This window comes from Melanerpes formicivorus, unplaced genomic scaffold (assembly GCF_026170545.1).
Source record: "Melanerpes formicivorus ecotype bairdi unplaced genomic scaffold, bMelFor1.0.p_v2 SCAF_188, whole genome shotgun sequence".
NCBI classification, from domain to species: Eukaryota; Metazoa; Chordata; class Aves; order Piciformes; family Picidae; genus Melanerpes; species Melanerpes formicivorus.
Window position 1 is genome coordinate 259,256 of NW_027142540.1, and position 139,819 is coordinate 399,074.

The window sequence follows — 139,819 nt, forward strand, 5'->3', positions numbered from 1 at the left end:
CTGGAGCAGCTCTGGGAGGAGCAAAGGCTGAGAGCCCTGGGGGTGCTGAGCCTGCAGAAGAGCAGCCCCAGAGGGGAGCTGAGCAATGCTCAGCAAGAGAGAAAGGAGCTGTGGGGTCAAGAGGCTGGGGCCAGACTCTGCTCAGTGGTGCCCAGGGACAGCACAAGGGGCAATGGGCACAGACTGGCAGCCAGGAGGTTCCATGTGAAGAGGAGGAGGAAGTTGTTTGGTGTGAGGGTGCTGGAGGCCTGGAGCAGGCTGCCCAGAGAGGTTGTGGAGTCTCCTTGTGTGGAGAGCTTCCAACCCCCCCCGGGCATTGTGCTGCTGGGCATTGTGCTGTGGGTGCCCTGCTGGAGCAGGGGGCTTGGGCTGGATGAGCTCCAGAGGTCCCTTCCAACATCATGCTGGGATTGATTGTGTGATTCCACAAGCTTGGTCCCTTGTGGCTCAGTCACCCCCTTGCTTCACAGGGTGGGGAGTTTCAGGGCCCCCTCCTAGCCCCTGAAGAGCTTCAGAGGGCTTTGGTGCCAGCAGGGTCTTGTGCCATGCAGTGATGGATTAAGCTGAATAAATTTCCTGGAGCAGGTCAGTCTCAGACCTTTCCTCCCTCTCTTTAAGTGATGTTTCCATGCCACTTTGCCCCATCTATCATGTGCCAGCTGCTGTGCACCAGCAACTCCAGGTCTTGCCTGCAGAGTGGAGTTGATTAGGAGACATTTCTTCTCCCAGTCTCGAGCTGCCTTACCAGCTTGGGGAGGGCTGAACCTTTCCTGGGCTGTAATTAATAAATCAGCCAGCTCTGGGCCCTGCTTCGTGCCCCCTCACACCTCTGCCTGCTGGCGAGAGATGGGAGGAGGAAAGGGTTTGATGTTTCAGGGCGGCCTGGGGACATCCTGACATGTTCCCTCAAGGAGGGGGACAGCTTCCAGGCAGTCACCTAACAAGAAGCACACAAAGAGCAGGCAGCAGAGAGTGCTGGGGAGATCTGATGGGATGGGACGTGACTGTCTTGGAGGCAGGGAGGCAGCGCCTGCCTGCGACCCGCTGGAGAGGAGGAGGAACAGGCAGAGCAAAGTGAAGGCTGCCGGGGAGGTGAAGGGGAAGGAGAGGGGTTTAGCAAATATGCCAGGGGAGCCTCAAATCCTGAGGAGAAAGAAGGAGCCATTAATAAATTAGGAAGCAGATTAAATTAATGATGACTCTCAAACGGCTGAACTGCTGCACAGCCTCCTAAAATCTGCCTTCAACGGAGGAGGGTGTGGGGCGGGGGGGGGGGGAAGATGAGAGAGGGAAAGAAAAGCTGCAGAGAGTCTAAAATCTGCCTTGCACAGTACAAAAAGCAAGAGGAAGGAAAGCTACAGAGAGGCTGCAGACAGTAGGAAAACAAAGGGAAAGTTGTGGAGGAGTCCGATCTCCTCCCTCGGGCAGGAGGAGGGTGAAGCTGTCGGGGCTCGGCGGGGCCGGGGGCGTGTGGCCGGGAGCAGGGGGTGGGAGCCAGCGGCTGAAATGAAGCAGGGGGCTGACAATGGAGTTGTTTGGGTTGCAGAGAAGCAGGAAATTACCAGAGGAGTTGGGGAAAGGAAGTCCAGCAGCCGGCATGAAAAGGCAGCGATCCCAAGCAGCGATAACTTCAGGGCTCCATCGCCGAGCCGACAATAGAAAGCGATAGCCGGGGGGGAGGCTTCGGGAAGAGAAGCAAATTGCAGCAGGGGCCAGAGGGAGCCTGAGAGGGGCTGGGGAGGAGGGCAGCAGGCTGTGCTGGTGGTGCTGATCCCCCCTGGAATCCCAGGGTGCTGGGAGCTAGATGGGAAGCTCTGGAGATCATGGAAGAGGCTGTGCTGGTGGTGCTGATCCCCCTGGAATCCCAGGGTGCTGGGGGTTGGATGGGAAGCTCTGGAGATCATGGAAGAGGCTGTGCTGGTGGTGCTGATCCCCTGGAATCCAAGGGTGCTGGGGGTTGGATGGGAAGCTCTGGAGATCATGGAAGAGGCTGTGCTGGTGGTGCTGATCCCCCCTGGAATCCCAGGGTGCTGGGAGCTAGATGGGAAGCTCTGGAGATCATGGGAGAGGCTGTGCTGGTGGTGCTGACCCCCTGGAATCCCAGGGTGCTGGGAGCTAGATGGGAAGCTCTGGAGATCATGGAAGAGGCTGTGCTGGTGGTGCTGATCCCCCCTGGAATTCCAGGGGCCTGGGGGTTGGATGGGAAGCTCTGGAGATCATGGAAGAGGCTGTGCTGGTGGTGCTGACCCCCTGGAATCCCAGGGAGCTGGGGGTTGGATGGGAAGCTCTGGAGATCATGGAAGAGGCTGTGCTGGTGGTGCTGACCCCCTGGAATCCCAGAATGCCAGGGTGCTGAGGATTGAATAGGAAGCTCTGGAGATCATGGAGTGCAACTGACCTGCTCCAGCAGGCTTGGGGAAGGGTCTGGAGAAGAGAACAGGGGAGGAGCAGCTGAGGGAGCTGGGGGTGTTCAGCCTGGAGAAGAGGAGGCTGAGGGAGACCTCATTGCTCTCTGCAGCTCCCTGAGAGGAGGTTGGAGCCAGGTGGGGCTTGGGCTCTTCTCCCAAGGAAGAAGCAACAGGATGAGAGGAAATGAGTTGCAGCAAGGGAGGTTTAGGCTGGAGATGAGGGACAATTTCTGCACCCTGAGGGTTGTTAAGCGCTGACCCAAGCTGCCCAGGGCAGTGGTGGAGGGGTTTCAAAGCCACCTGGATGTGGTGCTGAGGGCCATGGTTTGGCGGTGGTGGCATTGTGAGCTCTAAGGGGGGAGGGGAGGCTGGTCTTGATCTCAGAGGCCTCTTCCAGCCCCACCACTTGCATGGTTCTGTGGTCACCACCACACCCCTCGCCTCCTGCTGCGGGCCCCTGGAGCTCTTCTCTTCAGAGCTCATCAAGGAGCAAGCGATGAGGGGTCTGAGGAGGGCACTGCCCACCCCACTGGAGGGTCCTGGGGGCTGGGAGGGCCACAGGGTGCCCTGCTGCAGCAGCCACGTGGCACAGGAGGGGCTGCTGGGCATGGGGGTGACGGCAGCAAGCCCTGCCGGCGGCCTGGGCACAGCTGGTGGCACTGCTGTCCCGAGGAGATAGAGACACAATGGAGAGACACCAGGGAAATGCTGAAGGGGCTGAAGGATGGGATTTAGGAGGCAGATTAAATGAACTAAATCTGTCTGGCTTTGCTGATCAATCATGCAGGCAGGAGCCGGATAACTGTCGCTGAGTGCCTGAAGGGTGCAAACACAGAGGGAGAGGGAAACTGCTTTGGGGACTTGGGGCTGGCAGGGGAGGGGAGAGAGGAGTCCAGAGCCACTGACTCAGCTCTTCCTCCTGCTCCTGATGGGGGGCCAGAACCCATCCAAACCCTGCCTGGGCTGCAAGGGAAGCTTCTAGCCCATGGCTGGTAGGTCAAGGAGGTCTGCAGAAATTGTGTGTGAGGTGAGAGGAGGGTGATGGAGAGAGGAGAAGATGGTGGGGAAGCTGGGCTGTGCAAAGGGAGCAGTGGGGTGAGGGGTGTGGGGGTGTTACTGAGCTTGAGTGTGGCAGCCTGGCTCCATGGGATGCTTCTGGGCTGCTACAGACCTTGACTGTGGCAACGTGGAACCGTGGGATTCTGCCCTCAGACCTGCATGGAGCTTGTCCTTGTCAGCAGTTGGGTTGGAAAAGGCCTCTGAGCTCACCCAGTCCAACCAGCAACCCAACCCCACCATGGCCACCAAGCCATGGCCCCAGGTGCCATGGCCACAGGTTCCTTGAACACCTCCAGCCATGGGGACTCCACCACCTCCCTGGGCAGCCTGGGACAGTCCCTGACCACTCTGACAGCAAAGAGATTTTTCCTCATCTCCAACCTAACCCTCCCCTGGCACAACTTGAAGCCATTTCCTCTCCTATCATCTGAGACTAGGGAGAAGAGCCCAACCCCCACCCGGCTCCAGCCTCCTCTCAGGGAGCTGCAGAGAGCAATGAGGTCTCCCTCAGCCTCCTCTTCTCCAGGCTCAACACCCCCAGCTCCCTCAGCTGCTCCTCCCCAGCCCTCTTCTCCAGACCCTTCCCCAGCTTCGTTGGCTTTCTCTGGACCCTCTCAAGCCCCTCAGTGTCCTCCTTGGAGTGAGGGTCCCCAAACTGAACCCAGTATTGGAGGTGTATCCCTACTGTGGTGTGGTGGAGACCCCATCCTTGGAGACATAGAAGGCCAGACTTGATGGCAGCCTGAGCAACCCTCACTGCAAGGGGTGGGGGGCTGGACAAGGTGACCTTTGAGGGTCCCTTCCACCCTGATGCATTCTGTGGCTGCATGATTTTAAGTCCCCCCCTCTACACCCCGAAGCATGGCAGCCTCCTCCCCCCGCCCCTCCCTGCCTCAGCCCTGCTGGTTGCTGAGGGCCTGTGGCAGAGCTGTGCCTGGCTGGGGCTCTTTATCCCTTTTCATTTTCTATGCACACCTCTGGGGCACTGCACAGGCAGGAAATAATCAGAGTGACAGTCCCCAGATAAAGGCCACTTTTGCTGGGAACACACCAAATCCTCGTGCAAAAAGAAGAGGCAGCTGACAAATGGCAGCTTGGCTTCTGCCTCAGCGCCTCTGCTCGGCTCCTGCAAGCCCTGACCACCCCCCCGGGATGGAGCAGGAGACCCTGGGCTCTGCCCTTTCCCCACCTGGGGAGGTGGGGGGGGGGAGGAAGGTTGGTGGAGCACATCAAGCTGAGAGGCAGAGGGTGGATGGCAGCAGCTTTCATTAAGGCTTGGAGTGCTCATTCCAGCTGGGAGCCCTTCAATAGCAAATTAACCTGCCAGGGATCTCCCGGCAGGCTCCCGAGCGGGGCGGGAGGGGTGCTGCGCTGAGGAGCTCTGTAGAGGTGCCTAATCTCTTCTTGATTAGATCAGCAGATCATCTGGAGCCAGGGATTTATTCCCTGAGCCTCTCTCTGGTGCAGGAGTGGCTGCCAGGCTCCTGCTTTCCACCCCCACCTCATGGGGATCGTGGAATGGGTTGGGTTGGAAGGGACCCTGAAGATCATCCAGCTGCAATCCCCTGCCACGGGCAAGGATCCCACCCAGGTTGCTCAAGACCTCATCCAGACTGGCTTTAAGCACTTCCAGGGATGAGGAAGTGCTTCCAGGGATATCACAGAACTGTCAGGGTTGGAAGGGACCTCAAGGATCATTCAGCTCCGGCCCCCCTCCCATGGGCAGGGACACCTCACACTACAGCAGGTTGCTCACAGCCACAGCCAGCCTGGCTTTAAAAATTTCCAGGGATGAGGAAGTGCTTCCAGGGATGAGGGAGTGCTTCCAGGGTTATCACAGAATTGCCAGGGTTGGAAGGGACCTCAAGGCTCAGCCAGTTCCAACCCCCCTGCCACAGGCAGGGACACCTCACACTACAGCAGGTTGCTCAAGGCCTCATCCAGCCTGGCTTAAATCACTTCCAGGCGTGAGGAAGTGCTTCCAGGGATGAGGAAGTCCTTCCAGGGATATTTATACAAAGGAAAAAGATCTCTCCAGATCTTTCCTTGGACTATTTGCACATCACCAAACCCCATGTCATAGATTCACAGGGTTGGAAGGGACCTCAAGGCTCAGCCAGTCCCAACCCCCTGCCATGGGCAGGGACACCTCACACTGCAGCAGGTTGCTCACAGCCACATCCAGCCTGGCTTAAATCACTTCCAGGGGTGAGGAAGTGCTTCCAGGGCTATCTAAACAAACCAAAAAGATCTCTGCAGATCTTTCCTCGGAGCCTTTGCACGTCACCAAAAGCCAAGCAGGGCCCCGTGCTGGAGCTCTCCCATCAGGAGATGGAGCTGATGACCCACGATGGGCAGGGCACAAAAGCCCTCCCGGGGCCGACGCCGAGCGCTGGTCTCGGCAAAGCCTGGCTGGCTGCAGCCCTGGGAGGGGAGGGAGCAGAAGGCAGCTGGAGGAAGGCCCCGGGAACGTCTGCAAAGCGTTTTCCCCTCGGTGGCTGGCAGGGAGGGACCGGGCAGGCCGGCGGGGAGCGGAGCCCGAGCAGCATTACGTCACCAGGGCAGAGCCGTGCTGGCTGCACGGAGCCCGAGGAGGAGGATGCTGTCTCCTGGCAACCCCTGCTCCTGTCACATCCAGCAGCAGCAGCAGCGGCAGCGGCGCGGGACCCATCCCGCAGCACCCCTCTGCCAAAGGGCACCTGAAACCTGGGGCTCTGGGGAGGCCTCTCCTCTGCTGTGGCTCCCTGGTGCCAGAGCAGCTCCCCAGACTCCCTTGGCAGGGGCTTTGCTCTGGGCAGAAGCAAAAGCAGCTCTGGGGCTGCCCAGTGAGGAGGCTCCTCAGCCTGCAAGGGGAGCGGGAGCAGCATCAAACCTTTCCCCAGAAGGGTTGGCACGGCCTGGCCCAGGCTGCCCAAAGCAGTGGTGGAGTCACCAGCCCTGGAGGGGGTTCAAAGCTCTGCAGATGTGATGCTGAGGGACATGGTTCAGTGGTGAGCTGGGGTAATGGCTGGGCTTGGGGATCTGAAAGGTCTCCTCTGACCAAACTGATTCTGTGTCCCCATGAAATCAGTCTCTGGGCAGGAAGCTCACCCCCAGAATCAAGCACCATGGCTCCAGACAGCCACCCTTGCCATCCACACACAGCAGAGAAGTGGCAGCTGTGGCACTGAGCTGGTCCCACACCACCAGCACTGCTTTTCTCCATGCTGGGAAGCAGAGCTGCAGCCAGCACTGGGGTCCTGTGGGCAGACTCTTCAGTCAATTCCTCAGGGTGCCTGGGGCACAGCAGCCACTGCCAGCCCAGTGCCCTGACCACAGCCCTCCAGACGTTCACCTCCTGGCCCTCAAAGGGAGGGAGATGAGGAAAGCTGCTTTCTCTCTGGGGGATGCAGGGGTTGTCTTCCTCCATCCCCTGTCTGGAGGCAAAGCTGCCTTCCAGAGCATCCCTCCATGCTCTGCCTTCCTCCATCCCCTGTCTGCAGGCAAAGCTGCCTTCCAGAGCATCCCTCCATGCTCTGCCTTCCTCCATCCCCTGTCTGCAGGCAAAGCTGCCTTCCAGAGCATCCCTCCATGCTCTGCCTTCCTCCATCCCCTGTCTGGAGGCACAGCTGCCTTCCAGAGCATCCCTCCATGCTCCGCCTTCCTCCATCCCCTGTCTGGAGGCAAAGCTGCCTTCCAGAGCATCCCTCCATGCTCTGCCTTCCTCCATCCCCTGTCTGGAGGCACAGCTGCCTTCCAGAGCATCCCTCCATGCTCTGCCTTCCTCCATCCCCTGTCTGCAGGCAAAGCTGCCTTCCAGAGCATCCCTCCATGCTCTGCCTTCCTCCATCCCCTGTCTGGAGGCACAGCTGCCTTCCAGAGCATCCCTCCATGCTCTGCCTTCCTCCTTCCCCTGTCTGGAGGCAAAGCTGCCTTCCAGAGTGTCCTCCATGCTCTGCCTTCCACCATCCCCTGTCTGGAGGCAAAGCTGCCTTCCAGAGTGTCCTGCATGCTATGTCTTCCCCCCAAGCTCAAAGGCTGAGGTCCAGCATCAGCTCTGTTCTCTGTCTGTACCCTGGCTCTGATCTCCCCCGTGTGAGGTTGGCCACTGCAGGTCTGTGCAGGAGGAGCCACCCTGGCAGGAGCAGCACAGACGCTGGGATAAGAGGCAATAAAGGCTGTGAATGGGCCTGGGGCTGTCAGCCAGGACCTCTTCTGGCAACTGGCAAGCTGCCTTCAGTCTCACAGATGAGTCCTCTAGCACCAGCCTGGAAGGGGAATGGGGATGAGACACCAGACTGTGCTTTCCCTGCTGGAGGGCTGGACTGCAGGAGGAGCTGGGAAAGTGGGAGCAAGGCACAAGCATCCCAGGGGATCTGCTTCCTCTCAAGGGAAATGTCAGCTCCTGAGCTGCTCCCAGGCAGGGGCTTAGTCTGCAACTGATTCAGCAGCATCCAAGCCAGTGGGAGGGCATCCCCAAGCTGCTCCTGGCTGCTGGGAGAAACCCCAGTGCCTGGCAGGGAGGGAAATGGGAGTGGGAACACTCCGAGGGGCAGCAGCCACCAGCTCCTGGGCAAGAGCCACGATGGCCCCATGCTGCTGGCCATGGGCTCCCACAGCAGAGAGGGAGATGAGGCAGGAGGGAGGAAGGCTGCATAGAGGGAGATGAGGCAGGAGGGAGGAAGGCTGCATAGAGAGAGATGAGGCAGGAGGGAGGAAGGCTGCATAGAGGGAGACGAGGCAGGAGGGAGGAAGGCTGCACAGGGAGAGATGAAGCAGGAGGGAGGCTGCATAGAGGGAGATGAGGCAGGAGGGAGATGAGGCAGGAGGGAGGAAGGCTGCACAGGAGGGAGATGAGGCAGGAGGGAGATGATAAAGCTCTTGTAAAAAGGGCTTGTAATGACAGGATGAAGGGCAATGGACTTGAGCTGGAAGAAGGAAGATTGAGACTGGAGATTAGGAGGAAATTCCTTAGAGTGAGGGTGGGGAGACACTGGCACAGGTTGCCCAGGGAGGTTGTGGATGCCTCCTCCCTGGAGGTGTTCCAGGCCAGGCTGGATGAGGCCTTGAGCAAGATGGGCTGGTGGGAGGTGTCCCTGCCCAGGGCAGGGGGGTTGGAACTGGCTGAGCTTTAAGCTCCCTTCCAACCCAACCCATCCCCTGAATCTATGCTAATTCTGTTTGGAGGGGAGATGAGAAAGGAGGTAGGAAGGCTGCATGAACGGGAGATAGAGAGAGCAGAGAAGAGGGAAGAGTGGGGGAGGGTAGGAGAGGGAGCTCCTGATGAAGACTATGGGAATGGGAAGCAGAGAGGGAAACTAATGGAGGATGATTGAGGGAGAGCAGGAGGACGAGTGAGAGATGGAGACAGCCTGATAAAGAATCTGTCAGAGGGACAGCAGAGCTAATAAAGAATAATAACAGCCCCTGGCCATGCACAGCACAGGCACCTGCCTCTGCCTGTGTGCCTGTGAGCACAGGCGGCCCCTGTGCCCCCATCCTCTGCCCAGGGGCATGCCCTGTGGCTGGCCACACAGCCTACCCCACCCCGAGCATCTCCGCCAGCCTCGGGCATAAGGACTCAGCAAGAGCCTCTCCGGCGGCAGGCAGAGCCCTGCTGGTGGCCCCACGCACTCCTCCTGACCCTGCACGTTGGTGCAGCACCCCCCAGCCTCTGCCACCTGCTGCTGCTGGTCACCATGCCCAGGGTGGGCTGTCTGCAGGGGCCAGGCACCCCCCTGCTGCCCAGGCTGCTGGGGACAGCACAGAATGGGGGTGGGAAGGGACCTCTGGAGCTCATCCAGTCCCAGCCCCTGCTCCACCCACAGCACAATGCCCAGCAGCACAATGCCCAGGGGGGGTTGGAAGCTCTCCACACAAGGAGACTCCACAACCTCTCTGGGCAGCCTGCTTCAGGCCTCCAGCACCCTCACACCAAACAACTTTCTCCTCCTGGCTGCCAGTCTGTGCCCATTGCCCCTTGTGCTGTCCCTGGGCACCACTGAGCAGAGTCTGCCCCCAGCCTCTTGCCCCCCACAGCTCCTTTCTCTCTTGCTGAGCATTGCTCAGCTCCCCTCTGGGGCTGCTCTTCTCCAGGCTCAGCACCCCCAGGGCTCTCATCCTTTGCTCCTCCCAGAGCTGCTCCAGGCCCCTCAGCAGCTTTGTAGCCTCCTCTGGACTCTCTCCAGCAGTTCCCTGTCTCTTCAACTGGGGAGCCCAGAGCTGGACTCAGTGCTCCAGCTGTGGCCACATCAGGGCAAAGTAGAGGGACAGGGAAACCTCCCTCTGCCTGCTGGCCACACTCTTCTTCATGCACCCCAGGAGACCTTTGGCTTTCTTGGCCATGGGGGCTGTCCCATGGATAATTTACAGTCCACCAGGGCTCCCAGGTCTTTCTCCATGGAGCTGATGATGGAGGAGGAGAAGGAGAAGGCTGGGTGAGACACCTGACAGTTTCAGCTTGGCAGCTGCAGGCTTTGATGTTTCCTGGTGGCTCCCAGGCAGGGCAAGGATCTCAGGGAGCAAACCAGCTCCCAGCAGGCTCAGCTAGGCCTGGTTTTCCTTCACCACTGTGACCCATTTGGGTTCTCAGCATGTCCTGGAGGCTGTTTGAGGGTCAAACAGCTGTGGAGGGTTCAAGCAGTGCCCTGTAACTCCACCCTTTTGCTGGTGGCTATGCTGTTGGAGAAGCTGCCAGCACCTGGCCCTGGAGCAGCAAGGAGGCTCTGATCATCTCCTCATCTGCTGCAAACCTGAGCCATGAGCAGGACTCAGTCTGTGCATGGAGGGTGAAAGCCTCTCCTGTGCTTTTGGCTCTTGGGCAGTGGCCACTCCTTCCCCACCTGCCTGATTTTGGGCTGCACTGGCTGTCAGCAGCATTTCAGAGGAGCTTGTCCACACCAGGAGGGAGCTGTGCCATGGCAGACCCAGCCTGGCAGCCAAAGAAGCCCTGGGAAAGATGCCATCCTTCCCAGTAAGCTTGGAAAGGGCTGGGATGAGCCCAGCATCTCCAGGAGAAGGAATGCCATGCCCGGGGGGGGGGGGAGGAAGGGGGAGCTGTGATATAAATAACCCAGGGGAGAGTGGTGCAGTCCCAGCCTCCCACACGTGAGGGATGGGGCTGCTTGCACACAGCAAGCACACAGCATGGGAGCTGCTCAGGCTGCGAGCCTGGAGCAGTCTGACCTGCCAGGGCCAGAGGAGAAGATCTGCTGTGAAACTGGAGACAGCCAAGGGTGCTGCACTCGGAGCACAACGGCCCTGTGGATGCTGCAGGCTTAGGGCAGAGTGCCTGGAAACTGCCCAGCAGAAAAGGATTTGGGGGGGCTGGGCAGTGCTGGTTGAAGATGGGTCAGGGGGTGCCCAGGTGGCCAGGAAGGCCACCAGCAGCCTGGCCTGGAGCAGCAATGGTGTGGCCAGCAGGAGCAGGGCAGGGATTGTCCTCCTGTGCCCCCCTGTGCTGCCCACAGGACAATCCCTGCCCTGCTCCTGCTGGCCACACCACTGCTGCTCCAGGCCAGGCTGCCCAGCACTGGAGGGGCCACAGCTCAAGTGCTGGGCTCAGATTTGGGCTCCTCACTCCAAGAAGGACATTGAGGAGCTGGAGGCAGGGCCAGAGAAGGGCAATGAAGCTGGTGCAACTTGAGGCAATTTCCTCTTGTCCTGTTATTTGTTCCTTGGGAGAAAAGACCAACCCCCACCTCAGGGAGCTGCAGAGAGCAATGAGGTCTCCCCTCAGCCTCCTCTTCTCTAGGATCAACCCCCCCAGCTCCCTCAGCTATTCCTCCCCAGCCCTCTTCCCCAGACCCTTCCCCAGCTTGGTTGCCCTTCTCTGGACCTGCTCCAGCTCCTCAATGTCCTCCTTGTAATGAGGAGCCCAAAACCAACCCCAGTTCTGGAAGTGTGCCCTCACTAGCACCCAGCAGAGAAGTAGACACATCCTGGGGATCCCCAGCACCCAGGCCTCCTGCAGCACTGCTGCTGTGGGAAGTCTGCTGCAGAGAGAGGAGAGGGGGAGGGTCTGGTGCCCACCCTGCCGCTGCAAAGCTCCATTTTAAGGCCCTTGGAAAGATGAGCACTTCTCTCTGCAGAGGCAAGTGTGGGAGCTCTGCAGTTTGGGGCTGCCTCACAAGTGAAAGTGGGACTCAGCTGGGTTCTGCAGCAGAAGCTGCTGTCCATAATGAGATCAGGGTGGAAAGATAAGCCCAGGGAGCTGAGCTAGCTGAGGCATCACAGCTGCTAAACTGAGGGAGCCCAGGACAGCCTTAGCGAGCTGCTGGTGGCTGAGGGCTGTGGGTGCTGCGCTCCCTGCTGATTGGCACCCTGCTGGAGGGTGATGGACGGGCAGGGAGGGCAGGGGGAGGCAGGGGCAGGCACAGGCACACGTCGGCCTCTCTGGCAGCGGGGAGCGTGGCTCCCATTTGTGCTAATCCCGTTAGCTCTGCTCGCACTAAGCCCCCGTGGCCGGAGCGCCGCTGCCTCGGTGCGGGCCGGGCTCAGCACCGCCGCTGCCACCAGCAGATGGGCAAGGAGAGCAGAGGCCAGCCAGCTCTGTGCCTAAATCCTGCTGCCAGGGCAGCCTGGGGGGCAGCTCAGAGGGTAGCTCAACATGCAGTGCGAGCGCGGAGGTTCACTCCTCGGGCAGGGAGAGCTCAGAGGTTCACTCCTGCTGGAGTGGCAGCTCAGGGGGTCACTCAATATGGAGTGGGAGCACAAAGGTTCACTCCTGCTGGAGTGGCAGCTCAGAGGGTCACTCAATATGGAGTGGGAGCACAAAGGTTCACTCCTGCTGGAGTGGCAGCTCAGAGGGTCACTCAATATGGAGTGGGAGCACAGAGGGTCACTCCCCATGCAGTGAGAGCTAAGAGGTTCACTCATGCAGGGAGAGCTCAGAGGTTCACTCCTGCTGGAGTGGCAGCTCAGAGGGTCACTCAATATGGAGTGGGAGCACAGAGGTTCACTCCTGCTGGAGTGGCAGCTCAGAGGTTCACTCCTCATGCAGGGAGAGCTCAGAGGTTCACTCATGCAGTGAGAGCTCAGAGGTTCACTCATGCAGGGAGAGCTCAGAGGTTCACTCCTGCTGGAGTGGCAGCTCAGAGGCTCTCTCAGGCTGGAGTGGCAGCTCAGAGAGTCACTCAGAGGTTCACTCCGGCTGAGTGGGGGCCCAGAGGTTCACTCAGAGGTTCACTCCTGCTGGAGTGGCAGCTCAGAGGTTCCCAGGAGAACCAAAGGTGCTTTCACACTGTGGAGGAGCTGGGATCAGCTGCAGGAGGGGCTGGATTCAGCTGCAGGGGGGTCTGGGATCAGCTGCAGGAAGGGCCTGGGATCAGCTGTAGGGGGGGCTGGGATCAGCTGCAGGGGGGTCTGAGATCAGCTGCAGGAGGGGCTGGGATCAGCTGCAGGAGGGGCTGGGATCAGCTGCAGGGGGTCTGGGATCAGCTGCAGGGGGGGCTGGGATCAGCTGCAGGAGGGGCTGGGATCAGCTGCAGGGGGGTCTGGGATCAGCTGCAGAAGGGGCTGGGATCAGCTGCAGGGGGGGCTGGGATCAGCTGCAGGAGGGGCTGGGATCAGCTGTAGGGGGGGCTGGGAGCAGCTGCAGGGGGGTCTGGGATCAGCTGCAGGGGGGTCTGGGATCAGCTGCAGGAGGGGCTGGGATCAGCTGCAGGGGGGTCTGGGATCAGCTGCAGGAGGGGCTGGGATCAGCTGCAGGGGGGGCTGGGATCAGCTGCAGGAGGGGCTGGGATCAGCTGCAGGAGGGGCTGGGATCAGCTGCAGGGGGGTCTGGGATCAGCTGCAGGAGGGGCTGGGATCAGCTGCAGGGGGGGCTGGGATCAGTTGCAGGGGGGTCTGGGATCAGCTGCAGAAGGGGCTGGGATCAGCTGCAGGGGGTCTGGGATCAGCTGCAGAAGGGGCTGGGATCAGCTGCAGAAGGGGCTGGGATCAGCTGCAGGGGGTCTGGGATCAGCTGCAGGGGGTCTGGGATCAGCTGCAGGGGGTCTGGGATCAGCTGCAGGGGGGTCTGGGATCAGCTGCAGGAGGGGCTGGGATCAGCTGCAGGGGGGGCTGGGATCAGCTGCAGGAGGGGCTGGGATCAGCTGCAGGGGGGTCTGGGATCAGCTGCAGGAGGGGCTGGGATCAGCTGCAGGGGGGGCTGGGATCAGCTGCAGGGGGTCTGGGATCAGCTGCAGAAGGGGCTGGGATCAGCTGCAGAAGGGGCTGGGATCAGCTGCAGGGGGTCTGGGATCAGCTGCAGGGGGTCTGGGATCAGCTGCAGGGGGTCTGGGATCAGCTGCAGGGGGGGCTGGGATCAGCTGCAGGAGGGGCTGGGATCAGCTGCAGGGGGGTCTGGGATCAGCTGCAGGAGGGGCTGGGATCAGCTGCAGGGGGGTCTGGGATCAGCTGCAGGAGGGGCTGGGATCAGCTGCAGGGGGGGCTGGGATCAGCTGCAGGGGGTCTGGGATCAGCTGCAGAAGGGGCTGGGATCAGCTGCAGAAGGGGCTGGGATCAGCTGCAGGGGGTCTGGGATCAGCTGCAGGGGGTCTGGGATCAGCTGCAGGGGGTCTGGGATCAGCTGCAGGGGGGGCTGGGATCAGCTGCAGAAGGGGCTGGGATCAGCTGCAGGGGGGTCTGGGATCAGCTGTAGGGGGGGCTGGGATCAGCTGCAGGGGGTCTGGGATCAGCTGCAGGGGGGTCTGGGATCAGCTGCAGAAGGGGCTGGGATCAGCTGCAGGAGGGGCTGGGATCAGCTGCAGGAGGGGCTGGGATCAGCCTCAGAGGGGGCTGGGATCAGCTGCAGAGGGGGCTGGGATCAGGTGCAGGAGGGGCTGGGATCAGCTGCAGGGGGGGCTGGGATCAGCTGCAGGGGGGTCTGGGATCAGCTGCAGGAGGGGCTGGGATCAGCCTCAGAGGGGGCTGGGATCAGCTGCAGAGGGGGCTGGGATCAGGTGCAGGAGGGGCTGGGATCAGCTGCAGGAGGGGCTGGGATCAGCTGCAGAGGTTGCTGGGATCAGCTGCAGGAGGGGCTGTGATCAACTGCAGGGGGGCTGGGATCAGCTGCAGGAGGGGCTGGGATCAGCTGCAGGAGGGGCTGTGATCAACTGCAGGGGGGCTGGGATCAGCTGCAGGAGGGGCTGGGATCAGCTGCAGGAGGGGCTGTGATCAACTGCAGGGGGGCTGGGATCAGCTGCAGGAGGGGCTGGGATCAGCTGCAGAGGGGGCTGGGATCAGGGGCAGGGGGGGCTGGGATCAGCTGCATGGGGGGCTGGGATCAGCTGCAGGAAGAGCTGGGATCAGCTGCAGGGGGGCTGGGATCAGCTGCAGGGGGGGCTGGGATCAGGTGCAGGGGGGCTGGGATCAGCTGCAGGAGGGGCTGGGATCAGCTGCAGGGGGATCTGGGATCAGGTGCAGGGAGTCTGGGATCAGCTGCAGTGGGGACTGGGATCAGCTGCAGGGGGGTCTGGGATCAGCTGCAGTGGGGACTGGGATCAGCTGCAGGGGGTCCAGGATCAACTGCAGGAGGGGGCAGGCACGGCAGCACGGGGTGGAAGCTGCCGGCTGCTGCTCGTGTGGCCACGGAGGGAACTGAGAGAGTCTCGTCGTGGTTGGAGCATTCCAGCTCCCTGCTCGCAGAGGGGGCAAAGCCCCTGCTCCGAGCCGAGCTGCTGTTAGCAGCACCCCACAGCCTTCCCTCCATCAACCTGCCGCTGGGAATCAGGCGAGCTGCGTGCTCTGCTGGGGCTTCGCTTGGAGAGCCCCCGGAGAGGGAGCTGGGCTTGCTCTAAATCTCCTAATCCCCTTCATCATCCTGCCAGACAAGCAGAGACACCACAGCCAACTGCCTGGGGCTGGGCCCCCCCCACCTCCCCCGAGCTGCTGGCAAATCCCAATCATCCTGCGGGCGATTACAGGGGCTTCTCCGGCAGCACAATATCCAACCTCCCCCAGAGGCCACCGCAACATATGCAGGGTCGAGCTCCGTGGCCACCGAGAGCAGAGACATCCCAGCTCATCCTATTAATGGCTGTACACGGGAGGGATGAGCAGGGCTGGAGCTGACCTCCCGGCAGCCTAGAGGCAGCCAGAGGAGGGGGCTGCAGCTCCCCCGGAGCCTCACGGAGTTGTTTCCCTTGGAACAGACCTCTGAGCTCATCCACTCCAACCATCAGCACCACCATGGCCACCAAACCGTGGCCCCAAGTGCCATGGCCACAGGGTTCTGGAACACCTCCAGGCATGGGCACTCCACCACCTCCCTGGGCAGCCTGGGCCAATCCCTGACCACTCTGGCAGCAAAGAAATTGTTCCTCATCTCCAACCTGAGCCTCCCCTGGCACAATTTCAGGCCATTGCCTCTCTTTCTACCACCTGAGACTAGGGAGCAAAGCCCAACCCCCACCTGGCTCCAGCCTCCTCTCAGGGAGCTGCAGAGAGCAATGAGGTCTCCCTCAGCCTCCTCTTCTCCAGGCTCAACACCCCCAGCTCCCTCAGCTGCTCCTCCCCAGCCCTGTTCCCCAGACCCTTCCCCATCTTGGTTGCCCTTCTCTAGACCCTCTTCATCTCCTCAGTGTCCTCCTTGGAGTGAGGGACTCAAAACTGAACCCAGCACTCAAGCTGTGGCCTCACCAGTGCCAAGTTCAGGGGCACCATCCCTGCCCTGCTCCTGCTGCCCACAGTTTTACTGATCCAGGCCAGGCTGCTGGTGGGCACACCCTGCCTCATCTTCAGCTGCTGTCCACCACCACCTCCAGGTCCTTTTCTGCTGGGCACGTTCCAGCCACTCTGCCCCAGCCTGGAGCATTCCTGGGGTGGTTGTGCCCCAAGCACAGGGCTCAGCACTTGGCTTTGTGAAACCTCTCACAGCTGACCTCAGCCCTGCTTCTCCTGCTTTCAGCTCTTTCTGGACCTCTAGCCCAAGCATCAGGCTGGCCCAGCAGTGGCCCAGCACCCTACTCCTGTGCCAGGAATGCAGCTGTGGCCACTCTCCCAGCACAGGTAGGCAGCAAAGGTTGTGCCATGCTGTCGCTCACCTGGCGGGAACTCGTTGTGTGGCTCTGTGCGAAGCTCTGCTTGTTCAGTTTGTCCTCCCACCAGATCTGCTTGGCCCAGGAACCATCTTGGGATGATTTTTTTTCCCCTTAAAGATCCCCTGAAGATAGCTGAGGCAGTTGGAAGTTTCCACCAGGCTCCCTGGTTCCAGCTTGGAGAAGTTTCTACCGCTCTAGAAGTGAGGAACTGAAGCAAGGAACCAAGCACAGCTCCTCTACCGCTGCTTTAACCTTCCTGGTGCTTTCTGTCGGGCAAAGCCAGGCTGGGAGAAAGCCTCAGAAGAGGCAGGCTCCATGAGGGAGGGGGTGCCACTGCAGCTGGCCACTCCTGCTCAGAGCCAGCCAAAGATCCCAGCCCTCACCCACTTTGCCAGGGGAGCGCTGAGAATGAAGCTGCCAGAGCTTGTGCAGGCAGCTGGACAGCTGAAGCTGCAAGGTCAGGCCCTCAGGAGAGATGAGAATTAAGTTTTCCATCAAAATGGATGTCCCTGGCCTGGCACATCCCCAGCTCCTGCTGTAAGCCCAGGACCTTATTAAACCAGCTGCACTTGGAGAGCCTGGGTCAGAGCACAGCTTATGCAGGCAGCGCCGCCTTGCCCGGACCATCTGCCCGCACACACCCTCCCCATCTGCCAGCCACTCACTCCAGCACCCCTCCAGGAGATGGCCTTGGCTCAGGGGAGGCCACCAAGAAGCTGGCAAGAGGAGCAGCTTCCCATCTCCTCCATTTCTGAGGCTAGGAATGATGCCTGTGGAGCTCCAGGACCGGGTGGACTCTGCAGGATCACCCAGAGCTCTTCACTTGACTCCATTTTGAGGTCCAGCCTGGTGAGCCCATCCTGAGCTGGAGGATACCCCTTCCACATCCACCTGAGGGGCACCAAACCCCATCCTGAGGGCAGTGCAGGCTGGGGAGCCTTGTGTCCAAGCCCCAAGCCATGCTGGCAGCCACAGCATCCTCACCAGCAGCAGCCTCCAGGTCCCTTCCCACCCCCGTAATGGATGTGTGCTGCCATGGAAACCAAACAGTCTACAGACCAGCACAGAGCTGGCTGGATGTGAACCTCAGGGCTGTGCTGGAGGACTGGGAAGGCTGGGCTGAACTGGGGTGGATGAGGGGAGGCAGGGGCTGCTGGGGAGAGGGGGGGGCACAGTGGAGCAGAGGAGGCAAGGAGTGGGTGGGGTGATGCATGCAGAGAGGACAGAGAAGGGTAGAGCAGAAGAGGAGAAGGAAGAATGAGTCAGGGGCACAAGGGGTCTGCACAGCCCAGAATGACTGAGGAGGAGAAGGAGGATTGAGTCAGGGACACAAGAGGTCTGCACAGCCCAGGACGACTGAGGACGAGGAGGATTGAGTCAGGGGCACAAGAGGTCTGCACAGCCCAGGCTGGCTGAGGAAGAGGAGGAATGAGTGGGGGGCACAAGGGGTCTGCACAGCCCAGGCTGGCTGAGGAGGAGGAGGAATGAGTCAGGGGCACAAGGGGTCTGCAGAGCCCAGGCTGGCTGAGGAGGGACAAAGAGGTCCTGGGCCTGTGTCTGTGCTTATGAAGACACTCTCTGGTTATCCTGAGGGCAGGTGGATGCCAACAGCAAGGTGTGAGTGCTACCTGCTCCCCTCCACACCCGACCCCGGGCCAGCTGTGTCAATCTGTCACCATCCTCAACACCTGGATCACATCAGCAGGTAGCAAGGCCACTGCTTCCCCAAGAGCCCTGGAGACAAATCTCTGCTGCCCAACTGGTGAGTGCCTGCACAGAGAGGCAGCTGAGAGCTCCCCACCCCCTCACCCACCAGGATGTGGTGGTCACTGGTTCCCTTTCACATGGCTCACAGGAGAGCCCAGGGAGGAGATGGTAGAAAAAGGTCAGAGACTCCCAGCATGGAGGGGTTGGAAAGGACCTCTGGAGCTCATCTAGTCCAAGCCCCCTGCTCCAGCAGGGCACCCACAGCAGCTTGCCCAGCAGCACAATGCCCAGGGGGGGTTGGAAGCTCTCCACACAAGGAGACTCCACAACCTCTCTGGGCAGCCTGCTCCAGGCCTCCAGCACCCTCACACCAAACAACTTGCTCCTCCTCTTTACATGAACCTCCTGGGTGCCAGTCTGTGCCCATTGCCCCTGGTGCTGTCCCTGGGCACCACTGAGCAGAGTCTGGCCCCAGCCTCTTGCCCCCCACAGCTCCTTTCTCTCTTGCTGAGCATTGCTCAGCTCCCCCCTGGGGCTGCTCTTCTCCAGGCTCAGCACCCCCAGGGCTCTCAGTCTTTGCTCCTCCCAGAGCTGCTCCAAGCCGCTCAGCAGCTTTGTAGGCTCTGCTGGACTCTCTGCAGCAGTTCCCTGTCTCTCCTGAACTGGGTAGCCCAGACCTGGACCCAGTACTGCAGCTGTGGCCTCCCTGTGGCAAAGTACAGGGGGAGAACCTCCCTAAAGCTGAACTAAGATCATCCCTGAGCTGATGAACTCCTCCTGAGTTGTGTTCGTTAGCCCAAAGGAGGGGAGGGCAAACATTTCTTAGTATCCTAGTACAATGTTTCCTCTGCCTTAGCCCTGCTGTTTCAAGTGGGGACTTCATGCCGATTTTGGATGCATCCCACTCCAACCCCTCACTGAACATGAGATTGACAACCAGCTCAGCTCCCCCCTGGGGCTGCTCTTCTGCAGGCTCAACAGCCCCAGGGCTCTCAGCCTTTCCTCCTCACAGAGATGTTCCAGGCCCTTCATCATCCTTGCAGCCTTCCCCTGGACTCTCTCCAGTGGCTCCCAGGCCCTTCTGAACTGGGAGAGCCCAGAACTCGTCCCAGTGCTCCACCTGTGACCTCACTAGAGCAGAGCAGAGGGGGAGGAGAACCTCCCTTGAGGATGCCCTGCAGGATGAGCGCTGGGGGTGGCGGGGGGTGTGTGTGAGGGGGAAAGAATCCTGCAGGCAAGCAGAGGCAGCCAGGTTTTCACACTTTTATTGTAAAGCTTTAGGAAGGGCTAATTACAATGGAGTCGTTCATCTGACAGCTCAGCAAACAAACAGAACAGGAGAGAGAACAGAAAAGGGGGGGGGGAAGGGCGGAGGGGGGGAAGGCGGGGAGGGGGGTGGGGGGCTCACGACGGTGTCATGCTCACTGCTCTGAACGGAAAGGAGTACAAAGGGATCGATTTGTGCTCACAGCGCCCGGGGAAAGCCCAGCCGGCGAGGGGGCCGGGAGCCTTCCCCGCACAGGGAGATGCATCACACATTGAGAGCAATACAACCTTAGCGAGAGGCATTGCCTTAGACATAGGTCACCATCTGAAAAATAACTCTGATTTTTCGGGAGGGGGGAAGGGGGGAAATACTGGTTGGGTTTTGTTTGTTGGTTTGTTTTTTTTTTTTCCCTCTGCCTTTAGGATTTTCTCCTTCTCGGTTTTTGTATTATTTTTTTTTTTTTTATAACCTTTTTTAATTTTTTTTCTTTTTCTTTCTCCTCGTTTTTTTGTTTTTTTTTTTTTCTTAGAAAAGCTACACCTGCATGTACATAAAACTGTACAAAAAAAACCAAGGCATCACAAGCAAGGAAATGAAATCTTGTATAAATAGAACCAACACTCAAGAGCTACAAAGGGGTTGCTTTTTCAGATCCTTTTCCCACGCAGCCCGCCCTGCTTCCCTGGCTCCTCCCCACCCCCACCTTTGGTTTTACCCCTGGCTTGTCCTAGTGCAGTGTGAGATACAGTGAACGACCACCACCGCCCCACCGCCACCACCGCGCCGTCACCACCGCCTCCTCCTCCTCCTCCTCCTCCTCTTCCCTGTGCTTGTCTAGGCTGGAGCCCGTGGGGGAGCTTCCCTGTCTCTCCCCACGTGCACAGAGGCTTTATCCTTCTGGCTTATAATTGTGCAAATGAGCTTCTTTTCCCCGCGGCACCTCTTCCTCACCCTCCCCCAGGACTGATCCCCACTGACACTGTCAAACTTCCCACCCCCTCCCCATCCTCCCCACCCCCCGAACAAATCCCCAGCTCCTCCCACTCCCGGGGTCAATGCCCAATACCCATCCCTGCTGCATCCCACAAAGCCTCCCACCCCTTGGCACTGCACTGAAGACCCACTCCCATTGCCCCTCTGTTCTTCCCCACAGATGCCCCCTACACTCCCCTAGATGCCCCCAGTCCCTTCTCCATCCCCCCAGGTACCCCCCAGGTCTGACCATTCTGCTCCACTCCAAAGACCCAACTCCACCATCCCACTGTGCAACCCCCATGAGACTCATGCCCCCCAGCTCTTACTCCCTAGGGCACACATGCCTAGCACCCAAGCTTCACCCCACCCTTGCATCCCCAGCACCCAACCCTCAACACCCCTCACATCCCCAGCACCCAACCCTCAACACCCCTCACATCCTCAGCGCCCAACCCCCACATCCCCAGCACCCAACCCTCAACACCCCCCACATCCCCAGCACCCAACCCTCACATCCCCAGCACCCAACCCTCAACACCCCCCACATCCCCAGCACCCAACCCTCACATCCCCAGCACCCAACCCTCACATCCCCAGCACCCAACCCTCAACACCCCCCACATCCCCAGCACCCAACCCTCACATCCCCAGCACCCAACCCTCAACACCCCCCACATCCCCAGCACCCAACCCTCACATCCCCAGCACCCACCCCTCACGCCCTCCCCCAGCACCTAACCCTCATATCCCCAGCACCCACCCCTCACATCCTCAGCCCCTCCCACGCCTCCGGGCCCCCCCCTCTGCACTCACCCTCCCCTTGCACCATGCTTGCACTGAGACCATCCCCAGGTGCTCCAGGAGACAAGACAGCGACTCCAGCCACAGGGCTTTGGGCTTCGGGGCCCCCTTTAGGCGACCCCCAGCGGAAGGTCGGGAGCCCACCCGCAGGCAAGGGGGATGGGAGAAGCTGGTCTGGGACAAGCACCCCTCAGAGGTGGCTACTGTCGCTCTCCTGGGAGGTGCCCAAGGGGGGCACTGGCCACTGCCACTGCCTGAGCCGAGGGGAGGCACGAGCAGCCGGGTTGGCAGTGGAGTCAGAGATCCTGGCCAGCGTGGCCAAATTGCACATTCTGCCCAGTTTGGCCCTGAAACTACAGAGCTACAAATAAAAACGAGTTCAGGAGCGTGGCCTTGCTCAGGCAGCCACGCCAGGGGCGCCTGGGCCCCCACCCCCCACCCCCTGCACGGCCGCCGCGGGCAAGGGTAGAGCAGGGATGCCCGGATGGGCAGGTGGGCGTCCACCAAGGGCATCGCCCCCACCTCGAGGGACCCCCAGGTGGGGAGCAGCAGCAGGAGGCCGGGAGGATGATCCTGCCTCCTCCAGGGAGCGCCCCGAGGCGCCGGGGCCGGGGGTGACGCAGCGTGGCACAGTGCCACCCAGGGAAGGCAAGGAGCAGGGCTGGGGCAGGAGGGAGCGGGTGCAAGCGGGCACCTTCTGCCACCTTTCCCTTGTCACCCAGGCTTGGCTGGCACAGCGTCCCCTCAGGCCAGGCAGAGCCACACCGGGGAGCCGGCCACGTCTTGCCACTGCTGCTGAAGCAAAGGGAGAGGAGCTGCTCAGAGAGGGGGATGCTGGAGGGGGGGGGGAAGGAGGCTGGGCAGGGGTGGGGACCCGGCTCTGCTGCACCCCGGCAGGCACTACAGCTATGGCAGGGCAATCTCTGACCCGCAGCGGCTGGCGGGGGGAGGGTCCTGTCCCTGCCGTGTGCCCGTGCCACCAGCCCCGCTGTGAGGATGAGCCACGCTGGGGGGGAACTGTCCTGCAGTTCCCGCTGGCCTCGCTCCCTAAGGAAGATCCCAGAGATGAAGACGAGCACGGGAAGAACGAGGGTGCAGCACGGCCCCTCCCCACCTCCTGGCAGGGAGGGACCGGGAAGGGCTACCCAGGAATGAGGCAGGAGTCCCCCAGAAGCCCTCTTGCTTTGGGGGGAGGGGGTGGGGTGGGGAGGTGCAGGTGGAGATTCCCCCCAAAGCAGGACTCTGCCCCAGCTCCTGAGGGAGCAGAGAGGCTGCGGAAAGCACCCAGGCATCCCCCTCTGCCGTGTGCCCCTTGGGGAGCAAGGGGGTCCTCTCCCCACCGCATCACACCGGTTGGGTTCCCTGCCAAGGGGCAGAGGGTGCCAGGGCAGCGGGGACCTGCCGGGGAGCCCGGGGGACCTTTGACAATGGAAGAGAAAGCTGGACCCCGAGAGATTGGCCCTGTGGCCTAAGGGCAGCGGGAGTCCAGCGGGCAGGGGCGCGGCGGCCCCCCCGTGTGTGACCCTGAGACAAAGCTCCTCCTCACAAAGGCAATGGTGGCTTTACAGGCGGGCGGGACCGAGGTGGAAGGCATGGCGCAGCCGGGCCTCACGGGCATCCCCTGCCCCTCGGGAGGTGGCACAAGGGCTGAGGCGCCACAGCCGGTGCCAGCCTCCCTGCCAGCAGAGTCGGGCTGAGGGCTTTGGGGGGACCCAGACGGTCCCTCCCCAGGGGCGGGGGCTCCCCCATCCCTCCTCCACCGGCCGGGCACCAGCAGCAACCCCACACCCCCACTCCCATCCAAACACACCCCCCCCCTCCCCCAAAGCAGACCCTGCCTATGGCACCGGGCAGGCCCTAGGGACCCTGCAGCTTGTGGGCACAGTGACAACGTTCAGAAAGAGATCCAGGCTGAAAAGAAAAAAGCAAAGAGCAAAGTCCCTGCAGTCCAGCTAGGACGCTGCCCCCACCCCCCCTGCTCTGCTCCAGCTGCCCAGCTGCTGTTTCAGGGCCTGGTCACATCTCTATTTACAATATAGAACACGAGTGTGGGCTCGACACTGGCGCTCCCGAGGGCTCTTCCACGCAGCAAACCATTCCAAGCTGGAGCTTGCTCCCTGTGGTTTGTTTCTGGATGATTTTTGTGGTTTTTTCCTCTTTTTTTTTTGTTGTTTGTTTTCTTTTTTTCCCTTTTTTTTGTTATTTTGTTTTGCTTTGTTTTTGTTTTGTTTTGCTTCGTTTTGTTTTGCTTTGTTTTTGTTTTGTTTTGTTTCGTTTTGTTTTGCTTTGTTTTTGCTTAGTTTTGCTTTGTTTTTGCTTTGTTTTTGTTTTGTTTTGCTTTGTTTTTGTTTAGTTTTGCTTTGTTTTGCTTTGCTTCCTTTTGCTTCCTTTTGTTTTTGCTTTGTTTGGTTTTGTTTCCCTTCGTTTCGTTTTGTTTTTGCTTCGCTTCGTTTCGTTTTGCTTTGCTGTGTGTGGTTTTCGTTGTTGGTTTTGCCTCTGTGTGTGTGTGTGTGTGTGTGTGTGTGGTTTGGGTCGGGTTTTCGTTTTGCTGTCGCCGTTGTCGTCGTCGTTGGGTTTTGTTTGTTGGTTTGAACGTCTTTCGTTTCGAGGACAAGGAAAAGTTTTCAATCAGGCAGGACTTGAATGGTCATTCCTAAGAGTCGTTATTTACAGGTGTCTACAGCAAAAGAAGACAGGCAGCTCAGCTCACTCCCTGTGTATGTGTTGGGGGGGGGGGGGGGGGGGGAGGGAGGGGGGAGGACACACAGCCCCCTCCTCTAATCCTAAGCCCCAGGAACTCCACCAGCTCTGCGTGGACCTTTGGTACGTCAGCCCTTCTCTCTCCCCAGCGGTGCCCTCTGCACCGGGAGCCCTGCCCAAAGCCCTCCCCTGGCGCCGCAGCGAGTTCGGAGGCAGGCACCCGCAAGTGCTCAGAGATCGGGGCGGGGGCGGGGTTGGATGCTTTCATCCTTCCCACCCCCACCCCACCCCCTCCTGGGAAAACAAGGGGTTAAAAATGAAAGGGTGCTCCTCTCATCCCTGCCTTTGCCCTGCCCCGGCTGTCAGCAGAGCCCACCTGGCCTGGAGAACCGTAAAGCATCGAAGGTTAAAAAGTTCCTCTGGACACCGGCCTCAGAAGCGCCTCTGCTCCCTGCCCCTCCTCTTCTTTTTCTCCCCTCCCCCACACCACCCTGCCAGCCTCACAGGTAGATCTCCCTCTTGGCGGTCTGGGAGGAGGGGGTGGTGGCCGGCTGGAAGTCCGAGGTCTGGGTGAGAGGGATTTCCTCCATGGGAGAGTCCTTGCAGGGCTCATGGCTACTACTGGAGAAGGCACTGTACGTGGGGAGCAGGCGGAGGTTGGCCATTTTGGTGCTGCGCTCTTCCGAGAGCCTGGGGCTGCCGTTGCCGACTTGCTCTTGGCTCCCTCTGTCTTGGTAAGGCACAAAAGTGGAGAGTTTGAGGGCGTTCTTGGGCCTGCGGCTGGGGGAGGACTGCCCTGGCATCCAGCAGGTGTCGGAGTGGCCGAACTCGGTGCACTCCCGGGTGCAGGTCCCGGTCATGGCTACGTCGGGCAGGGGACGGAGATCTGCGGAGAGGAGGCGAGAAGGGCGTTACACACACACACACCTGGGGGCACCGCCAGCCTGCCACGGCAGCGGGGGAGAGCCTTGGCACACACACATGGGCACCGCCAGCCTGCCATGAACATCGTTACACAGACATGGGCACTGCCAGCCTGCCATGAACATCATTACACACACATGGGCACCACCAGCCTGCCATGGCAGCAGGGGAGAGCCTTGGCACACACACGTGGGCACCGCCAGCCTGCCATGAACATCGTTACACACACATGGGCACTGCCAGCCTGCCATGAACATCATTACACACACATGGGCACCACCAGCCTGCCATGGCAGCAGGGGAGAGCCTTGGCACACACACATGGGCACCGCCAGCCTGCCATGAACATCGTTACACAGACATGGGCACTGCCAGCCTGCCATGAACATCATTACACACACATGGGCACCGCCAGCCTGCCATGGCAGCGGGGGAGAGCCTTGGCACACACACGTGGGCACCGCCAGCCTGCCATGAACATCGTTACACACACATGGGCACTGCCAGCCTGCCATGAACATCATTACACACACATGGGCACCACCAGCCTGCCATGGCAGCAGGGGAGAGCCTTGGCACACACACATGGGCACCGCCAGCCTGCCATGAACATCGTTACACACACATGGGCACTGCCAGCCTGCCATGAACATCGTTACACACACATGGGCACTGCCAGCCTGCCATGAACATCGTTACACACACATGGGCACCGCCAGCCTGCCATGAACATCGTTACACACACATGGGCACTGCCAGCCTGCCATGAACATCGTTACACACACACAGGCACCGCCAGCCTGCCATGGCAGTGGCGAAGAGCCTCGGTACACAGACATGGGCACTGCCAGCCTGCCATGGCAGCGGGGGAGAGCCTTGGCACACACACATGGGCACCGCCAGCCTGCCATGAACATCGTTACACACACATGGGCACTGCCAGCCTGCCATGAACATCATTACACACACATGGGCACTGCCAGCCTGCCATGGCAGTGGGGCAGAGCCTTGGCACACACACATGGGCACCACCAGCCTGCCATGGCAGTGGGGGAGTGCCTTGGCACACACACGTGGGCGCTGCCAGCCTGCCATGAACATCGTTACACACACATGGGCACCACCAGCCTGCCATGGCAGCGGGGGAGAGCCTTGGTACACACACATGGGCACCACCAGCCTGCCATGGCAGTGGGGGAGTGCCTTGGTACACACACATGGGCACCACCAGCCTGCCATGGCAGTGGGGGAGAGCCTTGGTACACACACATGGGCACCACCAGCCTGCCATGGCAGCGGGGGAGAGCCTTGGCACACACACGTGGGCACCACCAGCCTGCCATGGCAGCGGGGGAGAGCCTTGGTATGCACACATGGGCACCTCCAGCCTGCCATGAACATCGTTACACACACATGGGCACCGCCAGCCTGCCATGAACATCGTTACACACACACGGGCACCACCAGCCTGCCATGAACATTGTTACATACACCTGTGGGCATGACCAGCCTGCCATGGTAGTGGGGGAGAGCCTTGGTATGCACACATGGGCACCTCCAGCCTGCCATGGCAGCAGGGAAGAGCCTTGGTATGCACACATGGGCACCTCCAGCCTGCCATGAACGTTGTTACACACACATGGGCACCGCCAGCCTGCCATGAACATCGTTACACACACATGGGCATCACCAGCCTGCCATGGCAGGAGGAACACAGGCAGCAGCACATGAGCATCTCCAGCCTACCTGCATCTTTGCATGGGGAGAGGGGACAGCTGGACATGTGGCAGCCAGGAGCTGGAGCTATGGTTGTCCAGGGAGCTGGAACCATGGCTACCCATGAAGCTCAACCCATGGCTAGCCATGAAGCTGGGCCAGTGGCCATACAGGGAGCTGGAACCATGGTTGTCCAGGGAGCTGGAACCACAGCTACCAAGGAACTGGACCCACAGCCATGCAGGGACCTGGACCCGTGGCCATCCAGGGAGCTGGACCCATAGCTACCCATGGAGCTGGACCCATGGACATCCAGGGAGCTGGACCCATAGCTACCCATGGAGCTGGACCCGTGGCCATCCAGGGAGCTGGACCCATAGCTACCCATGGAGCTGGACCCGTGGCCATCCAGGGAGCTGGACCCATAGCTACCCATGGAGCTGGACCCATGGACATCCAGGGAGCTGGACCCATAGCTACCCATGGAGCTGGACCCGTGGCCATCCAGGGAGCTGGACCCATAGCTACCCATGGAACTGGACCCGTGGCCATCCAGGGAGCTGGACCCATAGCTACCCATGGAGCTGGACCCATGGACATCCAGGGAGCTGGAAGGGGAACCCAAGGCTCCTTGGCAGCTCCCATCCAGGCTGGTAGCCCCAGCTCCTCACAACCAAGCATCCTCATCCTCTTTGCCATGGGTACATGCAGAGAAGCAGGAGGCAGAGCATGGGGCAGAGCTCCCTGAGCCCACCCTCTTTAGAGATGAGCCTTGCACAGGAGGGGCTCCACAGTCTGGATCTGCACAGCAGGTTGCCACCAGATTCCTGGCATCACCTGGACCCTGCTAGGCTGCAGGAGCTCCCTTGGCCCAGCACATTTGCTCACCACTGACAGCTTCATGGTGCAGAGACAGGGAGCTGCCCCAAACACAGCTAGGCTCTGCAGTGCCCAGAGGTACAACCACAGCCCCTCAGCACCATTCTTGGGCAGCCCTGCCCTGCTCACCATCATTGGGCATGCCAGGCCACGTGCAAGGCTTCCCCCCAAGCATCCATCAGCAGGAGCCCCAAGCCCAGCCAGAAGTCCTCAGCCATAGGCTGGTCTCCCATGGAGCCTGAGATGCCCAAGAGCAGTTGAAGGCCACATGAGCAACCCCTTGTGTACCTCCAGAGGGGCTGGACACCTCTGATACTCACAACTCCCTGTCCCAGGAGCACTCAAGCCTCTCTGTGCACCCAAGACCTGCCCCTGAGGGAGTCAGATGTCTGAGGGCATCAATAGCTCCCTGCTCCTGGCATTGCCAGGAAGCTCTGACCACCAGCTGCACCACTCTGGAGTCACCACAAGGCGCTCTTGAGCCTTGGCCATGTCTCCTTTACAAAGGGAGGATCTGTCACAAGCCTTCAGAGGCCCAAGCTTGGCACTTCCCCGCAGTGTCCCTCCAAGAGCCACGCCAGGCACAAGCCATTCCTTGCCATCTGCCCCAGCATGGGCCACAACACAGCCCCATGGCACTGCCTGGCACACAATCGTTGCCCACTGGCACCAGCACCTGCTGCAGAGCAAGCCTGGTGCTGGGGCTGGGATGAAAGGAGGGGCTGGAGATGACCTTGAAGCTGTCCAGACCTGCAGCCATCCCTTCTGCTTCCCACAAGCCCTCTCCACCTCTGCACCCAGGAGCTCACTCCAGCGCTGCGCTGCTGGCAAACAGCGCTGCACGCTGATGGAGGCAGACACTAAGGAGCTCTGGGGCCACGTGGGGCTTTCACCAGCCCAGGGCATGCCCCATCCCACCAGACACAGGGTGGGACACCAAATGCCCTCCTCCCAGTGAAGGACAGCCCCACTGGCACAGCCTCAGCCCAGGGAAGAAGCCAACCAGAGCCATTCACACTGCGCTGGGGGCTCTGCCCCTCCCCAGCACCTCCCTCCTGCCACCGGTGTGGGGCTCTCGGAGAGGAGAGTCACCCTGGCACAGCTTCCCCACACAGACTGCCCCAGGGGGCAAGGAAGGTCTCTGCAGAAGAAGGCTCCACAAGATGCTGGGCACGGCTGGCAAGGGGCAGAAGTGAGGATGGGCACGGCAGAAGGGGTGAAGCCAGCAGCAAACCAGTGCCTGAGCAACTTCTTGCCCTAACGCAAGCCCCAGCGGAGCTGAGGCTCCTCGGAGGGGCCGAGACCGCCCAGGTGTTCCCCCTGGCTCCTGAGGAGGCTCTGGCAGCCACAGCTGGGAGCCACCTCCTGCCTCCCATCCCCTGGCACAGATGCCGAGCTGCCAGGGCCTGGCAGAAGCCCCAAGGACATACCTCAGCGCAGACCCCCTTCACAGCCTGCTCCGCTCAGGGGACTCTAATGAGGGGCAGAAAAAGGACGAGAGGGTCACATCATTGCACAGCCCCCACAGCCTCCAGCACCCACCCCGAGGACCCTCCTGGGCCCTCCGGCCTCTGCCAGCCCTCCCCGCGGCGCCGCGCCGAGCCCCCTGGCACCCCTCTGCCGCCTGCTGCCTTCAGGAGTCCCTTGGCCTCTCCTGGAGGCTGCTTGGCCACCCCTGCTGAGCTCTCACTACTCTCTCCAGCCTTACCCTAGCCTCCCTGGAGCCCACTGGCCCACCCTGCAGGACCCAACTGGGGGCAAAGCTTGAAGCCACCTGGCTTGTGGCACCCCCTGAGCCCCCGTGTGCTAAACAGCCTGGGGCTGGGCATCCCTTCACAGAATGGCTTGAGCTGGAAGGGATCTTGGAGAGCATCCAGTTCCAACCCCCCTGCCACGGGCAGGGACACCTCCTCCCAGGTGGGGAAACACACAGACACGGACACAGCCCAGCTGGAAGCCTGCTGACACACTGAGGGACCACACATGGGCACACTGCAAAGAACCCAGGCACAGGGGACAGCCATGCAGGGTGCAAAAGCAGGAGCCCAAGCCTCACAGGGGACAAGATGCCCTCACAGCCTGCCAGGGCCACGTCTTTGAGGTCATGCTCAGAGCAGCTGTCCTGTTTCTCAAGCAGGTGGGAAGCTGCCTCCTCTCTTTCTCCTGGCCACAGACAGAAAGCAAGACATGAGAAGAGGGGCAAGGCAGCTGAGGTCCTCTCCCTGCTCTGTGCAAGCAGTCTGGAGCCTGTGTCCTAGGGGATCCACCAGATCCACCTCTCAGGACAACAGGTGGCCACCAGCTTGGTCAGCTTGAGGTTGTCTGAAAGTGCCTTTCACTTCTTCTGCTCGGGAGGCAGTGTGGTGGAGTCTTCCCCAAAGGGGAATGGATGTGAGGAACAAGTTCTGCACCATGAGGGTGGTGGAACACTGCAACAGGCTGCCCAGGGAGGTGGTTGAGGCTTCTTCCATGGAGATGCTCAAGGTGAGGCTCAGTGAGGCCCGGGACAACCTGATGTAGGTGGGGGTGTCCCTGCTGACTGCAGGGGGGTCAGGCTGGACGACCTTCGGAGGTCCCTTCTGGCCCAGGCCCTTCTGTGACTGTCCTTCTCACTTCCAGAAACCGCTTGGTGCCGAGTGCTCCCAGGCTGGGCAGTGGATGAGTGCCCTGGCAGAAGATGCTTTGCTGAGCCCATGGAGTGCACTGGCAGGACCCAAAGGAAAGCTGCTCCCCAAAAGCCCCTGGTGAAGGGAGCTGTGGTGATTTCCTCCTGCCAAGGGCAGCTTAGAAACCTCGGGAGCAGGCAGGAACGTCGTGTTCAGGACCTTTTCTGCCCATTGTCTGCTCCTGGCACTCCAGGCTTTTTCCAGCATTGTCCCTTCCCTCTCAGGGAGCTGCTGGCACGGGAGCCCTGCTGCTGAAGGAGGCCATTATGTGCCACCAGCACAACCCAGCCTGCTTTGAGAGCCCGGGAAGGGGGCAGCCTGCGAGCCCTGAATAGCTCGGAGCAAACGTGGACCTCTGGCCTAATTCTCACCACAGGCTTTGAGGTGCCACCACACCAGCAGAAATCTTGCTTCTGGGGGTGAGGCTGCTGGGAACTTGGCCCACAAAGTGCTGATTCCTGAGCAGCCCACGCTGGTAAGAAGGCAGAGCCCCAAAGCTGCCCTCGGGACAGAGGTGCAAAGTGTGCTCAGGAGTTCAGCTCCCTCCTCCACTCCCCTCCCCTAGTGAAGATTTGGGGCTCTGGCCCTCTGAGATGTGACCAAGCTCCCAGGTGAAGAGGATGGCCATGAGGGCAGGGAAATACTGGAAGAGGTTGCCCAGAGATGTGGTGGAGGTCCCATCCCTGGAGATAATCAAGGTTGGACTTGATGGAGCCCTGAGCAACCTGATCCAGATGGAGCTGTCCCTGCTGACTGCAGGGGGGTTGGACAGGGTGGCCCTCGAGGGTCCCTTCCAAGCCAATGCACTGTGTGATTCCATGACTGATTCCATGATGCCATGCCCTCTCCATCACCTCTTTCCTCCACTACATCCTGGCCATGCAAACTCAAAGCTCTGGCTGTGCAGGTCCAGCCTCTCCCTGAGCTTCATCCTCTTGCTGAGTGCCTTCAGAGGGCTGTCCCCACCCTGCCATCAGCATTTCCATGCCAGGAGGTTGCACCTCACAGCTGGGAGGCTTGTTTGGGCATTCAGTCTTCCCATAGCTTCCTGGCATCCTCTTGTCAGCTGCCTCAGGGCTCAGGAACCAATCTGGGGCAATAAAAGTCGCCTCCCTTTGAACTTTGCAGATGAAAAGGGGGCACTGGTTGGGGCTTCCCACCCAGAGGAGGTTGAAGGAGGGGAAGCTTCTCTTCAGCCTGGCTCTGTTCTGATGCTGATTTGCCTCTCCTTTCACTGAAGGGAGATGGAGCCCTGGAGCAGGCTGTCCAGAGAGGTGGTGGAGTCTCCTTCATTGAAGACGTTCCAAACCCACCTGAGGATGTTCCCATGTGGCCTTCTCTAGGGGACCCTGCCTTGGCAAGGGGGGGTTGGGCTCGATGGTCTCCAGAGGCCACTTACAACCCCTAGCACCCTGTGATTCTGCTCTCCTCTCCTGACATCCAGGACCCCTCTGCTCTTGGTGAAGGACACTGTGCCAGGGCTGTCTCCTCCGGGAAGAGGCCCACATTGGCGCTGCTGCTTCTAATCATTCCTCTGTCCCCATCCCCACGCAGGGCAGGAGCTCATCTTGATGAGCCACTTGCAAGGCCTCCTCTAAGAGCACCCTTGCTCTTAGCTGGGGGTTTCCACAGGGTACTGAGACAGGGGGCAACAGCAGGCAGCCTCCTGCAGCAGGCACCTCCTCCTCCTGCAGCAGATGTGCAGGGCTTCGCTTCACTGGCCCGCTGCAAGCCAGGTAGCTCCAGGCAGAGAACCTCAACCTTCAACCTCACCCATTGTCAGGGCTTTGGGTTTTTTCTTTCCTGCCACCATCTGCATCACCCAGAGCCTGGTTTGGTTCTCCCCAGCCTTCTGTTTTCATCAGCCACCAGCACGTGGTGCAGGGTGCTGGGGGAGCAGGGCTGATGCAGCACCGCGGGGCAGATCTGGTGGGCGAGGTCGGGAAGGGGTGGAGCCGCTCTGGAAGGGAAGGGCATGGGGCTGTGGGGACGTGACACAGCACAGCACAAGGCAAGGGATGCAGAGAAGCCTGGAAGGGGGAGAAGGGAAGCACAGCATGCTAGGAGGGACTGGGGAAGGAAGGCATGGGGGCTATGATGGTGTGGGGGCAGCAGCTGGGCGACAAAGCAGGAGGATTCCCTCAAGCAGCAAAGCAGAGTCAGCTTCCCTGGCACTGATTTCATCCAACCCACAAGCACTGCACCACCTCTAGCCCCGGGGTGGGGGAGAAGGATGGAGCACAGCCCACGGTGCCACCTGAGGGCTGCAGTGCAAGGGGTCTGCTCCCAAATGCGTGCCAAGGGTGCAGGGCTTCCAGCACAGACAGCTCTGCCACCTCTACAGCCCTGCTTTGGACACCTGGCGACATCCCTTCAGCCACACCAAGCCCTCAGGGCTCTGCAGACCACCCTTAGGTCATCCTTGACAGTGGTGACCACCCATGACATCACATCCCAGCAGCACTGTCCCCCCTGCATGCCCCTACAGCATCCATGGGATGGGAACAGACTCCTCAGGGCTGCTCTTCCCAACAGCTCCCTTCCCACAGCACAGCTCCTGAGGGTAGGCACCAGTCCTGCTCCACTATAGCTTGCTGGTGCCCTTCTCCTGCAACATCACAGCCTCTAGCACCATCCCTGCTTCACCACAGCTTACTGGTGCCCTTCTCCAGCACCATCACAGCCTCTAGCACCATCCCTGCCTCTAGCACCATCCCTGCTTCACCACATCTTGCTGGTGCCCTTCTCCTGCACCATCACAGCCTCTAGCACCATCCCTGCTTCACCACAGCTTACTGGAGCCCTTCTCCTGCACCATCACAGCCTCTAGCACCATCCCTGCTTCACCACAGCTTACTGGTGCCCTTCTGCACCATCACAGCCTCCAGCACCATCCCTGCTCTACCACAGCTTGCTGGAGCCCTACTGCTGCACCATCACAGCCTCCAGCACCATCCCTGCTCCACCATAGCTTGCTGGTGCCCTTCTCCTGCACCATCACAGCCTCCAGCACCATCCCTACTCCACCACAGCTTGCTGGTGCCCTTCTGCACCATCACAGCCTCTAGCACCATCCCTGCTCCACCACAGCTTGCTGGTGCCCTTCTCCTGCACCATCACAGCCTCTAGCACCATCCCTGCTTCACCACAGCTTACTGGAGCCCTTCTCCAGCACCATCACAGCCTCTAGCACCATCCCTGCCTCTAGCACCATCCCTGCTTCACCACATCTTGCTGGTGCCCTTCTCCTGCACCATCACAGCCTCCAGCACCATCCCTGCTTCACCACATCTTGCTGGTGCCCTTCTCCTGCACCATCACAGCCTCTAGCACCATCCCTGCTTCACCACAGCTTACTGGAGCCCTTCTCCTGCACCATTACAGCCTCTAGCACCATCCCTGCTTCACCACAGCTTACTGGTGCCCTTCTGCACCATCACAGCCTCCAGCACCATCCCTGCTCTACCACAGCTTGCTGGTGCCCTACTGCTGCACCATCACAGCCTCCAGCACCATCCCTGCTCGACCATAGCTTGCTGGTGCCCTTCTCCTGCAACATCACAGCCTCCAGCACCATCCCTACTCCACCACAGCTTGCTGGTTCCCTACTGCTGCACCATCACAACCTCCAGCACCATCTCTGCTCCACCATAGCTTGCTGGTGCCCTTCTCCTGCACCATCACAGCCTCCAGCACCATCTCTGCTCCACCACAGCTTGCTGGTGCCCTACTGCTGCACCATCACAGCCTCTAGCACCATCCCTGCTCCACCACAGCTTGCTGGTTCCCTACTGCTGCACCATCACAGCCTCCAGCACCATCCCTGCTTCACCACAGCTTACTGGAGCCCTTCTCCAGCACCATCACAGCCTCTAGCACCATCCCTGCCTCTAGCACCATCCCTGCTTCACCACAGCTTGCTGGTGCCCTTCTCCTGCACCATCACAGCCTCTAGCACCATCCCTGCTTCACCACAGCTTACTGGAGCCCTTCTCCAGCACCATCACAGCCTCTAGCACCATCCCTGCTCCACCACAGCTTGCTGGTGCCCTTCTCCTGCACCATCACAGCCTCTAGCACCATCCCTGCCCCACCACAGCTTACTGGAGCCCTTCTCCTGCACCATCACAGCCTCTAGCACCATCCCTGCTCCACCACAGCTTGCTGGTGCCCTTCGCCTGCACCATCACAGCCTCCAGCACCATCTCTGCTCCACCGCAGCTTGCTGGTGCCCTACTGCTGCACCATCACAGCCTCCAGCACCATCCCTGCTCCACTGCAGCTTGCTGGTGCCCTTCTCCTGCACCATCCTTCCCCCCAGGCAGCGCTGCCGCTCCGTGGCGCCGCTGGCAGGTGCCACTCTCCCGTGCCACTCTCTCTTCTCTGCAGGGGCCGGCCTCCCGCAGCGTGGCTCCCTCAGGTAGGGCCCCCCTGCCCCTCTCCTGGCTGCAGGCGCTGTGCCCGCCGGCGCAGGTACCGCAGGCGCCCTCCTCCGCGGCGCCGCTCTCTGCGGGCGCCTTTCCCCGCCGCGCCGCTCCCCCCGCGGCGCCGCCGCCTGCCGGGCCCGGGTCCCCCAGGGTGCCGTCTCCCCCAGGGGCCGCCTCCTGAGCTGCCGCTCCCTCCAGCTATTGCCTCCCTGCCGCTGCCGCCTTCCCTGCAGGCGCTGCTGCTCTCCTGGTGCCTCTCCTCCAGGTGCCACGTTTGACGGCGCTCTTCCCTCCAGATCCCTCTCCTCTGCCGCGCTCTTCCCTGCGGGCAGCCTTGTGCCAGGGCCTGCTCCCTCCTCACTGCACCCTGAGAGTGCAGCTCTTCGGGAAGGGAGCCCCAACAGCTCCCTGTCCTGCACCAGCTGCACCATTGCTTTGCTAGTCTAGTCCAGTCTGGTCTAGTCCAGTCCACTCCAGCCTGGTCTGTTCCACTCCAGTCTATTTGATCCCACTCCAGTCCATTCCAATCCTTTCCATTCTAATTTGATTCTATTCCATTCTATCCCATTCCATGCCACTCCATTTCATTCTACCATGATTTATTCCATTCCACTCCAGTTTTGTTCTATTCCATTCCAATTTTGTTCTATTCTATTCCATTCCATTCCATTCCACTCCATTCCATTCCATTCCATTCCATTCCATTCCATTCCATTCCATTCCATTCCATTCCATTCCATTCCATTGTAATCCAGTCCAGTCCACTCCATTCCATTCCAATTTTATTCTATTCTATTCCATTCCATTCCATTCCACTCCATTCCATTCCAATTTTAGTCCATTCCTATCCTATCCTATCCTATCCTATCCTATCCTATCCTATCCTATCCTATCCTATCCCATTCCAGTCTGCTCTAGTCTATCCTAGTCTATTCTACCCTGCTCTACCCTGCTGTACCCTACCCTTCTCTACTCAATCTAACTACTATCCCATCCCATACCATCCCATCCCACTTCTACATCAGCAATGGTGTGGCCAGCAGGAGCAGGGCAGTGATTGTCCTCATGAATCCTGGGTTCAGTTTGGGGCTCCTCACTCCCATGAGGACATTGTGAGGCTGGAGCAGGGCCAGAGAAGGGCAACGTAGCTGGGGAAGGGTCTGGAGAGCAGGGCTGGGGAGGAGCAGCTGAGGGAGCTGGGGGTGTTAAGCCTGGAGAAGAGGAGGCTGAGGGAGATCTCATTGCTCTCTGCAGCTCCCTGAGAGGAGGCTGGTGCCCAGGGTGGGTTGGTCTCTTCTCCCAAGGAACAAGTGGCAATGAAGCTGAGGAAGGGGCTGGAGAGCAGGGACTGAGAGCACAGAGCCCAGAGCTCCCCACAGTCCACCTCAGCCCTGCCCTTTGCCAAGGCTGAGCTAATGCCAGCCCTGCAACACTCCAGGCAGACAGTCTGTGGGGCCACTCCTAGCACTCCAACACCCTGACAGCCAGCTTCAGGGACCAGCTCCAGCACTTCAGCACCCAGGCAGATGGCTTTCCAAACTCACCACCAGTGCTGCAGCAGGAGGACAGATGGCTCCTGGTGCCTGAGCCTGACCCAGTGCTGCCCAGCAAGGGGCACTCTGCAGCTCAGTGCCACACTGACAGCTCCAGGGGCAACAAGGAGCAACCACCCCCCCACCCCCAGCCTCTTACAATGGATACTGAGAAGGAGCTCAGGCTTTGAAGAATCCTTTCAGGCCTGCCAAGGGCAGAGGAGGAGATCTCTCCGTGCCTCCTCCTTTCCTTGCCCAGCAAATCAGAGCTGGGGCAAATGAAGAAGTCTTCCTAGACTCAGGTGACAGAAGGAGAGGGAATGGCCTGAAGTTGTGCCAGGGGAGGGCAGGATCTGGCTCTGGGTACTGACCATGGCTGTGGGTACTGACTGGCCGTGGCTCTGGGTACAGACCATGGCTCCAGATAATGACAGTGGCTCTGCATGCTAACTGTGGCTCTTGATGCTGATTCTGCTCCTGTAAGGATCAGGCAGGAGCCAGTGACAGCCTGTGGCACTCATGGGATTCCCAATAGCATCTTCTGCCTCCCCTCAGCTTCACTTCAAGCCCTGTGGCACCCAGCACAACAAATTCAGTCCCCCCTGTAACAGATTCTGGGCTTGTGCTGCCGCTCCCACCTTGTCCTACCCTTGCACAGGGGAACTTCAGCCTTCACTGGACTATAAAAAGCTGAATGATGAAGTTCAGTGAGTGAATAGAGACATCAAGCAGCACCTTGAGAGGATTCCAGGGTGCAAAGGCCAGGAAATGCCCAAGTTAGGTTTGCCCATGAGGTCTCAGTGCTGCTTTGTGATGTGAGCCAGGATTCTGCTCTGGTGGGAAATATTTCGCCTGGGCTCCCTTTACAGCCCTGGGGGGAGAGGACAGAACCACCTGGGAGGTACACCCAGGGATTTTTTTGGGGTGGGGGGAAGAGCAGGCTTTGCCAGTGAGATTCCACCCTGCAGGCCACAGAACAAGGAGGTACAATGGAGGGGTCAAGAGATCAGAGAAGATCATCACTTCTGGGAGGTGTGTGGGGCTGGAGGGCTGGGGATTGATTTACCACTGAGGAGACAAAGCCCAGCAATTTCCTGTGCCTTTTGGCAGTGAATTATCAGGGCAGACTTCACTGCCTCTTTTCACCACCTCTGGTCAGTGCTGTGTGCCCAGGATGCAAAAATGGAAGTTAAAGTTGGTCAGAACTTCAAGCAGCAACAGCAGCAGCAGCCCAAGTCAGGTAAGGAGCAGCAGTGGGCAACCCCCTTCAGCCAGGTGGTATCAAACACAGCACAAGCCAGGCTCCAGAATCAAATCCTAGTTCCTACTGTATCCAAAGACTGTCCTCTGGCCAACCCAGACCTTCTCAGGACAGCTACACACAGCAGACAGTCAACACACAGCCACCCAGAAGGTCAAGAAGACACAAAATAGAATCTTGGCATCACAGAACTATGGAACCATGGAATGGGTTGGGTTGGAAGGGAACTTAAAGCTCATCCAGTTCCAACCTCTCTGCCATGGGCAGGGACACCCCCCACCAGCCCAGCTTGCTCAAGGCCTCATCCAGGCTTGAACACCTCCAAGGAGGAGGCAGCCACAGCCTCCCTGGGCAACCTGTGCCAGTGTCTCCCCACCCTCATTGGGAAGAATTTCTTCCTAATGTCTCATCTCAATCCAGCTTCTGCCAGCCTGAAGCCATCAGCCTTTGTGAAAAGTCCCTCCCCAGCTCTCCTGTAGCCCTTCTCCAGATCTAGACTAGACTAGACTAGACTAGACTAGACTAGACTAGAATAGAATAGAATAGAAATAAGAATAGGAATAGGAATAGACGAGGTTGGAAGAGACGTTTGAGATCATGGAGTCCATCCTATTACCCAGCACCATCTAATCAACTAAACCATGGCACCAAGCACCACATCCAGACTCCTCCTAAACACCTCCAGTGATGGTGACTCCACCACCTCCCTGGGCAGCACATTCCAATGGGCAATCTCTCTTGCTGTGAATCAACCAGGTTGGAAAAGACCTCAGAGATCATCAAGTCCAACCTATTACCTAATACCCAACAATCCTTAACAGCTGAATCAGGGCTCCAAGTGCCACATCCAGTCCCCTCTTGAATACCTCCAGTGATGGTGACTCCACCACCTCCCTGGGCAGCACATTCCAATGGCCAATCTCTCTTTCTATGAAGAATTTCTTCCTAACATCCAACCTAAACCTCCCCTGGCACAGCTTGAGACTGTGTCCTCTTGTTCTGGTGCTGGCTGCCTGGGAGAAGAGACCAACCCCCACCTGGCTACAACCTCCCTTCAGGTAGTTGTAGAGAGCAAGAAGGTCTCCCCTGAGCCTTCTCTTCTCCAGGCTAAGCAACCCCAGCTCCCTCAGCCTCTCCTCACAGGGCTGTGCTCCAGACCCCTCCCCAGCTTTGTTGCCCTTCTCTGGAGACCTTCCAGCAACTCAACATCTTTCCTGAACTGAGGAGCCCAGAACTCTTGTTTTGCTCCAGCCCAGGTGAGTCACAGCTCCTGTGGTGCCTCCAGGAGGGCACAAAGGCCCTGAGGAGACCTTTTGGGCGGCACAGCTGCCACCCTTCGTCTCCCCAGTGCCCTGAGGGAGGAGGGGCAGGTGGGAGCAGAGGGCTCATGTGTGGCTTTGGAGCCCTCTCTTGCAAGGGCTAATGACATTATGCAAATGCAGAGGAGCAGCACCTGCTGTCCCCCCCGGGGGCTGCCAGCTCATGCATGCCTTGGATGCGCATTCCTGCTGCCCAAATTCCTGCACCCTGCCCCTGCCACATTCCAGCCTGACCCTGCCCCTGCCTGCTGGCTCCAGTACACACAATTCCTCCCAGAGCCCCCCACCTGGGCTCCCAGCATGGCTCTGTGGGGCTCAGCTGCCTCCCTGGCTAGCCAGATGCATGGCTCAGGGGGCCCTGCCGTGCCCCTGCTACCGATGCACTGCCAGCTGGTGGGGTAGGGGGGACCAGCAGGACCAGAGCAGTGATTGTCCCCCTGGACATTTACAGTGGCTCCTACCACTGCTCCAGAGCCTGGGGACCCTTGTCCTCTTCCCCTGAAAGCCTTGGGACACCTCCTGACAATAAACCATGGCCCTCAGCACCACAGCTCTGCCTCTTGGAAACACCTCCAGGGATGGGGATTCCACCACCTCCCTGGGCAGCCTGGGCCAGGCTTTGAAAACCCTTTCAGCCAAGAAGTTTCTTCTAATGTCCAAACTAAACCTCCCCTGGGGAAACTTGAGGCCATTTTCCTCTTGCCTTAGCTCTTGTTTCTTGGGAGCAGAGCCCAACCCCCACCTGGCCCCAACCCCCTCTCAGGGAGCTGCAGGCAGCAATGAGGTCTCCCCTCAGCTTCCTCTTCTCCAGGCTGAACACCCCCAGGTCCCTCAGCTGCTCCTCCCCAGCCCTGTTCTCCAGACCCTTCCCCAACCCCAGGCCTCCCCACAGCAGCCAGGCTCAGGACCTTTTGAAGCAGCAAATGCCTCTTACAGAAGGAACCTGAGCAGCTAATCCTTCAGCTTTACCTTGTGCCCCAGCCTGTGACAGGCAGGGGTCACATCCTGCCTGACACAACTCCTCTGCTCCAGCATGGAGCTGAAGGGAGGGACTTGGAGGGGGTCTTCTCCAGCCCACATCCCACAGACCCTTTCAGGTGAACTGCAGCCCCTCCAGCAGTCAGCTGCTTGCAGCCCTCTTTCCTTCCAGGGGTTAATCTTCCTCTCCAGAGCTTCTCAAAGCCAATTAGCAGGAGTGTGGTGGCAGACAGGGTGCTGCACTTATCTCCCCACTTCCTATCTCCCCACTTCCTATCTCCCCACTTCCAGGGATCTGCCCTTATCAGTTAATTGAAGCTGCAGCCCTGCTTCCCTTCCTGCCAGCACCTCAGCAGGGAGGGCCCTGGAGCTTGAGGTGGCCTTCACCAGTTTGCCAGGGAAGAGATGGGAGAAGGGCAGGGACCCTGCCCCAGGAAGGACAATGAAGGGGAGACGGTTGAGTCCCTTTGTGCTGGGACAGGGAGGGCAGCCAGGGACTGAATCTCAGCCCTCTGTGCTCTGTGTGGGGAGGCACAAAGTTCCCTCAGCTCTGGGTGAGACCTCCACAATGGCAGCCTGGGAGGGAGCCAAGGAAGATGCCTACACCACAGGCAGGCTGGGAGGAACCACAGGTTAGCTCCAGCTCCCAGCAGGACACTGGGCAGAGCCCTGGAGCAGGCTCCAGAAAGGTTGTGGAGTCTCCTTCCCTGCAGAGCTTCCAACCCCACACCCTGGCCATGGTGCTCCTGGGCAAGCTGCTGTGGCTGCCCTGCTGGATGACCTCCAGAGGTCCCTTCCCACCCCCAGCAGGCTGGGATTGTGCAGGGACGGGCTGGGATCGTGCAGGGATGGGCTGGGATTGTGCAGGGATGGGCTGGGATTGTGCAGGGACAGGCAGGGATCGTGCAGGGACGGGTTGGGATTGTGCAGGGACAGGCAGGGATTGTGCAGGGAGGGGCTGGGATTGTGCAGGGATTGGTTGGGATTGTGCAGGGACAGGCAGGGATTGTGCAGGGATGGGCTGGGATCGTGAAGGGATGGGCTGGGATTGTGCAGGGACGGGTTGGGATCGTGCAGGGACGGGTTGGGATTGTGCAGGGATGGGCTGGGATTGTGCAGGGACAGGCTGGGATTGTGCAGGGAGGGGTTGGGATCATGCAGGGAGGGGTTGGGATTGTGCAGGGATGGGCTGGGAACGTGCAGGGATGGGCTGGGATTGTGCAGGGAGGGGCTGGGATCGTGCAGGGACGGGTTGGGATTGTGCAGGGACGGGTTGGGATCGTTCAGGGACGGGTTGGGATTGTGCAGGGATGGGCTGGGATTGTGCAGGGACGGGTTGGGATCGTTCAGGGACGGGCTGGGATCGTGCAGGGACGGGTTGGGATTGTGCAGGGACGGGTTGGGATAGTGCAGGGACGGGCAGGGATTGTGCAGGGAGGGGCTGGGATTGTGCAGGGATGGGCTGGGATCGTACAGGGACGGGCTGGGATCGTGCAGGGACCGGCTGGGATCGTGCAGGGACCGGCTGGGACCCCGCTCTGGTTTCCCAAGCACTCTGTGTTTGCTCCTTGGTGGCTGCCTTCCATTGTCTGCCTGTATTATAGCTCTTGTGGCAGGGAGAAAAGAGCTGGCAGCCGCATGTCTGCCTTTGAGCAGAGCCTTTGTGAAGCTCCATCAACGATTTAATCATCTCCCGGAGGCAGGACAATGCGTGGAGGGGGGAAATCGTTCTTGCAGGGGGCCTGCAGGCACACAGGCTAAGAGCCATTGGAGGCCTCTGATGTCACCAAGGTGTTTAAGTGACAAAAGCCCTCAGCACTTTGTGGAAAGGGCTTGCTTCAAGAGTGGGATCTGGAAACAAAGGCAAGAGAGACCACTTGGAGAGAGGCAAAGCAGAGGAAGAATCCTTTGGAGAGGATCGAGCCAAAGCCCAGGAAACCGGGGGGGGGGGGGGGGGGGGCGGGAAATGGCAGCGTGGAGCTGCGGGCAGAGGCTTGGTTTGCTTTCCCTGGATCCTTCCTGGGAGCGAAGTGAAGACACTCAGTTGCCCCTGCAGCTTTCTGACAGCCTCTGCTGGCTGTGGAAACGCTGCCTGGGCCATAATGCAGCAGCAAGAGGCCACATCCTTGCCAGAAGCAGTGATGGATCTTTGAAGGATCAGGGGATGGGCACTAAGTGCAGGGCTGATGCTCTCTGAATCGCAGGATGGTTTGGGTTGGAAAAGCCCTCTGAGGTCATCCAGTCCAACCAGCAGCCCAACCTCAGCATGGCCACCAAACCATGGCCCCAAGTGCCATGGCTACACAGGGGCTTGGGCTGCCCCGAGGAGGAAAAGCCTGTCTGCTGGTGGAGGATGGACATACAGACCCTGGGACCACATCCAGCCACATGGAGGTGAAGTCCAGCACCCAGCAGGGTCATGAGTGTCAGACCAAGGGTGTGGGCAGGGAAGGCTTGGTGACATCAAGTGAGGGTTTATGACTGCTGATGGCTTGGAGATCAAGAGCAGCCCACAATGGAGACCATGAAGCTCTGAGCTGCCCAGCAGTGAAGAGAGATAGAATGGTTGGGGTTGGAAAGGACCCTGAAAGCTCACCCAGTCCAACCCCACTTCAGCCAGCAGGGACAGCTGCACCCACAGCAGAATGCTCACAGTCCCAAACAGCCTGACCTGGAATGATTCCAGGGATGGAGCAGCTCCCACCTCTCAGGGCAGCCTGGGCCAGGCTCTCCCCACCCTCAGGGTCAAACATTTCTCCCTTCTCTCCACTCTGAGTCTCCCTCTTGCAGTTCAAACCATCCCCCCTTGGCCTGTCCCCACAGGCCCTGCTCAAAACTCTGTCCCCATCTCTCTTAGATGCCACAAAGGCAGCTGCAGCTGCAGGCAGCTGACACCATGGAATGGAATGGAATGGAATGGAATGGAATGGAATGGAATAGAATAGAATAGAATAGAATAGAATAGAATAGAATAGAATAGAATAGAATAGAATAGAATAGACCAGGTTGGAAGAGACCTTTGAGATCAACAAGTCCAACCTATCATCCAACACCACCTAATCAACTAACCCATGGCACCAAGCACCCCATCAAATCTCCTCCTAAACACCTCCAATGATGGTGACTCCACCACCTCCCTGGGCAGCCCATTCCAATGGGCAATCACTCTCTCTGTGTTGAACTTCCTCCTCACCTCCAGCCTAAACCTCCCCTGGCGCAGCCTAAGACTGTGTCCTCTTGTTCTGGTGCTGATTGCTTGGGAGAAGAGACCAACCCCCACCTGGCTACAGCCTCCCTTCAGGTAGTTGTAGAGAGCAATAAGGCCTCCCCTGAGCCTCCTCTTCTCCAGGCTAAACAACCCCAGCTCCCTCAGTCTCTCCTCATAGGGCTTGTGTTCCAAGCCCCCCACCAACTTTGTTGTCCTTCAGCCACAAAGACAGCCACAAAGGCTGAAAATCAGCAGTGGAAGCTCAGTGAGAGGAGATCCTGTGGCTGGCACCTGGCAGAAGCAGCATATGTCCTGCCCAGGTCCTCCTGTGGTGCAGCCAGAGTAGATGCCAAGCCATCAGCCCAGGTGGCTAACCTCTCTGAGTGGAACCACTTTGACACCTTGCTGGCAGCGTTCCCCAGCAAGGCAGTGAAAGGATCTGCCATGGCCAGGGAGAGCTCATCTGCTCAGCTGAAAACAGGAGGCCCCACCAGCAGCACAGCTTGCTGAAGGTGCAGCTCTGAGCAGGCAGGAGGACATCAATGTGCTGATACCAGGGGGGTGGTTTAGAATCATAGAATGGGCTGGGCTGGAAGGGACCCCCAAAGCTCATCCTTTCCAAACCCCCTGCACTCAGCAGGGACATCCCCAACTACATCAGCTTGCCCAGAGCCCTCTCCAGCCTCACCTTGAATATTTCCAGGGATGGAGCCCCAGCCACCTCCCTGGGCAATCTGTTGCAGGGCTCCACCACCCTCCTGCTGCAGAACTTGTTCCTCACATCCAATCTCCATCTGCTCTGCTCTAGTTTGAAGCCATTGTCCCTGATGCTGTCCCTGCAGGCCTTTGGGCACAGTCCCTCTACAGCCTTCTTGTAGCCCCCTTCAGATTCTGGAAGGCTGCTCTAAGGTCTGCCTGCAGCCTTCTCTTCTCCAGGCTGAACACCCCCAGCTCCCTCAGCCTGTCCCATAGCAGAGCTGCTCCAACCCCCTGAGCATTTTCATGGCCTCCTCTGGATCTGCTGCATCAGGTCCAAGTCCTTCTCCTTTGAGGTCTCCATACCAAGACACAGGACTACAGGTGAGGTCTCACAGAGCAGAGCAGAGGGGCAGGATCCCTCTCTCCAGCTCTGGCCACACTGCTTTGGATGCAGCCCAGGCTGCCCTTGGCCTTCTGTGCTGCCAGTGCCCATTGCTGGCTCCTGCCCAGCTTCTCCCCCCCCCAGCACCCCCAAGTCCTTCCCTGCAGGGCTGCTCTCAATCTCCTCACCCCAGCCTGGACTGCTAGTGAGACTTGGGGCAGACTGGTTTTGGGCTATTTGGGAAGATCTAGGGAATAAACCCAGATCTGGATGGATACAGCTCTGCCTGATGTTTGTTTTTAGGATGGTGGAAAGGCTCTGGAGGGAGGAGGGTGGGGAGGGGAGGAGGGGGGAATAAAAAGCAGGATAATGGCTTCCAATGGGGAATCTCAACTTCCAGCTACCCCTGGGTGCTGCAGCTGACAGGCTGCTGGAGGGTAGATGCAATGAAGATTGCACCACCCGAGGGAGAGCTGCCAGAGGCAGTCCTAAAGGCACACAGTGGATAAGACAGGCTTGAAAGAGGAGTGAGGATGAAACCTGCTGCCTGACATCCCGGCAGGACAAGGAGGATCTGCTGTGCCTTACAGGCAAGCCTGGCCATGGGGACTTGCCAGCTCTGTCACCCCCCTGCTCCAAAGCACAGCATGAGGGAAGTGTAGGATGATCAGGAGAAGGTTTTGATTTCATGGTCTAAGAGATAAGGATGAAAACTGCCACAATCAGTCCAAGGGCAGGATTGTCAGCAATTATTTTTCCAAAGGGGGAAGATGGTGACAGCAGCTCTGCCTCTTGCACATTGTCCATAGCAACAGAAGATGTGTGTGTGTGTGTGTGTGTGTGCAGCACTGAGCAAGGCAGCAGAACCTGCTCAAGAGAGGAGCCCAGAGCTGGGCTTGCTCAGCCTGGAGAAAAGGAGGCTGAAGGGAGAGCTTCTGGCTCTCTGCAGCTCCCTGAAAGGACATTGGACTGAAGAGGTCGTTGGCCTCTTCTCCCTAGTAACAAGTGACAGGACAAGAGGAAATGGCTTCAAGTTGCACCAGGCTGGACATGAGGAACAATTTCTTCCCCAAAAGGGTTGTGAAGCCCTGGCCCAGGCTGCCCAGGGCAGTGGTGGAGTCCCCATCCCTGGAGGGCTTTCAAAGAGATGTGATGCTGAGGGCCAGGGTTTAGTGGTGAGCTGGAAGTGCTGGGGTAAGGCTTGGACTTGATGAGCTGAAAGGCATCTTCCAGTAATAACAATTCTGTGATTCTAGGTAGAGCCCCAAAAGATTTGTAGGCTTGGTAGAGCCCAAAGGAACCTGTAGTCTGGTAGAGCCCCAATGGGATCTGTAGGTCTGGTACTGCCCAAAGGGAGCTGATTTGAAAGGTCTAAAATGATTCTGTGATTCCAGGCAGAGCCCAAAGGGATCTGTAGGTCTGGAAGAGCTCAAAGAGATCTGTAGATCCAGTAGAGCCCAAAAGGATCTGAGGTTTAGAAGGTCTAAAATGATTCTGTGGTTCCAGGCAGAGCCCAAAAGGATCTGAGGTTTGGAAGGTCTAAAATGATTCTGTGGTTCCAGGCAGAGCCCAAAAGGATCTGAGGTTTGTTTGGAAGGTCTAAAATGATTCTGTGGTTCCAGGCAGAGCTCAAAGGGATCTGTAGGTCTGGTAGAGCTCAAAGGGTTCTGTAGGTCTGGTAGAGCCCAAAGGGATCTGTGATTTGAGAAGTCTAAAATGATGCTGTGATTCCACGTAGAGCCCAAAGGGATCTCTAGGTTCAGTAGAGCCCAAAGGGATCTGCAGATCCAGTAGAGCCCAAAGAGATCTGCAGGTCTGGTAGAGCCCAAAGAGATCTGCAGGTCTGGTAGAGCCCAAAGGGATCTGTGATTTGAGAAGTCTAAAATGATGCTGTGATTCCACGCAGAGCCCAAAGGGATCTCTAGGTTCAGTAGAGCCCAAAGGGATCTGCAGATCCAGTAGAGCCCAAAGAGATCTGCAGGTCTGGTAGAGCCCAAAGAGATCTGCAGGTCTGGTAGAGCCCAAAGGGATCTGTGATTTGAGAAGTCTAAAATGATGCTGTGATTCCACGTAGAGCCCAAAGGGATCTCTAGGTTCAGTAGAGCCCAAAGGGATCTGCAGATCCAGTAGAGCCCAAAGAGATCTGCAGGTCTGGTAGAGCCCAAAGAGATCTGCAGGTCTGGTAGAGCCCAAAGGGATCTGTGATTTGAGAAGTCTAAAATGATTCTGTGGTTGCAGGAAGAACCCAAAAGGATCTGAGGTTTGGAAGGTCCAAAATGATTCTGTGATTCCACCAGAGCCCAAAAGGATCTGTAGGCCTGGTAGAGCTCAAAGAGATCTGTAGATCCAGTAGAACCCAAAAGGATCTATAGGTCTGGTAGAGCCCAAAAGGATCTGTAGATCCAGTAGTGCCCAAAAGGATCTGAGATTTGGTAGGTCTAAAATGATGCTGTGATTCCAGGCAGAGCCCAAAGGGATCTGCAGATCCAGTAGAGCCCAAAGGGATCTGTAGGTCTGGTAGAGCCCAAAAGGATCTGTAGATCCAGTAGTGCCCAAAAGGATCTGAGATTTGAAAGGTGTAAAATGTTTCTGTGATTCCAGGCAGCACCCAAAAGGCTCTGCAGGCCTGCTGGAGCCCAGATGGATCTGCAGGTCTGAGCGACCCCCATAGGATCTGTAGATCTGGTAGAGCCCAAAGGGATCTGTGATTTGAGGGGTCTGGGGTCAACACCTGACCCTTGGAAGGAAACCATTCCTCATCATTGAGGAGGTCTCCTGTCCTGCAGGCCCTAGAGGTGACACAAGAGCAGCCCTGTGCCTGGGTCAGAAAGAAGAGGAGGCAGAGGCTGGAGAATGAAAATTCCAAGGAGGTTGGGCAGCAGGGCTCAGCTGCAGCCTGGGTAGTGCGAGGGCTGGGGATGTGGCAGCTGAGGGAAGCTGCTGGTGTGAACAGCAACCTGCAAGCAGCTTTGTCTGCAGGCAAAGCAAGAGGTTTGCCTCCTCTCCTTGATTTATCTGCCTCTCCATGGGGGCCTCTTTCCTGTGTGCCTAAGAAGCAGCAGGATGCTAGATGCAGAATACACAATTTGGGTTGGGTTTTGTATTCTCTGCCCCCCCACCCCCACCCCCACCCCTTTGCTTTTCTTCCTTGCCTTCCCTAGCTACAATAAATCTGCCTTTTGTCAAGATCCCTCTTGTCTGGGGAGGGTAATTTCATCTGGAGATCCTCGAGGAGCAGAGATCTCCAGGTTTAATATCTTGGCTTTAGTTGGCGTATTTTCAAGCAAGCATTGAACCAGCTGAGGGAGGGAGGAGGGAGGAGGGGGAGAGAAAGGGGAGAAAGGGGGGGAAAAAGAGAGAGAGAGAAAGATTACTTATGTCTAATTGGAATTATCCTAATTACCAGCAAAAGACATCAGGCAAATATCCTCAGCTCCTCACTCTCTGTCATGTTGCATTCCCTGCTCCATCTTCTCTTTCCCCAGCAGCTATAAAACCCCAGAACATGCTGTTCTGACACATCCCTCAGCCCAGCCTTTGCCTCCTTGGTTTGTGCTGTTTCTTTTTGCCTTCCAGGCAAGGTGGTTTTAAAGCAGACACAGACAGGGAATGGATGGAGAAGTGCTGGGTTAGGACCTCCAGCATCCTGCCCTCCTCTGCTGGATCTCTTCCCCAGCCTCTCCCAGTGTCTCTCCCCAGTTCAAGAGACAGGAAGATACTGGAGAGGGTCCAGAAGAGGCAGCAAGGATGCTGAGGGGCCTGGAGCAGCTCTGGGAGGAGCAAAGGCTGAGAGCCCTGGGGGTGCTGAGCTGGGAGAAGAGCAGCCCCAGAGGGGAGCTGAGCAATGCTCAGCAAGAGAGAAAGGAGCTGTGGGGAGCAAGAGGCTGGGGGCAGACTCTGCTCAGTGGTTCCCAGGGACAGCACTAGGGGCAATGGGCACAGACTGGCACCCAGGAGGTTCCATGTGAAGAGGAGGACCAAGTTGTTTGGTGTGAGAGTGCTGGAGGCCTGGAGCAGGCTGCCCAGAGAGGTTGTGGAGTCTCCTGGTGTGGAGAGCTTCCAACCCTCCCTGGGCACTGTGCTGCTGGGCAAGCTGCTGTGGGTGCCCTGCTGGAGCAGGGGGCTTGGACTGGATGAGCTCCAGAGGTCCCTTCCAACCCCTACCATGGTGGGATTTTGGGATTCAGTGAGGGTGGTGAGACACTGAACAGGTTGCCCAGGGAGGCTGTGGATGCTCCCTCCCTGGAGATGTTCAGGGTCAGGCTGGATGAGGCTTTAAGCAGCCTGGGCTGGTGGAAGTGTCCCTGCCTATGGCAGGGACCTAGATGATCTTTAAGACCCCTTCCAGAGCAACTCTCTGCCAGACAGCAGCCCTGGCAGAGGGTGAACATTGTTGAGGAAGCCTTCCCAAAGGACAGGATGGATGAAGCTGAGAAAAGCTTAGCAGAGCAGACATGAACTGTGTGGGGCAGAGGCCTCAAAGCCCAAGAGAGAGAAGATCTGACCCTGTTTTCAGTGATGCAAGGAGCACCAATGCAGGAGTGTCAGACCCTGGGCAGTTCAGCTCCTCCATCACTGAGTTGCCGCCCTCCTTTCCCAATGGAAGCAAGGCTGAAGTCCAGCACAGAGGTTCTCAGGGAAGCCTTGTGCCTGGTGCTCAGCCTCTTCTCCATCCCACTATGGTCTCCAGGAACAGCAAACAGAGAAACCTTATTGCTGCATGCCTCCAGGACCTGCTGGGGAGGTGGAACCAACCACTCATGAAGGACAGCTTGGAGAAGAGAAGGCTCTGGGGAGACCTAAGAGCAGCCTTCCAGTACGAGAAGGCTGCAGAGAGGCTGTTTGCAAAGGCCTGCAGGGACAGGACCAGGGACAATGGTTTGAAATGAATACAGAATACAGAATTAAGCAGGTTGGAAAAGACCTCAGAGATCATCAAGTCCAACCTATCACCCAGCACCATCTAGTCAACTAAACCATGGCACCAAGCTCCCCATCCAGTCTCTTCCTAAACACCTCCAGTGATGGCGACTCCACCACCTCCCTGGGCAGCACATTCCAGTGGCCAATCTCTCTTGCTGGGAAGAACTTTCTCCTCACCTCCAGCCTAACCTTCCCCTGGCACAGCTTGTTCTGATGCTGCTTGCCTGGGAGAAGAGACCAATCCCCACCTGGCTACAACCTCCCTTCGGGTAGCTGTAGACAGCAAGAAGGTCTCCCCTGAGCCTCCTCCAGCCTAAGCAATCCCAACTCCCTCAGCCTCTCCTCACAGGGCTGTGCTCCAAACCCCTCACCAGCTTTGTGCTCCAGACCCCTCCCCAGCTTTGTTGCCCTTCTCTGGACACATTCAAGTGTCTCAATATCCTTATTAAATGGAGGAGCCCCGAACTGGACACAGTACTTGAGGTGTGGCCTAAGCAGTGCTGAGCACAGGGCACAATGACCTCCCTGCTCCTGCTGGCCACACTGGTCCTGATGCAGGCCAGGATGCCCTTGGCCTTCTTGGCCACCTGGGCACACTGCTGGCTCATGTTCAGCCTGCCATCGACCAGTACCCCCAGGTCCCTCTCTACCTGACCACTCTCCAGCCACTCTGACCCCAGCCTGTAGCACTGCATGGGGTTGTTGTGGCCAATGTGCAGAACCCGGCACTTGTATGTGTTCAATCTCCTGCCCTTGGACTCTGCCCATCTGCCCAGCCTGTCGAGGTCCCTCTGCAGAGCCTCTCTACCCTCCAGCAGATCAACTCCTGCCCCCAGCTTGGTGTCATCTGCAAACTTACTGATGATGGACTCAATGCCCTCATCAGTAAAGATGTTAAAGAGCACAGGGCCCAGCACTGATCCTTGGGGCACACCACTGGTGCCTGGCCGCCAGCTGGCTGTGGCACCATTCACCACCACTCTCTGGGCTCAGCCTCCAGCCAGTTCCTAACCCAGCTCAGAGTGCTGCTGTCCAGGCCAAGAGCTGCCAGCTTGGCCAGGAGCTTGCTGTGGGGGATGGTGTCAAAGGCCTTGCTGAAGTCCAGGCAGACTACATCTACAGCCTGCCCCACATCCACCAGGCAGTCACCTAGGCATAGAAGGAGATCAGGTTGGAGAGGCAGGACCTGCCCTTCCTAAATCCATGCTGGCAGAGCATGAGAGATGGAAATTGGATGTGAAGAACGCGTTCTGCACCAGGAGGCTGCTGAAACACTGCAACAGGTTACCCAGGGAGGTGGTTGAGGCTCCATCCCTGGAGATATGCAAGGGCTCTGATCTAGCTGGGGGATCTAGCTGGGGATGTCCCTGCTGAGTGCAGAGGGGCTGGACTGGATGAGCTGGGGAGGTCCCTTCCAACCCAGAGCCTTCTATGATTCTGTGATTGTAAATTCTGTGATTCTGATTCCATGGTTCTGTGACTCTCTGATTCTGTGGCTCTGTGGTTCTGTGACTCTCTGACCCTGTGATTCCATGATTCTGTGACTCTCTGATTCTGTGGCTCTGTGGTTCTGTGACTCTCTGACCCTGTGATTCCATGATTCTGTGACTCTCTGATTCTGTGGCTCTGTGGTTCTGTGACTCTCTGACTCTGATTCTGTGACCCTCTGACTCTGTGACTCTGTGATTCCATGATTCTGTGACTCTGATTCTGTGACTCTCTGATTCTGTGGTTCTGTGACTCTCTGACTCTGATTCTGTGACCCTCTGACTCTGTGACTCTGTGATTCCATGAGTCTGTGACTCTGATTCTGTGACTCTCTGATTCTGTGGTTCTGTGACTCTCTGACTCTGATTCTGTGACTCTCTGACTCTGTGACTCTATGATTCTGTGACTCTGTGATTCTATGATTGTATCACTCTGTGATGCTACAATCCCCTGCCATAAGCTTAGGTCCTGGGTGACAGGCTGGACCTGATGATCTTTGAGGTCTTTTCCAGCCTTATTGATTCTAGGATCCTGTGAAAGGTTCTTGTCCTGCTGAGGCAGGGCAGAGCTGGCAAGGGAGCCCAGGTTCCAAGCCCGGTGGGCAGGGAAGCAGGAGCTGCCCAGCAGGTGGCTTCTGCAGGCTGCCGCTGTATGGTGGGCAGGCTGCAGGGCCGCATCAGCTCACACGAAATGAGCCCTGCTTCCTGCGGCTCCGGGAGAGGAAAGGCAAAGGCTGGGGCTGATACGGTTAGATAAGCTCTGAGTCAAAGCAAGGCTCTCCTTGGTATCTCTCAGCAGATGCCATGACTAATGTGAGATTTATGGAGTGTTCTCTCTGCAAGTGAAGCCGAGAGCTAGCGTGACAACCACTTAACGGAGGTGACTTCAAATCAGGATGGATGAGAGCTTGGGAGAGGGAGACAGGAAGAGAGATTCAGCGCTGCTGAAGAGCACCAAGGAGAAACTCCTGAGGGAGAGCAGACATCTGAGCTGACATTTGACCCGGCTGGGCAGCAAAGCTCCCATTGATTTCAGCAGGGACAGGAATCAATCCCTGCTCTCCCATCCAGCTCCTGCCCACGAGGGGGATTTTCCACCTGAGGCAATCTCCACCTGGCCCATCCCTCAAACTCAGGCATGTGAGAGAGGAAATGCAGTGTGAAGGCCTCCAGAAGCTCAAACAGGAGACCTCCTAAGCAGCAGGAGACTTCCTAAGCTCCTCTAGGATCCCACACTCGTGCAGGTCCCTTTACATGGGGAGAGGCAGTGACAAGCAGGAAGGGTTTAAGGAGACAATTTGGAGGCAGATAAGGGGGGAAAGAATCCAGGCAGATCACAGGGGAGCTGGAAATGCCACATCAAATCCCTTCCAAAGCAGCTTTCTGAGGAAGCAGGTCTTTGAGAGCTAACAAATGGCTCAGAACCTGCTTGTCTGCTGCTTTTTGGGGTTGTGTTTTTTCTGGCGGCTTTATCTGCTGCAGACACATCCTAAACCCAGACCTCCTCTCGCCTGCTCGCTGCCCTTCTGCAAGATCCCTGCTTGATGCCAGCTCAGTCCTTTGAGGAGCCATCAAGGAGCCATCAAGGAGCCAGGTGAGGAAAATTGCTCTGATTGAAGAGCAAAACTGGGAGAGGAAAAAGAAGCAAAGCAAGCCCCCAAAGGGAGGCAGCCAAAGTTCAGCCTGAGCGGCTGCCTGAGTCCTGCTCACCACCCAGCCAGGCAAACGGCTCTGCTGGCACCACAGAGGACATGGCACAGGGACAGGGATGAGCAAAGCAAGGCAGAGGGGAGGGGAGCTGCCTCTTGCTGGCACTCTGGCTTGCAAAGCACACCAAGGTGCTGGCTGTGCTCGACAAGACCCTCGAGGGGAATGCTCAGAGCTCAGCAGCTGCCTACCCCTCATGGACGTCCCATGGACAAGCTGCAGCTGCTCCAGAGCATCTGTGCAGGACACCAGGGCTCAGGACTTACTCAGATGCCCACTTTAAAGTGTTACAGAAAACACTAAAGACTCATTCAGGTTGGGAAAGACCTCCAGGGTCATCGAGTCCAACCCCGTACAATGCACCTCCACAACCAGCAGACCATCTCCCAGAGGGCCACATCCACTCTTCCTCCAGCAGAGTCTGAAGGACTGAAGGGGTCCAACCCTTCACCCCTCTCCATGTCCTCTCTGGAGAACAGCATCACAGGATCCCAGCATGCTGGGGCTTGGGAGGGACCTCTGGAGATGATCAGTACTGAAATGCAGCTCTGAGGCCTCCCTCGAGCCTTCTCTTCATTAATTCCATTCCTTTCCCTCTGATAGCACTGTTCCAAGAAGATGTTGGTTAGCTGCTGAGCAACACACTGCCAGCGCCTGCAGCCTGCACTGCTCTGCCCCAGCCCAAACTACCAGAAATATCCCAGCATGGTGAAGGTTAGAAGGGACCTCTGGAGCTCACCCAGCCCAAGCCCCCTGCCCCAGCAGGGCACCCACAGCACAATGCCCAGCAGCACAATGCCCAGGGGGGGCTGGAAGCTCTCCACACAAGGAGACTCCACAACCTCTCTGGGCAGCCTGCTCCAGGCCTCCAGCACCCTCACACCAAACAACTTGCTCCTCCTCTTCACATGGAACCTCCTGGCTGCCAGTCTGTGCCCACTGCCCCTTGTGCTGTCCCTGGGCACCACTGAGCAGAGTCTGCCCCCAGCCTCTTGCCCCCCACAGCTCCTTTCTCTCTTGCTGAGCATTGCTCAGCTCCCCTCTGGGGCTGCTCTTCTCCAGGGTCATCATCCCTGGTACCCATGAAGGAGGGACCCAGCCTCTGGTTCCTCTTGCAGGCCCAATTCCAAAAGCTCCTTCCTGTAGCACAGTTCAGTGAACACAAGTTGAACCCAGGAATACTTTGAGGCTGACTTCAGCTACTCCTTGGAAAATGGACCTTCTACCAAGGTAGGGATCTTTAGATCTGGTTGAGATAAGAAGAGCTGCAGAGGACCATTTGCATGGGCATTTCCAGGAGCATTTGCAAGCATTACCAAGCCAAAGCAAAATGACTGAGCCCTGCTCTGGCTGAGTGTTTGCAACCTCTGCCTCAGCCTGCAGCCACCTTGTCAAGGTGAGGAGTTCCCTGGTTTGATGTCACTTGGAGCTTCAGGAGTGCAGGTCCTGCCAGGTGAGAGCTACCACCCAGCCCCAGCCCTGCTGAGAGGAAAGAAATGGTGGTGGAAAGCCTTTCTGCTCTGGACTGGAGGAGATACAGGATATTGCTGGGTCTCTCTGGTCTTTAAGACTGTCCCCACAGCACCTCCCCTGTGGGGACAGGCTGAGAGAGCTGGGGTGTTCAGTCTGGAGAAGAGAAGGTTCTGGGAAGACCTTAGAGCAGCCTTCCAGTACCTGAAGGGGGCTCAAGGAGAGCTAGAGAGACTTTTGATAAGGGCTGGGAGAGCCAGGATGAGAGGGAATGGATTGAAGCTTGAGGAAGGCAGATTGAGACTGGAGATGAGGAAGAAATTCGTTGCAGTGAGAGTGGGGAGACACTGGCACAGGTTGCCCAGGGAGGCTGTGGATGTCCCCTCCCTGGAGGTGTTCCAGGCCAGGCTGGATGAGCAACCTGGGCTGGTGTGAGGTGTCCCTGCCCATGGCAGGGATTTGGAATGGCTGATCTTGAAGGTCCCTTCCAACCCAACCCATTCTCTCCTCCTTTCCATGGGAGAGCAGAAGTCTCTTCTTTGCATGTTCTTACTCAGAGTGCCTGGATGAAAACTCCATGCTCCTGTCTGCTTCCAGGTAGCTCCCACAAGCCTCCAGGTTTGCTGTGGTGCTGACCAAGCCCAGACAAGAGGGAAAAGTGGTCCCAGACAGTAAGGTGAGTTTTGGGCTTCCTTTCATCATGTTCTCCAAGCCTGTGGTCTCTGCAGCATTGCCCAGGAAATCAGCACAGGGGCAGCAAGGTCACCTCCCTGAGATGCGCCCTCCTGATAGAGCAGGGAGAGCACTCATAGAATCACAGAATGCTCTGGGTTGGAAGGGACCTCCAAAGCTCATCCAGTCCAACCCCCTGCACTCAGCAGGGACATCCTCCACTAGAGCAGTTTGCCCAGAGTCCTGTCCAGCCTCCCCTTGAATACCTCCAGGCATGGAGTCTTAACCACCTCCCTGGGCAACCTCTTCCAGTGCTCCACCCCTCTCCTGGTGCAGAACTTGTTCCTCACCTCCAATCTCAATCTGCTCTGCTCTCACCTCAAACCATTGCTCCTGGCCCTGTCCCTTTGGGAACAGTCCCTCTGCAGCCTTCTTGTAGCCCCTTCAGGGACTGGAAGCTGCTCTAAGGTCTCCCTGGAGCCTTCTCTTCTCCAGGCTGAACACCCCCAGCTCCCTCAGCCTGTCCCATGGCAGAGCTGCTCCAACCCCCTGAGCATTTTCATGGCCTCCCCTGGACTCTCTCTATCAGGTCCATGTCTTTCCTGTGCTGAGGGCTGGACACAGCCCTGCAGGTGAGATCTCACTGCAGGCCTTTGCAGACAGATTATGTTGGGTAGGGCTGCCACATGAAAGAGAAAAACAGTAAGGAAAAGAACAGAACTCCTCCCTCCAGTAGGTTGAGAGCAGGAAGAAAGTGAAGGACATGAAAGAAGGGAGCTGCCAGTCACTGATTTCCATCATCTTGCTGCAGTGGAAGATGTCACAGCCCAGACCAGGACCACAAGGAATAGGGGGGAAACTCAAGAAATGCAATCTGGAATGCAAGAGGCAGACACAGAGCCATTGGGACCTACATATTCCACACCAGAAGGCACCTTCCAACTGAAATATGGAGCCCTGTGTGTCCCTTGGGCTTGGGCTCTCAATGCCTGCCCTGCTTGGGTGTTTTTTCCTAATCACATCAGCCTACCAAAGTTCAGGGTCAACAAAGTAATCAGAATCCAAGAGAGGGATTTGATTCCTTCAAATGACTTCTCTAGAGAGTGTCCAGGATCTGCCAGGGTCCTTTGGAGGACCTGAGGCCAACCTGACATGCTCAACTCCCTCATAATCCTGAGAGACAAGAAAGGCACTGTCAGATAAATTATTAAAGCCATTTTGGATGGCATCTGCACCAAGCAGCAGCCTTCTTAGGAGGTCTTGAGAGGATTAAAGGCCTTTTCTGTGGCTGGTAGCAATGTCCTCAGCACTCAGCCTGGGCAAGCAAGACCAGCTGGACCCTGCTCACCCTGGGAATCCTCAGAGCACTTAGGGAAGGTGACCTGGTTGCTGGGGCACGTCACAGAACCACAGGATGCTCAGGGTTGGAAGGGACCTCAAGGCTCAGCCAGTCCCAAGCCCCCTGCCATGGGCAGGGACACCTCACACTACAGCAGGTTGCTCACAGCCACAGCCAGCCTGGCTGCAAACACCTCCAGGCAGGAGGCTGCCACCACCTCCCTGGGCAACCTGTGCCAGGCTCTCACCACCCTCATGGGGAACAACTTCCTCCTCACATCCAATCTCAATCTCCCCACTTCTACTTTTGCTCCATCCTCCCCAGTCCTATCACTCCCTGACACCCTACAAAGTCCCTCCCCAGCTTTCTTGGAGCCCCCTGCAGATCCTGCAAGGCCACAAGAAGGTCTCCCTGGAGCCTTCTCCTCTCCAGACTGCACAGCCCCAACTCTCTCAGGCTGTCTCCAGAGCAGAGCAGCTCCAGCCCTCTGCTCCTCCTCGTGGCCCTTCTCTGGACACCTTCCAGCACCTCCAGAGCCTTCCTGGCACAGAGGCTTCAGGTCTGGACCCAGAGCTGCAGCTGTGGTCTCAGCAGAGTGGAGCAGAGGGGCAGAATCCCCTCCCTCCCCTGCTGGCCACACTTCTCTTGCTGCAGCCCAGGCTCTGCTTGGCTCTCTGGGCTGCAAGTGCTCACTGCTGGCTCCTGTTGAGCTTCTCCTCCCCCAGCACCCCCAAGGCCTTTCCTTCAGGGCTGCTCCTAAAGGACTCCTTCATGTCACAACTCCTCTGACCTGCCCTGCTCTTTCATAACAGAGGCTTTACCCAGGCCAAGGGTGCTGGAAAATATGGGAAAGGAGGGCCAGGGTGTGAAGAGGGTTGAAATTCCAGCCCAGACAGGGGTGTTGAAACCAAGGTGGTGTAACCCATGACCATTTGCAAGCTGTAGGGTGTTTTCTCCAGTGATAAAGATCTTCTCCCACATCCTCTCTCCAGCAGCCATTAGGAAAAGCAGGAGCTGGCTGTGGGGAGGAATCAACACTAAGGAGGCAGCAGAGGGGCTCTGTCTACCCTGGAGAAATGCAGATGCCTGCAGAGCTGCAGGTGACTGAGAAACCTCACTGTGATTTGTAGAAGCAGATGAGGTGCAGAAGGTGGTCACAGAGAGGGTGTCCACCCCAGACGGGAGCAGCACCTTGGCAACTGCTTGGAAGGGCTAAAGGTCTACAAGAAGTCATTGCAGCCCTGATGTCAGGAGCAGGGCAGGGATGGTCCCCCTGGTGAGGTCACACCTTGAGTGCTGGGTTCGGTTTTGGGACTCCTCACTCCAAGAAGGACATTGAGGAGCTGGAGCAGGTCCAGAGAAGGGCAACAGAGCTGGGGAAGGGTCTGGGCAACAGGGCTAGGGAGGAGCAGCTGAGGGAGCTGGGGGTGGTCAGCCTGGGGAAGAGGAGGCTGAGGGAGACCTCATTGCTCTCTGCAGCTCCCTGAGAGGAGGCTGGAGCCAGGTGGGGGTTGGGCTCTGCTCCCTGGTGTCAGATGATGGAAGGAGAGGCAATGGCCTGAAATTGTGCCAGGGGAGGGTTAGGTTGGGCATGAGGGAAAATTGCTGCCAGAGTGGTCAGGGACTGGCACAGGCTGCCCAGGGAGGTAGTGGAGTGCCCATGGCTGGAGGTGTTCAAGGAGCCTGTGGCCATGGCACCTGGGGCCATGGTTTGGTGGCCATGGTGGGGTTGGGTTGCTAGTTGGACTGGGTGAGCTCAGAGGCCTTTCCTAACCCAACCCATTCTGTGATTCTCTGATGCTAGGTGTGTTAAAAAGAAAAGGGCTGCAGAGCTGCTCAAACAGTCCCAGGGTGTCCCAGCTGGCCAGGAGCCTGAGCACCACTGCTCAGCTGCTCAGCTCTGTGACCTGCTGGGTCTCAGGCAGCACAGGGAAGACTGAGGCACAGCACCACCCAGGCCACCCTCCTTTATTCCATGGGCAGCAGCATTCATCCTGCCCTCCCACAGGGTGTGAGATCTTACAGGCACCAGGAGGTGTCTGTGCTGCAGACAACCTTTCTGAGCTCAGCAGCCTTTGACCAGGAGCAGCCACAGAGCCGGCTGGAATCCCCCATCCCCGAGCAGAGCCCAGGCAAAAGCATTCCTCAGCTCCTGCCACAAAGAGCAAACGCTGCAGGGCATGCCTGGGAAAAAAAAACGGATTCCACAGGCTGAACATGTGCCTGGAACAGCTTCTGCAAGACAAAAGGGACCTTTAAAGATAGGGCAAGAGAAGAAGAATGGGTTTGAAGATCCAGAGGCTTCAGTCTGCCAGAGGAGGGGACAGAAAAGCATTTGGTTTTTCTCCCATCCGCTGCCTGCAAGGAGCTGAACAACAATGGCAGTGGCACCCTTAGAAGGAAGCTCCTGACCACGCTGATGCTAAGCAGAAGGCAGGAGGGGATGGTTGCCCACTCCTGGAAACCTGCCTGATCACCCAGAGAGTCTCTGGGCTGGGAATCCTCTTCTGAGCCACCTGCTGTCTCCAGCTGATGGCAACACAGAATGTTTTGGGGGACCTCCAAAGCTCACCCAGCCCAACCCCCTGCAGCCAGCAGGGACAGCTGCACCCACAGCAGGTTGCTGACAGCCCCAAACAACCTCACCTGGGATGGTGCCAGGGATGGAGCAGCTCCAGCCTCTCTGGGCAGCCTGGGCCAGGCTCTCACTAGGATCAGTCAAACATTTCTCCCTTCTCTCCACTGAGTCTCCCTCTTGCAGTTCAAGCCATCCCCCCTTGGCCTGTCCCAACGGGCCCTGCTCAAAATTCTGTCCCCAGCTCCCTTCTTGACCCCTTCAAGCCCTGCAAGGCCACCAGAAGGTCTCCCTGGAGCCTTCTCCTCTCCAGGCTGCACAACCCCACCTCTCTCAGCCTGGCCTCACAGCAGAGGGCTTCCAGCCCTGCCAGCATTGCTGTGGCCTCCTCTGGCCCTGCTCCACCAGGTCCCTGTCTATGCTGTGCTGAGGACTGCAGAGCTGCCCCAGCACTGCAGGGGAGGTCTCAGCAGAGCACAGCAGAGGGGCAGAATCCCCTCCCTGCCCCTGCTGCCCACACTGCTGGGGATCAGCCCAGGACAGGTTGCGGCTGGGCTGGGAGCACTCAGTGCCAGCTCATGTCCAGCTTTGAAGCCACCAAGGTGCTGTAATGCTGCAGGGTGCCCAGGAGCAGCTCTGCCTGCATGGGATGGGCACAGCTGCCTGCTGTTGAGATTGGGAAGACAAAGACCAGCAGCCACATTATCTCTGTACCTGGTGCTGCTGTGGATGCCACCAAGTGCTGCTGGAGCTATCACCTGCACACATCCACAACACTAAAAGGTCTTTGATCATGCTGTGAAGCAGCAGAAGGCTTGAACTAGGATCAGAAGTGTAAAACAAAGGAGAGCAGGAGGCAAAAACTAAAAGCCCTCTCTGGGCTGCCTTTGCCAAAAGGCTGCAGATAGATCCAAGCTGTGCCAGATGTTGCTGCTGCCCAGGAATGGGGCTGCAGGTCTGTGGTGGCGTCAGGAGCAGATGGCAGTGGCTGGGAGGAGCACAAGGGAGAGTGGGAGGAGAGGAAGAGAGCCCCAGCTGCCCAAATGGCTCAGCTGTCTCTCCTCACACCACTTGACTCAGCTTTTGAGTGCCTCCAAGAGAACTTTTCAGTGGTGACTTGCTTGTGTGTGACCCCCAAGAGCACACCCAGGGAGGGGTCTCCTAGAATGGATTCATAGACTCATAGAATTGTCAGGGCTGGAAGGGACCTCAAGGCTCAGCCAGTCCCAACCCCCTGCCATGGGCAGGGACACCTCACACTACAGCAGCTTGCTCACAGCCACAGCCAGCCTGGCTGCAAACACCTCCAGGGGTGAGGCTGCCACCACCTCCCTGGGCAACCTATGCCAGTCTCTCACCACCCTCATGGGGAACAACTTCAGGAGAAGAAACTGGGAGCTACGGCAACCCAAGCAGGATGTCAGTGTCAGCTTCTGGAAGTGAGGGCAGGGAGGCTTTCCCAGGCTCAGCAGGGACCTCACAGGCTGGCCACCACTGGCCACCTGCTGTCAGAATGGGACCTTTCCACAGGAGAGCTCAGGGACTGTCCCAGGCTGCCCAGGGAGGTGGTGGAGTCCCCATGGCTGGAGGTGTTCAAGGAGCCTGTGGCTATGGCACCTGGGGCCATGGTTTGGTGGCCACAGTGGTGTTGGGTTGAAAGTTGGACTGGATGAGCTCAGAGGTCTCGTAGAGAGCAGTGAGGTCTCACTCAGCCTCCTCTTCTCCAGACTAAACAACTCCAGCTCCCTCAGCTGCTCCTCACCAGCCCTGCTCTACAGACCCTTCCCTGGCTGAGTTGCCCTTCCCTGGGGACACTCCAGCAACTCAGTGTCCTAAGACCTGGTGCAGGAGCTTGCTGCTGTTGCTGTTGCTTAGTGGCATCCCTCCTGGCCATGCCCTTTGCCCAGTACTCTGAGGGAGGGGGTCCCCAGTCACCTTTGGGATGCTGGGTGCTGCATGGCATGGGTTGCTCCTTGCCTGTGAGAGGGTAGAGTGTGGCTTGCTGTGCCTCTGGGGCACCTGGGACATGAAGGTCTTGGGCAGAAGGTTGGACTTGATGATCTGAAAGGTTTTTTCCAACCTTAATGGTAGCAGACTGCCCAGGGAGGTGGTGGAGTCACCACCCCTGGAGGTGTTCAAAGAATGAGTAGCTGCAGCACTTTGGGACAGGGAGGTGCTGGGTGGAAGGTTGGGCTTGATCTGAGAGATCATTCCCAACCTCAGTGATTCTATGAGCACTCCTGCTCAGCCATGGTGAGATGCAGAAGTGGCAGGATGGAGTTTGACAGCCTCAGACTGCACCAAGGAAGGTTTAGACTGGACATTAGGAGCAATTGGCATTGGTCAGGCACTGGAAGAGGCTGCCCAGGGAGGTGGTGGAGTCACCACCCCTGGAGGTGTCTGAAAGTCATCCAGGTGTGGTGCTTGGGGATACGGTTTAGGAGTGAACTTTGTAGAGTAGGCTTCATGGTTGGACTTGGTGACTCCAAGGGTCTTTTCCTTGATGACCCCAAGGGTCTTTGCCAAGCTGAGTGATTGATTCTGTGACCCTGGCTCTCCACTGCATCACTCCCCCAATCTTCCTCAGAACAAGAGGCAATCTGAGCTGCAAGGGGTTGGGTGAAGCCCAGCAGTCAAACCCTGCAAAACACCATCTCAGTTCCCTGGCTCAGGCTGTGCTGAGGCAGGGGCCCATGAGAAGAAAGGCTGAGTTTGTTGTCAGAGCAGCCTGTGGCCATGAACCAGGCAAGGAGGTTTCACATCCAGCCCTGCCCCAGAGTCCCCGAGCCTCTCTGCTGGCGTCAGCAGCTGCCCCGAGGTGGCCGCGGCAGCCTCGGCTGCGCCGTCCAAGAGCAGCTGGAGCCCTGCCTCATGGCTCAGCAGCACTGGGATGCTACAGTGGCTCTGGCCTTCTGCAAAAGAGCGGGCTGAGGAGCTGCCAGCTCGGCCAGGGGCTCACCCAGAGAGCCAGAAGCCATCCCAGGACTGTGGATGATCGTTTGCCTGTTTCATTCCCCAGCCGTGGTGGAGTTTCCTCCCCAGGAGGAGTCTCCTCCCTGAGGATCAGCTCCTTGACAGCTGGGAAGCACAGGCACAACGGCACTCAGAGCACTGCCAGAGCTCAGGAGATGGTTGTCAAGCCCTTGTTCAGTGAGGGGTTGGAGTGGGATGCATCCAAAATTGACATGGGGTCCCCACTTGAAATAGCAGGGCTAAAGCAGAGGGAATGTTTTCCCCTCTCCCGTGGGCTGAGGAACACAACTCAGGGAGAGTTCATCAGCTCAGAGATGATCATAGGAAGGTTCTCCCCCTCTACTCTACCCTAGGGAGGCTACAGCTGCAGTACTGGGTCCAGTTCTGGGCTCCCCAGTTGAAGAGGGGCAGGGAACTGCTGGGGAGAGCCCAGCAGAGGCTACAAAGCTGCTGAGGGGCCTGGAGCAGCTCTGGGAGAAGCAAAGGCTGAGAGCCCTGGGGGTGCTGAGCCTGCAGAAGAGCAGCCCCAGAGGGGAGCTGAGCAATGCTCAGCAAGAGAGAAAGGAGCTGTGGGGGGCAAGGGGCTGGGGGCAGACTCTGCTCAGTGGTGCCCAGGGACAGCACAAGGGGCAATGAGCACAGACTGGCACCCAGGAGGCTCCATGTGAAGAAGAGGAGAAAGTTGAGGCAAGGAGGGAAAGGGAAAGGGAAAGGGAAAGGGAAAGGGAAAGGGAAAGGGAAAGGGAAAGGGAAAGGGAAAGGGAAAGGGAAAGGGAAAGGGAAAGGGAAAGGGAAAGGGAAAGGGAAAGGGGGAAGGAAGGGAAGGGAAGGGGAGGGAAGGGGAGGGAAGGGGAGGGAAGGGAAGGGAAGGGAAGGGAAGGGAAGGGAAGGGAAGGGAAGGGAAGGGAAGGGAAGGGAAGGGAAGGGAAGGGAAGGGAAGGGAAGGGAAGGGAAGGGAAGGGAAGGGAAGGGAAGGGAAGGGAAGGGAAGGGAAGGGAAGGGAAGGGAAGGGGAAAGGAAAGGAAGGGGAAAGGAAAGGAGGGGAAAGGAAAGGAGGGGAAAGGAAAGGAGGGGAAAGGAAAGGAGGGGAAAGGAAAGGAGGGGAAAGGAAAGGAGGGGAAAGGAAAGGAGGGGAAAGGAGGGGAAAGGAGGGGAAAGGAAAGGAGGGGAAAGGAGGGGAAAGGAGGGGAAAGGAAAGGAGGGGAAAGGAGGGGAAAGGAGGGGAAAGGAGGGGAAAGGAGGGGAAAGGAAAGGAGGGGAAAGGAGGGGAAAGGAGGGGAAAGGAGGGGAAAGGAGGGGAAAGGAGGGGAAAGGAGGGGAAAGGAAAGGAAAGGAAAGGAAAGGAAAGGAAAGGAAAGGAAAGGAAAGGAAAGGAAAGGAAAGGAAAGGAAAGGAAAGGAAAGGAAAGGAAAGGAAAGGAAAGGAAAGGAAAGGAAAGGAAAGGAAAGGAAAGGAAAGGAAAGGAAAGGAAAGGAAAGGAAAGGAAAGGAAAGGAAAGGAAAGGAAAGGAAAGGAAAGGAAAGGAAAGGAAAGGAAAGGAAAGGCTCAGCCCCTGCAATACAGCATTTTACTGCAGTCTGCACAGCAAGGGAGAAAAAAAAAGGGTCCAAAAAAAAAGGAGGACACTGCTATGTGTGTTAATCAAGTGAGGAACCATCTACAAAGAGAAGGCATGGATCTGTCTTCCAGTTGAAGAGCTATAAATAGCCTTGCATACTTGCTTATCAGATTGGTTGGGCTGCAGGGATAATCTCCTGGAGAAAGCAATGGAAGGAAGCCCTCTCCTCCTCTTGGATATTTATAACCAGATGAAAGGCTGGGGAAATGCACAGCCTCCAGATAGGGTGCTGGGGGTTGAAAGGAGCCACTTTGTCTCTTGGCTTCAATGGAAGGTCAAGGATGGCCTTTAGTCTTCACAGCTTCACCAAGGAGGAAGGAAAAAACCCCACCCACAAAATCTCACCCCCCGACTCTGGTGTCTTTGAGGGGGTGCTCAAGAAGCTGGAGCAATCCTGGGGAGATGGACTCCCAAAAGCTTGTGGTGGTTTCATTCATAGCTCTGGAGGATCTCTGAGGCAACCAAGACTGCTCTGGACAAAGAAGGCTGAGAGATCTGATAGCATAGAAGCAGCAAATCACAGAATGGTAGGGGGTGGAAGGGACCTTGAAAGATCATCCAGTCCAAGCCCCCTGCCAGAGGAGGGTCATAGAATGGTCCAGGCCAGAAGGGACCTCCAAAGCTCATCCAGTCCAACCCCCTCTGCAGTCTGCAGGGACATCCTCCACTCAATCAGGCTGTCCAGAGCCTTCTCCAGCCTCACCTTGAATATCTCCAGGGATGAGGCCTCAGTCACCTCCCTGGGCAACCTCTTCCAGGGCTCCACCACCCTCCTGCTGCAGAACTTGTTCCTCACATCCGATCTCAATCTGCTCTGCTCTAGTTTGAAGCCATTGCCCCTGGTGCTGTCCCTGCAGGCCTTTGGGAACAGTCCCTCTGCAGCCTTCTTGTAGCCCCTTCAGGGACTGGAAGCTGCTCTAAGGTCTCCCTGGAGCCTTCTCTTCTCCAGGCTGAACACCCCCAGCTCCCTCAGCCTGTCCCATAGCAGAGCTGCTCCAACCCCCTGAGCATTTTCATGGCCTCCTCTGCACCCTCTCCATCAGGTCCAGGTCCTTCCTGTGCTGAGGGCTGCAGAGCTGGATGCAGTGCTCCAGGTGAGGTCTCCCCAGAGCAGAGCCAAGTGTCAGAATCACCTCCCTGGCTCTGCTGGCAGCACTGCTTTGGTTGCAGCCCAGGCTGTGATTTGCCTCCTGGGCTGCAAGCTCACACTGCCTGCTCCTGTCCAGCTTCTCCCCCCTCAGCACCCCCAAGTCCTTTTCCCCCAGGGCTGCTTTCTATCCCCTCCTTCCCCAGTCTGCATTGACAGTGAGGATTGTTCTGGCCTAGCTGCACTTGCTCTTGTTGAGCCTCATGAGGCTCACCTGGGCACCACCTCTCCAGCCTGTCCAGGTCCCTCTGGGGTGCCAACAGCACCACTCAGCTTGGTGCCATCTGCACACTTACTGATCACCCAGAGCAGGTCACACAGGAACACATCCAGGTGTGCTTTGAATGTCTCCAGAGAAGGAGACTCCACAAGCTCCCTGGGAAGCTTGCTCCAGGGCTTTGTCAGCCTCACAGTGAAAAATGGAATGGGTTGGAAGGGACCTCCAAAAGTCATCTAACCCAACCCCCCTGCAGGCATCAGGGCACATCCTGGGCAGAAGGGCTGTGGGAAACACAGCTCTGATGAGCTGATGCAGCAAGAGCAGTGTCTCCTGACCTCCAAATCACCTGGCCTGGTGCCAGGGTGCCCTCAGCAGATCATGACCCTGACCCCAGCCCCTCAAGTTCATTGAACTGCCTTGGCCAGATAATCTGCAGAGCCCCAGGACCAAGCAGGGTTAACGTGGGTGGATTGCCCAGCACCTTGGCCTGCCATGGCCTCTGCTCTGAACCTGCTTCATGCAGCTCAGGAGGGTTACAGCAGGCACTGGAGCCTGACTTCCCAAGCCTTGCCACGTGAAGGGAGCCAAGGCAGGACAGGCTGTGGGACAGTGAGCAGAGCATGGCCTTGCTTATCCCCTGGGAGCCTCCTCACAGCTCTGTGTCACCCCTGGATTTGCTCATGGGTGGGCTGTGTGGTGACCTCTGTCCTCCTGCTGCCTCCTTCATAGGGCAAGTTGGGTTTGGTGATGCTGTGGGCACAGAGCCATGCCTGGAAGAGCCACTGCTCTGGGTGATGTCCTCTAGCCTTCCATCTCCACTGGGCAGACAGTGGACATCCCAGGGACTGCAGGCAGCCCTCTCTGCCCTCCATCTCCTGCTGCAGACCCCCTCCCCCCCAGGTCCTACTCTCTCCTCCTCTTTCTGCTTTTAGCTCAGCTTCTCCCTCATCATCTCTGGGTGGCTTTGTCACCTTCAGGCCATTACATTTTCCTCTCCCAGGCCCATCACCACCCCTGCCCTGCTACATCTCCTTGCCCACATGCCCTTGAAGCCCCTCTTGCAGGCACAAGCTGGTACCCAAGGGCACTTGGGAAGCCTGGGCACTGTCACCCCGCAGCCAGGACCGCAGGAACCTCTCCATGCAGCTCTTCCCAGAGCAGTGGCTGGTGGTGCTTTGGGGAAAAAAAGTGACACTCCTAGACAGCAAAGTGCCTCCCACTGCAAGAGGAACAAATGGTGTTGGGCACCCTGCCAGACCTGGCACCACCATTACCTTGCTTCAGCGATTGGAGCATAGCGAACTCCAGCGTTACTCCAGGGACTAACCTGGGAAGAAGGAAGAGAGCTTCCACCACACCCCCAAGACCAGCAGTTCCCCTGGGCTCCTCAGCAGGTTTGCAGCTCCCTACACCAGTTGAACACACCCTCAAGCCATTTTCACACCGCTTACAGACCTGTCCCAAAGCGCAGGAGGGGACCTTCGGGAGACCCCTTTGCACCTCCTCTTTATCCCTCCCAAGAGATCCCTCTGAGCTTGGCAGCTCCACCACACCCCCCCTCAGCACAAGAGCACAAAGAGGACAGCAGGTACAGGAAAGTAGATGTTATGTGCACAGCCAGAGCCAAGTCCAAGGAAGCAACTGAAGCTGACCAGAGAAGAGAGCTTGGGGAGTGGGCTCGCTGAGGGGAGCCAGGCAGGCAGCACAGAGGCAGCACGAGGAGCAGAACTGGGGCTGAAGCTGTGCCAGGGCAGGGGGGAGCCAGCTCTCCTGTGGGGAGATTGCAGACACCTCTGGTGGGCTCTCAGGTAAAGGTGGACCCAAGCAGGAGGTGTCCAGGAGAGCCCAATGGAGGCAGGACAATGGCTCCTGGGTTGGCCAGCACCACGCTCTTTGATCCTCCACTCCACCCGCCTCTCACCCCGCTCTGTGCCACTGAGCCTGCTCCACCCCTCTGCTCCCCGGGGCACTCCCACTCCTCTGACACCCACCACAGCATGAAGAGCTGCAGCACAGCCCCACCACCCCTACAGCCCTGCCATGAGGGAGGGCAGGCAGGCACCCGTGGGACCACCTGGCTGCAGCACACAACTCACCACTGGCTGGGCTGCAACCCAGCTCTGCATGCCCCCTGTGCTGCCCTCTTGGACCACCCTTGTCTACACCATCCCAACCTCATCTGCCTCCTACCAAGCCAATCTGCCTCCTACTGAACCTATCTGCTTCCTACCAACCCCATCTACCTCCTACCAACCCCATCTACCTCCTACCAACCCCTTCTACCTCCTACCAACCCCTTCTACCTCCTACCAACCTCCTCTGCCTCTTACCCAACCTCATCTGCCTTCTACCAACCCCATCTGCCCCCTGCCAACGCCATCTGCCCCCTACCAGCCCCATCTACCTCCTACCAACTCCATCTTCTTCTTACCAACCCCATCTGCCTCCCACCAACCCCATCTACCTCCTACCAAGCCAATCCGCCTCCTACTAAACCTATCTGCCTCCTACCAACTCCATCTACCTCCTACCAGCCCCATCTGCCTCCTACCAACCCTATCTACCCTCCTACCAACCCCATCTGCCTCCTACCAACCCTATCTACCTCCTACCAACCCTGTCTACCTCCTACCAAGCCCATCTGCCTCCCACCAACCTCATCTACCTCCTACCAAGCCAATCTGCCTCCTACTAAACCTATCTGCTTCCTACCAACCCCATCTACCTCCTACCAATCTCATCTGCCTCTTACCCAACCTCATCTTCCTTCTACCAACCCCATCTGCCTCCTACCATACCTATCTGCCTCCTACCAACCCCATCTGCCTCCTACCAACTCCTTCTTCTTACCAAATCCATCTGCCTCCTACCAACCCCATCTGCCTCCTACCAACCCCATCTGCCTTCTAACAACCCCATCTACCTCCTACCAACTCCATCTGCCTCCTACCAACTCCATCTACCTCCTACCAACTCCATCTTCTTCTTACCAAACCCATCTGCCTTCTACCAACTACATCTACCTCCTGTCAACCCCATTTCCCCCCTACCAACCCCATCTCCCCCCCCATCTCTTCCCATCCCCACATTTCCTATCCTCCCCCACCCCTTCTCTCCCTCCCCCACCTCTCCCTTCCCCACCACAGCCTCACTCCTCTCTTGCTTTGTGCCTCACCTCTTTTCCAGCCTCCCAACTCCACCGGGCTTGAGCGCATCCCAGCCGAGCCCCTCGCCCGCACCAGGGGAGGTGCAGCACCGAGGGTGAGGAGCCGGGGGGCAGGCTGCTGGGGGTGAGGGGAAGGATCCCTGAGGAGGGGGGGTTGGGGGCAGGCAGTCGTGGGGCAGGCTCCTACCATTCTCAGGGTGCTCCATCTCCCCGATGCTGCCGTCGGGGGTGGTGCGCTCGTAGTGGTCCTCGGGCAGGGCCAGCGGCCCAATGCGGGGCCCCGACGAGGACTTGCTGCTGGGGGTCTCGGATTCCTCCAGCCCACTGTCGTAGTAGCTGTGCTGGGAAGGGTCCTGCAGGTCCTGAGCCTGGCTGGCTGCAGAGAATGTCACTCGGCGATGAGGTAACTGGGAGGGAACACAAGAGAAGAGCAGAGCTGCGGCGTCACCCAAGCCAGCAGGGGAGGCAAGGCGGCGGCGGGGCGGGGGGCGTCAAACCCCGGCCCCTAAAGACAGGCACAGGGCTCCTGCACAGCTCTGCCAGCACCATCAGCCACACTGGCACCCAACAGCATCCCAGCAGGCACCAGCCCTGACTCCCACAGCCACACTGGCACCCAACAGCATCCCAGCAGACACCAGCCCTGTGACCCACAGCCACACTGGCACCCAACAGCATCCCAGCAGACACCAGCCCTGACTCCCACAGCCACACTGGCACCCAACAGCATCCCAGCAGGCACCAGCCCTGACTCCCACAGCCACACTGGCACCCAACAGCATCCCAGCAGGCACCAGCCCTGTCACCCACAGCCACACTGGCACCCAACAGCATCCCAGCAGGCACCAGCCCTGTCACCCACAGCCACACTGGCACCCAACAGCATCCCAGCAGGCACCAGCCCTGACTCCCACAGCCACACTGGCACCCAACAGCATCCCAGCAGGCACCATCCCATGGTGAGGAGCACACCTTGGACAGAACCTGCACTCTCCTGCCCCAGTAGCTCACTCCACAGCTTGTTCTCCAGCCCCTTTTTTCCACACAGAGATGGCCCTGGGCCGATGCCTTTGGCCCCACCAGGCAGGCTGCAGAGCTCCCTCATGAGCCCAGCATCCTGGATCCCTGGCCTCCAGCCTTCACTTTGCACCCTTGGTGCACTCAGAGACCAAAGCTCAGACCCCTCCCCAGCCAAGCCTACCCCAGAGCCTCTCTAATGAGATCCTTGCCCAGCACAGACATCAACACAGAACCACAGAAGTGTCAGGGCTGGAAGGGACCTCAAGGCTCAGCCAGCCCCAACCCCCCTGCCATGGGCAGGGACACCTCACACTGCAGCAGCTTGCTCACAGCCACAGCCAGCCTGGCTGCAAACACCTCCAGGCAGGAGGCTGCCACCTGGGCAACCTGTGCCAGGCTCTCACCACCCTCCTGGGGAACAACTTCTTCCTCACATCCAATCTCAATCTCCCCACTTCTACTTTTGCTCCATCCCCCCCAGTCCTATCACTCCCTGACACCCTACAAAGTCCCTCCCCAGCTTTCTTGGAGCCCCCTGCAGATCCTGCAAGGCCACAAGAAGGTCTCCTTGGAGCCTTCTCTTCTCATCCCTCACCTCCCAGCCTCTGGCCTGCCACCATCTCTCATCCTAAGAGGTTCTGAACCATCGAGGGTCACCCTGTCTTCTTTTGTCTGCTCGTTAAAGGTTTTCAAAGACCCTGCTTCACACTTTCTCTCCCCAGCTTCAGCCTCCAGCTCGGGAGGAGCTCCCTGCCAACAGCCATTAAAGCTCCATCATTATCCTCTTCCAAATCCTGCCAGGAAAATCCTTCTTTGTGGTGATTACCGAGGAGGGGCTGAGGGGGAGCAGAAAGTTCAGAGGGCAAAAGCAGGATGATGAGGGCAGGGAACTCAAACGCAGACACCACGGAGAGACCAACAGACACCGAATCACCCACGGAGGCAGGAAGGAGCTGGTTGATGGGGAGGGGGAGAGCAGGAGGGACAGAGGAACCAACACACCATTGAGGTTGCACCCTGGTGGGGGGGGGGTTGCTGATGTCTTTACTGCCAGTGAGTGGCAATCAGGCATCCCACAAGGCCAGCAGCACCACTGAGGAACAGGAAAGAACTGGGACTCATCCAGGGAAGGAACACACAAGGAGCATTTAGATGAGCTGCCTGCTTTTAGGTTGGTTGGACCTGATTAAATTTACCCCAGGTGCTGCCAGACCTGATGTAAGGAACTTCAGAGCTGGGGGGGGGCTTTTTTATGATTAATTTTGGGGGGTTCTGAGCCTCTCCTCTCCCTCTCCTCTCCTCTCCTCTCCTCTCCTCTCCTCTCCTCTCCTCTCCTCTCCTCTCCTCTCCTCTCCTCTCCTCTCCTCTCCTCTCCTCTCCTCTCCTCTCCTCTCCTCTCCTCTCCTCTCCTCTCCTCTCCTCTCCTCTCCTCTCCTCTCCTCTCCTCTCCTCTCCTCTCCTCTCCTCTCCTCTCCTCTCCTTCCCTCCCCTCCCCTCGCCTCCCCTCTCCTCTCCTTCTTCTCCTCTCCTCTCCTCTCCTCTCCTCTCCTCTCCTCTCCTCTCCTCTCCTCTCCTCTCCTCTCCTCTCCTCTCCTCTCCTCTCCTCTCCTCTCCTCTCCTCTCCTCTCCTCTCCTCTCCTCTCCTCTCGGAGCTTCCAGAAGACTGGAAGTGAGCTAAAATCCTGAACCTTGGCAGTGGGGTTGGACTCAGTGGACTCCAAAGGTCCCTTCCCAGCCCTACCACTCTGTGATTCTGTGCCATGGGGGAAGGAATTTTGCAGCTTCCATCTGTGGAAACAGGGAATTGGGAAGCTTCCAGAGCTACAGAATGAGAGGGTTTGGAAGGGACCTTTGGAGCTCATCCAGTCCAACCCCCCTGCCAGAGCAGGGTCACCCAGGGCAGGTCACACAGGAACACATCCAGGCAGGTCATGAATGTCTCCAGAGAAGGAGACTCCACAACCTCTCTGGGCAGCTGCTCCAGGGCTATGGCACCCTCACAGTGAAAAAGTTTCTACTTCTGTTCCCTCCTCTGCTCCATCTTGCCCCCAGTGCCCCTTGTCCTGTCCTTGGACATCCCTGACACTGCCCTGCACATCTTTATCCCCAGCAATGAGGGCAGCCTCTGCTCCAAGCAGCAGTCCCCAGCTCCCTCAGCCTGGCCTCACAGGGAGATGTTCCACTGCCTGCAGCAGCTCTGTTCCTCTGTGCTGGATTCTCTCAAGCAGTTCCCTGAGGTCCTTCTTCAACTGGGGGGCCCAGAACTGGACACAGTATTCCAGATGTGGCCTCAGCAGGGCAGAGTAGAGGGGGAGGAGAACTCCTCCTGACCTACCTGCACCACAGCCCTTCTAGTCTACCCCAGGATGCCATTGGCCTTCTGGGCCACCAGGGCTCTTTGCCAGCTCATGGGCATCCTGTTGTCCACCAAGGGGTGGACCTGGGGGTCCCATTCTCCAACAGACCATTCCCCCCACCTACAGCTCAGGGAGTCCAAAGCAGGATGCCCTTCGAGCAGGTCACAGAGGAAGGCAGCCAGACAGGTTTTGAAGGTGTCTAGAGAAGACTAGAAGTGAGCTAAAATAGAGCCTGTCTTGAAAGATGAGGGGAAAGGGAGGAAGGGGAGGGGGGGGGAGGAAGAAAAGGGGGAGGAAAAAAAAAGAAGAGCTGGAGAATTATAGAACAGTTAAGCTTTAATTTCAGTGCCTGGAAAAATACTGCCAGAGATGAAAGAACTCTTTGTAAGTACCTACAAGATAACAAGGAAATGAGTAACAGCCACTGTAGCTTTGTCACAAACAAACATGTCAAGCCATTGAACCCCTGCCTTTGAGAAGACAGCAGGGCCCGTGCAGGGAGGAGGAGGAGGAGCAGCAGCACATCTTCTACCTTGGCTGTAGGAAGTTTGCTGTGAGGCCGCTCTAGATGCTCCCAGCGCCTCCGCTCTGCACCTTGGATGCTGGGTTCAGCTGGGGGCCACTCGCTCCAGGAAGGGCTCTGAGGGGGTTGGAGTGCGGCCAGAGAAGGGGAAGGGTCTGCAGAACAGGGCTGGGGAGGAGCAGCTGAGGGAGCTGGGGGTGTTTAGTCTGGAGAAAAGAAGGCTGAAGGGAGACCTCATTGCTGTCTGCAGCTCCCTGAGAGGAGGCTGGAGCTGGGTGGGGGCTGGGCTCTGCTCCCTAGTCTCAGGTGAGAGAAGGAGAGGAAATGGCCTCAAGTTGGGCCAACCTGCAACCTGGAGCTCTGTGTCCAGTTCTGGAGCCTCTGTGCCAGGAAGGAGCTGGAGGTGCTGGAAGGTGTCCAGAGAAGGGCCATGAGGACGAGCAGAGGGCTGGAGCTGCTCTGCTCTGGAGACAGACTGAGAGAGTTGGGGTTGTGCAGGCTGGAGAGGAGAAGGCTCCAGGGAGACCTTCTTGTGGCCTTGCAGGATCTGCAGGGGGCTCCAAGAAAGCTGGGGAGGGACTTTAGAGGGTGTCAGGGAGTGACAGGACTGGGGGGGATGGAACAAATCTACAAGTGGGGAGACTGAGATTGGATGTGAGGAAGAAGTTGTTCCCCATGAGGGTGGTGAGAGACTGGCACAGGTTGCCCAGGGAGGTGGTAGGGTCACCATCCTGGAGGTGTTTCAAAGCTGTTTGGATGTGGTGCTGAGGGATGTGGTTGAGTGGCAGTGGCTTAGCAGCAGCGGTGGCACTGAGAGCTCTGGCGGAGGGGTTAGACTTGATGATCTCAAAGGTCTCTTCCAGCCTCAGCAGCTCCATGGCTCTGTGACTGTAAGAAGACACAGAGGTCACCTGCAGTAGTGAAGGCTGAGCCCAGCCTCTCTGGAAGACCCCACAAAGGCAGGGTTAGCCAAGGGCCTGAGGAGAAGTTGCAGTCTTTGTCATGAAGGGCTAGGCCAGCACCTCCCAGGAGATCTTTGTGTAGAGCTCTGCTGGGAGCTGAGGTCAAGGCACTGGCACAGGTTGCCCAGGGAGGTGGTGGAGTCCCCATGCCTGGAGGTGTTCAGGGAACCTATGGCCATGGCACCTGGGGCCATGGTTTGGGGGCCACAGTGGGGCTGGGCTGATGGTTGGACTGGAGGATCTTAAAGACCTCTTCCAAATGAAACAACTCCATGCCTCTGAGGCAGAAGTGCATGCAGATGACCACCCAGGGGTCATCTCCCTGCTCACTTTGTAGGCTGTGCAGCTGTCTAGAGCCTGCAGAAGCCTTCACTGCCAGGCCATCACTGCCAGGCCATCACTGCCAGGCACTGCAGCCCCACAAGCTCCTCCTGTAGCCTGCCTGTCTCAAACTGCTTTCCTCCATCACCATGGCTCATCCCTAGCTCAAGCCTGTGCTTTCACTCTGTGCTTGTAAAACCCCAACCAGCCCAGCAGGGCTCCTTGGGCTCTCTGCAGCCACACAAACAAACAGCCTCAGAAGGGCAGGTTGTGACAGCCACCATCCCCCCTCCCCCCAAGGGGTCTTCTTCCAAATAACATCACTTTTGACAGACAAACCACCTCCCTTCAACGTCAGAGCCTGCCTGGCACCCCTCAGAAGGGCTTTTCTCCTCATGGCAGAGCCAAAGCAGCCCCTGCTTCACCCTGCTCCCCACCAGCCCTGCATGGCAGCATGGCATTGATGGGGACCAGTGCCCCCGCTCCGTGCTCTGTGCAGTCATCACAGAATGGGTTGGGACCTTCAAGCTCACCCAGCTCCAGCCCCCTGCCCTGAGCAGGGACACCTCCCACCAGCCCAGGTTGCTCATCCTTGGCCTTGAACATCTCCAGGGAGGGGAAATCCACAACCTCCCTTGGCTACCTGTGCCAGTGTCTCCCCACCCCACTTCTCAACAATTTCTTCCTCATCTCCAGTCTCAATCTCCCCTCTCCTGGCTAAAACCCATTCCCCTCATCCTGGCACTCCCATCCCTTGTCAAAAGCCCCTCCCCAGCTCTTCTGCAGCCTCCTTCAGGTACAGGAAGGCTGCTCTGAGGTCTCCCCGGAGCCTTCTCTTCTCCAGACAGAGCAGTCTCCACCACGCTGTGAGCAAAGCACTTCAGACATGAGAGTAGCTTGTGTCCAGCTGCAGCTCTTCACCCAGGGAGTCACAGAGACACTGAATCCATTTGTCTGGCAGTGACTTTCAGAAACTGGGTTCTGTCTGACCTTCCTCTGCCAGGTTAAAGAGCCTCTCAGCAGGCTGTGTTCCCTACACGAGGAGCTGCTTGCACAGTGCCAGCCAGGCCCTCCTCAATCTCCTGCTCAGCAAGTTAAATAAACCAAGATCCTGAAGCTGCAGCATGCAAGTCAGTAAGTCAGTTGTGTGGCTCTCACCTTTATTGGACCCAGTTTTAGCCTGTTCCTTATTAGAGGTGGTCCCTGCACAGCCTCTGGTGCCATCTCACCTGCTCTGAGACCTCCCTGGAGCCTTCTCTTCCCCAGGCTGATCAGCCCCAGCTCTCCCAGCCTGTTCCCACAGGGGAGGTTCAGCCCTCTGACCATCTTTGTGGCCTCCTCTGGACCTGTTCCATCAAATCCATGTCCTTCTTGTGCTGGGGGTCCAGAGCTAGATACAGTCACAGAGTGAACTGGGCTGGAAGAGACCTTAGAGCTCATCCAGTTCCAACCCCCCCTGCCATGGGCAGGGACACCTCCCACCAGCCCAGGTTGCTCAAGGCCTCATCCAGCCTGGCCTTCAACACCTCCAGGGAGGGGAAATCCACAGCCTCCCTGGGCAACCTGTTCCAGTGTCTCCCCAGCCTCACTGCAAAGAATTTCTTCCTCATCTCCAGTCTCAATCTCCTCTCTCCCAGCTCAAAGCCATTGTCCCTCGTCCTGGCACTCCCAGCCCATGTCACAAGTCCCTCCCCAGCTCTTCTTGAGCCCCCTTCAGGTACTGAAAGGCTGCTCTGAGGTCTCCCAGAGCCTTCTCATCTCTAGCCCCAACTCCTCCTGCCTATCCTCATAGGGGAACTGGATCCTCTGTTCTGATGGCCTCAACCATGAAGGCACAAGTCCCTCCCCAGCTCTCCTTGAGCCCCCTTCAGGTACTGGAAGTCTGCTCTAAGGTATCCCTGGAGCCTTCTCTTCTCCAGGCTGAACACCCCCAGCTCTCCCAGCCTGTTCCCGCAGGGGAGGTTCAGCACTCTGAGCATCTTTGTGGCCTCCTCTGGACCTGCTCCATCAGGTCCATGTCCTTCTGATACTGAGGGTCCATCGCTAGACACAGGTGAGGTCTCAGCAGAGCAGAGCAGAGCAGAGGGGCACAGTCCCCTTCCTTGACCTGCTGGCTGTGCTACTTCTGATGCAGCCAGCAGACAGCTGGCTCTTGGGCTGCCAGCACAGGCTGCAGGCTCAGAGAAAGAATCACAGAATGGCTTGGGCTGGAAGGGACCCCCAAAGCTCATCCAGTCCAATCTCTCTGCACTCAGCAGGGACAGCCTCAACTACATTAGGTTGTCCAGGGCCCTGTTGAGCCTCACCTTGAATATCTCCAGGGAAGAGGCCTCATCCACCTCCCTGGGCAACCTGTTGCAGTGCTCCACATGGTGCAGAGCTTGTTCCTCACGTTCAATCTCCATCTGCTCTGCTCTAGTTTGAAGCCATTGTCCCTGGTGCTGTCCCTGCAGGCCTTTGCAAACAGTCCCTCTGCAGCCTCCTTGTAGCCCCCTTAAGGTACTGGAAGCTGCTCTTAGGTCTCCCTGGAGCCTTCTCTTCCCCAGACTGAACACCCCCAGCTCCCTCAGCCTGTCCCATAGCAGAGCTGCTCCAACCCCCTGAGCATTTTCATGGCCTCCTCTGGACCCTCTCCATCATGTCAAGCCCCTCCTCACCCAGCACCCCCAGGTTTTCTGCAGAACATGGCTTCTCCTCCTACCACTCAGGTGTTTTTTGTCCCCCTCTGAGGCACTGTGCCACCCCTTTGGTGGGAGCCCTCACCCTGAGCTGCTGGGGCAGTGTGGTCCTTAAGCCCCGGCCAGGCTCTGAACCCCCAGCTGCCAGCCCTCCAGGCGCCACCTTACAACAAGGCTTTGGTTACACAGGGCTGCTTTCCCCAGCAACTGGGATTGCTCTGCTCCGCTGCCCCATCCTCATCACCACCTTCCCAACACCACCAATCTCCGTGGCAGCTGCACATGTGATCAGTGGTGATTTTGCCTTTACTTCCAGGCCGCTGCTTGTGGCGGCCGAACGGCAGCCGCTGCGCCGCCGCCGCCACCGCTACCCAGGAGCTCCTCCAGGAGCAGCTCAGCTCCACCAGGACAGCCCAAGCAGGGGCTGCTTTTCTTTGCTAAGCTGTTGATAAAGCAGATCTTCATCTGGCTAACAATGCCCTGCTCTGCTAATGAGCTGTGTTAATTCCAAATAACAACAATAACAACAGCAGAAGTCGTTATCGGCTCCCAGCCTTCAGTCGACTTGCAGGCTGCAGCCTCAGCCCCAATTAAAGGCAGCTCTGCTGCTTCAGCTCTCATCTCCCCCCCCACCCCCGGGGGGGGGTGCCTGCAGCAGATCCTGTTCCTCACAGTGGCCTAAGGAAAGGTTTCAGCGTTGGACCTGTCACGTAGTGCCACTGCCCAGTGGCCCTTCCCACCCAGCGACTGCGCCGGCTGACGTCAGTGCTATTTCCATCAGCCACTTTCCTGCCTCAGCTATTAATCCAGTGGTTCCCTGGGGCTGCTGAGGACACTGCCTGCTGCACACAGCATCCCCATCACTGCTCCAGGACAGGTTGGCAGGTGATCTGCTGGAGAGCAGCCCTGTGGAGGAGGACCTGGGAGTGCTGGTGGGCAGCAAGGTCTGCATGGGACAGCAATGTGCCCTGAGGGCCAAGGCCAATGTGGTCCTGGGCTGCATTCAGAGGAGTGTGGCCAGCAGAGCCAGGGAGGTTCTCCTCCACCTCTACTCTGCCCTGGTGAGGCCACACCTGGAGTATTGCATCCAGTTCTGGGTTCCCCACCTCAAGAGGGACAGGGATCTGCTGGAGAGAGTCCAAGGGAGGGCTGCAAGGATGCTGAAGGGACTGCAGCACTGCCTGGGGAGGAGAGGCTCTCAGCTTCTTCTCAGTTTGGAGAAGAGAAGACTGAGAGGGCATTTAATAAATGTCTATAAATCTCTGAGGGCTGGGGGTCAGGAGGGAGGGGACAGGCTCTGCTCAGCTGCACCCTGGGATAGGACAAGGGGCAATGGATATAAACTCCAGCACAGGAGGTTCCACATCAACATGAGGAGGAACTTCTTCACTGTGAGGCTCGCAGAGCCCTGGAGCAGGCTGCCCAGAGAGGTTGTGGAGTCTCCTTCTCTGGAGCCTTTCCAGCCCTGTCTGGATGTGTTCCTGTGTGACCTGTGCTGGTCCTGCTCTGGCAGGGGGGTTGCACTGGATGATCTTCAGAGGTCCCTTCTGACCCCTAACATCCTGTGAGCCTGTGATCACTCCCAAACCTCTTGGCCCATTCTGGGGTGTCCACCTCCATCACCACCCCTGGATCACACAGCTCCTATGCTGAAGACTGGAAGACTCCTTGGCACAAATAATTTCACAGATTGCATAGGGTTGGAAGGGATCCTCAAAGGTCATCTTCTGCAACTCTCCTGCACTGAGCAGGGACATCTCCATCTAGAGCCACCACCTCCTTGGGCAGCCTGTTCCAGTGTTTCACCACCCTCACTGTGCAGAACTTCCTCCTGATGTCCAACCTGAACCTGCCCTGTTCCAGTTCCAAACCATTCCCTCTCATGCTGTCCCCACAGCCCCTTCTGAACAGTCCCTCCCCAGCCTTCCTGTAGGTCCCCTGCAGATATTGAAACACAGCTCCAAGGTCTCCCTGGAGGCTTCTCTTCATGTCATTAATCTCATTCATTTATTCAACAGCACTGTTCCAAGAAGATGTTGGTTTGCTGCTGACCAACACCCTGACAGAGACTGCAGCCTACACTGCTCTGCCCCAACCCAAACTGCCACAACCATTTATTGAATCCCAGCATCCCAGCACGGTGGAGCTTGGCAGGGACCTCTGGAGCTCATCCAGTCCCAGCCCCCTGCTCCAGCAGGGCACCCACAGCAGCTTGCCCAGCAGCACAATGCCCAGGGGGGGTTGGAAGCTCTCCACACAAGGAGACTCCACAACCTCTCTGGGCAGCCTGCTCCAGGCCTCCAGCACCCTCACACCAAACAACTTGCTCCTCCTCCTCTCCACATGGAACCTCCTGGCTGCCAGTCTGTGCCCACTGCCCCTTGTGCTGTCCCTGGGCACCACTGAGCAGAGTCTGCCCCCAGCCTCTTGCCCCCCACAGCTCCTTTCTCTCTTGCTGAGCATTGCTCAGCTCCCCTCTGGGGCTGCTCTTCTGCAGGCTCAGCACCCCCAGGGCTCTCAGCCCTCTCCTCACAGAGAATCCTTCTGCATTTTTTCTCCATAATTAGCCTCCATTTGCCAGCTGCTGGATCCCATCTCTCCCCAGCAGGTTTTTCAAGCCCTGCTTACAGCACTGAGCTTCTCAGGATTGATTTGCCCCCAATGTTTTTGGCTTTCCTTGTCAGTGTTCTCCACTCATTTCTACACTCTGCACTCTCCTTCCTTTTTCCTTCTCCTGCCCCCTCCCAATCTTTATTGCTTTTTTTTCCATTTCCAGTTGCTGACACCACTCTGCCACTGCCCAGGAAGGGGATTTGGGACAGAGCTGTCTATTAGTTGAGGAATTGTGGCTCTCAAAAACCACCTTTCAAAGACTCCCCAGTGCTTGGTCTCCTCTTCGTCGCAGGGAAGTGCCAGCTTGTGCATTTGAGGAGCATCCTGAGCCCCCCATCCCCACTTTCTATGGGGGAGCAGCATCACCAGTGGCTGCCTCCAGGTCTGGTAGATGAAGACTTTCATCCCTGGGAAATCACAGACTCATAGAGTCATAGAATTGTCAGGGTTGGAAGGGGCCTCAAGGCTCAGCCAGTTCCAACCCCCCTGCCCTGGGCAGGCACACCTCACACTACAGCAGGTTGCTCACAGCCACACAACTATATTCAGGCATAGAATGGTTTGGGTTGGAAGGGACCTTCAAGATGATCTGGCTCCCAGTCCTGTGAGTTTCTGCTGCACCACGGCTCAGGGCTGGTTCTTTCTAGCCCTCAGCAAGGACTTATTTACAGCTCAGCCACTTGATGACCTCCTCCTTCCCTGTGAAGTGCTCTTTTGGGTCCACGCCTGCCTGCTGGCCTCCCTGGCATCGTCACGCAGCACTGCTGCCTGTGTGCTAGGAGGCAAAGCACTTCCCTTTGCTTCCTACAGCTGCTGCCTGCTAATTTTTCCTTGAACTTCTCCTACCTGCAGGCTTGTGAGCAAACATGAGTAATTGCTGCTCGCTCTGCCCACTCCCAATTCCACCGCTCTGAGCTCTGTCGGCTGCAGCACACAAGAACGTGCAGCAGGTCCCCCTGCAGACAGCAGGCAGGCCAGGCCAGCCCAGCTCTGCTGCCTCTCAAGCCTCTGCCCATCCCAGCAGCTCTGCCACAGCCTCTCTGGAACTGGGAAGCTGGGGTCACATCCATGGTTTCGATTCTTTAGGGCTCTAGCAGGGACTTGTTTCAATGAGACCTCTTCTTGAGCCTTCCTCAGGATGCCTGGCTCTGGCTGCACACCTCCAACCCACCCCCCCTCCAGCACCAGGCCCTGTCAAAGGGATCATGGAATGGCTTGGGTTGGAAGGATCATCCAGTTCCAACCCCACTGCCATGGGCAGGGACACCTCCCACCAGCCCAGGTGGCTCAAGGCCTCATCCAGCCTGACCTGGAACACCTCCAGGCAGGAGGCAGCCACAGCCTCCCTGGGCAGCCTGTGCCAGTGTCTCCCCACCCTCACTGCAAAGAATTTCTTCCACATCTCCAGTCTCAATCTCCCTTCTCCCAGCTCAAAGCCATTGTCCCTCGTCCTGGCACTCCCAGCCCTTGTCACAAGTCCCCCCTCCAGCTCTCCTGGAGCCCCTTCAGGTACTGGAAGGCTGCTCTGAGGTCTCCCAGAGCCTTCTCATCTCCAGCCCCAACTCTTGCTGCCTGTCCTCATAGGGGAACTCCCTCAGCTGGCCTCATAGCAGAGCTGCTCCAACACCCTGATCATTTTCATGGCCTCCTCTGGACTTCCTCCACCAGATCCATGTCCTCCCTGTGTTGAAGGCTTTGGACCTGCACACAGCGCTCCAGGTGAGGTCTCCCCAGAGCAGAGTAAAGTGTCAGAATCACCTCTCTGGCTCTGATGGCAAAGCTGCATCTTTGCTGCACCTTTGATTTCCACCAGCTACCTTGATGGAAATACTCAAATCCTCAAGTAGCTCTCTGCTGAAGGGGGCTGTGCCACTCCCAGGCTCCTCTGGCAGCCTCTGATTGCTCCTGCACCTCCCCACATGCCAGAAGCCTCAACGGCCTTCCAGCCAGCTGCCAGAGGATCTTGCTTCCCCAACAGCCCCCCACAATGCAGCATCTCACAGGGCTGCAAGTGAAAGGCAACGTCCAGAATGTAAAACTCAGTGACAAGGGAGCCATTGTAAGGCATGGGGTTAGGCAACTGGGGAGGAATTCATCAACTCATCTCTTTTACAGAGCTCTGGAGCTAGGCAACGCCCCTGGGGATTGACCACAAAATCAACCCACCCCGATGAGAAGCCCAGGGAGCATGCCCCCAAACTACAAAGGATCTCTGGTTCTGTGAGATGGTGATGGCCATGCCCCAACCCACTCAGATCCAGCTCCTCACGGAGGGAGGCTCTGCTGCATGGAGCAGAGGATGACGGAGCAGGTCCAGAGGAGGGCCACAGAAATGCTCAGGGGGTTGGAGCAGCTGTACTATGAGGCCAGGCTGAGGGAGCTGGGGGTGTTCAGCCTGGAGAAGAGAAGGCTCCAGGGAGACCTTAGAGCAGCTTCCAGTACCTGAAGGGGGCTACAAGGAGGCTGCAGAGGGACTGTTCCCAAAGGCCTGCAGGAACAGGATGAGGAGCAATGACCTCAAACTGAAGAAGAGCAGATTGAGATTGGATATTGGGAACAAGTTCTGCACCAGGAGGGTGGTGGAACACTGCAACAGGTTGCCCAGGGAGGTGGTTGGGGCTCTATCCCTGGAGATAGTCCAGGTGAGGCTGGACAGGGCTGTGGGCTACCTGATCCAGTGGAGGATGTCCCTGCTGAGTGCAGGGGGTTGGACTGGCTGAGCTTTGGGGGTCCCTCAAGGCCCAGCCCATTCTCCTATTCTGTGATTTATTGGATGTGTTGGCGTCATGTCTGGAGAGGAGCACATAGCACCAGGCTCAGAACAGGAGCCTGAGGGCAAGACTGTACCCATGGAAACCAGGGCAAGCCTCAAGGAAAGCTGGGCTTGGATTGCCAAGAACCACCTGGGTTCTCAAGGAAAGGACAATGTGCCTTCTGAAGAAAGGATGAGAGGCCTGGGAGAGGAGAAGACTGAGAGGGATCTGATCAATGTCTATCAATCTCTGAGGGCTGGGGGTCAGGAGGGAGGGGACAGGCTCTCCTCCCCCTCTACTCTGCCCTGGTGAGGCCACACCTGGAGTATTGCATCCAGTTCTGGGTTCCCCAGCTCAAGAGGGACAGGGATCTGCTGGAGAGAGTCCAAGGGAGGGCTGCAAGGATGCTGAAGGGACTGCAGCACTGCCTGGGGAGGAGAGGCTCTCAGCTTCTTCTCAGTTTGGAGAAGAGAAGACTGAGAGGGCATTTAATAAATGTCTATAAATCTCTGAGGGCTGGGGGTCAGGAGGGAGGGGACAGGCTCTGCTCAGCTGCACCCTGGGATAGGACAAGGGGCAATGGATATAAACTCCAGCACAGGAGGTTCCACATCAACATGAGGAGGAACTTCTTCACTGTGAGGCTCACAGAGCCCTGGAGCAGGCTGCCCAGAGAGGTTGTGGAGTCTCCTTCTCTGGAGCCTTTCCATCCCTGTCTGGATGTGTTCCTGTGTGACCTGTGCTGGATTCTCTGGTCCTGCTCTGGCAGGGGGGTTGGCCTAGAAAATCTCCAGAGGTCCCTTCCAACCCCTAACACCCTGTGAGCCTGTGATCCTGTCTGATGGCTGTGGTGTGCCCACAAATCCTGGTGTCCATCCCCATGCCTGAGGAGCCCCACAGCCCTTTAGTTCTTTCACTCTTCACAAGTGAAGCTACAGAAGGAACCCTCAACTGGAGGAAAGACGAGCAGAGGGAGGGCTTTGATTGGATGCTAGGAAAACTCTCCTGCAAGAGTGGTCAGGGATTGGCACAGGCTGCCTAGGGAGGTGGTGGAGTCCCCACCCCTGGGGGCATTCCAAAACCACACAGATGAGAAGCTTCAGGATAGAGTTTCGTGGTCATGGAGCTGGGTTACAGTTGGAGTTGATGATCTGAAAGGTCTTTTTCCAACCTGGAGCATGTCCAGAGAAGGGCCACGAGGATGAGCAGAGGGCTGGAGCTGCTCTGCTCTGGAGACAGACTGAGAGAGTTGGGTTTGTGCAGTCTGGAGGGGAGAAGGCTCCAGGGAGACCTTCTTGTGGCCTTGCAGGATCTGCAGGGGGCTCCAAGAAAGCTGGGGAGGGACTTTGTAGGGTGTCAGGGAGTGATAGGACTGGGGGGGATGGAGCAAAAGCAGAAGTGGGGAGATTGAGATTGGATGTGAGGAAGAAGTTGTTCCCCATGAGGGTGGTGAGAGACTGGCACAGGTTGCCCAGGGAGGTGGTGGCAGCCTCATGCCTGGAGGTGTTTGCAGCCAGGCTGGCTGTGGCTGTGAGCAACCTGCTGTAGTGTGAGGTGTCCCTGCCCATGGCAATGGGGTTGGGACTGGCTGAGCCTTGAGGTGCCTTCCACCCCTGGCACTTCTCTGATTGTAGGATTCTATGAACCCACATGAATGCCACCTCCCAAACCCAGGTATGAGCTGCAGAGCAGCTGCTCCCCCTTCTAATTGGCCCCTGGCACCGCTTCCACCGCTGACAATTAGCCGGCGCTGACCTTGCAGCCAGAAGAGAGGTGGCACTGGGTCCTGCTGCAATAATGATAGCAGGGCAGCCATCCTAAAATGGCCATCAGCTCCTGAGGCACTCTTTAATGAATAAATCTGGGCAAAATGGGCTGACTCCACACAGGTTGCCCCCGAGCCTCCTGAAATTTGCATGAGGCTCAAAGAAGCTGCCGCAGCCTGGTGCCAGCCCGCCTGGTCACATCGAATTCATCTAACTCCTAGCAAGATCTAACACAATTAGAAACCCATTTTAGGCAGCCTCAGGACAGAGGTTGCCTCACCTCTCAGCCTATCAGAGCTCTGAGGTGCAATTTGCTTCCCCCCTTCTCCCTTCTTCCCCCCCCCCCCCCCCTTTTTTTTTGCTATTCCTTTCCCTTTGGTTTGCATGGGAGACCGGAAAGGGAAAATATGGAGATAATGGATCATAAAGCTCTCAAAAGGGGGATGCCTGGAATGCTGTCTAAATGGGCCTGACCCTGCTGTCCTGCAATGCCTATCACCCTTCAAGCTGATAATAGCACCATTTGGCAGAGACCTGGGAGAGAGCTGAAATTGCTCAGGACACAGAAGGAGGCCTCATAATTGCCTTTAAAACCATCTGAAGGTTCCACAGAGAGAAAGGTTCCAAGGCTGGGAACAAGGCTCGAGGGAAAGCCCTTGAGGAATCCAACAGCTGTAGAGTGGGCAAAAGAATGAGCTAAACTGGTTCTCAGTTGCACCCAGTGGAGCTGACAGAGAGGACTGAAAGCTCTGAAAGAGAGAGCAGGGGGTCAGGGCTCTAAAACCAAGCCTGCTAAGGAGGAGTGCTTCAAGGCAAGGCTTGGAGTGGAAAGATGTCCACTGGCTGCAATCAGATCGTTTGTCAAGAAGGTTTCTCCTTCCAGAGTGGGAGCAGGGGGTGGGAAATATCTTTGCTGACACAGAGAAATGGGAAAATGATGCTCTGGCAAAGGTAACTTCCACTCCAGAACTGCAGCCAGGTGTTGATTATGAAGCGGAGCTCGGAAAGGTCAGTGGGAGCCCAGCCCTGAGAAGTCATTAGGAAGAAATATCTGTTTGTGCATCTCTGCTTGTGGAGAAAGGGATCTGCACAGGGCTTGGCTTGGAAAGGAGGCAAAATGGAAAGAAAAGCCACAGAATGAGTTGGGTTGGAAGGGACCTTAGAGATCATCCAGTTCCAATCCCACTGCCATGGGCAGGGACACCTCCTACCAGCCCAGGTGGCTCGAGGTCTCATCCAGCCTGGCTTTGAATACCTCCAGCAAGGAGACATCCACAGCCTCCCTGGGCAACCTGTGCCAGTGTCTTCCCACCCTCACTGCAATGAATTTCTTCCTCATCTCCAGTCTCAATTTCCCCTCTCCCAACTCAAATTCATGGTCCCTCATCCTGGTACTCCCAGCCCCTGGCACAAGTCCACCCCAGCTCTCCTGAAGCTCCTTCAGGCATTAGATGGCTGCTCTGAGGTCTCCCTGAAGCCTTCTCTTCTCCAGGCTGAACAGCCCCAACTCTCCCAGCCTGTGCCCACAGGGGAGCTTCTGCAGCCCTCTGATCATCTCTGTGGCCTCCTCTGGACCCTCTCCAGCAGCTCCAGGTCCTTCATGTGCTGGGGGCCCCAGAACCAGAGGCAGTGTTACATTTGGGGGTCTGAGCAGAGCAGAGGGCAGAATGCCCTCCCTGTGCTGCTGCTCTCCCTGCTCTGGATGCAGCTCAGCACTCAGCTGCCTGCTGGGCTGCCAGGGACCATTGCTGGCTCCTGGGGACTTTGTCACCAGCTGACACCCCCAAGGCCTTCTCCTCCATGCTGCTCTCCAGCCACTCATCACCCACTCACTTCTTGCTGCTTTCTTTCCAAATTGCCCATTTTCCCCTGCTGTCAGCCCTGCTTTCTAGACCATTTCCCTCTCCCTAGGCCGAGGGCAGAAGCTGTTCCTGCTTGGTCTGTGAACCAACACACGGCTGTCGGCGGAGGAGCCCTCGCTTTAGTGGTCTGCAACCAACCTGCACCTAATGGTGACTGATGGCACTGAGTGAGACAAGCCCTCATTTGGGGACAGCAAACAGGTAAGGCAGGTGATGTTGTAAGGCTGGCTGAGGCCACTTGTTTTGCCTGCACTGCTCTGTCATTACCATTCTCACCGGCAGAGAATGTTGAAGGTTGGAAGTGACCTCTGGAGCTCATCCAGACCAAGTCCCCTGCCCCAGCAGGGCACCCACAGCAGCTTGCCCAGCAGCACAATGCCCAGGGGGGGCTGGAAGCTCTCCACACAAGGAGACTCCACAACCTCTCTGGGCAGCCTGCTCCAGGCCTCCAGCACCCTCACACCAAGCAAAGTTCTCCTCCTCTTCACATGGAACCTCCTGGGTGCCAGGCTGTGCCCATTGCCCCTTGTGCTGTCCCTGGGCACCACTGAGCAGAATCTGGCCCCAGCCTCTTAACCCCCACAGCTCCTTTAGCTCCTGCTGAGCATTGCTGAGCTCTCCTCTGGGGCTGCTCTTCTCCAGGCTCAGCACCCCCAGGGCTCACAGCCTTTCCTCACCAGGCAGATGTTGACACCAAACAAGTTTCTCCTCCTGGGTTCCAGTTTGTGCCCATTGCCCTTTGTGCTGTCACCCAGCACCACTGAGAAGAGTCTGGCCCCAGCCTCTTGCTGCCCACCCTTTAGCTCTTGCTGAGCATAAGCAGCTGGATGATCTGAGGCCGGCTTGCTTTTACCATCCTCAAATCCTAGGGGAGCTGTCAAGTCCTTGGGCCAGGCTTTGCACATGGTGGCTCAAGCAAAAAAAATCCTCAACATTAGAGAAGGTTTCTGAGCTTTCTTCTTTGGGTAAGAGACATCCTGATAGACCCTAATATACTGTGATCTGCTTGAAATCCTTGGAAAGAGAAGGGGAAAAAAAAAAAGAGCCCAAGCTCCTTCAGGCATTCCCAGGGCCTTGAATCACAACACCCCAAAAAGGTCTTGCCCAGCCTGAATAGTAATGAAGGGCTCTTCACACATCTGAAATCCTGAGCTGGCTTTCTGCTGGGCTGGAGAGCTTTTGATGAAGAAGTAGAGAAAGATGAAGAGATTAGTGTAAGAGGAACATCAGACATCACATTAGCAAGACATTTCAAGCACCAGTTCAGAACCAAGCTCAGACGAGAAGGACCCCACCAAGCTCAGTCCCAAACTCAGACAAGAAGGTCCCTCCCAAGCTCAGGCAAGAATGTCCCCCCCAAGATCAGGCAAGAAGGTCCCCCCAAGCTCTGTCTCAAATTCAGACAAGAAGGTCCCCCCCAGGCTCAAACCCAAACTCAGACAAGAAGGTTCCTCCCAAGCTCAGACAAGAAGGTCCCTCCCAATCTGAGTCCCAAACTCAGACAGGAAGGTTCCCTCCAAACTCAGACAAGAATGTCCCCCCCAAGCTCAGGCAAGAAGGTCCCCCCAAGCTCTGTCCCAAACTCAGACAAGAAGGTCCCTCCCAGGCTCAGTCCCAAACTCAGACAGGAAGGTTCCCTCCCAAACTCAGACAAGAATGTCCCCCCCAAGATCAGGCAAGAAGGTCCCCCCAAGCTCTGTCTCAAATTCAGACAAGAAGGTCCCCCCCAGGCTCAAACCCAAACTCAGACAAGAAGGTTCCTCCCAAGCTCAGACAAGAAGGTCCCTCCCAATCTGAGTCCCAAACTCAGACAGGAAGGTTCCCTCCAAACTCAGACAAGAATGTCCCCCCCAAGCTCAGGCAAGAAGGTCCCCCCAAGCTCTGTCCCAAACTCAGACAAGAAGGTCCCTCCCAGGCTCAGTCCCAAACTCAGACAAGAAGGTCCCTCCCAAGCTCAGGCAAGAATGTCCCCCCCAAGATCAGGCAAGAAGGTCCCCCCAAGCTCTGTCTCAAATTCAGACAAGAAGGTCCCCCCCAGGCTCAAACCCAAACTCAGACAAGAAGGTTCCTCCCAAGCTCAGACAAGAAGGTCCCTCCCAATCTGAGTCCCAAACTCAGACAGGAAGGTTCCCTCCAAACTCAGACAAGAATGTCCCCCCCAAGCTCAGGCAAGAAGGTCCCCCCAAGCTCTGTCCCAAACTCAGACAAGAAGGTCCCTCCCAGGCTCAGTCCCAAACTCAGACAGGAAGGTTCCCTCCCAAACTCAGACAAGAATGTCCCCCCCAAGATCAGGCAAGAAGGTCCCCCCAAGCTCTGTCCTAAACTCAGACAAGAAGGTCCCTCCCAGGCTCAATCCCAAACTCAGACAAGAAGGTCCCTCCCAAGCTCAATCCCAAAATCAGACAAGAAGGTTCCCCCCAAGTTCAGACAAGATGGTGTCTCCCCCAGGCTCAATCCCAAGATCATACAAGAAGGTCCCTCCCAAGCTCAGGCAAGAATGTCCCCCCCAAGATCAGGCAAGAAGGTCCCCCCAAGCTCTGTCCCAAACTCAGAGAAGAAGGTCCCTCCCAGTCTCAGTCCCAAACTCAGACAGGAAGGTTCCCTCCCAAACTCAGACAAGAATGTCCCCCCCAAGATCAGGCAAGAAGGTCCCCCCAAGCTCTGTCTCAAATTCAGACAAGAAGGTCCCCCCCAGGCTCAAACCCAAACTCAGACAAGAAGGTTCCCCCCCAAACTCAGACAAGAAGGTTCCTCCCAAGCTCAATCCCAAACTCAGACAAGAAGGTTCCCCCCCAAGTTCAGACAAGACGGTGTCTCCCCCAGGCTCAATCCCAAGATCATACAAGAAGGTCCCTCCCAAGCTCAGGCAAGAATGTCCCCCCCAAGATCAGGCAAGAAGGTCCCCCCAAGCTCTGTCCCAAATTCAGACAAGAAGGTCCCCCCTAGGCTCAAACCCAAACTCAGACAAGAAGGTTCCTCCCAAACTCAGACAAGAAGGTTCCCCCCCAAGCTCAGACAAGAAGGACCCTCCCAAACTCAATCCCAAGCTCAGACAAGAAGGTTCCCCTCAAGCTCAATCCCAAGCTCAGACAAGAAGGTTCCCCTCAAGCTCAATCCCAAGCTCAGACAAGAAGGTTCGCCTCAAGCTCAATCCCAAGCTCAGACAAGAAGGTTCCCCTCAAGATCAATCCCAAGCTCAGACAAGAAGGTTCCTCCCAAACTCAATCCCAAACTCAGACAAGAAGGTTCCCTCCCAAGCTCAGACAAGAAGGCTCCTCCCAAGCTCAATCCCAAACTCAGACAAGAAGGTTCCTCCCAAGCTCAGACAAGAAGGTCCCTCCCAAGCTCAATCCCAAGCTCAGACAAGAAGGTTCCCCCCAAGCTCAGACAAGAAGGTCCCTCCCAAACTCAATCCCAAGCTCAGACAAGAAGGTCCCTCCCAAGCTCAGTCCCAAACTCAGACAGGAAGGTGTGTGTGTCCCCCAAGCAGGGATGGGTATTTGTCGAGACTCTCCCTGGCACCAGGGTTGTTTGGAGCCTGTGGAATCCAGGCCAGGTGAGAGCTTCATAGCTGCAGGCTTTCAGCCTGCTTGGGCCTTTGGAGATGTCCCAGAGGAAGTGAATCAGGCCACTCTACTCCACAGCCACCATGGAGCAGGATTGGTTCCCAGGGGGAGGTGGTGATTTGCTGCCCTCCCAGCCTGATGCCTCTCTGAAGACAGCTTTGCTGGCACCTGCCAAGATGGGTGCTTGTCCCATGCCATGCTTAGGTCACAGATCAAGAGCCAAGAGGTGCTCAGAAAGATGTTTGTCTACTGGGGCAGGGGCATCTTTAAGGATCTCTGAATGCTGTTGTGGATGTGAAAGATGAGACAATGCAGGAGCCTTCTCCTGCCCTCCTAGCAGGTCACTGCCACAAACCTCCTCTCCCACCCACTCCTTCCTGTGAGCACCCGAAACACTGAGGCAGTAAAGTGCTGAGACCATGGGAAGGCTTTGATGAGGAACAACCAGGAGATGTTCCAAGGGATGCTGGGGAGTTGTTTAGCTGTTCCTTCACCTGACATCCTCTTGCACTCTCAACCACGGAGCTGAGTCAAGAACCCCTCGAGGAAAGGAAACATGGGCATGGAAATAAGTTCCTCAGGAGTGCAGCCTGAGACCTCCAGAGAAGCTCAGAAATCTAGAGAGAAGACAAGGCCAACATGGGACCCACTAGGGGCAGGCTGAGTGAGTCTGAGTTGCAGGTGACCTTGGCTTCCAGAGGTGAAACCAAGACCAAGCTTCATTCAGGTTGGACTAGTGGATGCCACAGCTAGCATCAGAAGTGGCTCGAGGGGGACCAAACTGCCAGAGGTGACCTGTGTCCCTCTTCCTCCCATGTTCAACCCTGGCCTGCCTCAGCTGAGCAGCCTGGATGCTTCCTGGGGCACTGAAGGAAGTGGGGACTATGGGAAGAGTCTCTCTGGGAGTAATCCCCACTGCCCAGCTTGGTTTCTCCCAAGAGCAGAGCTTGGGTTGTGTAACTACAGCTGGGATGTCCTGGCTTGAAGGGCAGTGTGCAAGAGCACAGGTGTGCCCTGGAGATGGGCTGTGCCCAGGCTTTCATGGGCAGCTGCTCTCACACAGCAGCTCTGCAGGGTGATGGAGGGTGGAGGGGGAGGAGGAGGAGGAGGAATGTCCTTTGGGCTTGGCACCGGGTTCGGCTCCCAGGGCAGCATTCAAAAGGTGTTGACAAGACAGAGCTTTGGCAGGGAACCACAGGGACTGAGCATCCAACACCCCCAAACCTTGAAGGAGAGCTCCAGCTCTTTGTGACCCACCCCAGCACACCCCCATGAGTCAGCCCAGCCATGAGCTGCATGGCTCCTGCACACCATCCACGCCACAGAGCCTGGGGGGACACCAGCCGTGGGGACACAAACACACAGCAGCCACCTCTTAACCACTGTCCCACACCCTCCTGGACCTGCCCTCCCCACCCAGAGCTGACACAGTTCCCAGGGACAGAACAGCTCCTTGCCCCTTTGCTCCATGGCATCCTTTAGCCCCCATTCTTCCCCCACAGCACCCCACCCTGCCCTACATCAAGCACACTCTCATTACCCCAACCTCCTCTCCATTCCATCCCAGAGCATCACCATAGAGCACCCCAGAAGGAGGTGCTGAAGAAGGACAACAGAGCTGGTGAAGGGTCTGTCTAGAGAAGAAGCCTGAAGAGAAGCAGCTGAGGGAGCTGGGGGCATTTAGTCTGGACAAGGCTGAGGGGAGACCTCACTGCTCCCTACAGCTCCCTGAGAGGAGGCTGCAGTGAGGTGGGGGTTGGGCTCTCTTCTGAGTCTCAGGTGATAGGAGAGGCAATGGCCTGAAATTGTGCCAGGGGAGGGTTAGGTTGGAGATGAGGAACAATTTCTTTGCTGCCAGAGTCATCAGGGATTGGCACAGGCTGCCCAGGGAGGTGGTGGAGTGCCCATCCCTGGAGATGTTCAAGAAACCTGAGGCCATGGCACTTGGGGCCATGGTTTGGTGGCCACAGTGGGGTTGGGTTGACAGCTGGACTTGAGGATCTCAGAGGCCTTTTCCAGCCCCAAATTTCCTTGTGATTCTACTCCCTTTCAACTGCAGCCCACCTTCCCCCCATCCACGCCCTTCTCCCCCATCCACAGCCTCCTTAGTTGCTCTCTGGGCAGACAGATCCCAGAGTCCCCGTGGACACCTCCCATGCAGGTGCTGCCCCCGGGTTTGGGAGGCTGTGCAGCAGGCTGCAGGCAGGCCTGTGGGTGCCGGGAGCAGCACTGCAGCTGAGAGCCCGGCCGAGCGGGCAGAGCAGTGCTGGGAATATCAATCAGCGCAGCCTGGAGCGGGCACTGCCCACACAGCCAAGGCTTTCATGGCACGAAGCATCCACAGCTTGCCTGGCAGAGCCAGCCAGGGGGCTCAGCAGCCCTCTGTGCCAGGGCCAGCAGACAGCAGGTCAGGAGAGAATGGGGAGATTGGGAAAGCGTCAGGGAAAGGGGAGGGCACTGCCCCAGCAGAGCAGGAGAGAGGGCTGGAGAAGAGCAGATCCAGTCTGAGAGTGGAGGGGAATGGAAAGAAGTCAGTGCCATGGTTCCACAGTACATTAGAGGTTGGAAGGGACCTCCAGACATAATCCAGTCCAACCCCCCTGCCAAAGCAGGATCACTTAGGGTAGTCCACATGGGAACGCATCCAGGTGGATTTGGAAAGTCTCCAGATGAGTCGTCCCCCAGATCCAAGCCTGTGCTCACCACAGCCCAACACTGGCTCCAAGGGCATTAGGCAAGGGAGAGCCTGGGGGTGTGAGAAGGGAGAGGAAGATGAGGGTATCAAGGAATGAGCAGCATCTGACTCAGCAGGGCGGGGGAGAAAGGGAACTGACCAGAGCTGCATCCACCCAGGCAGCCCAGCCTGATGTCAGGAGCCTTGGGCAGGTAGCACAGGCTGGGTGAGCCCCCAAAGGAGCAAAGGATGAGGTCTCAAGCAGTGGTGGGGCCAAGGACTATTGGGTAGGAGAGACCTGACGTTCCCCTCGGTGGGGCGGGGGCAGTAAGCACCACTGGCTGCTTACAGAGAGATCCTCACCTGCCCATGGCTGCACGCTGCCTGCACCCTGCTGTCACCCCCTGCCACCCTCAGGCTGTGTACACTCCACTGCCACCACTCCAGGCCTTCCAGCTTGTGCGCAGCCCTGTGCTACCTCTCCTCATGGTACCCATTGGGTACCCCCTTCTATGCCTCCTCCCACTGCAGTACAGGCTGCCACCTCCTCCAGGAACAGGGTCTGTACCCCTCCCTGTGCCACCTCCTCCCAGAGGAGCACTCCCTCACATCCCCTACCCCTGATGTGTCCCCCCTGACACCATCCTGCCCCAGGGCCTTCACACCCCTCCGTGCCACCCCTCTGTGGGGTGCATGCCATAAGCACCCTGCTGGCACCTCCCCCACACAAGCACAGGCTGAGCACACCCTGCTGCCACCCCCTCCTGGCTCAGCACACCCTGCTGCCACCCCCTCCTGCGGCACAGCCTGCACACACCCACGCTTCCTCCAGCTCCACAGGCCAGCCTGCACCACCAGGCTGCCTCCCGTGACTGAAGCTCTTCATCTGGAGCTCTGCAAGCCCTCCTGGTGCTCTACACCCCTCCCTACCACAAACCCAAGCCCCCCAGCACAGACCTGCCAGGCGCCAGTGCACGTTTCTGCCTTGGCTGGTGAGGCTCTCAGCATCCTCACCAGCTCCCCAGAAGCCAGCACGGTGTGTCCCCCAATGCCTCTTGGTTCTACCAGCTCCCACAAGCACCCCAGTGAAGCCCCTCTGCATTCATAGCTGGCCTGCCGAGCCCAACCACTCTTGCCAGCAGCAGCTTAGCCCCTGGGACCTCACCGATGCGGTCCCTCTCCTATAGCCTTCTGCAGCTCTGAGCCGAGCGTGGAGCGAGCACGACGGCCCCCAGGAGCTGGTTTGCAGTGCCTGGGAGATGCTCCCAGCACCGTGCCTTCCCGAAAGTGGGAGGGGGGAAACAGGACAGGTGGTTCCCCCAAGAACCCTCAGCTCCATCTGCAGCTGATGGCTGGATCCATTTATCAGCTCGTTCCACCTGAACGACCTTGAGAAATTCCAGCGAGGCAGGAGGACTTTCCCAGACATCTGCCAACACCTAAACCTGCAATTTGCCGAGACTCGGAGCTCACTTCTGAAACAAGACAATTTCATCTCTGCCCATTAGGGTTACAATATTCCTCTCATCCTTCCTCTCCCCCCCCCCCCCCACTGAGAGTAATTAATGCTGCACGGTGCTCCTCAAGCCTGCAGGCAGGTGCAGCCACCTCTGCTGAGCTCCCAGCAGCATGCTGAAGGTAACACCACTCCAACAAGCTTCTCAGGGGGTGGGGGGCTAGGAGGACCTGGGGCTGTCTTGATAAAATCATAGAACTGTCAGGGTTGGAAGGGACCTCAAGGCTCAGCCAGTCCCAACCTCCCTGCCATGGGCAGGGACACCTCACACTACAGCAGGTTGCTCATAGCCACATCCAGCCTGGGCTTCAAAAACCTCCAGGCATGAGGCTGCCACCACCTCCCTGGGAAACCAATGCCAGTTTTGGCTTGGTGCAGCTGGAAAAGCTGCATTGGGTCCCTCCCCCCCCCCCCCCACCACCACCACTTCACAGGAGGAAAGCAAGCCCCAAAGGATGGAGCCTGGGAGACAGAGGCAGAGGAAAGCAGACGCTCCCCACGCTGGCTACGGAGGGGTTGGGTTCTCAGCCCAGGCTCATCAAAGAGCTGCTGAGGACAAGACAAGGAAGGGAAACATCTCTCAGAAAGTTCCCAAAGGGAAGCAGATAGCAAGGCTGAGCCAAGCCCCCAGACTGCCCTGCCCAGCCCTGAAGGAACCAGTTATTTTAGGTGGTTGCTGGTGTCTCCTTTCCTCCTCTGCAGCCATCACATCTCCCCTCAGGTCCCAGCCCTGCCTGCCTAGGAGGCCCCAGGAGGCCCAGACACTTCCTGGACGGGTTCAAGATAAAACCTTCTGCTGTTAGCAAAACAAACTAGGAGACTGTGAGAGCCAAGGCTGGCACAGGCCTGAAACCACCAAAGCCAGAACCACTGGTTCCCCTAGATGAGCAAATCTCTCCCAGCACCACAGCTCCTCTGCTCCAGCAGCCTGGTGAGGCAGGTTGGAGCCCCTGGGGAAGAGGTGAAGCTGCTGTGGTGGCTGTGGGGATGTCTGACCCAGCTGGGAGGAAAAACCATGAGAAAGAGGAAGGAATGGGCAGCAGGGAGGTCCCAGAGATGTGATGCTTGACTGGAGGGAGAGGGGTGTAAGACAACCCCATCCAGGATCTGGGGAAGGGATGCTGACCTACTCCTGCCTACTAGAACCCATTGTCTCTCCAGCCTGCTGGAGATAAGAGCCTTGAGCAAGCCCCACAGCAGCTTCATAACCCCCAAGGTGCCCTGCAGGAAGGGCAGAGCCATCTTTAAGGGGACCATGGCTGCCTGGCTCCATCACCCTCCCACAGCCCCGCCGGTGGCAGAGAGCCTGCTCAGGAGGAGCTCTCCTTTGCTGCAAGGGTGCCCATTATGTGCCAGGGTGGGTGCTGGCCTGCTTGGGGTGCTGTCCCCGCCCCGGCACTGCTGACGCAGCAAGGCTCCATCTGCAGCAGGGAGCGTCCTGATTCTGGCAGCACGGTGGGAGGGGGGCGGGCGAGGGGCGGGCGGCTGCCAGCCCTCACCCATGGCATCTAGGTCAATGCCAGCCAGGCACCGCCTGGCAGGGGTCTGCTCCCCCATGCTCTGCCTGTGGGACATGGGTGGGGCTCAAAAGGACGTGGAGATGAACCAGGAGAAGCTATGCAGGGAGGGATGCTGGGGTGGAGGACAGCTGGGGCTGGCTGGTTGGTGGCTCAGGCTGTCACCACATCCACACTGCAGGGGTGGGGTGGGAGTGGATGTATTGTGGGCCATGTCCTGGAGGAACGTGTCCTCAGAGGGCCAGGCAGTGACCAGGCAGTGATGGGAGATGTCAGTCTGGGGGGGGGGGGGGGAGGTCAGCAGCGTGAGGCCTCTGGACTGGCCACATCGAGGCACAGTGGAGATGGCAGGAGATGGCTTGCAGAGATGGTTGGCCAGTGGGGACGTCACCCCTGGGCACCACGAGGCCTCCAGTGCTCCGGTGGCCAAGGCCATGGAGAGCATGCCTGGGGAAGTGCTGGGAGCAAGAACATATTTAGGGGAAGAGGGAAAATAAGGCACAACCGGTCAAAAATAGAAAACTTTATTGAAGTCAACTCCAACAGGGCAGCTGAGCTCAGCCCCACGGCAGGAGCCCAGCCTGCCGCTCATGGGGGTACAAAGAAGGGAGCAGGGGGCTCCAGGGGTACAGCACAGTGCGGGGGGAGTGGGTGGTCCTCACCCACGGGGCCCCAGGAAGAAGGCAAAGCCACAGGCACTTGTCACCCCTCTCCCTCTTCAGCTAGTTAAGGACAGACCCGACAGGCGCCAAAGCAGAAACGTGGTGCAAGCTAAGTGGCAAAGACAGCCTGAGTCAAAGAGGCTCCTGCAAGCTCCAGCCTAACCCCACGACCTCCTGGGACAGCTCCAAGCTCCAGTGCACACCAGCGAGCAGCCCTTCCCTGTCCACAGCCAACACCTTACCTCCACCCTGCCCCACAGGCAAGCAGAAACCCCCTGGCTAGACCAAGAGCAGTGACCCGACGTCAGCACGCAGCAGAGACCCCAGTGCCCGGCTCCTCCAGCACCCCCTGTGACCAGATGAAGCACCGCTGCCCCCACCACCTCCTCTGCCCCTCTGCAGTGGCTCCTGCAGTGCCACAGCTCCAGGCCCAATGCTGGCACCACTGGAAGCCTGCTTGTCACTGGCTGTGGCAGAAGGGCCCCAAGCCTGGGGGAAGCCAGAGGCCTGAGCCTGGGAAAAAGGCAGAGCTTTGCTCCTCCACCCAGCCCCACCTGCCTGGGCAGCCACAGCGGGCACAGAGCTCCCTTTCTGAGGTGCAGCCACACCAGCAGAGCCGGGCTGGCAACCCCTGGCTATTGCCCGGGCTGGGGCTGAGCTGGAAACTCTGGTTGCCCAGAGCCGTGGCAGAAGCAGGACCAGTCTGTCCTCCCCAAGCAGAGCGATGGGTGGGAGAGTTGGGCATTGCCCTCCTTGGTGCCCTTACAGCCAGCCCCCAAAGAGGCCCCAAGCAGGTGGAGTTCCTCCCCCAGAGCTCCACATGCAAAGACAACGCTCATGCAGCCCCCACCGCCTCACTGTCACCCGGGCAGCGCCACCAGGACCCAGCCCCAGGCGCTCTGACAAGGCCTTCAACAGCGTTTGGCCGACCCCGCCGCGCGCCCCCAGCCCGTCCCCACCCCGCAGCCAGGCTCTGCGGCTCAGCTCCGGGGCAAGTCCTTCACCAGCCCCCAGAGGCCACGCATGCAGGGCTGGGGGCCCAGTCCAGGCTCACTCCCACACCTCTGTCCAGATGGGTCCCCGGTGCAGGGGGGAGGCCGCGGCCGGCCTCAGGACGAGCTCTCCTACCTGCTTGTTGGTGTATTTCTGGGGGTTGGTGCGGTAGCTGTAGTCCGAGTACTGCTCGGAGCCCGTCGAGTTGTTGTCCCCGGTGCCAACAAAGGTGTTGGTGGCCGGCAGGTCCTGCACCACTTGGTGCTTCTTGGAGGCGGAGGGCGACTGAGGCTGCAGCTGGATGGAGGGCAAGGGCGAATTGGAGCGGTAGTGGCGCCCCAGGTCTGGGCTGCCCGGGGGGTAGTTGAGTGGCAGGTGGATTCGGGGGCTGTCGCTGACGGAGTCGTTCATCAGGTTGAACTTGAGCGACTTCTGCAGCCCCGTCTCCTCCTCATCCTCCACAGGCTTGGGTGGCTTGGGAGACTTGCTCTTCTTCACTTTGTTCTTGCTCTTCCCACCCTTGCTGGCCTGCTTGGGGGCGTACAGGTCCTTGGTCTCCTTCTTGCCCGCCTGGTAGCCGCTCTTGGCCTCACGCTGGCGGCAGTAGCGCACCAGGACCACCAGCACAATGACCAAGGTGACGGCCACGATGCCGGCGATGACCCCAAAGAGGATGTTGCTCCTCTGCTTGCTGCGCTCGTACTCGGGGTCTCCGGCGATGTCTATGTCGAGAGGGGTGTCCAGGCTGTGCCCCACCAGCGTGTCCAGCAGCGTGCGGTTGGCCAGCGTCTCATTGACGTAGAAGTGGACCAGGGCCGTGCCATGCCGCGAGGGCTTGCCCTTGTCGTTGACCCGCACCACCAGGCGGTGCAGGCCGTGGTGCTTGCGCAAGATCTCCTTCTCCAGAGTGATGTCCCCGCTCTGAGGGGAGATCTGGAAGAGCTCGAAGGGGTTGCCTCCCATGATGCTGTAGGTCAGCTCGGCATTGACGCCGGAGTCGATGTCCTCCGCCTTCACCTTGCTCACCTGCTGGCCAGGGCTGGTGTGGGGCAGGATGTGTTTGTAGGTGGCATTGGAGGGTGAGGTGATGAAGGGGGCGTTGTCATTCTCATCCAGGACATTGATGGTCACCCCTACGTAGGCAGACCTCGGAGGGTCCCCACCGTCCACCGCCTTGAGGCGGAAGGTGTAGGTGCTCTGCTGCTCCCGGTCGAAGGAGATGCTGGAGAGGATGGTGCCGGTGCCATTCTGGATGACGAAGTCACCGTTGTCTTGCTCCACCGACAGCTGGATGCGGGCATTCTCCCCCTTGTCGGCATCGATCACTGTCACCATGCCCACAGGGCTGAGGGGCGGCATGTTCTCCATCACCGAGAAGTTGTAGCCACTCAGCATGAACTTGGGGTCGTTGTCGTTCCGGTCCATGACGTTGATGGCCACGGAGGCCGTGCCCTTCAGGCTGGGGCTGCCCTTGTCCGCTGCCACCACTGAGAACTCGTAGCGCTCCCGCTGTTCCCGGTCCAGCACCGCCTTCACCCGTATCTCCCCAGAGTCAGGATCAATGCTGAAGGAGCCCTTGGAGGAGGGGTCGGTGAGCAGGGAGTACACCAGCTGGGCGTTGGAGCCGCTGTCAGCGTCAGTGGCGCTCACCTCCATCACCAGGTCATCGGGCTCGTTGTTCTCAGGGAAGGCCACCTCGGTGTAGCTCTGGCTGAAGACGGGTGCATTGTCGTTGACATCCACCACCTGCACTTTCAGGGAGTTGGTGCTGGAGAGGGGAGGGTTCCCCGAGTCCACCGCCACGATCTCGATGGTGTACTCCTTCACCGCCTCGTAGTCCAGCGGGGTGGTGGTCTGCAGGAAGTATTTCTTCTTGCTGTCGCTGCCCGTCTCGCTGGCCTGTTGCAGCTGGAAGGGGACGTCACCAGCGACCACACAGGTCACTGCCGCGTTCTCACCCTCATCCCGGTCGGACACCTGCACCAGGGCCACCGCCGTCTTCACTGGCACGTCCTCCGAGATGTTGGCCATGCCGTCCTGGTGGGTGACCAGGCCGATGCCCCGGATCTCTATGGAGGGCGCGTTGTCGTTCATGTCCTTGATGTTGACCACCACCTGGGCACGGGCGCTCTTGGGGTTGGCGCCCTTGTCCTTGGCCAGGACGGAGAACTTGAGCATGTTGACGTCCTCGCGGTCGATGGGGCCCTGCACAGTGATCAGCCCCGTGGTGCGGTCCAGCCGCAGCAGCCGCCGCACCATGTCCGAGGCTTGGTGGAAGGAGTAATCGATCTCTGCATTGGCCCCTTGGTCTGAGTCGTTGGCTTTCACCTGGGGGAGGGAGGGGGTGGGTTAGGGGTGAGCAGGAGGTGAGCAGGAGGACAACAGCAACCATAGAATCAGAGAATCAGAGAACTGTCAGAGCTGGAAGGGACCTTAAGGCTCAGCCAGTCCCAACCCCATTGCCATGGGCAGGGACACCTCACACTACAGCAGCTTGCTCACAGCCACATCCAGCCTGGCTGCAAAATCCTCCAGGCATGAGGCTGCCACCGCCTCCCTGGGCAACCTGTGCCAGGCTCTCACCACCCTCATGGGCAACAACTTCTTCCTCACATCCAATCTCAATCTCCCCATTTCTAGTTTTGTTTCATCCCCCCCAGTCCTATCATTCCCTGACACTCCAAAAAGTCCCTTACCAGCTTTCTTGGAGCCCCCTTCAGGTACTGGAAGGCCACAATTAGGTCTCCCTGGAGCCTTCTCCTCTCCAGACTGAACAGCCCCAACTCCCTCAGTCTGTCCTCATAAAAGAGGTGCTCCAGTCCTCTAATCATCCTTGTGGCCCTAAACCATGAAGCAGGGCAACCAAGATGCTGAAAAGTAACCAAGATGCTGAAAAGTAACCAAGATGCTGAAGGGTCTGGAGATCAGGGCTGGTGAGGAGCAGCTGAGGGAACTGGGGATGTTGAGCCTGGACAAAAGGAGGCTGAGGGAGGCCTCATTATTCTCTACAGCTCCCTGAAAAGAGGTTGCAGTGATGTGGGGGTTGGGCTGTTCTGTCTCATTTCGGGTGATGGAAGGAGAGGAAATGGCCTGAAATTGTGCCAGGGGAGGGTTAGATTAGAGACAAGGAAAATTTTTCTTTGCTGGAGGAGTGGTCAGGGATTGGCACAGGCTGCCCAGGGAGGTGGTGGACTGCCCATCCCTGGAGGTGTTCAAGAAACCTGTGGCCATGGCACTTGGGGCCATTGTTTGGTGGCCATTGGGTGTTGGGCTGTCAGCTGGACTCAGAGCTTCCAACACAAAGAATTCTCTGATTCTAAGGCAGCATGACCCCCCTCCACAAACCACCACTACAGCCTCCTCTGAAGACAGCTCAGAAGGGAAAAACCAGGATTTCCACTTCTGGGGCCAAGAACTACAGGGCAAAGAGCCTGGGACCAGCTGAGCAGCTGGGAGTGGCCCTGGGGCAGGCAGGGAGGCTTTTCCCTGCTCTTCCTGCAAAACCGGCTGGGCTGGTTGGCCGAGATCCCCTCCTGCCAGCTCCAGCACGCAGGGAATCAGGCAGGGAATCCTCCAGAACCCCTGCCACTGGCAGCTGCACTGGGAGAGAGGTCTCCAGATGTGCCCTCTCCACAAAACCCTCTCCAAAGGGGATGGTTTGAGCAGCTGCCTGGCCAAGGTGAGGAGGAGAAGGGAGCTTAGGATCTGCAGAGCTGCAGCAGCTCCATCCTGCAGCAGCTTCATCCCACAGCAGAGCCATACCACAGCAGCTCCATCCCCCAGCAGGCTCCATCCCCCAGCAGGCTCTATCCTCACATGCAGCCAGGAAAAGACCAGGACTGCTGGAGCTCTGCATGACAGCCAGCCATCAGGGGCTCCACATCCCCACAATCCTGCTTCTGCACCTACTGTTTGCTTTCTAGAGCAGGTCATGTTTGTCTAATATTTGCCTCCCCTAATCAGGCAGGATGGCTCAACTGGCCAAGGTGAGGATGAAGAGGAAGGAGGTGAGGGTGCATGGAGCTGCAGCAGCTCCATGCTCCAGCAGCTCCATCATCCCCCCAGCAGCTCCACACTGCAGCAGCTCCATCCCCCCAGCAGCTTAACGTCACAGGAGCTCCATCCCCCAGCAGCTTCATCATCCCCCAATAGCTCCACACTGCACCGGTTCCATTCCCTAGCAGCTCCATCCTCACATTGAGGAACACAGCCAGGCAAGGACCAGGGCTGCTCCAGCTCTGCATGGCAGCCACCCATCAGGAGTTCCACATCCCCAGAACCCTGCTCCTAGGCCTATTATTTGCTTTCTGAAGCAGATGAGGTTTGTCTAATATTTGCCTCCCCTAATCAGGGAGGATGGCTGGACTGGCCAAGGTGAGGATGAAGAAGAAGGAGGTGAGGGTGTGTAGAGCTGCAGCAGCTCCATCATGCCCCAGCAGCTCCACACTGAAGCAGCTCCATCCCCCAGCAGCTCCACACCGAAGGAGCTCCGTCCCCCAGTAGCTCCACACTGAAGAAGATCCAGCCTACAGCAGCTCCATCATCCCCCCAGTAGCTCCACACTGAAGCAGATCCAGCCCCCAGCAGCTCCACGCCAAAGTGTCTCCATCCCCCAGCAGCTCCATCATCCCCCCAGCAGCTCCACACTGAAGCAGCTCCATCCCCCAGCAGGTCTTCCATCCCCCAGCAGCTCCATCATCCCCCACCAACTCCACACTGCAGCAGCTCCATCCCCTAGCAACTCCACACCAAAGCAGCTCCATCCCCTAGCAGCTTCATCATCCCCTAGGAGCTCCACACCAAAGCAGCTCCACACTGAAGCAGCTCCATCTCCCAGCAGGTCCTCCATCCCCCAGCAGCTCCATCATCCCCCAGCAGCTCCACACCACAGTACCTCCATCCCCCAGCAGCTCCACACCACACCAGCTCCATCCCCACATTCAGGAGCGCAGCCAGGAGAGAACCAGGACTGCTCAAGCTCTGCATGGCAGCCACCCATCAGGAGCTCCTCATCCCCAGAACCCTGCTCCTAGGCCTATTATTTGCTTTCTGAAGCAGATGAGGTTTGTCTAACATTTGCCTCCCCTAATCGGCTCCGCGAGCAGCCTCTTCTCTGCACCATTTGCTGCTCCACCGTTATCTTGCTCAGCAGATTTGGATGGAGAACCAAAGTTGTTAAATTGTAAATTCCACCTTTTACCTCTGCTGGCAAAAAAAAAAAAAAAAAAAGAAAAAAGGAAAAAAAAAAAAAGGAAGGGGACAAAAAAGGAGGTAAAAAAAAAAATGACTAATAAATCTCTAAGCGGAAGTCATTTTCCCCCTGAAAGATAAAAGCTGTGCCATGGCAGCAGCAGCAGCATCTCAGCCCATTCTCCTCCCAGCCCTGCAGCTCCCTTATCAGCTCCCAAACTTCCATTCTCTTAAGAGGGGAAAAAGGAATTCTTGAAGAAAAAAAAAAAAGCCACCACCACCACCACCAAAATCAGATCAGAATTAGGCAGCAGCTGAGAGCTGCCTGAGCTCCGCTTATTAAGATGGCAGCTGCAGATAAACAGATGTCTGCTGCTATCATCTCAACGCCCCCCTCCAAGCCAAATCCACCAAGATCCAAGCCCTCGGGCTCCCCAGCAACAGTTTGCACCGCTACCTGGGACTGGGCAGAGCCTCTGGTCCCTCCAGACACCCACACCCGTGGGTAACCCCCTGCAGGATGGGCAGCAGGGATGCTGCCTGCCCCCCAGCTCCTGAGTTTCCATGGAGTGGCCAAGGGAATGCAGCTTATGAAAGAGTCTATGTCTTGTCTGCGGGCAGCATTCAGACCAGCCTGGCATGAAGCCTGGCATGAAGCCAGGCTCCCTGTGGACCTCGGGTCCCAGACCTCCCCATAACCCAGAGCTTTGCTCCCACACCCTCACCAGCCCTGCTGCTGCCCCGTGGTTGTGGCCTGCAGCCTCCACTGAGGCTGCACATTCCTGCTTGTGCCTTCCAAGATCATTTTAGCAGTTGAGACATCCCAGACACCTGCCTGTACAGCAGCCCTGAGTGACACTGTGGGCTCCTGTGGCTTGCAGCCCTTCTAGGCTCTCCCCTCCCTTGAGGAACCTTGGCAGCAGGCAGTCATATAAAGGCTCCCCAGGTTGCCTCTGCTGCAGCCAGGCAGGAGAGGTGGTGTGGTGTTAGGCTGATGGTTGGACTTGGTGACCTTAGAGGCCCTTTCCAACTGAAACTGAGACTGAGAGAGTTGGGGCTGTTCAGTCTGGAGAAGAGAAGGCTCCAGGGAGACCTTCTTGTGGCCTTGCAGGATCTGTAGGGGGCCTACAAGAAAGCTGGGGAGGAACTTTTGAGGGTGTCAGGGAGTGATAGGACTGGGGAGGATGGAGCAAAACTAGAAATGGGGAGATTGAGATTGGATGTGAGGAAGAAGTTGTTCCCCATGAGGGGGGTGAGAGACTGGCACAGGTTGCCCAGGGAGGTGGTGGCAGCCTCACCCCTGGAGGTGTTTGCAGCCAGGCTGGCTGTGGCTGTCAGCAGCCTGCTGTAGTGTGAGGTGTCCCTGCCCATGGCAGCGGGGTTGGGGCTGGCTGAGCCTTGAAGTCCCTTCCAACCCTGACACTTCTGTGACTCCACGAAACAACTCTATGACTTGATTCTAGGAGAGGAGCAGGGGAGAAGAAAGATCTGAGGCTCACCTGGAGGACAGAGTGCCCCACGGGGCTGTTTTCAGAGAGCTCAGCCTCGTAGAGAGCCTTCTCGAACTTGGGGGCATTGTCGTTCATGTCCAGGATGGTGATGCGCAGCAGGGCGCTGCTGGCCCGCGGCGGGTTGCCCCCGTCCTGCACCTTGATGGTCAGGTCATAGGAGTCCCACTGCTCCCTATCCAGGTTGCCCATGACGATCAGCTGAGGCTGCTTCTCGTCCTGATCCTCTGCCACCTGCAGCCCGAAGAGCTCCTGCGCCTCTGGCCCGGCAGTCAGCTCGTAGGAGGCGACGCCGTTGGTGCCCGAGTCGCGGTCCATGGCCGTGGGGATGGGGAAGAGCGTCCCGACGTTGGTGTTCTCGGGGATGGAGAGGGTGAGGACGGGCGAGGCGAAGTTGGGGGTGTTGTCGTTGATGTCCAACACCTCGATCTGCCCCTCCAGCAGGCGCGGGCCGCTGGTCAGGATCAGGTCAGTGATGGAGACCTCGAACTCCAGGTAGCAGGGCTGGCCGGGCAGCAGGTGCTGGCACTCCCGCAGGCTCTCCCTGTCAATGGAGGTCTCCGTGGTGTAGATGTCCCCGGTCTTGCCATCCACGCGGAGGTATGGGGCCCCCACCTCCAGCTTGTAGAGGTGCCCCACGTCTGGGAGGCCGTAGTCGGAGGCCAGGCTCCCTATGAGGGTGTTGGGAGGCTGCTCCTCCCGCACCTTGTAGACCGCACGTGTCCCGGAGCCCAGGGCAGGGAGCTGGAAGAGGAGCCACAGGCCCAGGCAGGATGCCAGAGGCTTCATCCTGCGCTGCAGGGGAGCTGCAAGGAGACAGACAACGGAGGTTAGGCAACCCTGGGTCCTCAGGACTGCTCCACCTTGACCTAATACCCCTTGGGTATGCTTTGGGGCGCACTCCCCGTGGCACGCACGTCTGGGCATGGTCCCAAAGAAGAAGGAAATGGGTTCCAGGAGCCCTCCTGGCAGAGCTGGCCCCGGCCCGGGTCTCCTGGCATCCTCCTCAAGCAAGTGCCAAGTGCCTGGGGAGGAACCAGTCTTGGCTGGGGAAGTTCCTGCAACGCCCTGCCCCAGCAAGCAACCCTGGCATTGAAACTGCAGCCCTGGCTTCCTGTTGCTTGCAGGAAGCCACTCCTGCCACTGTCCACCCTCCTGTCACCACCAGGCCACAGACTGTAATTAGACCCAAAGAGGCAGCACCGGCAGGGCGCTGCCAGCAACCCGATGGGAGCCGGCCAGCCTCGGAGACAGCTTCTCACCAGGGAAACACAGGAGCATTGTGTGCCAGCCACTGCCAGGGCACTGCCTGCCGGGCATGGCAGGGACACTGGGCACTGCACCCTTCTGCTGGAGCTCCAGAAACAGGGGCAGGGGCTCTGCAGAGGGAGGTGGGGCTGGCACCCACCTGGCACTGCAGGGAGATGGGGCACTGCAGGGATGTGGGGCTGGCACCCACTTGGCACTGCAGGGAGATGGGACACTGCAGGGATGTGGGGCTGGCACCCACCTGGCACTGCAGGATGCAGGAAATTCCCCTATCCAGCACTGCAGGAACATGGGAAACTGCAGGCATGTCACCTGTCCAGCACTGCAGGGACGTAGGTCACTGCAGGGATGCCACCCATCTATCACTGCAAGGTCACTGGGCACTGCCAGGTTACAGAGCTACCTCCTATCCACCTCTGCAGAGATTCAGGGCACTGCATACACTGCAGGAACATCACCCAACCATCATTGCAGGGACACAGGGCACTGCCACAGCAGGGACACAGCCACACTGCCAATACAGCAGCACTGCCAGCCTGGCACTAGGAGATGAGAAGGCACCACCCAGCCAGCCAGCTGGCACTGCAGGGATGCAGGAGCCCTGCGCATCACCCATCCTGCATTGCTCACGGGGCACTGCCATCCACCTGCACCCCTGGCAGGAAGAGGGGCCCAGAGAGGAGCACAGGGCTGCTGCCCACCCTGCATTGCAGCCCAGCAATTAATAACCCCCAGCTGCCCCCACTGCACAGCCCCAGCACCCTGTGGCAGTGGGCACAGCATTTCCCCTCGCTGCACTGTCACCAGGCAACCCCCCACTCTGTGCCAGCCAAGCCGGCTCCCTTGGCACACTGCAGCCACACTGCTCCTTCCCACCCCCTCCCACTTCAGACTGGGACACTGCACATCAGCACTGGGTGCCCGCCCCGGTGCCAGCATGGTGGTCCCTGCAGCAGAGGCAGTGAGCGTGCTGCCCACCCTGCATTGCAGACACAGCACTGCAAACCTCCTCCCAGCAGGCACACACTGCAGAGGGCACACACACACCAGCCAGCCCCACTGAGAAGGGCTTCTCCTGTGCCAGGCCACATGTCCCTGCCTGCTGCTGTGCTTGGCCACCAGCTTCTCCATCACAGGAAAGCCTTCTGGGATTATCAAAAACCCCTCTGGGATTATCAAAAAGCCCCTCTGGGATTATCAAGTCCCCACCACCAACTGACCAACCAATCACCAAGGCCACTAAAGCCACATCCCCAGGTGCCATGGCCACACCTTTCTTGAGCACCTCCATCCCTGCTACCCCTTCTGGGAACGCCGCTTTCTCCTCAGAGGTCCAGGGGCACCCACACAGCTTCATCCCAGTGGTGAGTGGGCAGGGGTGCAGCCCAGCTCAGCAGCACCCAGAACTCCCAGTGGCTGGATGCCCTCAAATCAGCAGTCCCACAGCAAGGAGGATCTCATCACTCCCAGCTCTCCCTCTCCCCATAGCCTGCACCCAGCCTGCGCACATTCCACCACCATCTCCCCTCCACAGTGCCCCAGGGCAAGTGCTGCGTTCCTGGTTGCTCCATCATTAGATCTCCAACAAGTGGAGCATCCTGCACCATCCACCCTGGGGTTCCTGCAAGCCAGCAGTTCCTAGGCCCTCCACCCCTCCTGTCCCTCATTGGTGGTACAGGAAAGAGGAGCTCCCCCTCTGCAGGTGAGAATACATCCGAGCTGCTTCTGGAGACGAAGCTATGGTCCCAGAGCTCAGCCTGGCTCTGCTCCCTCATCCTGCAAGCATCCTCCCTGCAGAGCAGAGGCCTCTCCCCCTTGCTGAGCACATACATGGGCCTCCAGAGCAGCGCTGGGTGCAGAGCCCTCTGAGCTGTAGGTCCCCAGGAGGACAACAAGAGCCAAGCAAGACATAGAATCACAGAATCGTTTCGCTTGCAGAAGGACCTCCAAGATCATGACGTTCAACCACCAAGCATAGGCCACCAGGGCCACTGAACCCTGTCCCCAAGTGCCAGATCCACTCTGCCACCCCTGCACAGGGCTTGAGGGTGGAGGAGGTAAGAAGCTGAGCAGAACCTCCAGGCCTCTACACATCACTGCAGGCAGATCCCTGCCACACGTGCCGGTGCACACACATGGGGCTGCTCTGTGTGCCTGTGTGGGCAGCCAGAGTGGGACCACGCTGGGGTGGGCTGGCAGGGGTGGGCTGGCACGTGTGTGTGTGTGTGTGTGTGTGCTGTGGGATGGGGAGCTGTGCCATGCAGGTGTGTGCTGGCAGGGGATGCAAGCATGCCACACACGTGTCTATGTGTGTGCCCTGGCAGGGGTACGAGTGTGCCACACATGTGTGTGCCCTGGCAGGGTGAGCAGGGCCGTGCCACACGTGTGTGTGTGTGTGCGCGCCCTGGCAGGGTGGGCAGGGCTGTGCCACACGCATGTGCACTACTGGGGTGCGCAGGTGTGCCCCAGGCATGTGTGTGCCCTGCCAGGGGCACAGCCATGCCTGCAGCAAGAGATGCTGTGCAGCAGGCAGGCGTTTGCCTCCCTGCACCGGGCACACGTGTGAGTGCCCCAAGCAAGGGGTGTGCCAGTGCCAGGAGGGCAGCATGGCCCTGCTGCCACCAACTGCCTGCTGCTAGGTGACGTCACCCCACTAAGGGGCACATAGGCACGGGGCACACTCACATCAAACCCCTGCTTCACACCCCCACCTGCCTCTGTGGTGCAGCCAAACCCACACTGGGCTTCACCACCTCCTCCTCACCCTTGGCATGGTGAGGATGAGGAGAATCAGAGAATCGTCAGGGTTGGAAGGGACCTCAAGGCTCAGCCAGCTCCAGCCCCCCTGCCATGGGCAGGGACACCTCACACTACAGCAGGTTGCTCACAGTCACATCCAGCCTGGCTGCAAAAACCTCCAGGGGTGAGGCTGCCACCACCTCCCTGGGCAGCCTGTGCCAGGCTCTCACCACCCTCATGGGCAACAACTTCTTCCTCACATCCAATCTCAATCTCCCCACTTCTACTTTTGTTCCATCCCCCCCACTCCTATCACTCCCTGACACCCTACAAAGTCTCTCCCCAGCTTTCTTGGAGCCCCCTGCAGATCCTGCAAGGCCACAAGAAGGTCTCCCTGGAGCCTTCTCCTCTCCAGCCTGCACAACCCCAACTCTCTCAGGCTGTCTCCAGAGCAGAGCAGCTCCAGCCCTCTGCTCATCCTCGTGGCCCTTCTCTGGACACCTTCCAGCACCTCCAGCTCCTTCCTGGAACAGAGGCTCCAGACCTGGCCCCAGAGCTGCAGCTGTGGTCTCAGCAGAGTGGAGCAGAGGGGCAGAATCCCCTCCCTCCCCTGCTGGCCACACTTCTCTTGCTGCAGCCCAGGATGTGGTTGGCTTTCTGGGCTTCAAGTATTCACTGGTTCACACTGGCCACTTCCTCGTGGCCCTTCTCTGGACAAGGGGCAGAGCAGAGTCACTGCTGGGAAGGGAGTTCCAGAGGATGTGGCAGTTGGGAGAGGCACCTGCACCACCGCCACCACCACGCTGTTTGCACAAGGCTGTTTGCACTAGGCTGGGCCTCGGCTGCTGGTGACGTAGCTGGGTCCTGACTAAGCCTTGGCGTGAGGTGAAAGATCTCAGGTAAAGGTGAGAGTCCCAACATGGAGCGATGCCTCACATGGCTCTGAGTGAGCCAGCAGGGAGGGCCCCAGGAGCTGGAAGCACTGTGCCAACCTGGACTCACCCAGGGCTGCACAGCACCCGTGCTTTCTGCTCAAAAAAAAAAACCCAACCCAAGAACACAACAAAAAAAGAGGCTGGAGCCTGAAACCGAGCCCCAGCCCTGCAGGCAGGCAGAGGGAACCTCCAAAGCAGGGAGGCTGGAGGGAAGAGAGGGGCTGGGGATGTAATCAGGACCCACCAGCCCACCAGGGGTGGCAAGAGGGTGTGCAGGGTTCACCGGGTGAAGGAATCCTGCCGGGCGCCTCGGGGTGCCAATGACACAGCGCAGACGTGAGAGCCCAGAGCTGGGTGTGAGGGGGAGGAGGAGGAGGAGGAGGAGGAAGAGGAGGAGGAGGAGGAGGAAGCCTCCACCAGCCGGGAAAAGCACGTCGGTGCAGGAGCCGACGGGAGGCTTCCCAGGGGCCAGCAAAAGGCATCGGGCTATTTTCCCATGGGATCTAAGGACCATCCCACACTTTCTTCTTTGGTGCCAGGCACCTTTTTGCCTTGGCTTTTCTTTTGTTGTGTGGTTGTTTTTTTTTCCCCCTTTCCGACCTGCTGGCAGAAGGCACAAGAGTGCTTCAAAAAACAAAAATAATAGAGAAACCCCTCCCAAAAGAACTATTCCTCCTCACACAGAGAATTCTCCCTACGGGGAAGAGTGTGAGGGAGACAGGAACCACATGAGAGAGGCGTTAGTCACGCTGCTTAATGCATGACTGGGAAGCTCGGGGAGGACGGTGGCATGCAAAATCCTACCCCAATTGGGCTGCTCTCCCCTCCTAGAAAAGGAACTTCCCTCCCCCCAAAACCCCAAAACCCTTAATGAGACAGAGGTTATAAAGCGCTGAGAAGTGAAGCAACTGCTGGAAAAAGCCCTGCGCTCCCCTTGTGATTCCCACACAGCCTTTTTTGGCCCCGTTCCACAGGAAGGCAGCAACCGCTCCGGGAACGGGCACCGAAGTCCGCCCCTCTTCTTCGCTTCCCCCAGCGGCTGATTGCGTGGCTCGGAGCCATGCTTTGCAAGTCCATCCCAACCCTTGCACTGAGCGCACAAGTCCCTAATCCCCAACACAAACCCCCCACACACAGACACCCCACCCCCCCCCCAGCCCTCCAAGCCAAGCTCTGCTCTGACGCTGGGAGCTCGGAGCGAGATCCGAGCGAGCTGCAAAACGTCCAAGCAGGGCTCCCCCAGCTCCCGTCCGTGCGTGGAGCTGGCATCAAGGACCCCGCTGGCCACAAAACCAGCCACTGATGTTCACTCCTCCACGGAAGGCACAGATGGGCTGAATTCTGGACATTCTGAGGGACGGGGGCAGTTCCCGGGGTTTCCTTCAGCTCCTCTGCGGCCGCTCAGCATTGAACGCAGGCTGGGCCAAAGCGCCCCCAAACTGAGCACCCCAGGATGGGCACCCCCCACTCGCTTGTGAGCAGCTTAACTGCAAAATCACCACCTAGGAGCTGCAGGCTGGTGGAAACCGGGTGAAGCCTGAATCCCTTTCCTCCTCCTGCTTCCTTCTCCACATCCTTCCCAACACCAGCAGCCAGGGAACCTGTCAGAGCTTCCCCAGGGCGGCAGTCCCCCCCCCCCCCCCCCCCAATCCTCCCACCTCTGGGGGTATCCCCCCCCAGCCCCTTCAACATCCTGCGAGTTCCAGTCCCCCCTCTGCCACCACCCCAGCCTGGAGGAAGGACCCGGGAGAAGGCAAAAATGTCGCTAGCCTGAAAGATCCCGGGAGGGCCGCAGGGAGCCGGCGGCAGCGGGAGCGGCTTTCCCCCGGGATTGCAGCCTGGGGGGGGCTGGGGAGGCCTTGGGGAGGAGGGGATAAGGGACCCCCCCTACCCTAATGGCTGCAGCTCCCGGCTGTCCCCAGCCCCACCGGCTGGGAGGAGCGGATGGAGGCCGAGCTCAGCTCCCCACAGCAGAGGCTGCCCGGGCTGGGGCTGCCTGGGCTGGAGCTCCCCGGGCTGGGGCTCCCCGCAGCCGTCAGCGGGCAGGGATAACCCGGCTCTGCCGCTCCGCGGGGAGCCCCGCGGAAAGAGCCGGTTCCTTCCGCACTCACGCAGCCCCGCACACACATGTGGACACACGCAGAACCCCGCACACACACACAGAGCCCCGCACACTACCCCGCACACACACACAGCCCTGCGCACACGCACACAACTCCGCACACATAGCTGCGCACACACGCAGAACCCCGCACAAACACAACCCCGCACACACAGCCCCGTACACACACACACAACCCCTCACAGCCTGCCCTCCCCACGCAGCCCACACAAAAATTCACACACAGCCCCGCACACACATATAGCCCCGCACACTCCAAACCCACACACAGAGCTTCGCACACACAACCCCGCACACACAGCCCCCATACACACAGAACTCCGCACACACTCAGTCCCGCACACACAGACCCCGCACACATAACCTCCAACACTCAATCCCGCACACACAAACCCTGCACACACAGTCCCACACGCCTCAAACACACAGCCCCGCACACACAACCCCACACACCAACCCCGCACACACACAGAGCCCCGCAGACACACAGCCCCGCGCACATACACACAGCCCCGCAGACACACAGCCCCGCGCACATACACACAGCCCCGCACACACAACCCCGCACACACGCAACCCCGCACACACGCAGCCCCGCACACACGCAGCCCCGCACACACAAACACCCGCAGCAAACCACCCCGCAGCCGCGCTCCCAGCACCTGCTTCCCCCTCCCAGCACAGGCAGCAAACCAGGGATTTGTTCCACTCACGACGCCCCCCCGCCCGCGCTGCCACACTCTCCCCTCTCCTCTAACACCCCCAACACCACCCCCACGCACCCAGCTCCCGCAGACCGCCGCAAGCTACTCCGCGACCAATACACCACTGCTGTACCCCACGGCTCCAGATCTCCCCCTAGCCCCGTAGAGACCCCTCCACCTCCGCAAGCAGCCAGACCCCTTCACCCCGCTCCTCCCAGCACCCACCACCCACCCGCAACTTCTCTCGCTCCCACGCACCAGCGCACCCCGAGCTGCGCTCACACCCCGGGCGCACCCACCCAGGGCTGGGAGCTGGAGAAGGAGGGTGGGGGGGACACACAGACACCTAAAGCCACCCTACGTCCGCGACTGCACCCCCACGACCACCCCGCATCACCCACCCTCCGCGGCCCGCGGCTGGCCCCGCTCCGCGCCGCACAACAAGTGGCAGCACCGGCTGGCACCGGCGTTAACCGGGAGCCGGGAATCAGCAACCGGGAGCCACCCACCCACTCACCCCCGCTGCCCGCGGAGCTCCGCACCCCTCTGCCGCCACCCGCGTAACGCTACGCGGCGAGCCGCGGAAGGCAGCGGAACGTTCGCCGGCGGCGTTCCCTCCACCACCCGGCTCCGCGCTCCCTTCCCGGGGTATCCCACGGCTCTCCGCGGCTCTCCGCACCCCTCCGCGGCCGCGGGCGGGGGCTGCCGGCCCTGCCGCAGCTCTTACTTGGATGCGGCCGGCGTTGCGCTCCCTTTGCGCGCTGCTCCAGCGGCGTCTGCATCGCCTCCTCCCCGCCGGGACCGGGCTTCTCAGCACCCCCCCAGCCCAAACCACAGCCACCACCCTCCCGGCTCTTCTCGGATCTTATCCACGGGTGGAAAATCAAATAAATAAAAAAAAATAAAAATTAAAAAAGGGAGGAGGGGGCGGGAAAAAATAAAGAAAATAAAATAAAAACAACCCCAAACCCCAAAAGAAGTCCGGTGGGAACCGTCCCCCTCCCCCCGGGGCCGGGGCTGCGGCGGCTCCGGCGGAGCGGCGGCGGCAGCGGCGGCAGGGCTGGCGGCAGCCCCGGTGGGCAGCTCGGTCCGTGCCCGCCTCCGTCCCTCGGTGTGTGTGAGGATGTGCAGGGGAAGCGCAGCGCAGGCACGGCCCCTTTTCCACCACCCCCCCCTCCCGCTCCCTCCCCAGCCACCACCACCTCCCTCCCCGCCTGCCTCCGCCTCTCGCCGCCGCCACGGGAAGGTGGAGCTCCCGCCTCCTGATCGCATCCCGAGCCCAAACCGACACCAACCGGGGGACATCGGCTACCGGGACAGAGCCACCAACCCTTCCTGGCGCCCCCCCCCCACCACCACCCCTGCTCCGGGCTTGCGGGCACCGCGCCAGGCCCCGTGGTGCTGCGGAACGGGGAGAGTGCCGAGTCTATGTGTTTCCGTAGCTCCCCCTCCGGGACCCCCTCACTGCGGGGACCCCTTCGCTCATGTGTGGGTCCCTTTTAACCTCAACACACCCCCCCCACCCCCCCCCACCCCTTATTTATTTATTCATTTATTTTTCCACTCAGCATTCCCCCTCCCCCCAGACCCAGGCAAAGGGGCTCGGCCGGGCGATGCCCCCCGTGTGCCGAAAGGAGCTCACCCTCCCTGGGAACGAGCCCACCGAGGGGGCTGTGACCACCATCCCTTCCTCCCCCTGGCCGCAACTGTGCAGGGTTCCCAGCAAGCTGCAAGGCTGGGCGAGGTGGGGGGAGAGGGCGCCTGGCACAGCCACTGTCCCCTGCCGTCACACCTTGGTGACTCACGGTTTCACGGCTGGGTGTCAGGGAGCAGACAGCACCCACCAGCTCCTGAAAGCACCCAGGAGCTCCTGGCTGCCCTTGTGGCACCTTCTCAGCCGTGTCCCCACTTGCCTGCCGGCCCCCATGAGACCTCGGATGGGTGAAAGCAAATCCCGGGTGGCCCGAGGACACCGTGCTCCATCCCTCGAGGCCTCTGCTGGCCTCCCCGTCCCCGCCAGCAGAGCCACGGGGCCCTGCCAGCGGGCTGGGTCTGCAGCCTGGCACTGCCAGAGGCCCCAGGCGCTCTCAGATGGAGCTGCCGGGGTGGCTTCGGGCACCCTCGCGGGACCAGGCGCCTCCTTGTGCTTGCAGGGCCCCCCCGACCACGCAGCAGCTCATCTTCTCGGCTGGTTGCGGCGCCGATTTCCCGGCAGGATGCTGGGAAGCCCTTTCTGCTTGGCCGTGGCGTGAGGATAGGAGCATCACTTCCAGCTGAGCTACGCCAACCTGTTGCGCAGCAGCTCGGCTCTCGCCGCACACATGCTCAGCTCGGCTGCGGTGACTGCACCATCTAGAGGCTACCTCGGCCCGCTCGGAGCAACCCCGGCTCCTTCTCAGCCCGAATCAACCTGCTTTCCCCGCGCCGAGATGGGTGCTGAGCCTCTGGTAGGGCTTCTCCTTGCTGGACAGGGGCGAGGGGCTGGAGAGCCATCCCCTTCTGGGTGGAAAACTCTGCTTTCCTCCAAGATTTCCCTCTGTCAGAGCCACCTCTGCTCCTGCAGCCATGTCAGCTTCTCCATACCTGTGTGTCCTGTTTTTTTCCCCCGGGTGTCCATTCTCAGAAGCCAGTTTAGCAGGGGATGCAAAGGGAGAAGCCAGGGAAGGTCAAAGCCCACCATGGAAGGGCAGGGAGTGGGGCTCTGGAGTTTGCCAGGGTTTACCCTGCTGATAGAGAGTGAGGCAGGGATGTGGAGTGAGGGAGGGAGCAAAACCCCTTGGAGACAAGGTGAGATCGATTCATCAGCCACTGGCAGCCCCCCTGGCTGGGCTGGAGAGCTGTGGCAAAGGCAAGGAGCCAGGAAACGACCCTGTTGGACTCAAGGCTGGCCGTGGAGGAGTGAAGGGATCATGGGTGGCCAAAGGTTTCTGTTACACAAGAGGCACATGGAATCAATAGTCAGGAAGCAGGGAGCAGGCACCTGATTTCCTGGATGCCACCAGCTTGTGGGGAATCCTGTGCTCACCTTGAGCAGCACGTTCAGTTCTGGGGCCCTCACTCCAAGAAGGACATTGAGGGGCTGGAGCAGGTCCAGAGAAGGGCAACGAAGCTGATCTGGAGAACAGGGCTGGTGAGAAACAGATTGGGATTGTTTGGTCTGGAGAAGAGGCTGAGAGGAGACCTCATTGCTGCCTGCAGCTCCCTGAAAGGAGGCTGCAGCCAGGTGGGGGTTGGTCTCTTCTCCCTAGTAACAAGTGATAGGACAAGAGGAAATGGCCTCAAGTTGCCCCGGGGGAAGTTTAGGTTGGACATTAGAACAAACTCCTTCACTGAAAGGGTTCTCAAAGCCTGGCCCAGGCTGCCCAGGGAGGTGGTGGAATCCCCATCCCTGGAGGTGTTTCCAAGAGGCAGAGCTGTGGTGCTGAGAGCCACGGTTTAGCCCCAGCCTTGGTCGAGTCAGAGAATGGTTGGACTCCGTGATCTTAAAAGGCTTTTCCAACCAAAGGAATTTTCTGATTCTGTGACCTGCTGTCTGCAGCCTCTGCTCAGACACGTTTCTGAGAGACAGGTCCAGGCTTTAAGGGCATGGGCGGGGAGGATAAAGTGCCCCTGCTTCAGAAGCCAGCTCTCTGCAGCCCAGAGGAGCTGCCTGGCTAAGCAGCACTCGAAGGGACAGGTGAGCTGCTGGGACCTTGCGCCCGGAGAGGCATGCCAAGGATTGGTCTGTCCTTACCTTCCTCCTCTTGCCCGCTGCCTTTGAAGGTGAGCAGGCTCCTCCCAGAGCGCTCCTTGCCCTCTGACAGCAGGGAGAGGTTGATCCTGGCATTACCATTCGCCGTCCTCCCGCTGCTGGGGCGTTGCAGTGTGAGTCACCACTTCTTACCTTGTCTTCACCATTTCCCAGGCAGCAGGAGCAGTCAAAGCAACGAGGAGCCATCGGTTTCACGAAGCCCGTCGAGATCCTTCCCACCCACCGGCCCCAGTGCTGGCAGAGGTGGAGATGCCGCGGGTCCCCCGCTGCAGAGGGTACCCCGTGCCGGGATGCTTTGGCGTCACATGGAGAGAGCTGCTCCGCGGTGCTGGTGGGGCCTTGACAGAAGAACAAAGCCAGCGAGGGGAGAGCATCTAGCTAAATCTCTGGGAAAGGGAGAAGAAAGGGAAACATGGAGAGCAAATGAACCTTACATGAGAATAAATAACACCCCCCCAAACCCTCCCTCCTCTTCCCCACCACGCACACACGCAGCAACCTGGCTGCCGTCTGCTGCCAGCAGTTCAAAGCCTTCTTCTGTTCTCTCTTCTCATCAGCTCTGGGCTCGGCGGGGAGAAAGCAGCAGCAGCACAGATTTGGGCAGCAAAAATGCTAATAACACAGATGTTCTCACAACTTGCTTGTTTCTACAATTAAAAGGCAAAAAAAAACCCACCCACCCACCCACCCCCAAAAAAACAACCCCTAAAACACACACACACACAAATCAGCCAGAAATCAGGCAGGAAATGAGCACACGGGCAAAGAGCGGCTCCTCCGTGTGCCCAACGCACAAGCAAGGGCTGCAGGCTGGCTGGGTGAAGAGGCTGGGAAGCCTTGGCCTGGTACAGTGTTAAAGTTGACCCTAAGAAGTTCTATCAAAACGCGAGGAGGTTTAGCTGAGGATGCCCCTGCTGACTGCAGAACGGGTTGGACTGGATGACCCTTGGAGGTCTCTTCCAAGACAAACCATTCTGTGATTCTGTGGTTCTATGACTCTGTGGTTCTGTGGTTCTATGACTCTGTGATTCTGTGATTCTGTGGTTCTGTGATTCTGTGATTCTGTGGCTCTGTGATTCTGTGGTTCTGTGATTCTGTGATTCTGTGGTTGTGTGATTCTGTGGTTCTGTGGTTCTGTGATTCTGTGATTCTGTGGTTCTATGGTTCTGTGATTCTGTGATTCTGTGATTCTGTGATTCTGTGGTTCTGTGGTTCTGTGATTCTGTGATTCTGTGATTCTGTGGTTCTATGGTTCTGTGATTCTGTGATTCTATGATTCTGTGGTTCTGTGATTCTGTGGTTCTGTGATTCTGTGATTCTGTGGTTCTGTGATTCTGTGGTTCTGTGATTCTGTGATTCTGTGGTTCTGATTCTGTGATTCTGTGATTCTGTGATTCTGTGGTTGTGTGATTCTGTGATTCTGTGGTTCTGTGATTCTGTGATTCAGTGGTTCTATGATTCTGTGATTCAGTGGTTCTATGATTCTGTGATTCTGTGGTTCTGTGATTCTGTGGTTCTGTGGTTCTGTGATTCTGTGATTCTGTGGTTCTGTGATTCTGTGATTCTGTGGTTCTATGATTCTATGACTCTGTGATGCTGTGACTCTATGATTCTGTGGTTCTGTGATTCTATGACTCAGTGGTTCTATGATTCTATGATTCTGTGGTTCCATGATTCTGTGATTCTATGATTCCATGATTCTGTGATTCTGGGCTCCTCAGTTTAGGAAAGATGTTGAGCTGCTGGAAGGTGTCCAGAGAAGGGCAACAAAGCTGGGGAGGGGTCTGGAGCACAGCCCTGTGAGGAGAGGCTGAGGGAGCTGGGGGTGTTTAGCCTGAAGAGAAGGCTCAGGGGAGACCTTCTTGCTCTCTACAACTACCTGAAGGGAGGTTGTAGCCAGGTGGGGGTTGGTCTCTTCTCCCAGGCACCCAGCACCAGAACAAGGGGACACAGTCTCAAGCTGTGCCAGGGGAGGTTTAGGGTGGAGGTGAGGAGAAAGTTCTTCCCAGAGAGAGTTGTTAGCTATTGGAATGTGCTGCCCAGGGAGGTGGTGGAGTCACCATCCCTGGAGGTGTTTAGGAAGAGACTGGATGGGGTGCTTGGTACCATGGTTTAGTTGATTAGATGGTGCTGGGTGACAGGTTGGACTTGATGATCTCAAAGGCCTCTTCCAACCTGGTTAATTCTATTCTATTCTATTCTATTCTATTCTATTCTATTCTATTCTATTCTATTCTATTCTATTCTATTCTATTCTATTCTATTCTATTCTATTCTCTGATTCTGTGCTTCTGTGGTTCTATGATTCTGTGGTTCTATGATTCCATGATTCTATGGTTCTGTGATGCTGTGACTCTAACTTCTTTAACTTAAGGGTGCTGGAGCACTGGAACAGACTGCTCAGAGAGGTGGTAGAGTCTCCAACTCTGGAGAGATTCAAAACCTGCCTGCTGCGTGACCTGTTGCTGTGTGACCTTCTCTAGCTGAACCTGCCTTGGCAGGAGGGTTGGACTGGATGGGCATAGAAGCATAGAATAATAGAATGGCTCAGGTTGGAAGGGACCTTAGAAGTCATCCACTCCAACCTCCCTGCTACAGACAGGGACACCTCTCAAGCAGACTTGGTTGCTGAAGGCCTCATCCAACCTGGCCTTGAACATGTCCAGGGAGGGGACATCCACAGCCTCCCTGGGCAGCCTGTTCCAGAGTCTCACCACCCTCAAAGTGAAGAACTTCTTCCTCAGCTCCAGTCCGACCCTGCTCTCCCTCACCTTCAAACCATTCCCCTTTGGCCTGTCTCTAGACACCCTCAGGAAAAGTCTCTCTGCAGCCTTCCTGTAGGATCCCTTCAGGTACTGGAAGGCAGCTCTAAGGTCCCCCTGGAGTCTTCTCTTCTCCAGGCTGAACACCCTCAGCTCCCTCAGCCTATCCTCACAGCAGAGCTGCTCCAGCCTTGGATCATCCTTGTGGCTTCCTCTGGACCCACTCCAACAACTCTGTGTCCTTCTGCTGGGGACACCAAAACTGGAGGCAGCATTTGAGGTGGGGTCTCAGCAGGGCAGAGTAAAGAGGACAAATCACCTCTCTTGACCCACTGGATCTCCAGATCTCCCTTCCTAACCCTTCCCATTCTGTGATTCCACCCTTTGGGATGATGAGCTGGGAGCTGTGCTAGGCCATGAGACCTCCTCACCAGGATGGAGGGCAGCTGGGTGCTGCCTGCTCTTGCCCATGAGCTGCTGGCTGGAGAATTCTTGGGGAGCTCTCCTTTTTCCCCCTCACACCTCTTGATTCCCATTTTTAACTCTTTTTTTTCCCCCCCCTCTCCCTCCCCTTGTTTTTCTCTGGGCTGCACTTTCCCTCACTCATTAATTTTGCTATTTTTCTCACGGTATATAACCCCTGTCACGGCTGCCATGGCAACAGGAAGGGAATGTGCTGGCTGCTAAAATATCCTCTCAAAAATAACAAAAATAAGACAACAGAGGCAGCTCCTGTGGGCTGCTGCAAGCGCAGCTCTGGCCCTGGGCTTCGTGGTGACGGAGGAGGAAAGATCCTGCAAGCCAGGGAAGCCCCAGAGCTCAGGTCCTCCTCCCGCGGAGCTCAAGTCCTCCCGTGGCACTCAGCTCACCTCCCGTCTCAGGGCTCCATCCTGGGAGCTCCTCCTGGCATGGACACTGGCACAGGTTGCCCTGGGAGGTGGTGGCAGCCTCATCCCTGGAGGAATTCAGTATTCAGTATTCCTAAGGTTGGAAGAGACCTCAAAGATCATCGAGGTGTTTGCAGCCAGGCTGGATGTGGCTGTGGGCAACCTGCTGTAGTGTGAGGTGTCCCTGCCCATGGCAGGGGCCTTGGGACTGGCTGAGCCTTGAGGTCCCTTCCAACCCTGACACTTCTGTGATCCCATGAATTCTATGGCACTTTGGGTTGAGCATTGTCCAATCTTGGAAGCTCATCCCCTTCCCCAAGAACCAGAGACTCACAGGAGCATTCAGGTTGGAAAAGGCCTTCGAGCTCATGCAGTGCAACCACCCTCTTACTCAGGTTGGAAGGGACCTTCCAAGCTCATCTTGTCCAACCCCTCTGCAGTCAGCAGGGACACCACCAACTGGATCAGGCTGCTCAAAGCCACATCAAGTCTGACCTTGAATATCTCCAGGGATGAGACCTCCACCACATCTCTGGGCAGCTTGCTCCAGTATTTCTCCATGGAATCATGGAATGGTTTGGGTTGGAAGGGACTTTAAGGCTCATCTGTGCAACCCCCCTGCCATCAACAGGGACACCTCTCACCCTACCGAGCCTGGTGCTCAACCATGGCCCTCAGCACCACAGCTCTGCCTCTTGGAAACAACTCCAGGGATGGGGATTCCACCACCGCCCTGGGCAGCTTGTGCCAGGCTTTGAGAACCCTTTCAGTCAAGAAGCTGCTTCTGATATCCCACCTAAACCTGGCACAGCCTGAGGCCTTTTCCTCTCATCCTATCACCTACTACTGGGAAGAGGAGACCAACCCCCTCCTCACCAAGGAGGAAACATGGATGGAAGCCAGGAGAAGGGGGGGAAGGACTTGCTCAGGGGGGGTTGCTGCTTGCCAGTGGGGGTTGACTTATCTCTAGTGGGGTATTGCTGGTCTCTGGTAGGGCTTTGGTGTTCAACAGTAGGGTTTGATGACCTGCAGTGAGTTATTGCTGGGTCTCTGGTGGGGTTTTGGTGCTCACCAGTGGGGTTTGCTGACCTGCAGTGGGGTATGGCTGCTCTCTGGAGGGGTTTTGGTGCTCACCAGTGGGGTTTGCTGACCTGCAGTGGGGTATGGCTGCTCTCTGAAGGGGTTTTCGTGCTCATCAGTGGGGTTTGCTGACCTGCAGTGGGGTATGGCTGCTCTCTGGAGGGGTTTTGGTGCTCATCAGTGGGGTTTGCTGACCTGCACTGGGGTATTGCTTGTCTCTAGTTAGTTTTTGGTGCTCACCAGAGAGTTTTTTGTAGTCACCAGTGGGGTTTGCTGACCTGCAGTGGGCAATTGATGCTCTCTGCTGGGGTTTTGCTGCTCCCTGGGATCCCTTGTTTGAGAAACAAAAGCTGTTAGGAGGTGCCCAGGAAGAAGACCTGCAGCCAGCTTGGCGGTGACCCTGTGGTGGAGCTTGTCACACAGCCCTGTTGTCTTTCTGTGACAGGATTACCAGGCAGGTAGAGCAAGGCAATTGTGTTGATAGAGTAGACTGGGATCTCTCGGAGGCATTTGACTTACTTCCACCTGACATTTTGATTAAAACTTGCATTATGAGGAATTAACAGGGCACATATTAGATGGATTAAGCCTGCCTCCCTGGCAGATCTCAGAGGCAGCTGCTAATGGGGAGGTAGCAGTGAGCAGAGCTGCTCCTGCCTGCCTCCCTCCCCCCGGGGACCTGTTCTTCGTCCACGGCTATTAAGCCTTTTCCTCACTGATCTGGATGAAGATAAGGAAATCTGTGCTGCCACAGCTGCAAGATGACAAGGGGAGTGATGAGGCAGAAAGGGGAGGAGGAGGAGGCTTTCGTGCTGAATCACCTGGTGAGATGGTCAGGAGAGTGCAGATCAACACCAAGCTATGGCTGGGAGTGAAGCCTGCAGAGCAGACCTTGGGAAGCGGTGGCTCCAGGCACGGCCACGCAGGTGGAGACCTGAGCATTGCCTCTTAACCAGCAGCCAAGGAGGTCACCTTAAGCCCCCCACAAATACCTGCCATGCAGATGGAGACCTGAGCATTGCCTCTTAACCAGCAGCCAAGGAGGTCACCTCAAGCCCCCCACAAACACCTGCCATGCAGATGGAGACCTGAGCATTGCCTCTTAACCAGCAGCCAAGGAGGTCACCTTAAGCCCCCCACAAATACCTGCCATGCAGATGGAGACCTGAGCATTGCCTCTTAACCAGCAGCCAAGGAGGTCACCTCAAGCCCCCCACAAATACCTGCCTCCAGAGCCAGCAGTGTGCTCTCCAGGAGGGTGTTAAGAAAAGTGTGGCCACCAGGTTAAGGGACTCCTCCCCAGCTCTGCTCTGCCCTGGTGAGGCCACAGCTGGAGGGCTGTGTCTAGTTCTGGGCTCCCCAGTTCAAGAGTGACAGGGAACTGCTGGAGAGAGTCCAGAGGAGGCTACAGAGATGCTGAGGGGCCTGGAGCAGCTCTGGGAGGAGCAAAGGCTGAGAGCCCTGGGGGTACTGAGCCTGCAGAAGAGCAGCCCCAGAGGGGAGCTCAGCAATGCTCAGCAAGAGAGAAAGGAGCTGTGGGGGGCAAGAGGCTGGGGCCAGACTCTGCTCAGTGGTGCCCAGGGACAGCACAAGGGGCAATGGGCACAGCCTGGCAGCCAGGAGGTTCCATGTGAAGAGGAGCAGACAGTTGTTTGGTGTGAGGGTGCTGGAGGCCTGGAGCAGGCTGCCCAGAGAGGTTGTGGAGTCTCCTGGTGTGGAGAGCTTCCAACCCCCCCTGGGCATTGTGCTGCTGGGCATTGTGCTGTGGGTGCCCTGCTGGAGCAGGGGGCTTGGGCTGGATGAGCTCCAGAGGTCCCTTCCAACCCCTACCCCCTGCTGGGATTCTGGGATTTGTCTGTAGAAGATTTGGGGGTCAGAGCGAACAGATAGCCCAACAGGAACCCAGTGCAGCCTGCTGTGGGGGTCTGAAAGAGGAAGGCTGCTAAACAGCTGCCTCCTGGAGGGCTGTGTCTGGAACTCACTCACAGAGGAAGGCAGGGAAACGCCAGGAGAGCCTAGAGGAGCACCACAGACCTGACCACAGGGTGGGAAGCCAGGCCTGATGAGGTGATGCTCGTTCAGCAGCACATTGTCAGGTGATTTGAGGACCTGGCCTGCATCCACCCACCTGAGAAAGGCGCTGGGGGATCATTACATCCCACAGGAGGGTGCAAGGAGCAGGGCTGGAGCATCAGCCTTGAATTGAAAGGCAGTGCCCCGGTGGTGAATGCATGGGAAGGTTGGCAGAGCTGTTCTCAGGGTGCTGATGGGCTCACGGCCCTGCCCAGGCTTTGCTAAAGAGCTGAGATCCGTGTTTGAAGGGGAGATGCCCCGGCAGAGCAGCTCCTGGGGGGGAGCATCCCTCAGGCTGCAGTGTGAATGGGCTGGGGTGAGCCACCTCCCCCGGCCCAATGGCCACCCCCCCTCGGCTCTGGGAACAGATCGCCTGCAGCGCCCTGCAATTGTCCAGGCGATGACTAATCGATTCCTTGCCCCGGGGCTCAGGCAGACTTCTGCAGAGAGAGGGTTCTCCAATCTCCACCCAGCCTCTGCAGCCCCAGAGGTCCCTCCCAGTGGAAACCCAAACTGAAACACTGCTGGCAAAGTGAGCTCTGGGATGGAGCTGGGACTCAGACTCCAGAAGAGCTTCCCAGGCACTCTGGGGAGCGCTCAGCTTGCCCAGGCTAGCAACCACCTCCAAGGAGCATCTCCTGCTGTTCCCAGCACCATGTTCATAGCAGGGACTCGGCTTGTGGTGGCCTCCCTCACACCCCTCTGCTCCTCTCCCCCATTCCCTGCCCCTGGTACTCTGTTTATTCCCTTCCAGACTCAAATCCCTGCTCCTGGAGCTCAGCATCAGGGGTGCTGGGCAGGAAGCAGTGAGTCCTGCTATGTGTGAGGTGTGGGAAGGGCCTTTTGGTCCTCTCTGCTGCCTCCTCACCCCTGCCCCCCTGGAGCTGAGAGGGTGCAGGTCTAGGAGCAGGAACTGCTGGGTTCCTAGGGCAGGAGCTGCTGAGGGTCTGGCAAAGCTGTCCCAAAGGGAGGAGCGGCTGGAGAGGAGCAGGAGGAGGGGAGCTCTCTGGAAGCACAGCTGAGCTCCATCCACCAGGTGCCTGCTGCTTTCTGAGGTGGCCTCATCTCCTCTGGGACATCTGCTGCCCAGCCTGCTCTGCTCTGCCCCCCATGTCCTGCTTCCCTTAGAGTCCCACGGTCCCCAGCCAGCCTCCTGCTGCTTGCTGCGAGGTGGCCCAGCCCTGGAGACACTCTCTGTGAGCAGGCACCGATGGAAGGAGGTTTCCACATCCTCAGAACAGGAGCTGTTGGCTGTTGGGGCAGCCAGGAGCTCTCCCCACAAGATTCTGCCTTTTGGCCACAGTCTAAGGGAGGCAGGAGGAGGCTTGGGCAGAGGAGACCAGACCAGACCTGCTCTTCTTGGCATGACTGACAGGAGGCACAGCAGCAGAAAGCTCAGCTCAGGCTCTGACTTGCCCACGGAGCCTGGGCTGGGCAGGAGAAAGGGAGAGGCTGGGTTCTACTCACCCCTGCTCCTGGCAGGACAGGCATGCCAGGGGCAGCCCTGACCAGCCAGGCTCTCAGGAGTGCTTCTGTAGGGTTCAGCCTTGCACCAGGAGCAGGCACCACAGCAAGGATGGTGCTGGCTACCAGCCATAGAATCATAGAATTGGCAGAGTTGGAAGGGACCTCAAGGCTCAGCCAGCCCCAACCCCCTGCCATGGGCAGGGACACCTCACACTACAGCAGCTTGCTCACAGCCACAGCCAGCCTGGCTGCAAACACCTCCAGGCATGAGGCTGCCACCACCTCCCTGGGCAACCTGTGCCAGGCTCTCACCACCCTCATGGGGAACAACTTCTTCCTCACATCCAATCTCAATCTCCCCACTTCTAGTTTTGCTCCATCCCCCCCAGTCCTATCACTCCCTGACACCCTACAAAGTCCCTCCCCAGCTTTCTTGGAGCCCCCTGCAGATCCTGCAAGGCCACAAGAAGGTCTCCCTGGAGCCTTCTCCTCTCCAGCCTGCACAATCCCAACTCTCTCAGTCTGTCTCCAGAGCAGAGCAGCTCCAGCCCTCTGCTCACCCTCGTGGCCCTTCTCTGGACACCTTCCAGCACCTCCAGATTCTTCCTGGAACAGAGACTCCAGACCTGGACCCAGAGCTGCAGCTGTGGTCTCAGCAGAGTGGAGCAGAGGGGCAGAATCCCCTCCCTCCCCTGCTGGTTACCAGTCATGGTGGAGGATGGAAAGGACAGGGGGAGAAGTGGGCAACCAACACAAGAATAGTGGATGGGGACAGCAGAGGAGAAAGGAGGTGGAGGATGGGCACTGGGTGGAGGATGGTGGGAGATAGCCATTGGCACAGGCTGCCCAGGGAGGTGGTAGAGTCCCCATGCCTGGAGGTGTTCAAGGAGCCTGTGGCCATGGCACTTAGGGCCACGGTTTGGTGGCCATGGAGGGGTGGTTGGGTTGGTGTTGGACTGGCTGATCCCTGGATGATCCCAGAGGCCTTTTCCAGCCCAAACAACTCTTTGATTCTGCACCCCCAGGGTGCCACGAGCATCAGCAGGGTAGACACAACATCACTGCAGACACAGAGGACAGGGACAGGCAGCTGTGGCACTGGAAACTGGTGGTGAGGGTGAGCAGGGTGGCACCAGCTGGGAATGGGTGAGGGTGAGCATGGTGGCACCAGATGGGAATGTGGGCAGTGCCTGGTGGGGTGTCAGTGTGCTGGAGCTGGCATGCGGCTTCCCTGTGCCACCAGGCAGGAGCAGAGGCAAAGGCCTGGGGCCAGCAAAGGGCTGGGGGTGGGAGGTGAGAGCAGTGGTTAGACCTGAATAGACTTCCCAGGGGCTGGGCTGGAGGCTGGAGGGTTGTGTTTGCCCTGGGGGGGTGATGCTGATCCCTTATCTCTGCACCTTGTTTGCTCTGCAGTGTCCCGCAGCCAGCACAGCCCCAGGGCAAAATGCAGAGGCACTGAGTGAGGCTCTGAGGGGAATGCAGTGCTAAGGAGGGGACAAACAAACTGAGCCCTGCTGGAAAGGCCAGCCAAGACTTCTGAGAAGGAGCAGGGCTGCCAGCAGTGCCAACCACAGCAGCTTGGAACCGGCCCCATGCAGGAGCAGCCACATCACTATGGGAAGAATGAGCCTGAGCCAGGAGGTGTGGAGGCCTGGAATGTGGGATCCATGTATGGAACAGCACTAGAAGTGGGGAGATTGAGATTGGATGTGAGGAAGAAGTTGTTCCCCAGGAGGGTGGTGAGAGACTGGCACAGGTTGCCCAGGGAGGTGGTGGCAGCCTCACCCCTGGAGGTGTTTGCAGCCAGGCTGGCTGTGGCTGTGAGCAACCTGCTGTAGTGTGAGGTGTCCCTGCCCATGGCAGGGGGTTGGGACTGGCTGAGCCTTGAGGTCCCTTCCAGCCCTGACACTTCTGTGGTTCTGTCTCAGGCTGGAGCCTGCTCAGCAGCACTTTAGGGACAACTGGGAAAGAGGGAAGGTTGATGTTGCTCTTGTGGCAGATGCAGGAGGAGAAGGTTTGAGCCAAAAGCTGCTGAGAAAATTGCTCCCAACCTCTGGAGAGCAAAGGGAGAGGAAGAGAGAGGGCAGTGGGTAAAAGATGGGGTGGAAGCTGGGAGGCAGAGGTGGCTGGGAGCACCCAGGGCCAGAACAACCTGCAGGGCACTATGCTGGGTGTAAGGGCATGGAGGAGACTCTAACAATTCTGTGATTCTATGATGGATGTGTCAGGGTGGATCAGATGCAGTGGGTGGCATACAGAATCACACAGAATCCCAGCAGGGTGGGCTAAGAAAGACCTCTGGAGCTCATCCAGTCCAATCCCCTGCTCCAGCAGGGCACCCACAGCAGCTTGCCCAGCAGCACAATGCCCAGGGGGGGTTGGAAGCTCTCCACACAAGGAGACTCCACAACCTCTCTGGGCAGCCTGCTCCAGGCCTCCAGCACCCTCACACCAGACAACTTTCTCCTCCTGGGTGCCAGTCTGTGCCCACTGCCCCTTGTGCTGTCCCTGGGCACCACTGAGCAGAGTCTGCCCCCAGCCTCTTGCCCCCCACAGCTCCTTTCTCTCTTGCTGAGCATTGCTCAGCTCCCCTCTAGGGCTGCTCTTCTGCAGGCTCAGCACCCCCAGGTCTGCAGGGGCTGGGGTGCATGTGGTGCTTATCACTGTGCTCTGCACACTCCCTGCTCATGCCCATGGCTCAGGATGATGGACAAGCTGCTGACAGAGCTCACAGCACATCCTGCTGCTCCTTGACCCTCAACATCACCACCCCAGGCTGGCATTCAGTGTGGGCCTTCATTCCTCCTGTCCCTCAACAAAGTCCTTGTGTTCCCCCCAGGGGCAGGAGCCCCTCTGGTTTGTGTGGCAGCCTGTTTCTGGGTGCCTCACTGCTGGGTGTGCTCTCTCCAGAAGCAGGAGGAGCAGGGAGGCAGAGGGGAGGAGGTTGGGCTGCATGGGCAGCCTAGCAAAACAGCTTCAGGGCAGGCTCATGAGGAGCTGTGAGTGAGATGAGCCCAGGGAGAGCAGGACTTTGCCCATCCTGGTAAACAAATGGCATCGATTGCTCCAGAGCAATGAGTGACTCAGTCACCCATTCCTCCTGCTCAGACACAACCTGCAGGGCCCTGAACTCCTCTCTTGTTTATCTGAGGACAAAAGCATGAAAGGAGGGGGAAACAAAAATCAAGCAAGGAAATCATCTCCATGCCCAGCAGCTTCCTCAGGCCCTCTCTGCTCCCCAGGGTGTGCTGGCAGGTGGGAGGCTGTGCTGCTGAGTCCCAGCTCACAGCCAGCCTGCCTGCCTGTCCCCAAGGCTGCTGCTAGACTGTCTCTAGTCCTTCCAAATCCACCTTCATCCAGCAGCTCAAAGCAGAGCAGCTCAGGCTGGGTGGTTTCCTCCAGGGCTTTGAGGCTTTCTTCAGGCTCCTTTGCTGTGCTGGCCCTCAAATTTGCTTTTCTCCTCCTGATGGCTCCTGGGGAGCTGTGGATTTGTGTGGCACCTTCTAGTGCAGGGAACCCTTTGAACATCTGAAGCAGCTCCACACAATCCTCTAAACCACTCCTCTGCTGGTTCCCTTTCACCCCACACCCTTGCCAGCTTGGCAGAGGTGCCTTAGGGGAGCCCTGTGCTGGTGGCTTTTGTCTGAGGGGGCCTGGCTCCTCAAACCTGCTCAGGTCACCAAAGCCCCCAGTTTGGGGTAGCTCCAGGATCTCTGACCTTGCTCCAGTGCTGCCCAGCAGCCCAGGCAGTGCCCCAGCAGCAGCTCTGGCTTCTTCAGGGCTCACCGGTGCTCACAAACAGCCTCATTTCATCTCCATGGGAAACTCTTCAAAGCCACCCAAGCACTTTGATTTGGGAAAGGTTTTCATCCCTGTGAAGAGAAGAAAAACTCTCTTGGCACCCTGAGAGGCACCACAGCCCACGTGCCCCTGAGCCTGGCAAGCCAGGGGCTGGGGGAGCCAGGGGCAGGCAAACAAGTCCATGGCCACTGCCTGCAGCTTGCATCACTGCTGGCCTGGCACAGGACTGGGGCTGGAGCTGCACTGATGGGACAGGACCCTGCCCTCTGCCCCAGGGTCAGTGCTGAAGTCTGGTGCCACATAACTGGGCTGTCTCAGCCCCCGGGCAATGGGGTGGCCACCTCCAGGCACTCAGCACAGGGTGACAGGGAGGGGTCTCCTTGACAAGGTAGAAAGGGAAGCCAGGGCCATTGTGGCCTCTTGCAGGGATGAGATGGGATGGGATGGAATGGAATGGAATGGAATGGAATGGAATGGAATGGAATGGAATGGAATGGAATGGAATGGAATGGAATGGAATGGGATGGGATGGGATGGGATGGAATGGAATGGAATGGAATGGGATGGGATGGGATGGGATGGGATGGGATGGAATAGAATGGAATGGGATGGGATGGAATGGGATGGGATGGGATGGAATAGAATAGAGTAGAATAGGATAGAATAGAATAGAATAGAATAGAATAGAATAGAATAGAATAGAATAGAATAGACCAGGTTGGAAGAGACCTTTGAGATCATCGAGTCCAACCTATCACCCAACACTATCTATGATGGCTTGGTGGCCCAGGTCAGGCAGTGGAACAGGCTGGAGATGAGGAACAATTTCTTTGCTGTCAGGGACTGTCCCAGGCTGCCCAGGGAGGTGGTGGAGTCCCCATGGCTGGAGGTGTTCAAGGAGCCTGTGGCCATGGCACCTGGGGCCATGGTTTGGTGGCCATGGGGGAGTTGGGTTGGTGTTGGACTGGATGAGCTCAGAGGCCTTTTCCAACCCAAACCATTCTGTGATTCTATAAGAGAGGTGGATTCAGAGAGGAGAGAAGGAAGAAGTGTTTCACACTGAGGGTGGTGAGACCCTGGCCCAGCTTGCCCAGGCAGGTGGGAGATGTTCCATCCCTGGAATCATTCCAGGTCAGATTGTCTGGGGCTCTGAGCAACCTGCTGCAGCTGCAGCTGTCCCTGCTGAGCACAAGACTAAATGACCTTTAAAGGTCCTTTCCAACCTCTGATTCTACAATGCTGTGAATGATGTGGACAGTCACCACCACCAGGCAGATGTTCTTCCTGGTCCCCCTCCTGTGGCCAGAGATTTGTCCTGGCCCTCCAACCTCACAGAATCACTGAATCAATCAACCAGGTTGGGAAAGACCTCAGAGATCCTCAAGTCCAACCTATTACCTAATACTTAACACCTCATGACAACTAAACCATGGCTCCAAGTGCCACATCCAAGCCTTTTCTGAACACCTCCAGGGATGGTGACTCCACCACCTCCCTGGGCAGCACATTCCAGTGGCCAATCTCTCTTTCTGGGAAGAACTTCTTCCTAACATCCATCCTGAACCTCCCCTGGCACAGCTTGAGACTGTGTCCTCTTGTTCTGCTGCCTGGGAGAAGAGACCAACCCCCACCTGGCTACAACCTCCCTTCAGGTAGTTGTAGAGAGCAAGAAGGTCTCCCCTGAGCCTCCTCTTCTCCAGGCTAAGCAACCCCAGCTCCCTCAGCCTCTCCTCACAGGGCTGTGCTCCAGACCCCTCCCCAGCCTTGTTGCCCTTCTCTGGACACCTTCCAGTGTCTCAATGTCCTTCTTAAACTGAGGGGCCCAGAACTGGACACAGGACTCAAGGTGTGGCCTAAGCAGTGCTGAGCACAGGGCAGAATGACCTCCCTGCTCCTGCTGGCCACACTGTTCCTGATGCAGGCCAGGATGCCCTTGGCCTTCTTGGCCACAAATTTGCCTTCTTGGCCAACTCATCCCAGTGCAGATGAATCAAGGCTTTAATCAGAGACATGAAACCAGCTGAGGTGGAGCCAGGTGTGGGCAGGGCCACAGGGGCCAGAGAGGACCATGAGTGCCAGAGTCACGTCTTGAAGCACAGGGGTCAGGCTCTTGTCAGTGGTGCCCAGGGACAGCACAAGAGGCAATGTTCCATGTGAAGAGGAGGAGAAAGTTGTTTGGTGTGAGGGTGCTGGAGGCCTGGAGCAGGCTGCCCAGAGAGGTTGTGGAGTCTCCTTGTGTGGAGAGCTTCCAACTCCCCCTGGGCATTGTGCTGCTGGGCATTGTGCTGTGGGTGCCCTGCTGGAGCAGAGGCTTGGACTGGGTGATCTCCAGAGGTCTTTTTTAAGCCCACCCTGCTGGGATTCTGTGTGATTCTTTGCTGTCCCCTGTACTAAACCCACCCTGCTGAGGCCCCACAGGCAGTCGTGATGGTGCCGCTGCAGAAGGTTCAGGGGATGCAGGAAGGGAGAGTCAGGACAGCACCATCACTGCCACATCAACCATGCAGAGCCATCAGCACCAGCCCCCCCCCAGAGATGTGCATGGTGGTCATCACCTTCTGCTGCATCCTGGGGATGCCAGAGACTGAAAGCTCCTTGTTGAGCCCCGAGAAGCTGCTCGGCCTCCTTCAGTGGCTGGGCTGAAGGAGCAGCTCCCAGGCTGGGCACCTTGCTCCTCTCTTCTGCCCTTCTTTAGCTCTTTGTGAATCCATGCCTGCAGCATTAGCACCCTGGGAGGCAGCAGCCAGGCCCAGCTCCAAAGGGGTGCAGTGAAATGGGGGCACTGTGGAGTTTGAGCAGACTATTGGTGGAGCAAGGCAGGGCAGGGCTGGCAGGAGTGAACTGGAGTGAAGCTGGAAGGAGCACAGGAGAGCCTGGGAGACCTGTCCTACTTTCCCAACAGTTAAAAAGTGGGGAGGGGGGAGGGATTGTCCCCCTTGATTTCTTGTCCTCAGGCCCCTTGGCATATGCTGTGGGAAGCTGCAGTGGGGCTTTCCTGAGCAGCATCCCTCCAGACCAGCCCTGCGGTCTCTCTGGTGCCCAAAGCTCTGGAGGCAGGTGCGTGAACGCCCCGGGGCACAAGGCAGGCAGAGGAGGCCCTTGAGGGAGCTGCTTGCTCTGCTTCCTGCCAAGAAAAACCCAGGGCAGAAACATTCCTCTGTGCCAGCTGCCTGCCTGGCCCCCCACCTCATATCAACGTGGAGAGAGGGGCTGCGTGGGGCTGCTCTAGGGGGGGCACAGCAGGCTCCTAAGGACCCTCTGAGCAGCAGGAGCTCTGCTGCTAGGTGGCAAGGGGCTGAGGTTCCTCCAAGGGGGATCTGTCACAAAGCCTATAGCAGAGAAGCCTTTTTTCCAGCTGCTTTGGTTGGGGGTGCTTCTGTCGGTCTGGGTGAGGTATTTAAAGCCCTGTGGGATCTTCCCCTGCCCCCTCCACCCATCTAGGAAGGGTGGGAGGGGAGGAAGTGATCCAAGAGATCCCATCACAGGGCTTTATTTTTGCAATCCTATTGTTAGCAGCAAGGAAACAGAACCCAAAAATGCAACCCAAAATATAACCCTTCCATCAGTGGAAGGCAGCACACCCAGTCCCAGCTGGCCAGAACACCCTGCTGCTGCTTTCACCCTGGCTGGCTGGCAGCAGGGGCTTGGTGGCTCTGTGGTCACTTGGCTGCTTGCTTTCTGCTCCTTCTGTTCCAGCCTGAGGAGATCTTGGAACAAGAAGAAAGAGGAAATGGCCTCAAGCTACACCAGGAGAGGTTTAGGTTGGTCACTAGAAGAAGCTTCTTCCCTGAAAGGGTTCTCAAAGCCTGGCACAGGCTGCCCGGGGAGGTGGTGGAATCCTCATGCCTGGAGGTGTTGGAAAGAGGCAGAGACGTGGTGCTGAGGGCCAGGGTTTAGTGTCAGGCTTGGGAGAGTTAGGCAATGGTTGGGCTAGAGGAGTTTAAAGGGCTTTTCCAACCTTAATGATTCCATGATTCTCTGACTCTGATTCTCTGGTTCTCTGGTTCTCTGATTCTCTGACTGTCATTCTCTATTCTCTGACTCTCTGATTCTCTGATTCTCTGTTTCTGATTCTCTGAATCTCTGATTCTCTGTTCTCTGACTCTCTGATTCTCTGAATCTCTGAATCTCTGACTCTGATTCTCTGATTCTCTATTCTCTGACTCTCTGATTTCTGATTCTCTGACTCTCTGATTCTCTGACTCTCTGAATCTCTGATTCTCTATTCTCTGACTCTCTGGTTCTCTGATTCTCTGACTCTGAATCTCTGACTCTCTGATTCTCTGATTCTCTATTCTCTGACTCTCTGATTTTCTGATTCTCTGACTCTCTGATTCTCAGACTCTCTGAATCTCTGATTCTCTATTCTCTGACTCTCTGGTTCTCTGATTCTCTGATTCTCTGACTCTGAATCTCTGACTCTGATTCTCTGATTCTCTATTCTCTGACTCTCTGATTTTCTGATTCTCTGATTCTCTCTTCTCTGATTCTCTGACTCTCTGATTCTCTATTCTCTGACTCTCTGATTTTCTGATTCTCTGATTTTCTGATTCTCTTATTCTCTCTTCTCTGATTCTCTGACTCTCTGAATCTCTGACTCTCTGATTCTCTGATTCTCAATTCTCTGTTATCTGATTCTCTGAATCTCTGATTCTCTGTTCTCTGATTCTCTGAATCTCTGATTCTCTGTTCTCTGACTCTGATTCTCTGAATCTCTGAATCTCTGACTCTGATTCTCTGATTCTTTATTCTCTGACTCTCTGATTTTCTGATTCTCTGAATCTCTGATTTTCTGATTCTCTGATTTTCTGATTCTCTTATTCTCTCTTCTCTGATTCTCTGACTCTCTGAATCTCTGACTCTCTGATTCTCTGATTCTCAATTCTCTGTTATCTGATTCTCTGAATCTCTGATTCTCTGTTCTCTGATTCTCTGAATCTCTGATTCTCTGTTCTCTGACTCTGATTCTCTGAATCTCTGATTCTCTGACTCTCTGAATCTCTGATTCTCTATTCTCTGACTCTCTGGTTCTCTGATTCTCTGAATCTCTGACTCTGATTCTTTGACTCTGATTTTCTGATTCTCTGATTCTCTGATTCTCTTATTCTCTCTTCTCTGATTCTCTGACTTTGTGAATCTCTCTCTGATTCTCTGATTCTCAATTCTCTGTTCTCTGATTCTCTGAATCTCTGACTCTCTGATTCTCTATTCTCTGACTCTCTGATTCTCTATTCTCTGTTCTCTGATTCTCTGACTCTCTGACTCTCTGATTCTCTATTCTCTGACTCTCTGATTCTCTGAATCTCTGATTCTCTGATTCTCTGAATCTCTGACTCTCTGATTCTCTATTCTCTGACTCTCTGGTTCTCTGATTCTCTGACTGTCATTCTCTATTCTCTGACTCTCTGATTGTCTGATTCTCTGTTCTTTGACCCTCTGATTCTCTGACTCTCTGATTCTCTGAATCTCTGATTCTCTGTTCTCTGACTCTCTGATTCTCTGAATCTCTGACTCTGATTCTCTGATTCTCTATTCTCTGACTCTCTGATTTTCTGATTCTCTGATTCTCTGATTTTCTGATTCTCTGATTCTCTCTTCTCTGATTCTCTGACTCTCTGACTCTCTGACTCTCTGATTCTCTGATTCTCAATTCTCTGTTCTCTGAATCTCTGACTCTCTGATTCTCTATTCTCTGGTTCTCTGATTCTCTGTCTCTCTGAATCTCTGACTGCATGGCTTGAGCTCTTGGCTGATTTCACCACTGGGACTTAGCCCTGCAGGATTTCCCTTCCTTGAGGTGTCCCCAGAATCAGTGGCTGGACACTGGGGAGGTGGCAAAAGGTACCCTGAAGGAGGATAAGACACCAGCTGAGTGCATGGCAGCATCTTGCATGGCTGCCAGCATTTTCCCAGCACTTCAACCCCCCCCTGAGCCTCAGTGCTGGTGACAGAGGCCAGTTCTCAGTCAGGGGCCAGATTCTGAGGAGCAGATCTGTGTGGAAACACCAGAGATGGAGCTGCTTAGTGCTCCCATGGCATCTTCCTTGCCTGTGCATGAGCAGCAGCTTCCCTTCAACGCTTGAACAAGCTCCTTCCCCTCCACAAGCACCTCCCTGCTGGTGCAGAACATCCATGCTGGGTGCAGCACCCTGGGGAAATACAGAGGGAAGTGACTCTGTGGAGCTCAGGGCTAAAGCCACAGGTCCTGTGTCTGACCTGCTGCTGGGTGCCACCACCTTGGCAGAGCCTAAACCCAAAAAATGCTCAGGGGGTTGGAGCAGCTCTGCTATGGGACAGGCTGAGGGAGCTGGGGGTGTTCAGCCTGGAGAAGAGAAGGCTCCAGGGAGACCTAAGAGCAGCTTGCAGTAGCTGAAGGGGGTACAAGGAGGCTGCAGAGGCCTGCAGGGACAGGACCAGGGACAATGGTTTGAAATGAAGCAGAACAGATTGAGATTGGATGTGAGGAACAAGTTCTGCACCATAAGAGTGGTGGAACACTGGAACAGGTTGCCCAGGGAGGTGGTTGAGGCCTCATCCCTGGAGATATTCAAGGTGAGGCTGGACAGGGCTCTGGGCAACCTGATGTAGTTGGGGATGTTCCTGCTGACTGCAGTGGGGTTGGACTGGATGAGCTTTGGAGGTTCCTTCTGGCCTGGACCATTCTATGATTCCATAATGAGAGTCCTGCTGACCCTGGGGTCTGCTCCCAGCTTGGTGGCAGCTTTGCTTGCTGCCAGCCCCTCCACCCCGACCCCAACCTGTGTGTCCTGCCGTGCCGGCACCGCTTGTGTGACACAGCATCACAGAGCTGTTGGGCTGGAAAGGGCCTCTGAGCTCATCAAGTCCAACACCAACCTGGCCCCACCATGGCCACCAAGCCACGGCCCCAGGTGCCATGGCCACAGGCTTCTTGAACACCTCTAGGTCCTCCTTTGCCCCCATCCTGCTTTTGGCTGGGACAGGGTCAGTTCTCTTCCCAGCAGCTGCTTCAGCGATGTGGTTTGGATTTAGTGTGAGGACAGCTCTGGTGAGACACTTGTAGGTTAGTTGTTGCTAAGCCTCACAGAATCAGAGAGTTGTTTGGGTTGGAAGAGACCTCTGAGAGCATCCAGTCCAACTACCAACCCAACCCCCCCATGGCCACCAAACCATGGCCCCAGGTGCCATGGCCACAGGCTCCTTGAACACCTCCAGCCATGGAGACTCCACCACCTCCCTGGGCAGCCTGGGACAGTCCCTGACCACTCTGGCAGTGAGGAATTTTTTCCTCATCTCCAACCTAACCCTCCCCTGGCACAAGTTCAGGCCATTTCCTCTCTTTCTGTCACCTGAAGCTAGGGAACAGAGCCCAATCTCCACTTGGCTCCAGCCCCCTCCCAGGGAAGTTGTGGAGAGGAAATGTGTGTCCCCGAGGGCACCTGAGCTACCGGGACCAACCTGGGCCAGCTGTGTGCTGTGTGCTGGTTTGAAGGGCTGGGTAAGGCAGCTCAGGATCTCCTGCTCCACCAGGTTCTTAATTATGTTTCCACAGAACTGTTTCAGCCGTTTCCTGGCACCGCAGCAGAGCTGATTGCTTTCTAATCCCTAGCACACCCCCGGGCCTTCTTCAAAACCTAGCCCCAGCATTTAGTGCCCCCTGGCCAACTGTTGGAAGGCTGTGAATTGGTGTCTTATTGCTAAGAGCTTAGTCACTGGGTTTGGAGCTCCTGGAGAACTCCAGACGTGTCATCTGGGCTTGGGCATTCGTTACCTTTGGTGCGTTCCGGCAGCGCGGCCTCGAATCTGCCCTCCCTGCATTGAATCCTCCTTTTCCACACTGAATCCCCCAGCCCTGCATTGAATCCTCCAGCCCTGTGCTGCATCTGCCCTCCCTGCACTGAATCCTCCATTCCTGCACTGCATCTTCCCTCCCTGCATTGAATCCTTCTTCCCCACACTGAATGCTCCATCACTGCATTGAATCCTCCATCTGTGTGCTGCATCTGACCTACCTGCACTGAATCCTCCTTCCTCACATTGAATCCTCTATCCCTGCATTGAATCCTCCATCCCTGCACTGAATCCTCCATCCCTGCACTGAATCCTCCATCCCTGCACTGAATCACCCATCCTTGCATTGAATCCTCCACCCCTGTGCTGCATCTTCCTTCCCTGCACTGAATCCTCCTTCCTCACATTGAATCCTCTATCCCTGCACTGAATCCTCCATCCCTGCACTGAATCCTCCATCCCTGCACTGAATCACCCATCCTTGCATTGAATCCTCCACCCCTGTGCTGCATCTTCCTTCCCTGCACTGAATCCTCCCTCCCTGCACAGAATCTTCCCTCCCTGCATTGAATCCTGCATCCCTGTGCTGCACCTTCCCTCCCTGCATTGAATCCTGCATCCCTGTGCTGCACCTTCCCTCCCTGCATGGAATCCTCCCTCCCTGCATTGAATCCTCCCTCCCTACTTTGAATCCTCCATCTCTACTTTGAATCCTCCCTCCCTGCATTGAATCCTCCATCCCTGCATTGAATCCTCTCTTCCTGCATTGAATCCTTCATCCCTGTGCTGCATCTTCCTTCCCTGCATTGAATCCTCCATCCCTGCACTGAATCCTCCCTCCCTGCATTGAATCCTCCCTCCCTGCATTGAATCCTGCATCCCTGTGCTGTACCTTCCCTCCCTGCATTGAATCCTCCATCCCTGTGCTGCATCTTCCCTCCTTGCATTGAATCCTCCATCCCTGTGCTGCATCTTCCCTCCTTGCATTGAATCCTCCATCCCTGTGCTGCATCTTCCCTCCCTGCATTGAATCCTCCATCTCTGTGCTGCACCTTCCCTCTCTGCATTGAATCCTCCATCCCTGTGCTGCATCTTCCCTCTCTGCATTGAATCCTCCATCTCTGTGCTGCATCTTCCCTCTCTGCATTGACTCCTCCATCCCTGCTCTGAATCCTCCCTCACTACTTTGAATCCCCCCTCCCTGCATTGAATCCTCTCTCCCTGCACTTAATCCTCTATCCCTGCACTTCATCCTCCCTCCCTGCATTGAATCCTCCATCCCTGTGCTGCATCCTCCCTCCCTGCATTTAATCTTCCCTTCCTGCATTGAATCCTCCCTCCCTGAGTTGAATCTTCCCTCCCTGCATTGAATTTTCCCTCCCTGCATTGAATCCTCCACCCCTGTGCTACATCTTCCCTCCCTGCACTGAATCCTCCATCCCTGCACTGAATCCTCCCTCCCTGCACTGAATCCTTGATCTCTGTACTGCATCTTCCCTCTCTGCATTTAATCCTCCCTCCCTGCACTGAATCCTTCCTCCCTGCCTTGAATGAGGACTTGGGAACACATCTTCCTGCTCCTGCACAGGGATTCCATACCGGGATGCTCCCCCCTGGCTGCCCATGTGGTCCCACAGCTCCCCATGTCTCCTCCATGCCCTTATCCCCAGCATAGTGCCCTGCAGGTTGCGCTGGCCCTGGGTGCTCCCAGCCATCTCTGCCTCCCAGCTTCCATCCCATCTTTTACCCACTGCCCTCTCTCTTCCTCTCCCTCTGCTCTCCAGAGGTTGGGAGCAATTTTCTCAGCAGCTTTTGGCTCAAACCTTCTCCTCCTGCATCTGCCACAAGAGCAACATCAACCTTCCCTCTTTCCCAGTTGTCCCTAAAGTTCTGCTGAGCAGACTCCAGCCTGAGACAGAATCACAGAAGTGTCAGGGTTGGAAGGGACCTCAAGGCTCAGCCAGTTCCAACCCCCTGCCATGGGCAGGGACACCTCACACTACAGCAGGTTGCTCACAGCCACATCCAGCCTGGCTGCAAACACCTCCAGGGGTGAGGCTGCCACCACCTCCCTGGGCAACCTGTGCCAGTGTCTCACCACCCTCCTGGGGAACAACTTCTTCCTCACATCCAATCTCAATCTCCCCATTTCTAGTTTTGCTCCACCCCCCCCCCCCCCCCCAGTCCTATCACTCCCTATCACTCCCTGACATCCCCAGATTTCTTGGAACCCCCTGCAGATCCTGCAAGGCCACAATTAGGTCTCCTAGGAGCCTTCTCTTCTCCAGACTGAACAAACCCAACTCCCTCAGTCTGTCTCCAGAGCAGAGTAGCTCCAGCCCTCTGCTCATCCTTGTGGCCCTACAAAGTCCCTCCCCAGCTCTCTTGGAGCCCCCTTCAGATACTGCAAGACCACAAGAAGGTCTCCCTGGAGTCCAATCACGTTGTGTTGGGATTGATTGTGGGAGTCACAGCATCCCTGAGAGGCAGGACCAGAGCCCAAACTCACCAGCAGGGCTGAGATCAAACCTAGCTCTGGCTCCTGGCAGACTTAGAGAGACATGGAATCATTTTGGTTGGAAAAGCTCTTAAGATCCTCAGTTCCTACCAGAACCTAACATTTCCCTCTACACAACTGGCAGACCATGTCCCTAAGCTCCTCATCCAAATGTCATTGAAACCCCACCAGGAAAGGGGACTCCACCACAGCCCTGGGCGGCCTGGGCCAATGCCCGAGGAGCTTCTTGGTGAAGAAATTGTTCCTCACCTCCAACCTAACCCTCCCCTGGCACAACTTGAGGCCATTTCCTCTCCTCTCACCTGAGACTAGAGAGCAGAGCCCAACCCCCACCTGGCTGCAGCCTCCTCTCAGGGATCTCTGGAGAGCCGTGAGGTCTCCCCTCAGCCTCCTCAGCACTACACAACCCCAGGCCCTTCAGCAGCTCCTTCAAAGGCTTCCTTCACCAGCTCCAGCACCCAGAAATTATCTTTAAGGTCCCTTCCAAACCAAATCATTCTAAGAGTCTGGAATTCTGGGATACTGTGGTTCTCCGATTCCTTGAGTTCAGGATTGTTTGCTGCTGGGAGCTTAGGACTCTAGGATTGCAGTATCCTGGGATTCTGGGGTTCTGGGATTCTAGGACTCTATGGTTCTGGGATTCTGGGATTTGAGGACTCTAGGGTGATTCTGGGATGATTCTGGGATTCTAGGACTCTAGGATTGTAGTATCCTGGGCTTCTGGGGTTCTGTGGTTCTGGGATTCTGTGATTTGAGGACTCTGGGATTCTGGGATGATTCTTTGATTCTGGGATTCTATGATTCTAGGATTCTGGGATTCTATGATGCTAGGATTTTATGGTTCTGGGATGCTGGGATAATTCTTTGATTCTGGGATTCTAGGACTCTAGGATTCTGGGATTCTGGGGTTCTGTGATGCTAGGATTCTATGGTTCTGGGATTCTGGGATTTGAGGATTCTGGGATTCTGGGATGATTCTTTGATTCTGGGATTCTAGGACTCTAGGATTGCAGTATCCTGGGATTCTGGGGTTCTGGGATTCTAGGACTCTATGGTTCTGGGATTCTGGGATTTGAGGATTCTGGGATGACTCTTTGATGCTGGGATTCTATGACTCTAGGATTCTGAGATTCTGGGGTTTTATGATTCTAGGATTCTATGGTTCTGGGATTCTGGGATTTGAGGACTCTGGGTTGATTCTTTGATGGTGGGATTTTAGGACTCTAGGATTATAGTATCCTGGGATTCTGGGGCTCTGTGATTCTAGGATTCTATGGTTCTGAGATTCTAGGATTCTGGGATTTGAGGATTCTGGGATGATTCTTTGATTCTGGGATTCTAGGACTTTAGGATTGTAGTATCCTGGGATTCTGGGGTTCTGGGACTCTAGGATTCTAGGATTCTGGGATTTGAGGATTCTGGGATGATTCTTTGATTCTGGGATTCTAGGACTTTAGGATTGTAGTATCCTGGGATTCTGGGGCTCTGTGATTCTAGGATTCTATGGTTCTGGGATTCTGGGATTTGAGGACTCTGGGATTCTGGGATGATTCTTTGATGCTGTGATTCTAGGACTCTGGGATTCTGGGTGTTTAGTATCCTGGCATTCTGGGGTTCTGTGATTCTAGGCTCTATGGTTCTGGGGTTCTAGGTTTCTGGGATTCTGTGATTTGAGGATTCTGGGATAATTCCTTGGTTCTGGGATTCTAGAACTCTAGGATTCTAGTATTGTAGTATCCTGGGATTTTGGGGTTCTGTGATTCTAGGACTCTGTGGTTCTGGGACTCTAGGATTCTGGGATTCTGGGATTTGAGGATTTCAGGGTGATTCTTTGATTCTGGGATTGTGGGATTCTGGGACTCTAGACTCTAGGATTGTAGTATCCTGGGACCCTGGGCTTCTGTGATTCTAGGACACTATGGTTCAGGGATTCTAGGATTCTAGGATTCTATTATTTGAGGACTCTGGGATTCTGGGATGATTCTTTGATTCTGGGATTCTAGGGCTCAGGGAGTCTGGGATGATTCTGGGATGATTCTGGGATTCTAGGACTCTAGGATTGTAGTATCCTGGCATTCTGGGGTTCTAGGATTCTAGGATTCTATGGTTCTGGGATTCTAGGACTCTGGGATTCTGGGATGATTCCTTGATGCTGTGATTCTAGGACTCTAGGATTGTAGTATCCTGGGATTCTGGGATTCTAGGATTCTGTTACTCTGGGATGATTCCTTGAAGCTGTGATTCTAGGACTCTTAAGATTCCAGGATTTTAATATCCTGGGATTCGATGACTCTACCATTCTAGGATTCCAGGATTCTGTGAGTTTGGGATTCTAGGATTCTGGGCTGATTGATTGATTCTGTGATGCCAGGACTCCAGGATTTTCATGCCCTGGGATTCTGGGATGATTCTATGACTCCACAGTTCTGTGACTCTAGGATTCTGGGATGATTCCATGACTCTACAGTTCTGGGATTCCAGGATCCTGTGATTCTCATCTCAGAGTCCAGACCAGCACAGGGTCTCTGTGTGGCTGCCAGGGGAGGGCTGAGAGGGCTGTGCCACGCTGCAGGCTGGGCAGAGGAGCAGAGCGGCGGCACAGCCCTGGCAGAGTGCTGCTGCAACATCCAAATCTGCTTACTGTCTGCTGCTGTGATTGAAGGGGTTTCTGTACTAATGTATTAGCTAAAGCTTCCAGATTATCCCCAAAACATCAGCTCCAACAAAGGGGTAATGCCTGCCTAATCCCTGCATGATCCTGGTTCCCCGGCCCTGCAGGACATTAATTCAGGGCTAATACACAGGCTGCAGGCAGGCTGCTGAAGTGGCCTGCACCTGCACCCAGGCCTGCACCCACAGCCTGCTCCTGCACCCACAGCCTGCTCCTGCACCCACAGCCTGCTCCCACACCTGTGCCTGCACTCGTGCCCCTGCTCTGCTCCCTCGCTGGCATCCTGCTCCCATGCCCATGGCCTGCTCCAGATTTCTCCTCCTCCATCAGAGATGCTGACATCTACAGCCTGCTGCCAGCTCCTCAGCAGGGCTCCTGGCTTTGGACAGCTCTGTTTGGTCTCAGGAGATTGTAGAATAGTCAGGGTTGGAAGGGACCTCAAGGCTCAGCCAGTCCCAACCCCCCTGCCATGGCCAGGGACACCTCACACTACAGCAGGTTGCTCACAGCCAGCCTGGCTGCAAACACCTCCAGGCAGGAGGCTGCCACCACCTCCCTGGGCAACCTGTGCCAGTCTCTCACCACCCTCATGGGGAACAACTTCTTCCTAATGTCCAAACAAATCTACCCTGCTCCAGCTTCAAACCATTGTCCCTCCTGTCAAGGGGCAGCAATATGAGATGCTGCTCACTGTGAGGCAGTGAGGAGGAGCTTGAAGCTGGATGTTTGACCCCAGCTTAAGAGGGATATGGAACTGCTAGAGTAGCTCCAGAAGGCTGGAGAACCTCCTCTGTGGGGACAGGCTGAGACAGTTGAGGCTGCTCAGCTGGAGAAGAGAAGGCTTCAGGCAGACCTCAGAGCAGCCTTCCAGTACCTAAAGGGCTCCAGGAGAGCTGGGGAGGGACTTGTGACAAGGGCTGGGAGTGACAGGATGAGGAACAATGGCTTTGAGCTGGGAGAGGGGAGATAGATAGAGACTGGAGATTGGGAAGAAATTCTTTGCAGTGAGGGTGGGGAGACACTGGCACAGGTTGCCCAGGGAGGCTGTGGCTGCCTACTGCCTGGAGGTGTTCCAGGCCAGGCTGGATGAGGCCTTGAGCAACCTAGCCTGGTGGGAGGTGTCCCTGCCCATGGCAGGGGGGTTGGAGGTGGATGCTCTTGAAGGTGCCTTCCAACCCAAACCCATTTCATGACCTTTTTTCCTCAGCCCTGTGTCCCTGAAGCAGGCCAAGCTGCTGTAATCAGCTGCAGCTGGTTTTGTGGTGTGGTCAGAGCCTCACTGAGGCTTTCTGGCTGGAAATGACATGGGCAGGCTGGATGGGAGCTGCTGGGCAAGCATGGAGAGCTGCATCTCTTGAGAGCACTCAGAGGGCCTTCATCCTGGCCCCATCTTTTGTTCCAGAGCAGTTGTTCTTGGGGCTGGTTTTTGGAAGGGGACAGTGCAGCTTTGTCCTTTGACAGTCTCAGGCCATTTCCTCTCCTGTCACCTGAAACTAAGGAGTAGAGCCCAGTCTCCACCTGGCTCCAACCTCCTCTCAGGGAGCTGTAGAGAGCAATGAGGTCTCCCTCAGCCTCCTCTTCCC

General features: G+C 57.6%; 1 protein-coding gene across 4 annotated transcripts; it reads right to left on the reverse strand.

Annotated features, from left to right (window-relative positions):
• Positions 1-23,714: 23,714 nt before the first annotated feature.
• PCDH1 (protocadherin 1) lies at positions 23,715-110,589 on the reverse strand. Of its 4 annotated transcripts, none has more exons than XR_010991386.1 (6): positions 110,184-110,589; positions 101,679-102,493; positions 95,125-97,317; positions 67,394-67,613; positions 24,295-24,804; positions 23,715-23,895 (listed from the first exon to the last, which is right to left on the reverse strand). XR_010991386.1 is itself a non-coding variant. In XM_068169540.1 (6 exons), the coding sequence occupies exons 1-5, from the start codon at positions 110,236-110,238 to the stop codon at positions 28,885-28,887; spliced, it is 3,309 nt and encodes a 1,102-aa protein (XP_068025641.1). In that variant the 5' UTR covers positions 110,239-110,589; the 3' UTR covers positions 24,718-24,804; positions 28,868-28,884. The 4 variants fall into 4 exon arrangements, 3 of the variants coding, with proteins under 3 accessions (XP_068025640.1, XP_068025641.1, XP_068025642.1); XM_068169540.1 differs by lacking the exon at positions 23,715-23,895 and adding an exon at positions 28,868-28,910 and having other exon boundaries at positions 24,718-24,804; XM_068169539.1 differs by having other exon boundaries at positions 23,715-24,804.
• Between the last annotated feature and the right edge of the window lie 29,230 nt (positions 110,590-139,819).

Coding starts and splice junctions, on each gene's coding strand:
- PCDH1 (XM_068169539.1), bottom strand. CDS start 110,238: ATGCAGACGCCGCTGGAGCAGCGCGCAAAGGGAGCGCAACGCCGGCCG. Junction 67,614..95,124: donor AGAAATACACCAACAAGCAG/GTAGGAGAGCTC, acceptor GTTCCCTCCCAG/TTACCTCATCGCCGAGTGAC. Junction 24,805..67,393: donor GATGGAGCACCCTGAGAATG/GTAGGAGCCTGC, acceptor TCCTCTCCGCAG/ATCTCCGTCCCCTGCCCGAC.